The sequence below is a fragment of the Phymastichus coffea genome, unplaced genomic scaffold, assembly GCF_024137745.1.
Source record: "Phymastichus coffea isolate CEN01 unplaced genomic scaffold, Cenicafe_Pcof_1.1 PCOF00067, whole genome shotgun sequence".
NCBI lineage: Eukaryota > Metazoa > Arthropoda > Insecta > Hymenoptera > Eulophidae > Phymastichus > Phymastichus coffea.
Window position 1 is genome coordinate 1,134,569 of NW_026706878.1, and position 144,179 is coordinate 1,278,747.

At 36.7% G+C, this 144,179-nt stretch overlaps 3 protein-coding genes across 7 annotated transcripts; 2 read left to right on the plus strand and 1 right to left on the minus strand.

Moving 5' to 3' along the window:
• Window positions 1–1,184: 1,184 nt before the first annotated feature.
• LOC131667524 (TBC1 domain family member 15) lies at window positions 1,185–109,007 on the minus strand. Of its 2 annotated transcripts, none has more exons than XM_058940992.1 (11): window positions 108,914–109,006; window positions 108,383–108,475; window positions 107,809–108,310; window positions 107,547–107,723; window positions 107,379–107,473; window positions 107,110–107,308; window positions 106,786–107,003; window positions 46,252–46,566; window positions 45,856–46,190; window positions 1,491–1,794; window positions 1,185–1,409 (listed from the first exon to the last, which is right to left on the minus strand). In XM_058940992.1, exons 1-9 carry the CDS (start codon window positions 108,944–108,946, stop codon window positions 45,888–45,890), a joined length of 1,935 nt encoding a protein of 644 aa, XP_058796975.1. In that variant the 5' UTR covers window positions 108,947–109,006; the 3' UTR covers window positions 1,185–1,409; window positions 1,491–1,794; window positions 45,856–45,887. The 2 variants fall into 2 exon arrangements, with proteins under 2 accessions (XP_058796975.1, XP_058796976.1); XM_058940993.1 differs by having other exon boundaries at window positions 1,186–1,409; window positions 108,765–109,007.
• Window positions 43,896–44,378, plus strand: LOC131667539 (uncharacterized). Its single transcript, XM_058941008.1, has one exon. It carries the CDS (start codon window positions 43,896–43,898, stop codon window positions 44,376–44,378), a length of 483 nt encoding a protein of 160 aa, XP_058796991.1.
• A 47-nt stretch (window positions 109,008–109,054) lies between the features above and the next one.
• On the plus strand, window positions 109,055–110,284 carry LOC131667525 (gem-associated protein 8-like). Of its 4 annotated transcripts, none has more exons than XM_058940995.1 (3): window positions 109,055–109,166; window positions 109,282–109,643; window positions 109,726–110,284. In XM_058940995.1, exons 2-3 carry the CDS (start codon window positions 109,417–109,419, stop codon window positions 110,228–110,230), a joined length of 732 nt encoding a protein of 243 aa, XP_058796978.1. In that variant the 5' UTR covers window positions 109,055–109,166; window positions 109,282–109,416; the 3' UTR covers window positions 110,231–110,284. The 4 variants fall into 4 exon arrangements, with proteins under 4 accessions (XP_058796978.1, XP_058796977.1, XP_058796980.1 ...); XM_058940994.1 differs by having other exon boundaries at window positions 109,073–109,215; XM_058940997.1 differs by having other exon boundaries at window positions 109,085–109,215; window positions 109,392–109,643.
• Window positions 110,285–144,179: the final 33,895 nt, after the last annotated feature.

Sequence of the window (144,179 nt, forward strand, 5' to 3'; positions counted from 1 at the left end):
AAAACTGATGCAAAAATTATTATGCAAGACCTATCGGTGGGTTTTCAACGCAAGAACTTGTGTAAGAAATTGTGTAAGAACTTGACTACTATTTAATTAAAAAAATTATTTTGATTATTACTTGAAAATAATTGATTATTTTATTTATGATTTTAAGGTTTTACGCTTGGGCCAATAATCAAGCATAATCGCTATACATATAATATAACGTTTCCTAAAAATTATCTAAAAATTATCCGGCAATCTAGAACTTATGGGATAGAGCATGTTAACGCACTGACTGATTTCTCTTATATAATTACCAATCATAATTTTGCTTGCTAGTTACAAGCAACTATACGAAATCAATGAACTATTTTCAAATCCATCTGCCTATGCATCTATAAACTAGTCCAAGAAATAGATTTGATTTTATTAGATCATTTATGTTTAGATAAATGACGTATTCGAAATTAGTACATTGATTTCCTATAGCTGCTTATAATAATTTTTGTAAAACGTTATATTATATGTATAGCAATTATCTTTGATTATCAGCACAAGCGTAGAACATTAAAATCATAAATAAAATAGTCAATTATTGTAAAATAATGATGAAAATGATTTTTTTAATTAAATAGTCATCAAGTTTATACGTAATTTTTTACGCAAGTTCTTACGTCGAAAATCCACCGACAGGTCTTGCTCTATTTTTAAGAGGGTATCTTTGTTTTAGAATGTATAAAAAAATTAGGATTTATTTATTCGTTCATTAATTTATGTTTTTTCTGGTATTTATGATGGTTGTTTTAAAAAGATTGCTTAATAAGTTTATTTGAGTGGCTTAGTAATCTGATGATATTTTTTGCGTAAAAATTTTTCATATAAACTGTTGGAACCTGTAGGTCATTTCAGATGATATCGTTTGGGACGAACCATAGGGCCCGTACGATAATACGTCCCATGTAGAAAAATTCGCTTACGTTTGAATAGAACTTTTGTGTATTTGAGTATACAAAAATTGGATTAGATATTGGCTTTAGTCGGTAGAATAAAAACGAACAATAAAAAAGTAATTACATTTTAATAATTTTTTTAGTAAGTAGAAAGTTTTATGAAAATAACTTAATTTTCATAACCTTACTTATACATTTAATGCTTACATATAAGTAAAAAATTAATGTTATTAGTAAAACATCTCCATATCATCTGTTAAAACACAACACTGAAATGTCGCCGTTAAAACTACATATTTAAAGCTATTAAGATGAATTTATGTAAATAAATTATGTTTGAAAATAAATAAATAGAATTTCATCCAGATTTATTCGTATAATTAAGTTTTAAGAGCTGTTGACGAAGGATGATGACTATCTTTGATTCATCAACGAACGTCCAGGTCTGCTTCTTAACAAAAGCTGCAGTGTGTACTGCAAAAATAGTAAAGCGTTATTAATTATCGATATTATAATAGCAATAACATATTACAAGTAATGATATAATTTTATTACCTAAAATTGCATTAATATCGTCAATATGAAGACCAGGCTTAACCTCAAGTTTTAGATCTTGCAAAACGATATTAGATGATTTTTTGTCGGTCAGACAGCATTTCAAAATCCATGTTCTTGATCATATTGCTTTTAGGTAAGAAATGTTTGTGCCTGATGTACTGGAAACCTTTTTTTTATTTGTACTATCGTCAGGTAACTTTAAAAAATCATCTTTCTCCACTTTTACATCAACTTTTCCATCAAACGTGTCATATTTTACTAATTTCTTAAGAGTTTTGGAACATCATTACTGTTATTTAACCTGCAAGTCATAAATTTTATTATGAATAATTACGGTTATTCATAAAATAATAAGCTGAAAATTACATAAATCATAATTCTCATGAGTTTATTCGAAAAAGACAAGACTGAAAATTTCTTCATAAAATCATCGTCCAATTCCGAGTTAAGTTTAAGATGGTTTGGGCATTTTTTATTGAAATGATAGAATATTCTAAAATTCAAAGATTATGCATATAAATTAAGTAGAATTATATTGCAATTAAGAAATATTATGGTTGACGAATTCGTTTTTGAAAAAATTGCTCCCAAAATATCATCAATTTAACACGTAACCTTTTGGGTAACGTTATAAAATCAATAACAATAATAATTTTGGAATTAAATGATGAACCTCAAAAATTCAAAATAAAAAATATGTATATTTTTATAAGAAATCTTTAGAGTTTTTAAGAACGTAGGGTGTGGCGGGGAACTTCGGGGGGTCTCAGGCACGCACTCCGAGTACTTCCGCCACAAGGCCTGATTGACCAGTTTCCCCCCGAATAAGGGTGCCAGACCGCCAATCCTAATTTACGGCGATCGTCGGGGGTAGGGTCTAAAAATGGCTACGTAGTTCTGTTTGCCCACTGTGCGACTGCGCAGAGTGGACCGGTTGTCGTCGTCATGTCGATTTCCTCTTCTCAGGCCAATGGTGCCCAACAATTGTCGATTTTATCCGTCCTCTCACGTCCTGGAACCATGCCCTGCCGGCAGCTCAGAATACGACTCCTCGTCTCAGGTCGGAGAGATTTGATATACGTTTATCACACATCTTATAAATATTTGGTTAGATTTCTCGCCTCGTTGGTTGCGTGATAGACTTTTTTCGAACGTTTTTTAAATGATTTTAGATTATTCATATGACTGTTATTCTACAATAGCGCGTAAGTTACCTAATACTCGGAACCAGAAATGTGAACAAAAGAATCCTCGCCATTGACCGTCCGCGGCCGAAAATAATATTAGCATGCAGGAAAGGATGGGTTAACGAAGCGTAAATAATGAAAATCGGTCACACTTCACTTTCCTTTATTCTGTAGCTAAGGCACAGGTATGGTTAGAATGGCGGATGGTCAGCGCGACTTGACGTGATTTAATGCGCGGCGGAAACAGATCCTCACGTTCCGGCGAATCAAATCTGCGATGATCTAATACGCTCGATCCCTAATTCGTAACTAATTCACACTGCACCTAGATGTCTAAATTCATTTTCGATTCGTTCACTCACGCTAGTTCAAAGAATGGCGGGTGGTCAGTGCAATTCGATCGGAGCACTATATTCCCGGCGTCGACGGATCCACACGTCGCGACGGGATTATTCGCACGAGAAATCACGCTCCGTATTTCGCAACTAGTACTAGTGAGTGGCACTTTGCCTACTTATAGATTACTGTTGAAGAAACCCGGCAAACTCAAGGTACTTTTCAGTGAATCTCGAATTTGCTTCCTACAGCGGTAGCGATCAGCGGCAAAATGGACGAGAAACGGCTTTTCGCGGTCAAAGATCCTTTTTCCTCACCTCTTTCGGAGAAGAAATTCTATTATTGGCCACTATTAGATATCGATACCGCCCTCCGAATATTTCGTCATTGGTCAATATACAAATTAGAAAAGTAACAGCGCCCTCATTTTATCTTCTACTTCGTCGCTATTTACCTTTTCTCCCCCCCCCCCCCCACTAAGACGGCCAGCATTAATTGATGAGAAGGATCTACCCCTACTCCTATTTATTTGTCGTTGCGGACGGAAATCAAATTTTATTCTAATTCGCTTATTGGTCCTGATGTCACCGGCGAGTTTCGTCAGAGGTTCAAATTTCATCAATCAATTTATCAATTTATTTCGTCAGATTGTTTGTCGCTTATTAATACACTTAAGTGATTATAGCAGCCGCATACAAGTATTTTATAATTTTTATTTTATTTTAGTATGTTCCATGTTCTAAATCGCATCGCTAGCTGTTTTGTTTCTAAGTTTCCCCTAATATGCCGCAATTGGTATTCTAGCAATATTTTATCAGAAGTTTAAATATAGTTTGAGTTAAAATAGAATTGCTTGTGAATTTTTCTTTTTTTTTATTTAAGAGTTTGACACTGGTAAAATAAAAAACACTATGTTATGAGAAAAAAGCACAAAGTGAGACACACACAAGTTGTCGAAAATAATTTTCGCATAAGAAATGATCACGTGATCACGCGAACTTTACGCGCGCACGCACGCGGAAGAATTTCCATACACACACATACTTGATTGATGATATCGGAGAGTTTTGGATAGTAGGTAGTAAAAGATAGGCGAAATCATATTAACTTGATATCGATGATATCATACAAATAGATAATAGGTAAGTAAGTAAGATCGTAGATTACTATATGTAATCACCGCGTGGCAAGGGCCACTCATTCGTTGTCATAGGTTGAATACGGTAAAATATTTGCGCAATACGTTGTTTTGCGTCTTTGGTATTGTTTTTTGTTGTCAATTTTAGTTGTAACGATCACTGATGTTATAAGATTATATTGAATTTCGTGGATAATCGCATGTGATATTTGCGATAGCTCTGCGCACACAATGGCCGCTCAAGCTGTACTGGCAACGGACAGAATGTCAAGCCGGCGCGAACCTGCAGAGAAACCGCGGCAGCCCGCTCGGTTGGTGGCGCTATCTCCCGCAGTTCTCTCCCAAGTTCGGCCATCGCGCACACACATACATACACACATGTGACGACGGAACACTAGCTATTTTGCAATGATACAATAATTGTATGTCGGTTTTATCTTCGTAGCGCCTTCATCATCGCATTTGCATTTTAATTAGTATGGTATTTATACTAGATCGCTCGCTTTCATATGGTCTATCACGCTTGCTCTTGTTTAGTCTGTCTCGCTCGCTCTCGCTTAGTCTATCTTGGTCGCTCTCGCTTAGTCGATATCGCTCTTCAAGATGGCTGCCCTCGGTCCCGCGTGTTAACCTTGTGCTCTGTTGCCAGTTTCTAAAGCGCCTCCTGGCGCGTTCCCCCTCGGTCGTGTGGTGTAAATGTGTACATGGGTGTTATCTGTGTGTGTGTGGCGCTCAGGATGTCCCCAATGGTGCGCAGTATCCTGACACAACTGATTTCCGGCTGTCGCTTCATCGACGATTTTCTGGTCACCACAGGTCTCGTCTCCAAAGTGTCCGTATCAGTGTCTGGAAGTGTAACGGGTCTGCATGTATCGCTAACATGCATTTCCGTTGCATTTCCCAGTCAAGTTTTCGTGTTTTTCTCTCCAGCCGGCAACATATGGTCAGGAGTGTGTGTACGTGTGTGTGCGTGTGCGCTCTCTTTTCCTCGTCGTGCGCTCAGTTTTTCACTCATTCGTCGGATCGCGTTCTTCGACTTGTTGCGTCGTTTTCTCTGGTATGGATAGTCGGATATGGAAATAAATTAGTGTCCGGATTAGGGCGCACGTCAGTCCGGCTGATTACGGGGTGGCAAGGGACGGAGATGGCTTTTCTGAGGTGTTGCAAATAGTGCAACACTGTAAGGGAAATCCTTGTAATGTACCGCATTGCAGAATCCCCACTAAGCTGGTACACTACCATGTGTACCGCTCGTTTGCTAAACTTTCCTTCGTTTTGCCGCCGCTTTCTCAGCTCACGTCAGTCGTCAGAAATTCTTATCTGTTGGGGGTTTCCCTCCTTGGTTCCATGGTCTGCTATGGTCGAAGTCCTGCATCTGCTTAATCTGCCTGGCTGCATCCTTCCTTCTACCTCCTTTTATTAACTAGGTTGGTTAAGGTCGGTCAGAAAAAGGTCAGGCTGCAAAAATAAAGGGCAGGTTGGTTATTTTAAGCCAGGACTTTTCCCTGGCATTTATTAAAATTTTCACCGATGTTGATGATCGACGCTGGCTGGGTTAATGGTACCCACGCTTGCGGGAGCAGTCGCGCCTCTCCGTGGCTACCATCTCCTGGAGGGTGCGCTGGAGCTTTTGTAGCTCCCTTAGGCGTAGGTCGGCGTCGGCCTCATCCTCGGAGGATCCCGGATTTTGGGCTTTCCGCACTAGATCCCACGCCCGCTCCTTTACCGATGGTCTGGCAGATGAGGCGGGAGATCTGGTACGGGGGGTATAGCCCCAGTACTGCCAGTCGGTCTTCTGGCCAGTGATCTCGTCCGGCCCCGAGTTGCCTCCTGGTATGATGGTGATAAGTCTTCCAGAACCGGGGGTCGGGTAGTTGGTCGCTGGTCCTCCGGGTGGCGGTGCCGGGTATATATATATATATATATATATATATATATATATATGTATAGAATAGTCAGCGTTTCGGTTAGCGTGTTGGTCAGAGCGTCGGTCAGTGTAATAGTCTGGTGGGCGTCTGTCCCATCCGGACCCGGAGGAGGTGGCTGGCAATAAACCCTCGCCTACCCGCTCACTCCGGCCGCCAGGCATGTGTCGAGGTCTCGGTGGGATAGATGGAGGGTCCACCGGAATACCTCTGCCAGGAAGTCGTGCCTCCACTCGTAAGCCTCGGCATATCTCGGGCAGTTAAAAATCTCTACACTTGTGCGACCACAATTCCCGCAGTACTGCCCCTCTTTAGGTCGTGGGCAGTTCCCAAAATTGTGGTCCAGTTGCCAGTAGTTAAAGCAGACGCGAAGCGGCGGATCAACGGTGAGGTCCGTCGGGATCTCCATCAATTGTTCGAATCCTGATCCCGTTCTTCGGGGCAGGATACCTCAGGATGGCATTTTTGTGGCGGTGTTCTGCCTGGACCGGTCCACGGGGAGTCTTGGCAGGTCATAATCGGACCCCTCCCCGGATGCATCGCTCGTACCCACCAGATCGTTCAGCTCGAGATGCCGCCACGGGTTATACTTACGGCATTTCCCACCGGCCGTCCGGTAGTGCAGGCCCTGAACTTCCGGCCTATCGACCGGATCCATCCTGGACGTGGTCTGTGTCGGTGTCGTCGCTATTGTGATCATCGTTGGTGCCAGAGTGAAATTCCTGGACTCCACCTGGAGCCACCCAGGATGTCTTTGGTGCCTCACTCTGGTTTCGGAGGACGACTGGGCGGTGTTGGCAGAGGTGACTGACAGTGGTATAGAGGTGACTGGTGGTGTGGCAGGAGTGACCGGTGGTGTGGCTTCTGCGTGGCCAAGACGTTGCAGCACCGGCGGTGGTGTTGCCGGTCGGCACGGTCTGGTGGTGGTGGTTTCCGCCCCGCTTGTTGCTACCGCGGGTCATCAACCTTCGTCACCCAAATATTCCGCCAACTTATCCTCTGCCTGCTCATTGAGCGACAGCTGGAAGCCCCTCGAGTTAGTGGTTGGGCTGTAAGACTTGAGTGTCCTACACCCCGAGGGGCTTACCGCGGTCGCGCCGTCGGCCGGGTCAGTCGTCAGTATCGGTGTCAGCGCTTCTTCCTCCTCGATGGCGCGAACCATCCTCATCTGCTTCTTTTCCTCGGGTCTCCAGTCGGACTGTGAGATCCGAGCCCTGGATGTACCAGGACTCTTCATTGGCGTGGGGTTTCTCCCTCTCCACCTCCGTTCTTGGAGAGGCAGAGTGCTTGCTCAAGCGCAGGCTCACCTCAGACTCCTCTGAGGCAGCTCGGATCTGAACCGGTCTGGGCTCCCGAGTCCTGGTCCCCGTGACGGTCTTGGGGACAGCAGATGACGGAATCCTGACCATCAGGCTCAGACCCTTCTTCTTGGAGACGAGGATTCTTAGGGCCATGGTACTTGTTCAAATCTGAAAACAAATATAATTAGTATAAAGGTCATTGGGCATGGTCAGGACAGCACAGTACATGAATTTATCTGAACTGGTATGGCGAGGGATGTTTAGTCAACGACTACACCCCCCACTTAGCCTGAAGAGGCTTGCCTGTCCAGGCTTACAGGACGGTAAACGTTGATATCAGTTACCGACATGCCCTTAATCGATCCCAGTGCTGTAACCATGTTAGTACATGAATTAAAACCCCCATGAATTGGACAACATAGAGTATGGTCAGATTGGTCAGATTGATTCTATTTTCTTTTTATATCTGTGCTTCTCCTAGTTGCGTGGGTTGTACGTGTCAGTTTTCTATTTATTTAACTTGATCTTTTGTTTACTTGTTTGTTTTCTTGGTGTAATCTAAGGTCATAATCGTTGTTGTTGGCGCGTTTAAATGGCTTGAGCTGTTCGACATGAACTTTACCGACCTTTTTTTTTGTCTGTGTATCAATGGGGAATAAATACTGTGTCCGAGAGTTTTTCTAGTATTTTGAAAGGTCCTTCGTATTTTTCATCTAATTTGGTCGAAAATTTGTTTGCTGCATTTGATAAATAATGCGTTTTCAGCAATACTAGGTCGCCAGGTTTGTCTTTGGTTTCTTTTCTCCCTATATTGAATCGGTCAGCCATTTTATCGTGTGTTTTTTTCCAGATTCCTTTCAACCATTTCATGTAGATCTTTCAATCTTTTCAGCCTTTCCGTCCATTCTTCTGGTTTGAGTCTCAGTTCTAGTTCGGTTGATTCTCCTTTTCTTTGTAAACTTTTTACTGGTCTCGGTTGTCTGCCGTAATTTAGGAATGCTGGGTACGCATATGTGGCTGATTATACTGCTGAATTTATGGCGTGTCGGAATTCATTAAGATGTTTATCCCAATTTCGGTGGTTATATTCTACATACATCGCTATCATCGTTTTTAATGTGCTATCACTCCTTTCGACTAGATTGGCCTGCGGATGATATGGGACCGTCGTGATATGTTTGATGCCATATTCTTGTAACATGCTGTCTAAGTGTTTATTGGCTTATTCTTTTCCGTTGTCGGTTAGTAGATAGTCAGGTGTTTTCCATCTGAATATAATGAGTTCTTCCACCGTTTTCGTAACGGTTTTTCCATCTGCAGAGGAATCTGGTTTCATTTAGTTCCTTACCAGATATGCCAGTTGTTTACAGGTCTGATATTGAAGTTATCATCGGTATTTCATCTCTCCTTTGTTTCATTTCTTCATTGTCTGTAAATTTGATGGTTTTTAATATCCCTTTTGGTGTTTCTATAAGCGCATCTTCAGGTTTTACTTCAGGTATGTCAGTGATTACTTTGCTGTTCAGTATTTTTACAATTTCTTCTGCCATTGCTGGGATTTGATAGTCAGTTTTGTCTGTCGATATCATTCGTTCGACCGGTGGAAATGCTAGGTTTTCCACTATCGGTTCACTGTCTTGTATCTCCTCATTAATGTTAAATAATAACGTTTCATGATCCTTAAGACGTTTTAGCAATTTGTTGAGTGGTTTTTCATCAATCCAGGACCTGGATCAATCAGCTCCTGCCTATTTATTTTAGCGATACTTTCTTCGATTTTGTTTTCATCTTTGTCTGAAGAATGGTCGATTATTCTTTTGTCATCACCTGATGATGCTTCCCATAATGATGACTGCTTTCTTCCAAGTCTGTGACAATTTCTATGTGCGAAGCCATTTTTACGGCGACCTCCCCGTCTTGGTCATTTTGGCCTATTATTGGAAATCGGAAGGAAGCAGCGAACTCGTCTGCTCCCCACCTAACGCGTTTTCTAACAACTCTGAACGGATATGCTAGCATATTTTGCAAAAGTCGAACGATGCTCCTATATTTTTACATACTTGACAGTGCTTTTGTCTTATTTTCGGTCCTGTTTTTGTACGGACCATCCTATTCCTGTGTCTGGATTACGACCGTGACCGTGATCGAGAGCGATAGTTTACTCGGTGTTTTGAGTGCCTTTTTCGTTGTTCATTATCAGATTCGCTTTCCGATGAGTATTTTCTGTTTGTCATTGTTGCCATGAGTTGTTCTCGTTTATCTCTTGTCGACAGTTATTTCGTGGGCGGCTACGGTCTGAATGGTCTGATCGTTGTGTCGTCCTAGAATAACGACTGCCGTCAGATGTATCGTCCTCACTGTATGATTCCGAGTATCTATTCACACGACTTCTCTTTTCTGATTGTCTAGCTTGTCTGTGGTAATTCTATTCACTATAAGTTTCCTTTGACGTGTTAAAGGGGCTAGATGGTCGATGTGAGTGGCTGTTGTGAGGTTCTCTTACTTTTGTATGTTTTCTACTTTTATCTTCCTCACTCCTTCGGTCAGATCGTACTATTTCCCGTTGTTGATTATAAGTTTATGTGTGCTTCTCAACGTCATCGGTAAATTCTCTTTCGTCTAAATACTGATCTTTGTGTCGATTTGCTTGAGCTCTGTTTTTATCTGCAGTGTCCTTTAATGGTCTTGCAGCAGGAGTATAATTCTTGCCTAAAATCGTGTTTTTTGTTATTTCTGTATTGTCTGTTCTGTCCCTTTTTACGGGCTCATCTATCGCCGCTAGCTTAGCTCTGGTCGGCTTGACTGTGGGGAAGTCAGGTCTGTATCCGCTCTGGTCAATGTTTCACAGACCGTGGATTTCCTTGGTTACACCCCAGGTTACTCGCTCCTTGAGTAGTGGTTTCGGTCGTCTGCGTGTTTTTTGTTCGATTTCTGATGGTGACTCGGAGTGAACAAGGTCTGTTAAATAACGGCGAATGTGGCGCTTGAACTCGGGAATAGTCATCGTCTGAACTGATTTGAGCTATTTCCGTTTCCCGATTTCTGGCGGTTTGTATATTGTTATTGCCTGTTTCTACTTCATTGGTTTGACCCCATGGCAATGTCGGCGAGGTTATGCGGAGTTGTTTTGGTAGCGTAGCTTGTCGGCGAATAATGTATACATCGAGTGGTAAATCTATTATTGATTTATGTTCGTTGCCTGTTGTTCATCTGTCTCTAGCTCTTTGCCGGCTGTCGACGTCGCATCTGTTGTGTTTGTTTTTGGGGGCTGATTAATGACTCTGTTAAAGTCAGTTTCATGTTCTTCATTCCATGATGTTCTCACAAACGGTGAAAAGATGTCAATCCTTTGGCTGTGAGTCATGGATAGATTAGCTGAGAACCTTTGTTCTTGAACTACCCATCTTAGTAGCTCCAAACGGTCTGCATTGTCATCATTGAATATTCACCATTCTCCCTGGCGCAATTCATTACGAATTTCTTCTTCCGTATAATCAGCTATTCTATTTTCTACTTCTCGCGCTGTTTTATTTTTCTTTAATGTATGTAGCAGGTTATCATTTGATAATGGTGGTTTTATTGTGGCATTGGCTGGAATGTCATCATGTACAATAACGATTTTAATAATACTGATTTTTATGTAATATCAGCGTACGTTGTGAACTTTCGTATTTGGCTCTCCGTTCCTGTTAAAAATCCGAGTATTTCCAAACTTCCAAGTCTAAACTGTTGGATTTGGATATATCAATCTAGAAACGGTCAAAATCCAATACTCCCCAAAATCTGAACTGTCAGAATCTGGTTTTGAAATCTAAGCTACGTGGAACTGAACTGTCGCAATTTGAAATAATAATTTCCAAGTCAGACTCTGAACTATCAGAGTGTGCGACGACAGTTTCGCATTGTTGAAGTGTGAACTGTCAGCACTTGTAATAGATAAATATTTCAATTTATCATAAGCTAGTACATACTTCAGCCAGGGTTCTGGAGTTTCAGACCTGACTTTCATACTATTAATACAGGAACGGTCAGAGTTATATAATACCCGGATTTATTTGTATATTTTTCATGTTTGAATGGTCATAAATTATACTGATGATCAATAATTACTGATAGTCAGTAGTTAAACTGATGGTCAGAAATTGTACCGGTTATCAGTAGTTATACTGATGGTCAGAAATTATACTGGTGATCAGTAGTTATACTGATGGTCAGAACTATGCTGAAAATAATCTTATTAATTAAATAATTATTCTGACATAAATATTTCATGAATCCTGGAAAAAGGGTTTCGTGTAAGATATCCATGAAAGCTGTAAATTATATTTCGTAAAAATATTTCTGGAAGATTGTTAAAATATTTCAAGGATAGATTTCATTATCCTTCCACGTGACGTTTTAAAAATATTACTCTAAGAAACGGTGCAGGATTTTTACGAGGATCTTTAAGATTTATCGAACGATATTGAATGACGAGTAGTAATAAATCAAGTGATAGAATTTAAGCTTTGCTAAATACTAAATATTATCTGCAGCCTTCATGGATATATTACACAAAACCTTTTTACCAGGATTCGTGATATATTTCTGAAAGATTTGACGAAATCTTTCAAAATATCTTGCAGAAATATTTTTGAAATGTCACATGAAACATTTCGTGGAAGAATAATGAAATCTGCCTTTGAAAGATTTCGATAATCTTCCAGAAATATTTTCACGAAATATAATTTACAGCTTTCACGGATATATTACACGAAACCTTTTTGCCAGGATTCGGGTAATATTTCTGCAAGATTTTTTGTGGAAAGATAATGAAATTTGCCGTTGAAATATTTTGAAAATCTTCCAGAAATATTATACTGAAACATATCTAATCACTTTTCATACATATTTCAAGTAGAATTATTTATGTATTGACCGTAAGAGGTCTAATAATGTTTGACATTTGTAATTTTTAAACATAAAAATAATTTTTGTCAATTCATATATAATATTAAATGATTTTTCGACTTATCGATTTTCTATTTTTCTATCAAAATTAGTAGTTTTAGTGTATTTCAAATAATTTTATGTAATAAATAATGGAAAAACATACATAATAAGCGTATGTTTTTCCTTATTAAAGTTTTTAAATACGCTTTCATGTATGTTGACTTATTAATAAATTAATATAAATAAAGAATACAATTGACATGTCTAGTATATATGTTATAATTGATACACAGCCTCTCTATTATGTGTTAAATCTACGCATTAGGCGCATGCGCTATACATAATTGTATCGACTTCGAAGTTTGACTCATTTTCGATTTTCGATAATCTCAATACTATCGAAATCAAGTATGTACTAGTTTATCGTCGGTTTTTTTCTCAAAGTACAAAGAATAAAGAACAAAGAGCAAAGTAAAGTGGGAAATGGAAATGCACAAATAGTATCTTAATTCTCCTGCTTTATTTAAATTATTCGTAAGTAACTACAAATTACAATTTAATAACTTGCAAATTATAAAAATGTTAAATTAGATTTTTTTAAACTAAATCGTTTTAATCAATTTCAATTAGTCTAAAAATGATCATTCTGCCGGTTCAACTACAGTATATACAATTTTTCTATTTTTTTACAGGTTGAATAATGTGATGTTCGTATCATTTATAAATAAAAATAATTCGAACTCTCGTAATGTAGCTAATGAGTAAGAATTTGTTTCCGATGATTTTACTCTAATTGTCAAGAAAATAGATAAATGAAACAAATATAATAAATAAGTAAATCAAATATATATAAGTAATTGCGATATATCGAGGAAAGTCAGACAATGCCCTAGTTTCTTATGGTGCGAATTGTCCCATAAGCAGAGCTAAAGTCTTTCTTTGATAGGATATAATTCGGCCCAAGTTTCTTATAGCGCGAGATGTTCTATAAGTCGAGCTCAAATTATAAGGAAAGGTTAGTCTTGCTTAGTAAATCACAATGAGAGAAAGAACTTAGGTGTTAATCCAAGTTTTTTCAGACTCATGCGCTCACTTTGCAAGGCTAGAAGTGAATGAATCTAGCCTGTGCAAAGGTGGGCCTATTTATACATAGATTTTCCCGCTTATTATTGCAGGAGAGATTTCATCGAAAATTCGAGAGACATTCGCGAATTTTGAGAAATGATTTTTCTTAATTTACAAGTAAATAACCATTAATATTAAGTTTTTAACACATGTAAATTTTACAGAATTAGTTATTTGTTGATTTTATACAATTTACAATTATCGCCAATAATGTCGTCAAAAGTTATTAACTAATAAATTTAATTAACGTGATATTACATTATTTACAATAGAAAATTATTAAAATTTCATATAACTTTATAATTAATTAATTTTGGAAGTATTTTCCAAAATTAATTATTTAAATTAATTAATAACATTTGAATTATGACTAATTTTTCATATTTGTAACGGTTTTCTTCTAATCTTAACATGCGATTATTTGATTAATTATCTAAGATTTCTAAATCCTAAAATTGTCATTATCAAGTATTAACTTAATATTATCGTTCTATATATAGTTTATTGTTTAAATAAATTATTAATTGTTTATTTATTAATAACAGTTGTTATTTAGCTGTTATTAATGAAACCAATTCTTACTCGTGTTCTATGCTTATTCATTTTACATATAAATTATTTATATTCTTCTAATATTTCATATGTTAATAAATAAATTAACTTTACATATTGATATTCATTGTTAATTTATAATTGAATGAGATATTATGAATCTGTATGTTAAAATCTATATAATTGATACTTTGTTATATTCAAATTATCTATAATTAACATATTTTTCTCAATATTATGGTTCATTATATCTATGTCTATTATTTGTGACGTCACGCTATTTGTTTTGACTCGACTCTTATTTGTATACAGTCGCGTAAACAGTGAGGTAGCGCCGCTTAATGTATTGTTTTGACTAACAGATAAATACGTTAGACTAGTTGCAGTCATTTAATAAACAGCTCATAAGTAGGACCGTTACAATAATATTACTACAGATCTGTAGTGTGAGTGTGGATTACTTTAGCCATAAAATCATTTGCATTAATTATTTTCAAATTGTCTAATTGAAAGAGGCAATATTAATTAACGTAATCCTAAATAAAGTCTTCTAGATAATAAGCATTGGATTCTAAGATCATTGAAATTCTAAGTAAATTAGGATTGGAGAATTTAAATTTTTTGATAGATTATGTCTAATAATACAAAGGTAAAGATCCTGATAATGGTGTTAGCATAAATACTCGTATTGTATTATATTAAATTTATGTTATTACAATAAACTTACAGTGCATGTCATTTGGATTTATAGATGTTTTCAATGGTATTGCACTATCTTGCAGTGTATATGAGTACAGCTGTTTTGGGGTGGTTTTTTAATGAAATAATTAGTGTTTATTTAGTATTGTTCATGCTAAGAATATTAATTAAAATTCAGTAGTTTCTTTTTAGTTTTTAGTGCTGCGTTATTTATTTAGGTTTATATTAAAATTGTATAATATACATGATAAATTAACAATTCCTTATAATTATTTCTCATAGTAATTGCTTAAAGAAACTAGAATAGAATCATGATTCCTCGAGTTAAAATCTACAATTTTTTTAGAGGTCATTTGTTCGATATCTCTCAATACATCGAGATTTATTATCGAAAGCGGATAAGAAAGCTTGACCTTGTGGTGAACTCTAAAGGTCATTGAAAAAAACCTTGAAAATTATATCCAAACGTAGAATTTCCCGTAAGTTCAGAATCCGGGGGCAAAAAAATTTATATCGTGAATTGAAGAAGTTGACTTTTAAATGATCTGGAAATTGACCTTCGAAGGAGAAACAAATGTCAGATTCAGATTCGTAGACCCCAAAAACTTACGTATGAATTTTCCTAAATTTTTCAACCGCATTCCCTCAATTTAACCTTCAAATAACCTTGAAATAAAATAATAAAGTACTGGGAAACCCCTCATTCTGACTTCAAATTTGGAAACATCGATCAAAAATACATCGAATTAGCATAATTAGAGAACCAGTTTACGGTACTTTTTTTTCTTTAATGGGCCTGTGTTACCATTAAACGTTTAAAAATAATTTTTCATTTTATAATGTAAATATAGTTATCTTCGTGCCACTTACGAATAAGAATCCTTTTTTAATATTAGTTTTCACTGTAATAATTTCAGTTACTGAAGGCACGATCCAAAGGAGTGACAATATCAACTACGTTGGTAATTGAAATATATAAAAGTTATTTTAATAAATTAAGTTTTTTCACATGCATATCAAATAATTGAACAAAAAAATACTATCATTCATTGGCATAAACAAACTATCTATATACCGGATGTCAATTAAGTTCTGGGATGTCAGAATATTTTTCTTTACTTTGAATCTCATTTTCAAGGTCAACTTTATTTCTTCAAATAGGAACCCCTATTTTTTATAGCAGAATCGGTAAGAAAGGAAAATTTCAAGTCTAGTTATGTATTGAAGTATGAGGTTGAAGTAACCCTAGAGGTAAAATAGAGGATTTCTTAAAAATCTCGCAGTTGAGTGGTTAAATAAAACAAAGGTCATATCCTAGGTAAGTTTTAACTAAAAACCCAACGGTGATCTTGGATTTTACTTTGAACCTCATTTTCAAGGTTATTGGAAGGTCAACATTATTTTTAAAATGGAAACCCTTATTTTTGTAACCGGATTCGGAAGGAGCGAGAAATTTTACATTCAATCAGTATTTTTTAAAATGATGATCTGACTCGTTCTTATTCTTTTGGACGTAGTAAAATCTGTTTCATTTGGGGTGCTTAAAATAAGGGGTTCCATTTCAAAAATTAGGTTGACCTACAAATGACCTTGAAAATGCGGTTTAAGGCTAAATCTAAGGTCACCATCGGATTCTTTGTTCAAAGTTGTTAAAAGAATGATCTTGATCTTTATCAGAAATGAAATACTTTAGAAAATATTCTGACGTCCGAGGACTTAATTGACACCCGGTATGTACCTCTTATTGTGCATATAACTATCGCATTTTCATGTATATTATACGGGGAACTTACACAAAAAATGTTTGAGAGAAAGAAGCTTAACTTCAAAAATGATTTATTTTCGTGACCTTTGTTATATTGTTGAAGGTTATTTCAAAGTCATTTTCTGGTCAAATTTCGTTTTTAAATAAAAACTGATTAATTTTGATCCGGAATTCAAAAAGAATGGGAAATTCTAAATTCAAATGAAGTAACATATGGAGGAGAATCCGAGTGACCCTCGAAGCTCTTACGAACAACAATTTTCAAAAGGATTCATGTCATTTGTATTCTTTGAAGTCGAACCATTTTTATCAAAGATAAATATCGCGGAACCTTTTCTTGACGGGATCATTAAAATGAAAAATAATAATAACACGATAATCAGCTGACTTTTTAGCGTTAAATGGACTTAACATGCGGTATCTTGTGGGAACATATGGAATTTCACTCTCTATCTGAGTTCTCAGTAATTATACCAGAGATTTTATGAAAAAAATTATATTAAATATTCTATAACCTTGAACATCATTTTCAACGGTCGAAGAAAAAGTCATGAAAATGTAGGCATTGGAAGTTGAGCAACATTTGTCAAAAACAATTGTCACTAAACCTTACCCTTGCTTAGTTATTGAACTGGAATTATCATCATATTTGGTATGAGTATTTTTATTTGATACATCTATCTCGTATTAATGGTTGAAAGGATTTTAGTTTTTATAGTGTAAAAGTATTTCTTAGGGCATGGTTGAGTATTGCAATATTTTATATAATTACGTTGATTGATATAATACAAAAGCTATAATGATGAACATGAAAATATAACGGTCATTTTGACGTGATGAGCTTTTCTTCATACAAATAGAATAAATTCAATGTCGTTGCCATCAAATCATCCATCCTAATTTTTTATTTTGTAATTGAACAATGTATGTAAATTTCAAAAGAATTGGCATTATTTGAATATTTGGATTTTTTGCTTCATTAGTATATATACAAATACAATATATATATATATATATATATATATATATATATATATATATATATATATATATATATATACAATATATATATATACTTATACAAATACAGTCACGACAAATTTAATGCAAATATAATTTCATAATTCTTTTGTTTTCTTTTTTTAAAGTTATAGTTACTGCCATTTTTCCTTCTTTTTTCAGAACAATTCTGTACAATTTTTTTGACATAGAGTACGCAAAATACGCGTTGTCATTGTATGAGTGTTGGCTTTCGAAACATGTAATTTACGTGATAAATTTAGAGCAAATGACAAGTTCGTCACAAAATATTATAGATATGCTAATACTTTACGCACATTCATTGATACTCGACTATTTACTATAAATTTTAGCAAAAATGGTTTCCTTGATATGCTGTAATACGTTTTAAGAACGCTTTTTTGATGATCAATATACATTTTTTGCGAACTTGAAAAATAAGTTTCTTTTTTTCATTATACATACTATAACGAACGGCATGTAAGTTCGTTATGTCTCTCTCTCCCCAGGAAGCCATCAAATAATAATTATCTATAATAATTAATTATCATGTAAACATGTTTAAATAATTGCAGCGTGGACGTCAGCGAACCGGTAAGTGACGCGATTATAGTTCGATTATCGATATCGACTCGCGGCGCGAACCTCGCGGAGAGGCGAGCCCTTCGAGGAGAGAGAGAGAGTAGGGACAAAAAAAGTAAGTCTGCTTCCGACCGGCAACGAGCAAGTAACCGGCAACGCGAGCTCGCTAATTACTCGAGAGAGCAATCAGGTTTGATAGCCACACACGTGACAACCATCGACGCTGTTCCCGAAAAGCCCAGCGAACACTCGGTGATAGAAGCAGAGAGAAAAAGCGTAAACGCAAGAAGCGATAACGCGATTAACAAATCCTTTGCAAGCGAGCGCGCCGAGAACTACTTGCGAATCTACTGTAGAGCGACTCGTCAGTTCCAGCATTGTAAGTACCAGTCTGTTAACTTGGCTTCTCTCTCTATGGCTCTCTCCTCCTGCGTTGCTTAAATTGCGTATCCTTGTAGATACCTTACCGCATAGTTGCTTATTTCTTTTCTGTTTTCGTTCGGCCTACGAACAGGCTTCCGTTATACGCGTATTGTCGCTTCGTCCGATTTACAACGAGCAAGTGCGGTTGCCGTTTTCGTCTAAGTCGAGTGACCGAGACGTTTCGACCGGCTAAAGAGCCGACACGAGTAAGCGATGTAGGTTTCTCGTTCGAACGGTGCGCGCCGGCTAGCCGTCGCCATTGTGCCTAACCGCTCTTACAGGGCGTGCGCGGGCAAGTTCCTCGCTGCGTAGCGTGTGCGCGGCTCGTCGGCTGCACTGAAATCTGACGCGAGGCTATCCACGCTGCTATTTGTACTGCGCGCGAACTACGCTATTCTATGCTTGTGTTGTGAATAAATGAATTCAATTCACTCCTTTGCTATGTGTCATTTTCCCTCGATTCCTAGTCGTATATGCGATTATGCGCTTTAGCTTCTCCTTGGCTGTCGCGCCTTGTCATACGAAAGCTTACGACACTCTCCGCGGGCCAAGTTTTCGACTCGAGAAGGAGGCAACTGAGCTGCTGGACCCAGGACGTTCGGTGCAGGAGTGCCGATCTGCTCTGGAGAGCCATTCATCTACTTTTCCGCGGTTACTTTTATATAGCGTGTCCCGCTCGAGCGAAGCTGAGCAGGAACCCCGTTATAATACAAAATTACCATGAGTAACAATATTTATAAATTTATAAATGGAATACTCATCTTTAAAGTAAATAAACTAACTTTTTTTGTTTTATATTTCTTTTATTAATGTTTAGGAGAAACTTAATTATTTATTATAGCAATTATAATAAGGTTATTATAACGACATTGAAAAGCATAGCTGATCAATTAATGTTTCTTAATATGTTGATATACTTCACATTATAGTGAACTATTTATGAAAGTTCATGGCATATTATGATATTATATTTGTTTTTATGCAAGAGAGGTTTCTAGCTCTTTCTTTCAAGGTCACTGTACCAAGAAAGAATTTTTAAATAATATTCCTATATATTAATATTAACTAATCATGCAAACATTTTTGTAATTTATTAAATTAATCATTGTAATGTGCTTTTATAATTAAAGATTATCATTATACTATTTAAAATATTTTTTTATAATTATCAATTTCAGATTTTGTTTCTAAAGAGCAAAGGTGAAAACGATTTACATACATTTATTTACAATGTACTAGAAGTAATAATGAGCAACTAAGTTGCAAATATATAGTTTTCTTGGTCAAGAAAAGAAAAAGCCTTTTAAGGATCTCATTATATACTCATTAATTTACAGTTAGTATGCTTGTTTTATAATTTGGCTTGTGACAAAATTCTCTCGTTGTCACCAATTCTTTTGCGGGGTAAGTGAGGCACTTTCGCTCACGGCAATTGAAGAAGAAAAGAGAAGGGAGGTCAATAAATAAATTATATAAAGACTATAAATTATATAAAGAATAATTATCAAATTAAACTTACAACCTATTATTATTAATAACTATTTACATTAAACATACGCGCGCATAATATAATCTAAGTTATTAACCAACTAACTACGAAATAGAACAAAGAAACGATTTAAGATAATCACAAATGAATATTTCACGGTCCATCCTAACTAATAGCTAATCGCACGCTTAACCTATTACACTTAAGAATTACGCGAACCTATACCGGATGAATTGCCCGGCACGTGAGCGCCATGACAATTCGCCGGTCGCAACTACCACCAATACAAATTAAAATTAAGCGCAAACCTCTAGATAGCCGGCATGTGAATGCCTGGCTATCTTATTAAATGCGCACCGGTCGTCGCATCACCGGAGAGAGAGAGAGAGAGAGAGTGTAGAGAGAAAGAGAGATTCAGAAAAGACAAAGAACCTTGACCTTGTTGTGTTACTGCCTACTCGGTCGAGATCTGCAATCGGCGAGGTTGCTATCCCGGAAGAGCTGCTGTAGATGGCGGGGTCGCTTTTCCGAGGAGAGCTGCGACCGCGGCGAGATCATTGTCCCGGGGAGTAGTAGAAGCTGTGGAGGCTGCTTTCCCGGAAGGCTGTGATGGTTGACAAGGCTGCTTCTCTCGAGTTGTCCAACGGGAACGACGATAAGATGGTCACTCTCCTCTGCCAATCAAGGGTGTTGTCTTTAAATACACTCTTTCCTGGCTCTCTCTTCCTTTCTCACTACTCGAATAGGCACGAGCACGCATTTTTCTCGCGCTGATCGTCTCGTGGCCGCTCAGCAGCGCTCGCTCCTATCCCTCCTTGACCTATTAGTTAGGCGGCACGCGACGCGCCGCTTATCGGTCACGCGTCGCGCGCCTGCCTATCCTTGCATAGGCCTAATGCTCGCTCTCTCTCTCTCTCTCTCTCTCTCTCTTTCTCACTCTCTCCGCGCTCTTCAACTTTTCTGCGCTCAGCTCCGCTGGCCCGTCCTTGGCGCTAAAACAAAAAGGCCGAGTGTTAGGCGCATACTTTAATGCGCCCAACGTTGGCCACCACGCCTTGCCGAGTGGAAAAGGAGGCAGAAACGCAGCCGAGAAGCCGGCGCACGGCCTGCTGTCGTCACAGGCTCACAAAAATAATAATGTATAAATTTTACGTCCACCGACACAAGCCTATATTAATATCACCCTATTTTTAATTATTTACATTTTAGTACTTTTGCATTAATGATGAAAACTAACTTTAAATATAAGGGGTATTAAAAAACGAAACACGCTGGAAATGTTTCAGGTAACAATTTCTTCAAAAGATTCAAAATGATTATTTTTTAAAACTTTTACCAGGGATTCATTTCGGACATTGAGTATAACCTTAAATTTGAAACATATATCCGGACTATGAGCCAACAATACTCTTGAAGTTTATCTGATGGTTTTCAGGCTTGATTCAGGCATAGGTAGGGTCTAGTCTATAATGGTTCAGTGTGGACGAAAAAAATTATTTCATTTTTTAATTGCTAACAGGATTGCCTTATGTTCTCGTCTCTTACATTTAAGTGCTAAATTAACGTAAATTCTCTTGCCTTTCACATTCAGAGTATTAAATTTACACGAATCCCCTCACCGCATATTTGATGTCTAAAATTGATCAGCACAACACCTTATTTTAAGTACGCAAATTGTTTTTCATTGACCTCTTCTGATGGTAAGCTAATCGAGTGTAAAAACATCAATAGCATTTCAGAGGGAATAACAGCTGGTCCATGTATGATTTTTTGCCCTATCTCATCTAAATGTTATCGTTTCATTTAAAACGCCTGATCCTTGAAAGAGCTTTAATAAAAATAACACAGGCCCAAAAATAAACACGAATTTTAGCTGTATTCGAAGTTATGTAACATCGTGAATGAATTTGTTTTTCTAAACGGGTCAAAACATCTTAAAGGAGCACTATATAAGGGATTCATTAGATAGTGTTTCTTTAATGATTTCTAACATCTTTGCACTTGCGTCAGCACCGATACACGAGTGCAGGCCGGATATTGTAGCAAAAAATTGCACGTGGCTTACAAAAATTGAACGTGGTTACATGAGAGAAAGAGAGGGGGGGGGGTATAAGGCTAACCGCGTCGGATGCTGCTGTTGGGAGACGGCGAGTTGCTCGGCCGGCTGGTAGTGGTGTTGGTCCTTGGTCTTGCCTTGGCTTCCTTCGCTATCTGATAATCGAGCGGATACTTGCTCGATCAGCTCTGTAATGTTTCTCCTCGAAACTTGTCGCTGTTCCTTTTGGGTTGCGTCCGTAAGCCGTGGCTATCCAAATGAGAAGGAGCGAGCCGGCTCGCTACCGTCGAAACGGCCGCGAGTCGGTCCCCTACCGCCGCTCGGACCCAGTTGTGCGCGCAATTCTTTTACAACAGCATATCTCTCTCACTCACGCGCTCTTTATCTATCACTCTCGTCGCTAATCGTAGTCCACCATGTTACCACGGCGATCTATCGGACCTCGGCAAAAGAGAAATAAGCACGAGTACACCTTATTCACACATGCTCTCGACTCCATGTCGACAGACGGATTAATTACGCTTACCGTCATAGCCCCCTTCCAGTCTGGACCCTCGGGATCTATGAGGCTAAGGGTCCTATTAACTCTTTCGGCAGGGTTAGCCTGGGGGGTATAAGTTGGTGTAAAGGTCCGGTTTACCCCCTGTTCCCTCAGGTATCCATCTACAAGCTGGTTACGGAATTCACTGTCATTATCGGACAGAAAGATCCTAGGTGTGCCGAAGCGCAGGATCATTCGTTCCCGGAGTTCCTTTACGATCGTCTTACCGTTGGCACTACGTATAAGTATACATTCGACCCATCGCGTAAATAAGTTGACGAATACCAATACGTATTCGTGCCCTCGAGGGCTCCGCGGAAACGGTCCAGCAACGTCGCCCGCCACAATTTGCCAAGGTGTGGACAACATCCGGTTTTTCATGAGTCCGCGCGGCAGTCGTTGTTCAACCTTACACTACTGACAGATTTAATATTTCCGGACGTACCTTCCGACATCAGCGTACATACCTGGCCAATAGTAGGACTGCGCGACGCGGGCGAAGGTTTTCTCTCGGCCCAGGTGTCCGGCGGTCTCAATATCGTGGTTCTCGAACAGGACCGCTTCCTGGTCTTCAAGTGGCACGACTAGCTTCCAGGTATCCACATACCCGTACTCGTCTCGGTAGTCACTGTTGGGCCGTTGGTGGTACATTACCCTTTCCACTACCTTCCAATCTGGGTATTCCTCTGGATTGGCTTCGTCGCGTTGGAACTGTTCCGAGTACCAGGCATTGTTCCTTTCTTTAAGTTGATCCCCTTTTCGATATTCTATCTCGAAAGTATGACTTGGAGTTGTAGTGCCCTTCGGGCCAGACGTTCTATGAGATTTTTCAAATTATACAGCCATTTCAGACTGTTGTAATCCGTTACGACTTTGAATCGATACGCTTCTATATAAGGGCGGAACTTCTGTATAGCCCATAAGACCGCCAAGCATTCGCGCTCCATGGCAGAGTAGTTTTACTCCGCCGGTTTAAGGACTCTGCTAGCGTACTCGACAATTCGGTCTTCGTCCCGTATCCTCTGAATCAGGACGGCGCCGATTCCCATAGCGCTAGCGTTGTCTCCAACACATACAGTCCATCGAGTTCTGGCAATCCGAGACACGGTGCGGATATCATGAATGCCTTAAGTTTGGCGAAGGCTTGCTCTTCATCTGGCCCCCTCACATATTCGCACTTTTCCCCGTTAACTTGGTCAACGGTTAAGCGTGTGTGGCGAACTCACTCAAGAAACAGCGGTACCAAGAGGCAATACCTAGGAAAGTACGTAACTATCGTACGTTCCCTGGTCGAGGGTACTCCATGATAAAGCGTACCTTTTCAGGGTCAGTTGATCAGTCATTTCCAGTCAGTTGAGGTCATTTCCTTCTTAGTTGATCAGTAGTCTTAAATAATTTGCCTTCGGCTATCAGAAAACACTCTTCTCTCGATTAATTGGGAGCCCGGCTTGGCATAACCTATCCAACACGGTTATAAGATGTTGTAGGTGGTCTTCAAATCTGGACGACACTACAATGATATCGTCCTAATAGGCGAAGGCAATATCGCCAAGCTCTGGACCGATTACGCTGTCTATTAACTGTTGGAAGGTGGCGCCGGCATATGAGAGACCGAACGGTATTTGCACGAACTGGAAGTGCCCCAATCTGGGCACGGTGAAAGCAGTGATGGGTCGAGATTCGGGCTCAAGTAATATCTGGTGATACGCGCTACTAAAGTCGAGCGTGAAGATGTAACGCACGTTTCGCAAACGTCTCAATATATCCTGCATGGATGATAAGGGATATGCGTTTGGCTCGGTGACCTTGTTGACCTTCCGAAAGTTTATATAAAATTGATACGAGCCATCCTTTTTGCGTATCATCACCACTTGGCTCGACCAGTCGCTATTCGTCGGCTCAATCACCTCTTTAGCCAACATTTCCTTTACCAATTTATGTATTTTTTGCTCGATCTTATGTGATACTGAGTAGTAGTGCTGTTTGATCGGTTTCGTATCACCGATTCGAATCTCGTGTTCAATTCCTGCAGCACATCCCAGTCCCGTGGGGGCCTGAAATAAGGCCTCGTTGATGGTCTTCTGCAATACTGCCTATTGTGAGGCTGTTACCTCGGCCAGTCCTATAGTAGCTAATCTCGGACCAGCCTCTAAACTAGCTACTTCTAGTTTCATCTTGGTTTGCGATTTCTTGAGCAACAACGTATCATCGTCAGGATCAAGAACCGCCCTAAATAATCTGATAAAATTTACTCCTAGAATATATTCATCGACGAGGGTTGGGAGTATATAGCTACCCTCGTCGGCATCGTCATATTACCCACGGTGAACAGCAACATCGCATGACCGACGGTTGTCAGTTTTCGTCCATCTGGCAGGCCTGCCGTACTAGCGTCGATGGTATCCAACCTGATGCCCAGCGCCGAAGCTATTTGAAGAGTAGTGTTTGTAGTAGTATTTGAAGTCATTGTGAGCCCTTATTTTGAAGTCTCCTATTCTCACCGATAGCCACCAACGCGTTTCCTGTTCCGAGGAATATACCGAAATCGATTCAACCGCTTCACAGGCTCGCTCTTGGCATACTGTAGCGCTGGCTACTATGCTCTCGTACGGTAAAGTGACGACAACATTCGTTCGAACCACCTCGATTCAGACTATCAGAGGTCCTTCGGAATAAACCTGACGGTTTATCTGCTGTTATCAATGCCTCCGAGGGCGTGGGCAAATTCCTTTCCACCACCTCGGCCGGTCTATAGTCCTGGACTTTACTATCGTCAACATTCCCCTTCTCCGCGTTCGCTTTACCGACGTTCTCTTCATTATCATAATCAGGGCAATCCTCGCTCTCATCACTCAACGCACTCGTTACTATCAATACCGATTGTGCTGGCGAGGGTGACGAGGTTTCATTTACGGGGTACGTTTTATGGGACGAAGGAGTGGGGTCAACCCCTCCTAACTACTCCTTTCCTCGTTTCCCTTATTACATTGGGGACAATACCTTTGCTGTACCCCAGCAATCCACACTCGATACATTTGAGTGGTTTGGAGAAATCTCTTTCCCGGTTTCGAGTTGCTTCTTGTCTCTTAGCACGGTCCTCTGGGGTTGAGTTTCGCCTAACAAAGTTATGTTTCATCCCTTCGAATATTTCTTTGAGGGATAACATCACTTGGTCCATTAAGTCGACTTGCGGAGCTTTCTTATCGCTTTCAACCGCTTCTATACTCGGACCAGGCGTCGCCTCTGATGGCGTCGGTGTATAGACGACCTGATGCGTAACCCTTTCTCCATACGATCTAACCGACCACTAACCTGTGGCTTATCGTTGGATATTGCCACGAACTTACTCTTGCGGTTCTTGCTTCCATCGGTGTGAGGGTGGTATACTAACTCCGGATACAGGGTTGACTGGGGGACAGGTACCACGCGTTCCACTTTTATTTGGATCAATGTGTTCTGCGCCGCCGTAGCCTAACGTATTCAGAACACGTATGGAATTTATTTCGGTCCTACGCACCTGGCTCTAAATATCTATGAGGAGGTTGGCGTGTAATAGATCTAACTGGCGTTCATATGCTATCGGTGGATTCAGTCGTCTCACACACACACACACATTAGGCCTATCATATTGGTGATGTATACGTTAACCGGGTCATCTGAGCCTTGATATCGGCTTATACTTCCCTCATCAGCCGCTGTTGCTGTTGTACGCTAGTTCCGAACCACTCCCGTGCGTCTGCTTCGAACTCAGCGTAGGTGAGCTATTCTTCCTTCATTACCTTGTACCAGGTAAGGGCGGAACCGACTAGCAGCTCCGATACGGATAATACGGCATTTCTTCCTTCGTCAGCCCGGCACCGTTCCTCAAATTGTCGAGTCTGGATAGGAAGGTGTCTACACTCGCGTTACCCTCGCCGGAAAAATTAAGTTTCCATCCTCGGACAATACGACCTACATCGCTTGTAGTCGATCAAGGGTTTGTAGTCTGCTGTGGTGACCACGTGCTCGGCGTATGGTTATCCATTTCAGCATTAACCCCATTAGGTTAATGCTGTCCACTCTCTCCGAAAGGGAGCGTCCGGCGCGGGGTCCTGCCGGTGGTCCTCGTGGGCCTGTGTCCGCGTACAGCTGGAGTACTTTGAGGTAATCGCGTATCGTAATGGTAGGTGAAGGTGTCTTGAAACGTTACACTCCTGCGCGTGTTTTCTTGCTGCCTTAATTCGCTGGAATGGCTCGCATTGTATTGCTGTGCGTTCCTATTTCGGCATTTTCTAATATGCTTATTCTGGCAGATAAGTCTTCTAGCTGGCTCTTAACGTTGCTACTATTACTATATATCTTGTCTAACATCTTCGTTAGACTTGATACGTTGTCACTTACCGAGTCTAGCAGCTCGAGCTTCCTCTCATTCTCTCGGAAGCGGAAGATGAGGTCTTGAATCATTACAGCGAATGCGGGTGGAAGTTGAAACTGACTGCCATCATTAGCTGTTATTGTAATATTTTTATATTTACTTCCATTGTCTAATACATCTGAAATGTTTATCGCTGTCTCTTGTACCTATGATATAACTTCTGCGTTTTGCATCAATTGAGTTAACGGGTGTTCTCCTTCTTCAGAAGCTATGTGCTCAGCGCAGATGAACGATATTAGTTCTGAGCCTAGGGCTGCCCTTCTTGCTGGGATGCTGTTTTGCTTGCTAACTTTGACGAAATCTGCTGCTGAATAGTCACCTAGCAACCAATTGTGCAATCTTCCAGCTCGCGAGAGCTTACTCCCATTTTTTTTTGAGATACTCGTTGATTTCTTCCTCTTGGAACAACAGTACTCAGTTTTCTATTCCCGTCTAAGTATTGTCCATTCTTAATTATTTACAATATCGCTAGTTATATTCTTTCTCTTCTTAGCAGATATTCTTTACGCACTTTATTTTATTGTCGTCAATTATCGTCGTGATTAATTTTATTTACAAATTACAAAATTCCTTTAGGGACAATGCAAATGCGAGTGCTACGATCAATACTTTACAAAAAAAAAATAATTTAGCTTCTAATAGCCAATGAAAGGCTCAGTACAAGTTATTTTTGTTGTTACGCTGGCCCAAGAACTCTTTTGCTCGTTATCGTGTAATACAATAATTCTGCCTATCAGGCGCACTAACTGTTTTTAGCGCGTCTGTGTTGGTTAGTTCTTAAATTAATTATAGCGAGTTTATCTACGCGCAAGCACCAATAATTACAGCTATGGACACTTGGACGACATAACTAGATTGGGATTAAAACGAAGGAAAACATTTGCGCTGTGTTTATTTCGCATTGAATGTTGCCGCTGTTATTCTTTTCCTCGGGCCAATGGGTACAATGTTGTTATTATTCGACAACCTTCAAAATCTATTGGTGATTGCGTGGTATTTTGAGAAGAATCATTCGGTCGCACTCGCACACGCTTACTATGACTGTTTACATACTATCGTCGCGGCGGGCCTTCGCGAGTTAGTTGACGATTTATTTTATTTCCTATGTGGTACACGTTTAAAGTGTGCACAACAACACTTTCATTGCCACCTGGGTCGTTGGTTGACTGAGCGTAAGGTCAGTGTGTAATGGAACCGACGTTTTGAACAATTATTAACGCTATGGGTTCTTTTACGTTGGGCGCCATGTAACGGGGTATAAATTCCGTGTTAATACCTTTGTCTCACCTAGTGTGCAGTCGTGCCGGAATACGCGTGATGAGAACAAAATAAGCAATCTTTAACTAATCAAGGAGTGGGGAAGGACGGGTAACAGTCAACCAACTAACTAATAAAAGGGACAAAACTAGATTATCATTTTAGTAACGCAGAATCGTTTATTTGAACTATTCTTACAAAATATTTGGCCCGCGCGAGACCGTTTATTCTAAACGTACGCTAGAGTTATACGCCGCCATTTTATTCGCAGTTGCTCGTTTGAAATACTCGCTCGCTCGCTCGCTGCCGATTTATTAACGTTCACGCAAGACTATTCGAAAGAAAGATTAACGGACTGCGCACGGCTGTTCGATAATATCGTGACGCGAAACTGGCATACCTTATATGATTAGTCACGCTATCAGAGGGAGCTATTCGTCGTTATCTTTCAACGCGTGGCTCAGGTTGTCTCTTTTCCACACCAAAAACGAGGCCTTCTCAATCGTCCTGCCGTTTCCGTCCAATCCCTCGGATTTCGTAGTCAGCCTACGATGGCGTATGAGTTATCCTACTGTGACAGCAGCAACAACAGGTTATTGGCAATCCACTAATTGTGTTTACGCTCCTTGATTTTTTTTTATGTCACGTTCATATGAACTCACGCTGTTACCGATGCTAAAGATCTCACTGGTCCTTCTTTCTTCGCGCGCGTTCCGTCCCATTTCGGACCGAGTTCCCTTTTTACTTCCCCCGGCAGGTAGGTGCTACCCTCGCAGGCAGCCACGCGATCGAGACGGTAGCGCAAACCGGACGTTTACCGTCACAATATATAAAAAATAAAGTCACAAAATATGAAAGATCAACAAAACACAAACTAAATAGCAACACTCACAAAAATTATTATGCAAGATATATTATATTCTTAAAAATTTTTTTTCATACTTCATAAAATAGTATAAATATTAAACAGTAGATAAAACAAATTTCAAAATAAAGGATAAAACTGGCATTATATATAAATTTAATTGCAATAAATATAATAGTTGTTACGTGGGTGAATCAAAACGGTCATTGAAAGTTAGAATCTATAAACATGAAAAATTTATAATAGATTTAAGAAAAACAATCGTTAACTAACGGAAAGTTCTTCTAGTTCTAAAACATACGAGGTGTGATCAAAAAGTAAGGTGAATTTTGAAATTTAGCGGGCTACGTCCGTTCGATCTTCGACTTTTTTATTTGGTTATGTCGGTACACTCGTCTAGAACATACGTTCCAAATTTCAGCTTTGTAGTATGTTTGGTTTGTTTGTGAGAGGCATCAAGGTTAGAAGTGTTTTGCGTGCTCCACGATTTGCTGCTGTCTAAAAACATGGATCAAAGAGTTTGCATTAAATTTTGTGTGAAAAATGGAATCAAATGTTCCAAAACACTTGAAATGCTGAAAGTGGCATACGGTGAGTCTACTTTAAGCCAAAAAAATGTTTACAAGTGGTATAAACTCTTCTAAGAAGGCCGAGAAGACACCGATGACGAACCTCGTTCTGGACGCCCCAGCACATCAACAACTGATGAGAATGTTGAAGAAGTGAAGAAAATAGTGTTGGGAAATCGTCGAAATATATATTCCGAAATTGCTCAATTTCGACCAAAAGAAACGTCGCATGAGCATCGCCCAAGAGCTACTGAATGACGTCAACGATAATCCAGATTTACTCAACAGGGTTATAACAGGTGACGAAACATGGGTATACGGTTATGACGTCGAGACTAAGACTCAATCGTCCCAGTGGAGGCTTTCTGGATCACCAAGACCAAAAAAAGCACGACAAGTTCGATCAAATGTAAAGGTTTTGCTTACAGTTTTCTTTGACTGCAGGGGCGTGGTGCATCATGAGTTCTTGCCACAGGGTAGAACAGTAAATAAGGAATATTACCTGCAAGTTATGCGCAATTTGTGCGAAGCAATCCGCCAGAAACGTCCGAATTTGTGGAAAAATAAAAATTGGCTTTTGCACTATGATAACGCCCCTGCTCACACATCGTTGCTTGTGCGCGAATTTTTGGCTAAAACCAACACAGTAACGATGCCACAGGCACCGTATTCCCCAGATCTGGCCCCCTGTGACTTCTTCTTGTTCCCAAAACTGAAGAGGCCCATGAAAGGACGGCGTTTTGCCACGATTGAGGAGATAAAGACGGCATCGAAGGATGAACTAAACAAGATCGCAAAAAATGATTTTTTGAAATGCTTTCAGGATTGGAAAAAGCGTTGGCACAAGTGCATTATATCCGAGGGGGATTACTTTGAAGGAGATAAAATAAAAATTGAGGAATAAATAAATATTTTTTGAGAAAAATAAAAATTCACCTTACTTTTTGATCACACCTCGTATATGATAACCCAGGACATTCATTTAATTTTATTGATATTCATATTTTAGATTGAGAAAAAAATTTACTTAAAAGACGTATATTAGAGATGCTACATATTAATGCATTTGAGGATATAATTAATCTAAAAACAGAAACACCATTTTTCAATAGTCATTACAAGAAATTAAATAGTCTTATTCAAAAACACCTGTAACGTCTCACAGCATAATTATACCGTTTGAGTCTCAGCATTATATCTATGTACGGTTTGTTTCTGATTATTCGCATCATGTCGTTTTCCTTCGTGTATGCTCTGCTGTCAGTTTACAGATACAATATATCATGCAAGACATACCGAGTTAATAGCAGTTACTTTAAACTGATCAGTGAAAGGAAATCGACAAGTTTGGTTTTCCTGATCTTCTAGCATTTTGTGTTTATTTTAATTTTATAAAAATAATTCCGTCAATTTAAAAATTTGTTTTATCCACTGTTTGATATTTATACTGCTTTATGAAATGTGAACAAACATTTTTTAAGAATGTATAACTTGCATAACTATCTTTGTGAGTATTGCTGTTTGGTTTGTGTTTTGTTGATCTTTCATATTTTATGATTTGATTTTTTATATTTATTTATTGTATATTCTTTCAATTTTTGAATCAAAAGGTAACCCTGATGAGACTGACAAATTTTAGTTAGTGAAACGTTGGTTGAGGAAAGAATTAAAGGTTATTTTTATTTATTGAACAATTTGAGAGATGATTCTCTCATATCGTATATTCAAATATCTTACTTTTAAAGGTAAATTCTTTGCATATCTATTTTTAAAATTTGAATCTCAATAATGAAAATAAATGAACATTGCAATAATTACATTTTAATGATTACATTCCTTATCGTTATTATTTTCAATTGTAATATGGCATAAAGTGATCATTGAAAATATTAATGATATGATATGCAGCGCACAAGTTAATTGAAACTATGACAATGTCTTATAATTATTACATGCGACATTGTAATATTAATAAATAGAGTTACAGCAATCCAATGTGATTAGATTCTTTTTTATGCAAAGGATTAATGCTCACTTTGAAATCTGTTACAAACAATCATTTAACTAAATTGTAGGTATTTTTATTACTTCATTCTCATTTTATTATGTAAATCTTTTAAGTCTTATTAAAGTATTTCAATAAATATAAACAATTAAACAATAGCTTATAAATAAACTTTTATAAGGAAAAATGTGACAGATTTAAATTGTTAAAAAATGTCATATAGCTGTCAGACATAAAGCTGAGCCTTTCTAATTACATCTACCTCTTGCTATTGAAGTTTTCTAAAAAATTTGCTGAAAAAAACAAATATAATTTATAAGGATTATAAAGGACCCTGCACTATCCTTATGAGAAATGGCTTTCGGTCAAAAATTTTAAAACTCAGCTATTTGGTAGATCTTGGCACATAGATCAAAAGTGTCCATGGGCTCAAGCTCAGAAGTTAATGGTTCAGGATGTACAGGTCCCCGAAGTTGAACTTTCCAGGATATTTTATACACAGTAAGAAATAGGTGACTCGGGTTTTTTAAACTATGTAAATATTAATGTACGCGCATATACTTATACATGCGTCAGTGTGTTCTCTCTCATTCTCTATTATATATATATATATATATATATATACACACTGTTCATCCGAAAAACACCGTACCTTGCAAGCATTCGATAAAAAAAAGCTTTCCATCCTCGGAGAGACCATTCGTTTATATATATATATATATATATATATGTGTGTGTGTGTGTGTGTGTATACAATTTTAAAGACAACTCATTACGCAGGATGCTAATGACACTAGGATATTGACTAAACATCGCTGGGTAGTTGAAGCACGCAATGGACACTTTAGATCTGTTTTCAAATTCTTTTCACATACAATAAACTTGCAACATGCTAAAAATCTACACAATCTATATCTAATAGCTGGAGCTATTTTGAATCGCTATCGCCCGGTAATCAGAATGCAAGACACGAATGCAGAACTCGTAAGAGAAATGATTCAAAGATCAAGGATGTCCAATATCGTACAAGCGAGAGTCGAAGTTGATAACTTGACCAGAAGAAATGAACAGTGAGCACCGTTAGACGGTGAGGAAATAGCGGATTTTTCCGTACTGGAATTGCACTACTTGCAAGATTTAACTATTGGAACGTATCAAATCAAGCTTTCTCCGTCTTGTATTCAAGATAAACTGGTTAGAGACAATGATGAACATTTAGAAGTTGATCAAAACATCAATGAACCAGGTTTTCTTAGAGTACGACTATTTTCAAGGTTTCGCAATGCAGTCAGGCATCAGATATTTATCTCATATCAAGTCCAGAATGACGACGACCAGCAGAATGAAAATGGTGATGAACCCATTTTGGGTTACTATATTGTACCTGTCAAAGTGGTGCACGTACTCTAGGTTCATATGCGTATGTTGTTAGTGTTTTATGGTATCTTGGATTTGCACATCAGCCTAATATCAGATACCCTGATGAATCACTTCTTGAAACCACTTTGGATGCTGCACATCGAGCAATTCCGAATCCTGCAGTTCAGGTTATAAATGATTAATCCATTCCATTGGCTAATCAAAAAAAAATATATACATATACACTGACACTGAGTACACTGAAGCATGTATAAGTATATGCACGTACGTAAATATATACATAGTTTAAAAAACCCGAGTCACCTATTTCTCACTGTGTATAAAATATCCTGCAAAGTTCAACTTCGGGGACCTGTACATCCTGAACCATCAACTTTTGAGCTTTGAGCCCATGGACACTTTTGATCTATGTGCCAAGATCTGCCCAAGATTCAAAATTTTTGACCGAAAGCCATTTCCCATAAGGATAGTGCGGGGTCCTTTATTTGTATTTACAAAATAAATTTTTTAATAAAATCAGGTGCATTAGAATTTGAATTATTGCGAGGGGCGAGTCGGTTTTTTTTTCAACTAATGTTTGCCTGCGACTCTATTTACCAAATTATTTACGTTACACGGGGATTTGGAAGGCAAAATGGCTGAAGTTACTGAGCAACCTGCCGGGCATGCATGTTGTGACGCTCACGTGCGAAAGAGATTGGGATGAGAAGCAAAAGGAAGTTAAATAAATCTGCGGCATACCACTGTATGTCCCTCACCACTGTGAGTCTCTCTGACAGACTCGGACAATCAAAGGTCGTTCAGCGATTGCAATTTTACTCATCGTGTAGCACTAGATCATCCTAAGTCTACGACGCTCTGTGCTGGTTGCGTAATCTCGTGAGCATCATAACTGGCTGGCTTGCGGATGGGAACGTAAGTTATCAAACACGTAGTGGGATGCAGGAGTGAACCAAATCTCCGAACTGAGTGATGTTAGACCGAGGGCCACGGTGGCCCTTTAGAAAATACTATCCTTTAGAAAACACAAAGTTCTTTAAACAACGCTGGCAAGCGGGGTAGCCAGACAGTGGTTTCTGAGTCCTCAGACTTGGACGCTTTCGTGCTAAAAAACACGTGACTAAAGACAGTCAGAGTCCGCCCGATAGTTCATGGAGCGGCTACTGACATCGGCTGAACAGCAAGCCACCGGATGCTGTGGCGGTGTTTTGGGCTTGTGGCCTGGAATTTTCAGGAACATCCGAATCCGTGGTCGAGCGATTTCTGGGGAAGAAGCGGAAGTGCATGCATTTCTACTATTCCCGCGAGGAGTCTTTACGGCACTGGAGACGGTGTTTACCGAACGAGCCGAGGTCTGGTTCGTCAATAATAACGGCGAATGGAAGGACTTCGCGGATTTTGAAGATGATTTCCGGCAGCAATTTTGCCGCCGCGTAAACCGTGAGGACCTATTTGACGAGTTGCGCCGACGTACTCAGATTGAGAACGAGTCGATTGCTGATTATATCACTGCGTTCCAGTGTACGTCGGATGTGCATAAAACTATCAGCAACAAAACAATTCAAGTTGCTAATGCTGGATCTGCTTCTTACTTACCGGAGCTACCTCGAGAATAAAGGTAACGAGAATCTGCATGACCTAAGGTGTTACGGCGACAAATTCGTTCGTCACCGTGGTCGAGACCATGAGACGTGGAAGTGGCGTCCACCACCACCAAAGGATATGTTAGTCCAGGACGCCGCGTGCGACGGGAACACGTCGAGAAAGACGAAAATCCCGGTCGCACGTGTGTCAGCGGTCTCGAAGGAAGAGACAGCAAGTCATGATGCAGATGAGCAGACTCAGCCGATAATTAGAGAGGCGGAAAGTCGTAGGGAAGATGTTATCAACGTGGTGGCATTGGGCACCAAAAAGTCGAATGCCCTAGTCGCCTGCAGACCGTAAATAACGCTGGTGCATGCTTCCGCTGTCAACAGCTAAGGCATTACGCGAACAATTGCCCGCGGTTCAGTGGGAATGTTCGGTGCAAGAACTGTTATACGCCGAACTACACATTCTGTACATGCCTGAACTACAAACCTATTTGTACGGCAGCGGAAAATGGTTGAGCGAAGGTCAATCGTCCGACGACCTCCGCGTAAAGTCGGCAAGAGCAAGCACCATTGCAGAAAAAAATCCCGAATGTGACAAGGTGATTATATCGTCGCAACCTAAGAACAAGGGCAACGATTGAGGATGGCGCGATATGCACGTCCGATTTGCAATGCTGGGAGTGACGGACGTTGGGCTGAATCTGGATGAGACCCAGGGAGGGTGTAGTACCAATTTTGCAGCGCGACGGATACACCGAAAGAAAAATATAAAGAAGTAGTTAGCATCGAGTCGGGAGGTGCGCTGGACTCAGGGTGGCTAGGAGAGGCTTAGTTGACAGGCGATTGTGAGTAGTCAGAAGGGCGCACTGGACTAAGAGGATGCGGTGGACTCCACAGATGATACCTACGAGTCAGAGGGACCCCCTAAGCAGGTTAGAACTTACGAGAGATTTATCGTAGCCTGTCTCTTTGCGGGCAGGTGTCCGGGGTTTGTCGGAAATCGTGCAGTGCTAGCCGAGAGGAATAGGTAAGCAGGGAGAAATGGACTACTTCAATGCGGTCGGAGGACATGTTGGTTTCTGCAGAGGTCCCCGTGCGTTCCGAATGCGAGAGGCGTGAGATGGCGTTGTGCAAGGGTCAGCATGCATATTGAAAATGCGATTAGTGACGTGAAATAATCATCGATTCCGGTGAGGGTCACGACGGAACTCATTACAGATCGTTATGCTAGGACCGATGCTATGGCCGTAGACACGGCCGAGAATTAACTTGCTCGTGGTGATGATCTGCGGGAAGTCGTACAGAACCCGTTTCGATACAGAAGCGTAGGTAACGGTAGCAGATCGGCGCATTATACAAGAATTCGACTCCAGGATTCAAGGACCGCCAGTGAGGGTGCTTGGGTACACGGGTAGTCCGGTGAGAATGATCAGACTACTGCGGTTGTGAATTAAGGATACTTATACTTGTCGATTATGAATATTTAATACTTTGTATCCATGTTTTTCTATGGCTGTTTATAATTCGTCTATATCGACTGACGGGTGAATACTTCTTGATAAATAACTTTGAAACCTTTTTCTTCTTTATGCTGGTAAGTATAAAATTGCGTGTTTCTTTCTTTCAATGCAGTAACTATTTGGTTATCAATAATTCCGCACCATACATTGACTTTCTAAACCCGCTGGTTATCTATAGTTCTCAACCAGTGGGGATTTTATGGTGACCAATAACGACAATTTCACGTATTAACTTCTGCATCACTCTTGAAGGTACATTCATCTGAAAATAGAACAGATCTGTGAAACTCATCTCTTTGGCGGATTGACCAGTTGCAAAACTCAAGTCGTTGGCGAATATCATTGTCGTCCAGATCCTGATGCAGTTCCATTCGGTAAGGATGGAATTGTTCGGCATTAAGAATACGCTGAATTGTGTATTTACTAATGCCAGAATCAAGTTCCCGGCGTCTTAAAGAATTTCGTGGTTCAATCATTGCAGATGCGATAATATCCGCTGAACGTTCATCCCGAACTCGTCGCCGAATAACCCTTCCTTTATTATGATGCGGTTGAAAAATTCCCTCAGTTCTAATTCTTCTAGACAGTCGACTAAAAACCTTTCGAGAATGAGGAAATCTGTCAGGATAGCGTCGTCGCCACAATTGTTCTGCAGCGGCAAATGATCCTGCTTGAAAGTAAACTTGTAACATGTCGTATGCTTCTTCATTAAAGTAAACCATATTTGCAACTTGTTTCTTTTAACTCTGTGTGAAAAAATGATCATACAATTAGTTTTAAAATCGATATTAAATGCGCGTTTAATTGAATCAACGAACATTTTTAGTCGAAACCTACCTTAGCAAAAATTGATGAGCCTGTATGCCGCCCTACATGTCAAGAGAAAATGTACTAAATATGATAATAAATTACGTAGGCATTAAAAAATCAGCATACTTTATCGAATGTTATGTATTTCAAACTCTGCGATCGCGTTATACAAGATAGGTCTTAAAAAGCAGCTTTGAAAATTTTCGCCAACGACTAGAGTTTTGCAACTGGTCAATTCGCGAAAGAGATAAGTTTCACAGATCTGTTCTATTTTCGGATGAATGTACCTTCAAGAGTGATGCAGAAATTAATACGTGGAATTGTCGTTATTGGTCACCATAAAATCCCCGGAAAACCTCCCGCTGCAGTTACGGCGTGACATGTGGTTTCAGCAAGATGCATGTCCTGCACATACGGCACATATCTGCCGAAATAGTTTGAATCGTATGTTCTCCAATAGGTGGATTGGAAGGTTTGGTCCTGTCAATTATCCACCTCAATCCCCAATCTAACTATCCTGAATTACTATTTGTGGGGAAGAGTAAAGGACATAGTTTACCAAGAACGTCCGACAACGAGAGCCAATATGATTGGCAGAATCACGGATGCAATTCGGTCGCTGCAGGCAGCAGAAATTAGAAGAGCTTTTGATAATTTCCAAAGAAGAGTTCAAGCGTGTATTTTACAAAGCGGAGCGCATTTTGAACATTAAAGTTTTTGTCAAATCTTCACCGTCTATTTTCGCACAGTTATTTCAGCGTTATTCATAAAAAAATTTTATTTACAGAACAATAGAAGATAAAATCTAATTATGTTATAAAAATTTTCATTATGTTAGGTTCTAATAAAACAAATTATCATTATTTATGTTATGTGAAGGTAAACGTCAAATTAGCGCTGACTATTTAGCTTAATTGCTGCCTGTGAGGGCAGCACCTGCCGGGGGGACAAAATAGGTAACGAAGGAATTCGGCACGCGAGCAGACGGAACGCGCGCGACCGAATTTGAACCAGTGAAGCTTAGACCATTGTCGTGTCCGCCCGCTTTCGCTACCGCATCTGCCATTTCCTGTGCCCTTGATAGCTACGCACCCCAAATCAGCAGCAGCCAGTGATCCGGAATTGCAGCCGTCAAGGTGTCATCCACCCGACTGTTCGAGATCAGGACGAGAGAGAGAGTGTGTGAGGTTTCGCCATCGAGGGCGAAACCAGTGTGTGCGCGCATTCGCGATCCGCGAGCAAAACAATAATAAACTGTTTCGCGTAGTGCGACTACTCTTCGTTTTCTCCGATTGTCTGCAAGTATAAGGTAAGCTGGCCAGCTTAATCTCGTGATCGCGGTTATCTAATTAATGAATAATCTAATTGCGTGCATGTAACAGCGTCTCTATTAACAAAGAACAGCGAGCGTACCGGCGAAGCATGTTGTCGATGAGCGAGCGTTCATGTAAACAAACGCGCGGCCCGACCTTCTGTAGATTTTGAGGGATAATAAAAGATCCAATTTACATTACTAACAAGTGTTTTCTTTGATTCTCTCATCTCTTATAGCTTCTACTCACTCCCGATTGAATATAGGTTGTTTACACCTTTCTCGATAAGACGAATTATTGGTTGACTGGCGACTTTCTATACATGCTCTCCGGTTCGTGAACTGAGCATAATTAATTACGCGCGTCCCTTTAGTGTGATTGCGCGATTTAATTAATTAAACGGTCTTACCCCGTTACAGTTATTATAAACAAATGTTGCTACTGCAACGAAATCTATTATGTTTTGAGAATAAAGATTTTTATCTCGCTAAACTACTTTGTTTTGGAATTTCATTTCCCCTAATTTCATAAAAGTACGCTATGTAAATACATAGATTAATAATAACAAAAATAAATGAAAAAACGACGAGATTCATATTTTTTTAATATTAAGGCTAAAATTTTAAAAGTATTTCATTCTTGATAAATCTAATATTTTTTTTGTTTTACCTCTAAATGACCTTGAATTGACCTCAAAATGACCTAATAAGATCAAACTCACCTTGGATTCGGACACAGCGACCCCGAAAACCTCTTAGAGGAGCCACATTATCCTATTCCATTGTTAAAACGTGCATATTCGCAGCTTGAGTACGAACTGGTGGATTACAGACTTCAGACGTCAATTAGAGGTCAAATATCAACTTTTTTCAAAAAATTCTTCTTATGAAATTTTCGTATTTTTTACCGCAGAATCTGAATCTGAAAACAAAGTATGCATGTTCTATTTAAAAAAATGGATTTTCATGCACTTCCGGTCTGAATAGGCCATTTCCGGTTGGAACCGGAAGTTGATTTTACGTCCAATCGATAGAGCGTACTCGATTTATATATAATTGCGTTATCAATTTTTGAAAAAAAAAAAAACTTTTTCGGCATACTTTGGGGGGAGGAGAAGAATAGGAAGAATAGGAGTAGAAGAATAAGCACAACACTCACTGGAATATTATGCTTGATTATTTGTCAATTTTCGTAATAGCAAGCTCATTTACTTACGTATTGTCTGCCTTGTTAGATAGAATTTAAATAAACCTAGAAGAAATAAAAACAAAAATTTCCTCTCCATGATAGTTAAAAGCTCAACTCATACTCATTCTTTTATGAGAAAAAAGCAGCCTTAGACTAATTCCTTTCATAATTATATTATTACAGAATTACAAACAGATCATCGATGTGGCGAACCATGTCGAATTAGACTATCTTTGTTGCTTCATAATTGAAATCTTTAGTTGTTATTCAAATACATTTAGTCTCTATCGTAAGGCACCGACAATTTTTATCCTTGCATCTTCGAATTTGAACGGTAAATATTCCAAGGTTTCCGTAACGACAGTTGACGTATAAAAACACCTCAATCAATACTAACCCAACCCAACCCATTCAGTCCTGAATGGACGAATTTTTACAACAGTTTTCCACATATAAATTTTTTACGAAAATGGGTTGTAAAATATATGCAACCAGACGTATTCGACGTAGAATTTAATGGGCTTTCTGAATCTTTCATCATATTTTCCAAAAAGTGTACCCGTATAATTTTCAATACGATTTAAAGAAAAAAAACAGGGTTTTGAAAAAAAAATTTTTGCTCATTTCAATTTTTACATTGAAGTCGTTTAAATTTTTGTTTGGAGTAAGAATATCATAGTCTCGAGTTCTGAGCTTCAAAATGTGTTGGTTGAAATTTCGAAAAAAAAGTTTCAAACATACAAAATGGCGGCTTATACGCGGAAAAACTGTCAAAAACATTAGAAATTTTTTACCCTAAAACGATGAACTATCAGAAAAAATTTTAAAATTCCTAAAATTGTGTTCATAAAATTGATCAAAAAATCTACTAGAATTATCTCAGATTTTTTCAAACATTTCTCAAATTTCGAAAAATTTCAAAATTTTGAAAATTGTTTTAAACGTTCGAAAGATTCCGAAAAAATTCTAGTATATTTTTTGATCAATTCTAAGAGTTTTTTCATCAGTAAAATTTTATTCTGAAAGTCCATCGTTTTCGAGTAAAAAATTCCGGAAGTTTTCATCAATTACTTTGAGGTTTTCTTGTTAATTAATGAATAATTTTTTAATAAGATAATCAACATGAGAAAAATAGTTCATTCTACATGCTCTCACGCGATTATATGTATCTCTTCTTGTTTTTTTTAATTATTAGTTATTTTGTACATATCAATTTTTCTATATTTTTCTTTTAAAAGTTTTTCTATTATTAAGAGAGGGGTAAGGTTTAATGGTAAAAAAAAACACAATTTTTGAGAATTTTTTTCAGACATATGGCTTAAGATACTTTGATAAAAACTCTTGAACAATATTTTAAAAAATTTTTATGAGAACATATTGAAAAATAAGTCAGTGAGAGAGCATCTGCCAAAACGTGTTTTCGGAAAGGTGTCTTGCGGCGAGCATCGCCATTCGCCGTAGAATCATCTGAAATTAAAAAAATCAGTATTTTTAATTAAAGTAAGACTCCCCCCCCCCCTGTTATTTTTTATTTTTTCTTTTTTTATTTTTGGCGCCTATTTAAAGCAAAAAAGCTATTTTTTACGAAAAATTCTGCCATTTTGTAAGTGGAAAACTACAAAAAAATAAATAAATAACGGAAGGGGGGAGGTATTTTATATGTAGAAAGTGTGTGCCAAGGTTGAAAAGAATCGGTTTAATAGTTTCCGAGTTCTGTTGGTTACCGAATTTTAGAAAGTCATTTTGAGAAAAACGCATTTAAAGTTTTTAACTCTGAAAAAGTGAAAAAAAAAATTTATTTTCATACCTTATACGGAATCTTCTATTCCAGCTCCATAAAGTACATTCCCCGCAGCAATATCATTGTTCTCAGCTTCTTTTTTTTCCAATCTACACTTAATTCTCGCTTCCTTACTCTGCTGCTCAGCTTCTTTTTCAGACTTGGCTATGCGATAGGCATCTTGCGCTGTAGCATATTCGTGAGCGTTCGGTCCAACGCCGATGGCCATTTCATGCATAAAAGCTAACAAAGCACCAGAACCTTCGTTGAAGGTGCTTGCAGCAACATAAGCTGCAAACTCAATTATATCCTTACTACCTGATAGTTTTTTCGGTGCGATGCGCTAGATGAGTAGATTCAAGCTTTTATTCGCATTTTGCGTATATCCGCCGAGAAGCCTTTCCAAAAGTTCGTCTTTACTTAAATCTTCATAGATTGGCTTGATTGCTTGAATAACATCAGCTGGAAGAGGATTATAGTCGTGTTTGAAATCTTTTATGCATCCTGTCACTAAAGCTTTTTGATACGAACACCATGATTTATCGCCGCTCATACACTTGTCGTGCTGCGGATTGCTGGTGATAAAATGTGGCCCATATGGCGTTTTTCATTTTATCTATAGAACGACAATTGAATCGAATTGCAGATTCATAATAGCGACTTAAATTGTCAATCATTTTCCCTGTCAATTTTCCTTTTCCGCCAAACACCTTATTTCTTTTTTTTTGTCTAGCATTTTTCCCTATTTTCACCACTTTATCTTCTACGGTATTTTTAACTATCTCGCGGAGACGTGTGCACATTCTTTTCTGAACGTGCCCTATACACTCTTTTTTATTTATAGTAAAATTTTCACCGTAAGGCTTTGCTTTAACTAAATTTCCGTAAGTTTTAGTATCTCCGTCTCCGATATAGTTACAGATTTTTGCTTCATATTTCTCTTCGAAATCGGCAAAACATCTCGATCACTTCATTTACTTCCATGTTTCCAGATGGTCCTGTATGATTTGCTTGACATTCATCTTTTTCCAAGTGCTCTTCATACCATTCTTCAAACTCTATTATACTTAATTTTTTCTCCCAGATTTTACAGAGTTGACAATGCAAACTGCTAATAAAAATGTCGAACACTTTTCCAGTCCAATAACCGATTAAAGACGTAACTCCAAATAAGGAAGAAAACCCTTGCTTCATCCATGTTACGTCTCCAGAAGCAGTCAAGATGTCACCATTTTTTTTCTTCTGCTGCAGCAGAAAAAAGAAATCTTTCGCTAGTAATTTTCATGAACGAAACAATTTTTTTGATGGAATTGCCGTAACTTGATTTACTTAAAAAATTACTGGTTAAATCCATCAAACCACAGAATTTGTTACACCCGTCAAGGCCCAAGCCTAATAAGCGTATAACGAAAATAAATCGAGTATTTATTTCGAAACCTCGACCGATTCTTTCGCTTGATGGCACGTAACACGGTTCACATTTAGCGCATTTCACTTGAACTTCAAAACCAAGACCTTCTTTAATTAGTAGATTGAAAGTCAACTGTTCCGTCACACTTAACAGCATATTTAACTAACGTAGATATCGTTTTGAAAACAAGAAAGAAATCAATAATGCGATAATATTTTTCGCCATCTTGTTGCACGCGCCTGGTAGTGTTTACCTTAATTTTTTTCGCCGACGCACTCCTTATATTTAAATCGTCTTTTTTTTTATTGGGATTCGAATATTTTCTTTTTCTGCTTAATTGTTTTTTAATGTCTTTTCGATTATTTCTTGATACTTTTGAAACTCGGCATTTTTATTAAAATGTATATCAAAAGAGCACTGTTACAAAATAGCTGCACGGAAACTGCTCGGCTGGACGCACAACAGAGAACTGACGCTTCTCCTTCTCTTTGAAATGTACGTAAACTATATTACAATATAGTTCAGATTTTAGTTTTCAACGTAAAAGGAACATTCTAAGAAAAGTAAAAATGGAGCGAAAAGAAAAGATTGACGAGGGATTAAATCTTATACCTGCTCGCCGACAGCCGAGCTGTAGGGGATTAGCGCGCATATGCCAATGCTCTGCTGTGAGGAGGGGTCACTAAATGCTCTATAAATTTAAAAATTTTACTCCGATTTACTTGAAATTTTAACACAACATTCTTGCAATGATTTACTACAAGAATTGCTAAAAAAAATCGATCTTACACACCGGGAATGGGATTTATTGATGAAGAATGCGTCAATGAATGTACGCCTTCTTTGGAATCATCCGTAGAGACTATCGAGAATAGCGCCGAATCATCGTACACTCCAGGCAAATATGTTATATTTGATCTTGAAACAACGGATTTGTCACGGAACGCTGATATCGTATAAATCGGAGCTGTGTGCGATGGCCGCACTTTTAACGTATATATAAAGCCATCGAAGCCAATATCTGTTCAAGCATCTGCTGTTAGTCATATAAGAAAAATCGGCGGCGATTTATTTTACGCAGGAAAGAAAGTCCAAGCTGAAACTCTTCATAATGGGCTCCTACAGTTTCAAGAATTTCTTTCATCGTGCAAACCGCCATGTACTCTGATTGCTCACTACTGTAAATGTGATAAATTACGTTTAATGAAAAATTTAGAAAAAGCGAAAATGTTTGATAAATACGAGCCTCTTATATATGGCTTTGTGGACTCCCTTGAAATTTTCAAGAACTTATTACCCGGACGAAAAACCTACAAATTAGAAGCTTTAGCAGATAATTATGGAATAAGCACAATTGGTGCACACAATGCCTTAGCTGATGTAAAAATGCTTTCTTGTATTCTTACAAAACACCCTGTGATCGAGATGGATCTGATAAAATATATGCAAACTTTGGCCAATTACGTAAAAATTGCAATTGCTCAAAAAGATCTTTCTCCCCTTGACTCAGTAATTTCGGAAGAAATGAAAAAAAGGATGGTCAACACTGACATGACGATGGCACTATTGCAAAAGACATTTGCAATTAACAATTACGAAGGTATTGCTGAGTTATTTTCAGAAAAAGTTAATGGAAAAGTGCGCGTGAGTAAAGCGCGGTCTGTGATAAAAAAAGTCGCTGACTTCTTAGCAAATGCGAGTATTAGTTGAAAGAATTGTAGTAACAACTATTTATTTATTTATTAATACTTATATTATTTATGTGTCCACATGTTTTGTTAAAAATGTTCACATGTTTCGTTTCGTAATAAATGTATATTTATGACGTAAGAAAAAATTACAACACAATTTATTTATATTTCCACAGAATATTTTGAATTGTTATTATAAACATAATATGATTTTTTAAACTTTATATCGCCAATAATTTATTCTACTCGGAGTTACATCATTATTTTTGTTTATGAAATTTTTTTTCGTTCAAAGTCGCACGAGAAATACGTGTGCGACGTTGCCACTCTCTGACATGAAATCGTAGAAATGTATAATTCGTATAATTTACATTAATATATTTCACGAACAGGCGAACAAATTATATTCAAACTTCAGATAATAGTTTTTCAATAATTGATTTCAAATATATTAGTTTTTTAGCTCTTTCTCATTAGTAGGAGTATATTTACGGAGATGTTTTAGTTGTCGATTCAGAGTCTCTCCATAAGAGCCAATGTATTTTGATTCAACTTTGTTCTTCAATATCTCCGCTTCTGACGACCAGAATGTGTTTAAATTGATATGAGTGTCGTAGAACCGTATCAAAATGATATATAAAAAGTTTTATTAATTTCTGGTTACTCGGCCCTCATGCCCGTACAACCATAATGTATACTGTCATGTGAACCGTTACCGCGACAAGTGATACCTATTTTTGACGCTCTCTACGTGGGGACTCAGTTTTATTCACACTAGAAACATAGAGCCTATTCAAAATCTTCTACCATAAACGTCGTATCAAAAAATAAAATAAAATATATCTCCGAGATAGTACATTACGATACAGGTGCAGGAAATTAGATTTTTTACTCGTGCACCATATACGCCTGAGAGAAGCGAGAAAAGAATCTCTTTCTCTAAAATGTTTTATATCATATTTTTCGATATGACGTGTGGGAAGTTGCGATTTTAAATGAAGGCTTTTAGCCGAATGTGTGGGAAAGATGTACTTTGCACATACGAAGTGTCGAAAAAGTGATTTCTACCTCATACCGCCTCTTGACCATGGCGTCGCTCAGGTGCAAACGTCCACACGAGACTGAAATTCCTTTCTCACATTAATAACCAAATGTACTGTTTTCTCAACAAAAAATAACCGGTAACACTAACATTTCTACAATAGTTCTTTTCTACTTTAATTCATTTAAAAAATTTTTGAAATCTTAAAAAAATTATTTGTAACTAACTGATTATTTCGATTTATTAAACACCAAAAAATTCTGAAAATTTCCGTCGACTATAACCTGTTGAGATGATAAGATTACATGAATTAAAAATTTTACAAAATCGATGTCAATATATAAGGTATTTTTACAACATATATATATATATATATATATATATATATATATATATATATATATATATATATTGTTGAATAAAATTAATATATTAAAATAAACGAACTTCTTACGTTCTTATATATTAAAATCATTACAATGCAATCTACATGTACGACAAATTCAAACTACGTTCAAACGATACTTCGCTAGCTCCAAAGTTTGAACTGACATCATTATTTGAATTGATTAATGAATTGTTTTCTTCATTTGGACTTGTCATCACATTATTTGCATCTTCATCCTCGTGATCACTTATTTCTGACGGTTTATTCAATGGTTTTAATCCAATAATTACTCGCACATTATCAGGAAGTTGTGGAGCTACCGCCATCAGTTGATGGTAAATACCTTCAGCTTTAGACAGTGTCGAAGGCAACTCAATGTGGAGCGAAAGATCATTTATATGCTAAAAAGAAAAAATAAAAAATTATATTGCGTCAAAAAATCAATTTCGATTCGAATTTCACCTTTAAAATTTCTGTAAAACCATAACGGTTCTCTATGAGTATTGTTTTTTCTGTATCCAAAATAGCTGCACAAAATAGTAAATGAAAATTTTTACAAGGTAAATCAGTCCAAAGTATTTCCCAAAGTTCCATTATGTCGACTGCGTTGAACTCTCTTTTAAATAATACTAAAAGCCATCGAAAACAGAAAAACATATTCCCAGAATCATGTTTATCCAAATATTGAGCAAGCTGAGGTTCTGTGACTAATAAAATGTTATGGAGCTGACACAGTTGAGCTTTCATTCCAGCTTGATCCATTTCAAAATTGGTACTCTGTAGTCAAAATATATATAAAAATTTTTTAAATCATTAATCAAAACGATATTTAATTGAAGAACTAGATTAAGAAAGCCATCTACATTCAAGTTGTAAATGAATTTATTAAAATATTGGCAAATCCCTAAAAATGTTTACATAGCTGTCCCTTGCCTGCATCAAGAATGCAAAACTATATAACCTTTTTAATAATGTTATTACTTGTTCACTGCATGAATCACAAGTCTAAAGTGTATTACGTACCTACAAGATGCTTGTCAGAAGTTATAAGAGATTTCAGACGAAAAATTAAAAAAAAAATGATGTTTTTAAAGAGTTCCTTTAACAAATCAAAAATATTTTCATGGTCATCATTTTTTTAACGTTTGAAATATATCTCATACATGATTGATTCCCCGTTTTTTCAACACTTTTCTTAATATAATGTGCTAAAAATTAAGGTATTCCCATTATGGTTCCTGAGTGATAAATTTTCGACATAGCATTTCTCAAATTGTTTGCTTTTTGGAAATTTATTGTTATATACTGATTAACAAAATACCATTTAATTATAAATGATTCTGAATAGCAGTTTACCTTTCTTTTAGCTCAATAACTTAAGATATTTTTCGCAAATTCATGTGCTCTATAAATATAAGAAAGTTATGCCTGAATAAACCCATGTATTGCAATTTTGACTGGTAAAAATTGTGAGTAATTTTGTGAGTATTTTCAAAGAGCACACTCTATAGAGAGATTAGATAGGTCTAAATATCAAAGTAATTACAAGTTTATACTACTTTGAACAAGTTTTCAAAAGACTTCTTCCAAATTATACTTAGAAGATTTAAAAAAGGTGATTTTTTAAAATAAAAATATTGAATTAATGACAGCACTAACAAACAAATTTTAAATAGAATATTTTGAGACTAGGTTGATGTTCTTAAATATTTTTGAAGTTGTTTAATCTGAATATGATGCCAACAAATTCATTATAAATGCCACAAATTCAATTCGTTATCCTCTAATAAAAAATCCTTTTATCCTTTTACAAAAACAGAGAAATTAACAAAGTGAACCTGATTTATTCGTGGTCTGATGGGCTGAAAGATAATCACGTGATCATTGTTACGTAATAGTATATATGTATTGTGTAAGCTCATGAAAGATGATTGTAGATTTTTGTAGATGATTAAACTTTCGAAAAATGTATCAATATATTTGACATGAAAATAATAATATGAATAATATGAATTAATTGAATTACACAGGCCAACAAGGTTTCAGAACCAGAGACCAGACATAGTACACCCGAAGGATTTTGGTGCGCTGAATCCAAATCCGAGCTCAGAATTGCGCCAGCACGTGAGGATTTTGAGATATCTTAACCTAAATGTGCGAAAATCACGTTTTTTGGCTATATTCGGTACCTTATAACATTGTGAATAAATTTTGTCATGCAAAACTGACAACGGTATCTGAAAGAGTAACTCTTGGTCTACAAAATGCAGTACCGATTTTTGTTTTTATGTCTTTTGGTAATGGAGATATCATCGTTTGAAATTTAACACCTATGAATTTGTTTATACTGCAACACTACAGAACGAGTGACCAGACATAGTACACCTGAAGGATTTTAGTGCGCTGAATCCAAATCCGAGCTCAGAATTGCGCTAGTACGTCAGGATTTTGAGATATCCTAACCTAAAAGTGCGAAAATCAAGCTTTTTTGGCTATACAGGGTGTCCCTATTTAATTTACCACCCCCTAAAACAGGTTAATAATTTGCTCTGAGAAAAAAATGTTTCAAATAAAATTTGTTGGGTTCGAAGGGGGGCATCTTTTGGCTATTTCAGCTGCGACCTTGAACATGACCTTCAAGGTCATTTGAAAGTCAAGACCAAATTTTCATATGAAATGTGCATATTTTATGGCGGATTCGGATTCTACTAAAAAAGAAAAACACTTTTTGTATGAATCATTTTTTGAAAAAATCCCAAATTTTTGTTGTAAACGGCTTTAAAAAAGTAGAAAAAATCACTAGATATCTCTACCTTAAACTGAGGTTAGAATTTTTCCCACAGTTAAGAATGATTTTGATGAATGTTACTAGATTTAATGAGGGACATACTGTAGTGACCTTCACCATGAACTTGCTTAAGAGCCATCAATGTCATTTGAAGGTCATCAAGATTTCTTGAAGGTCAAATGTTTATTTACAGGTAACCATTACATTTTATCCGAGGAATTAGAATATTAGAATTAGAATATTTTTCTCGCAAATGCTTTATTTCTCGCTAAAAGACATTTTTTTGCTTCATTATCGTTCTATTGGTAAGGCTTGTAAATTCTTACAGCTCCTCAAAGCTTCTCATCATTAGGTTTTCATTGACTTTCTGAATTTCAGATTAAATAAAAATTAAATTATTAATTTAAGATTAAAGATTCCCTAAAAAATCTACCTACAACAGATAATGGCTGACTACACGCCAGTAGAGATAGTCAACATGATCAAGATTCTGGGAGAATGTCACGACAATTACAAGGCTGCAGCGAGGCTGTACGCTGAAAGGTATCCGGACGCTCGTCATCCTACTAGGAGGAATATTAAACTTCTTATGACCGTAATTTAAACGGCGAGCTTTATTTAGATATTCTCGAGAACCAAATTCCACCTCTTCTAGAAAACATTCCGCTAGAAATAAGGCGAGACATGTGGTTCCAGCAAGATGGTGCTCCCGTTCATCGTCGACTACTTGTCAGGAGATTTCTGAACGCGACATACCCAAATAGTTGGATTGGAATTGGTAGTCCAATCTGTGAATTCCCTGCGCGATCGCCAGATTTGACCCTATTGGACTTCTTTCTGTGGGGGAGCCGTGAAGCAGAGAGTTTACGCGGAAGCCCCGACGACGGCACAAAATATGATGGAGAGAATTGTTGCAGCATTCCAGGCGTTAACCCCACAAACATTAATAGAGATGTCCAAAGAAGTTTTCGGCAGAAAATACAAATGTGCATTCAACAAAATGGGCAATTGATAGAGCACTTGAGACATTGAAATTTCCGTGACTAGCTGAACGAAGGGGTCTTGCCTTAAGTGGTTGGACGTGAAGGTCTTGCCTTAAGTGATCCAAAGGATACCTCTGTCTTTGTTTGAAGCTAGTAACATTCATCTAAAACATCTTATTTCTAGAACAAATTCTCTTTTCAGTTAAAGAGAGAGCTACCTACCTATTGATGATCAAAAAATGATTCAGACAAAAAGTGTTTCTTTTTTTTAGTAGAATCCGAATCCGCCATAAAATATGCACATTTCATATGAAAATTTGGTCTTGACTTTCAAATGACCTTGAAGGTCATGTTCAAGGTCGCAGCTGAAATAGCCAAAAGATGCCCCCCTTCGAACCCAACAAATTTTATTTGAAACATTTTTTTCTCAGAGCAAATTATTAACCTGTTTTAGGGGGTGGTAAATTAAAATGGGACACCCTGTATACGGTACCTTATAACATTGTGAATAATTTTTTTCGTGCAAAACTGACAACGGTATCTGAAAGAGTAACTCTTGGTCTACAAAATGCAGTACCGATTTTTGTTTTTATGTCTTTTGGTAATGGAGATATCATCGTTTGAAATTTAACACCTATGAATTTGTTTATACTGCGACACTACAGAACGAGTGACCAGACATAGTACACCTGAAGGATTTTAGTGCGCTGAATCCAAATCCAAGCTCAGATTTGCGCCAGCACATCAGGATTTTGAGATGTCCTAACCTAAAAGTGCGAAAATCACGTTTTTTTGGCTATATTCGGTACCTTATAACATTGTGAATAAATTTTTTCATGCAAAACTGACAACGGCATCTGAAAGAGCAACTCTTGGCTGACAAAATGCATTACCGATTTTTTTATGTCTTTTACCAGCAGAGATACCGTCAATTGTAATGTGCCATTCATTAATTGATTTATACTGGAGAATGAAAAATCTTGATTTTTTTTGCAATCTTCAGTAGTAGGAAAAACTTACACTGGCATATAAAGGTCTACCATTGTATTAATTTACGGCGAATCTAGCTGCATTTATTAGATGCACTCTAAAATGGCAGCTATAAATTTCGGGCAGGCTAAGGCAGATGGTTAAGACCTAAATGCACTGAAAATCCTATAACTCTAGAACCAGCGACACATTAACTTAAGTGCGCTATAACCTGCAAGCTCAAAACCATGAGAAGATTGCCTAAGTGCGCTATAACCTACAGTCAGCTAAAAACCACGACAAATTAATCTAAGCGCTCTATGACCCGCGAGAGGTTAAGTGCGTTATAATACGCGGCTGGTTGACTCAAGTGCGCTATAACCTGCAAACTCAAAATTACGGCAAGTTAACCTAAATTCGCTATAACCTGCTACAGGGTAATTTAATCGCGCTATAATCCGCAACAGGTATATTGAGTACGATATAACTTGCAAACTAGAATCCACGACAGTATAACCTATATGCGCAGTAAACTTCGAGCCCTAGACCACTACAGGTGAACTTACGTTCTCTATGATCTGCTAGCGCTAAACTCACAACAGATTAAACTAAATGCAGTGAACAGTGAGGGTCAAGCACAGGACAAATTAATTTAAGTGGACTGTAATCCATAGCATTTCAACCTAAGCTCCAATGTGTTTAGAGAGGTTACACTAAGAAGCTGACAATCTTTAGAATGTATATTCTTAAACCTATAACCGCCAATTCTGTGATGTTATGCTTTCTTTTTGTGAAAACGTTGGCGCTTCATTTCAAACGATCATTGAAGAGATTTACGTTTGTGACTAGTAGGGTTATTATCATCCCTTTTCAATAACCAGCAGTAGTCGGCCATCATTTTTTCGTACCATCTTCCTTGGTAGTGTTGTTCCTTTTGTTTAAAGTCTTGGTAAAATCGTTCACCCATCTCCTCACTATATGCTCCAAGATTTTCTGGGAAATATTCCAAATGAGAATGAAGGAAGTGTATTTCAAGGCTCATTAGACAACCCATTTTTCGGAAATTCTGTAACATGTTGGACACAGTAGTTTCAAACTGTGGGTCTCGATTATTGCCTAAAAATTTTTCTGTAACATCTTTGAAGCTCAACCAAGCATTCCTTTCAACGAGAGTCATGGTTTCGATAAATGTATCATCTTTCATGAGTTTTCGTATATCAGGCCCAACGATATCAAATTAGGTTTAATGAAACAGTTTGTGAAAGACTTAAAGAGGGCTGAAAGAAGGTAAATGTTTCAATCATTTTAAAGTCACATTTCCGAAATTGAGTGATGCAAAAATTAAGGAAATGGCATCACAGAATGGCTTCCTTAATTTTTGCATCACTCAATTTCGGAAATGTGACTTTCAAATGATTGAAACATTTACCTTCTTTATTCAAGGCTTTCACAAACTGTTTCATTAAACCTAATTTGATGTGAAGTGGTGGCAGTAATACTCTCTCTCTATCAACAAGACCTACGTAGGCGACATTATGAGAACCTATTTTCCATTCTGATCTTGTGGGCCATTTTTTTGTTACCCAATGCTTATCTCTTGCACGGCTGTCCCAAAGGCAGAGGAAACACGGAAATTTGGTATTTCCCGACTGCAAGCCAACTATAAGATTTATCATCTTAAAGTCACCACAAACAAGCCAATTGTGAGTCTTATAATTTATTTTTTCCAGTAGAAATTGAAAACTATTGTATGATTCTTTTAGTGCAGTTGAGTGACCTACAGGAAGTGCCGTATACTTATTTCCGTTGTGTAGTAACACAGCTTTGAGACTTTGTGTGGAATAATCAACGAAGAGACGCCAGTTTTCTGGCTTGTACAAATCTTTGATATACAAGTTAACCAATTCTTCGATGTTATTACAGTACACCATCACATCCTCCATTGTAAAGTACTTTATGAACGCCTCTTCTCGGTTTCTGTAAATTGACACTTTTGTTCCAGGTACTAATAGCTTCCTTTCTTGGAGTCTTGAAGCACAGAGTTCAGCTTTATCCTTTGGAAGATTGAGGTCTCGAATAAAATCATCTAACGAATTTTGGTTAAAAAGCTTAGGACTCTCGTCATCAGAACTATCTTCAAAAGAGATATCTTCAGTTGTATCAATATCCATCGGTTCAACTTTTGCCGAACCAACTTCTTTTCCGGGTTTACTTCCTTTTCCTACTTTGGCTGGTGTTACACTCGCTACCGCAGGGTAGATGATTTTATTTGAATTTTGTTTATTGAAACCCGTTGTATTACATAAGCAGAAGTAACAATCATGGTCCTTGGGCTCACGCCAGATGGTTGGTTCAATAACAGTTATATTGCTGCTATTATCATTCCACTTCAACATAGCAAGTCTACAAGAATTACAAATTGAAGATGGTACCCATGTCTTATCTAAATTGTCGATCGGAACCTTATAACATTTCATATATAGAGTTTTGATTGAATCATTAATCGATCGTCGATAAGAAGTTGTTTCAAACTTCCCACAAACATAACAAAATGTATCAATTTTTCTTGCACAAGGGCTTCTGGAACTTATTTTTCTTATAATAAATAACAAAGAGGATAAAAAATGTTCTTATGATAAATATTCTTATAATAAATAAAGTAGAAGAAAATAAGATAATAACATTTACAGGAAATTCAACCGTTAGCCCGCCACTCAAACGTGATCTCTAACACGGAAGGATTAGCATGTCACAAAATCAGTTATCTCAGCTTTCACCTATCTCAGCTTCAGCATACAATCATACATTTCAAGTTACGTAATATTCTACATCATTTATCTACAGAATTTCAAAAACGAATGAATGATTTCACGGTTTTTGATTCCGCTGATCGTATCGGATATCAGATTTTCAAAACTTATTTTATTCAAGCAATTTGTTTAAAAAAATTTTTGCACAATTGAATATTTTTGCAAGTTGCACCTCATTTCCATGGTTTTACGGGTCACTGATTACGAGTTTGATGTCAGATTTGTACATTTAAATTTATTTAAACAAATTATTTAAATTTTTAATTTTAATATTTGTCTGTCTGGCACAGGCCGACAAACTTGAGAACCAAAAACTATACATAACGCACCCGAAGAACTTCGATGCGTTAAATCCATATCCCAGCTTAGAATTGCGCCAGCACGTCAGTATTCCGAGATATTCTAGAAGGCTATAATCTGCGTGGCCATAACCCTAAATCCGTTAACCCAAAAACCCTCGACCCCTTAACCTTTAACTGCCCCCTTAACCTTAAATCCGTTAACCCTGTAGCCCTGAAACCTGTGATGTTATAACCCTCGATGCCGTTACGCAAATCCCAACCCTTAATGCCTGAGCCCAGTAATTGGCGCCACAAGGAATCTAGGGCTCTTGTATCGCAGGTTACAGGATTCCGAGGTGAAGAAATTCGGGGTTAAGTTGGCAGGTTTTATTGCCGCGCTTGTTATAACCTTCTTGGGATAAAATATTTGAGGTTAAGGGGACGGGGATTATTGCATCGAAGGTCACAGGGCTCGGGGGTTAAGGGATTTAGGGTTAAGTGGGCAAGGTTTATTGCCCCGCAGGTTACAATGCTCCATGATCAGGGATTTGAGTTATAATAGTCGAAATTCATTGCGTTGCCGTATAAACCAATTGATAAGTAGTACATTTCAATTGACGATAAAAGAAGACATAAACTAAAGATTGTTAGTGCTTTTGTACGATAAGAATTGCTTTTTAGATGCCGTTGTCCATTTTGCACGAAAAAAATTATTCGCAATGTTATAAGGTACCGTATATAGCCAAAAAAGCTTGATTTTCGCACATTTAGGTTAGGATATCTCAAAATCCTGACGTACTAGCGCAATTCTGAGCTCGGATTTGGATTCAGCGCACCAAAATCCTTCGGGTGTACTATGTCTGGTCACTCGTTCTGGTGTGTCGCAGTATAAACAAATTCATAGGTGTTAAATTTCAAACGACGATATCTACATTACCAAAAGACATAAAAACAAAAATTGGTAGTGCATTTTATAGGCCAAGAGTTGCTCTTTCAGATGCCGTTGTCAGTTTTGCATGACAAAATTTATTCACAATGTTATAAGGTGCCGAATATAGCCAAAATACGTGATTTTCGCACTTTTAGGTTAGGATATCTCAAAATCCTGACGTGCTGGCGCAATTCTGAGCTCGGATTTGGATCCAGCGCCTCAAAATCCTTCGAATATATTGTTATAACCACTACTAATTAATGAAATAAAATACAACGATATGTAAAAGAAACTAAAACTTGTATTATAATCGTTGAAAATAGCGTGTGTATATAATATCAGCTCATGAACACAACTAACTAACTAATAATAATACAGATTACTTAGCAACCAAACAATCACTTAGTAACCAACAAATTGGAACGTATCGAATATACTACATTGCTCCTCCTTCATTCAAATTGTCGCCCCGACAATCTAAATAAAACAAAATACTCAGAAATCTTGACTCTTGAACCTTGAACCTTGAATCGTAAACCTTGAACCAAGATGTCAACTTTGTCAAGCGAGTTTATTCTTCCGTTAAAGAATAGAAGCCCGTGTCTTGAAAAGCTTCAATCTTAAACCTTGAATCTTCAATCTTAAACCTTGAATCTTCAATCTTAAATCTTGAGTCTGTTGTGTAATGTTGTAGTGTATAACGTGTTGGATTTTTACAAGGGTGGGGGATTATCATGCTGTGGACCTCACCTTGTATATTACCTTGACATTCGTCTTATATCTCACGGGAAAAACCACAGCTCAAAATAACCGTGAGAAAGGTAAGTGTGTTACCTATCGTGGTATGTAGCTAACCTATCAATATGTACAATCTTCTTTTTGTGTTTTGGTGATTGCTGGATGCAGAAAACCACGTCGTTAATCTTTTTGACGATTCTGTAAGGTCCTACTCAAGTACTCTGAAGTTTTGGTGTTTTTCCTTTGACTTTGCGAGGGTTAAAGAACCATACTTTTTGGTTTACTGGAAAATGAACATGTCTAGCTGTCTTATCATAAGTTTTCTTTGTTCTTTGAGAAGCAATAGCGATGTTTTGTCGTGCCGAATCGTGTATAGTGTTAAGTGTTGATTTTAACTGTTGTACGTAATCAGTAGTTAACAATTCTTCTCGGTTGGGAGGTGATTCTCGTAATAAATCCAACGGAAGTCGTAGATCGGCACCAGTGTACATTTCAGCTGGTGTAACGCCGGTGGTAGCATGAGTCGAGGATCTGTAAGCCAAAAGATATAAGGCAACCCACCGATCCCAATCTTTTTGATTGTCTGTGATGTATTTAGATAAATAGTCTAAAATTGTTTTGTTCTGTCTTTCTACTTGTCCATTTGATTGCGGGTGTAAGGGTGTTGTTCGTGTTTTCTTAATACCTAACAGATCAGATAACTCTTTTATTAAAATAGCATCAAAATTAGTGCCTTGATCAATATGGATTTCTAAAGGAACTCCATATCGACATACAATTTCTCGAACAAGCACTTCAGCAATAGTTTTTGTTCGCATATTAGGAAGAGGAAAAGCTTCTACCCATTTCGTAAAACAATCAGTTATAACTAACAGATACTTATTTCCTAAAGAAGAAATTGGAAAACGGCCTAAAATATCCATTTGAAGTATTTCAAATGGTAATCCTACATTATAAATCTTCATCTGATTATGACCTTTATCAGATGGACCTTTTCTAGCAACACAAGTGGAACAAGACTTACACCAATTTTCAACATCTCTTTTATAAGAAACCCAATAAAATCTTTTACGAATCTTATCTAAGGTTTTATTTACACCAAAATGACCTCCTGACGGAGAATCGTGAGCTTCTTTCAAAACGATATTGGTAAAGTCTTTCGGTACAATCAATTGAAGAATTTTGAACTTCAAATTTGGGCTAATCCATTCTTTATATAAGATATCATCTACAACTAACAACGAATCCCATTGAGACAAGTATAATTTTATAGATTCATCCTCCGAAGAAACATCTTGCCATAAAAGTTTGATGTTATTCTTTTTCCAATTTAAAATGGTCTTAATGACATTGTCCTGATGTTGACGTTTTCGCCAATCAGTTAATGAAGATTCTTCAAAACAAATACGACCTACAGTACAACTGTTATTTAAGAATTTAAATTCTAATTTCGAACAATAAGTATAAGATGAACTGTTACAGGGTCTCCTCGAGAGTCCATCTGCATTACCATGCGAAATACCTTTACGATGTAAAACTTGAAAGTCATATTGATCAAGTTTTCCTATCCATCTTGCTAATTGACCATCTAAGTCCTTAAACGAAAGTAGCCATGTTAAAGCAGAATGATCAGTTCTGATGAAGAAAGGTCGACCGCATAAATAATGATGAAAGTTTTTTACAGAATCTATAACTGCTAGTAATTCGCGACGAGTTACACAATAATTTCTTTCTGCCTTAGACAAGACGCGACTATAATAACCTATAACGACTTCTCTATTATCCTGATTTTGAGAAAGGACAGAACCTAAACCATGATTAGAAGCATCAGTATCCAACAGAAAAGGTGAATTTAACCGAGGAAAAGCTAAGATAGGTGGCGAAGACAGAGCCTTTTTCAGATTTAAAAATGCAGTTTGACATTCATCCGTCCAAACAAAAATATCTTTTCGATCTGCCAAATTGTACAAAGGTTTAGCTATAGAAGAGAAACCTTTAATGAAACGCCTATAATAAGAACACAATCCAGTAAAACTTTTAATTTGATCTTTATTTACTGGAATCGGCCATTGAGTTATCGTTTCAATTTTCTTAGGATCTGTTTTCTTGCCGAATTCGGACACTATATGACCAAGATATTCTACTTCACGTTGGAAAAAATTACATTTCTTTTTATTTAATCTCAAATTTGCTTGCCGAATCCTTGAAAAAACAGTCCTAAGGTTGTCTATCATATCATCAAATGATTTAGCCATAACCATGACATCATCTAGATAGATTAAGCAAATATCATCAAGAATATCTCGAAGAATTTTCTCCATTAGTCGCTCGAAAGTAGCGGGAGCATTGCATAACCCGAAAGCCATAACAATAAATTGCCATAAACCGTTACCAATTGAAAAAGCAGTTTTTTTCTCTATCTTCTTCACGGATTTTTACCTGCCAATAACCGCTTTTTAAGTCTAAAGTGGAAAACCAAGAATTTCCAGCCAGTTTGTCTAGAGTGTGATCTATTCTAGGTAAAGGATAAGAATCTTTAACTGTTTTTGAATTTAATTTACGAAAATCAACGCAAAATCTCCACGCACCATCTTTTTTCTTTTTTAACACTATCGGAGAACACCAAGAACTGGAAGATTCTTCAATAACACCTTGGTCTCGCATGTCTGAAATCATTTTATTGACTTCAGCTTTCAGATGAAATGGTATAGGACGAACCGATTGTTTAATAGGAACTGAATCTGTTAATTGAATTGTATGCTCAATAAGGTTACATTTACCTGTTACATCGTTATCTTCAAAAATATCTTGAAAATCAGTAAGAAGTTGTGAAAATTTATTCTTTTGAGAAAAATTCAACTCTTTTGAATTTTTCTCAAGTAAATCTTGTAGTTGAGCAGGAAATTCAGTACTTAATTGTATAATTCTAGAACAAATTTTTTGGTTAACGTTAGTCCTAACAGAGTTTGGAACATCAGAAAAAATGTCATTAATAGAATCTGCAATTCCGGAGTTATTCAAAAAATCGCAGCCAAGTATACAATCATCGATTATATCGGCAACAAAAACTATCATACGAACAGAATATTTACCTAAACAAATCTGAACAATAGTCTTAAATTTAATAGGAACACTTTCACCTGTAGGGTATTTCAAAGAATCCTGAATGAGAGGAATGCAAAGGCAATTTTTGTCAACAAATTTTGAATTCAAAATAGAAACATCTGAACCTGAATCAATTTTGAGTATGCAAGTCTTATTATCTACCGTGCCTTCGAATTCAAAAGTTTTAAAATTTCTAAGAACTCTACATACCCGAGGAAAAGGAGTAAATTGAGGAGCTCTTACATCAGTAGTTAAACTCGCTCCCGAAAGTCTAACAATATTCAGTTTTCCTGTTGAGAGTCCGGGCAGTGTGTACGAACGTGGCCTTTTTGTTTACAAGCAAAACATTCAACGTTTTTAAGCCAATCCTTAACGTTGAAATCCTTAGCTTTTCCATTCGGAGCTTTGAAGTCAGTTTGTTTGTCTGATATATTTTGCTGTGAAGTTTGAGATGTTTTAATCTCATTCTTTTGTGAAAATGAAGTCCTATTCTGTTCCCTGATAGTTGTAATTTCTTGTCCTCGAGATAAGGCAATCTTTAATGACGTAATTTTTTCTAACTGAAGTATTTCTTTAATCCCTTTATTAAAAATACCAGTGATGAATTGAGAACAAGCTATTTTATCCTGAACTTCACTAGAACATTCCGAATAAGCTAAAGTAGCTAATCTTTCAATATCAGCAGCCAAAGTCGGAAAATCTTCTCCTAGTTTTTGACATCTGGTGTGAAAGAGTGAATAACTAATAGATTCTAAATGTTTGTCCCCGAATCTTTCTTCTAATTTCTGTATCAGTGAATGAATAGTTATTGTTTCAGATGTCGGATAACTTCTAAGAATAGATCGAGCATCACCACGTAAGCACGAACCTAAAACTACCATCTTTTAATCATCTGTCCAACGATTAGCTTTTGAAATAAGCTCAAACTGACACAAAAATTCGCAAAGTGGTGCTGAACCATCGTATGTATCGACTTTTAGAGTGTAACCTATCCCTAGATCTGTGAATGGAATCGGTGTATTCGTTGCTGGATATGCTTGCGCGAGGTTGGGTTGAGCATGTGACAAAATACGTGTGTTTGTGAGGTTAGAAGGATAGCGACTTAGCTGGTTGACTTCCTGACGAAGTCGGTTGAACTCTCGACGAAGCTCAGAGAAGTCTGTATTACGCGCGCGCAGCTCTGTTACGAGACTCTGCTCTTGGCTGGCCTGTAGCTGTAGCGCCTTTTCAAGTTCACAGCGTTGAGCTTTTTCAGCATCCAGCTGAGCGCGCAATGTTGTCACTTCTTGAAGAAGATCATCGGACATTGCTCGCGACTCGCTCAACGACAGCAATGCCTCTTGCAGAGCCGAATTAGCGGTCGATGCAACAGCAGGAAGTACAGGGTGCAGTGCAGGAGTATCTGAAGGGCCACTTAAATTCGGAAAAAATAAATTAGTACCTGTATGTTGGGTTATATCTGTGACATCCGATTGTTGTTCGAAATGTCCTTGTGTATCAGTGGCGATATCAGAGGCAGCAGCTATTGCAGCAGCAACCGAAGCGGCATCAGCAATATTCGTCGTAATTGTATTAGCGCTTGCCGCTGCCTGCGCTCTTGTCCTCGGTGGTGTCCGGTGTGTAGACATAGTTGAGATTCAAACTTAATAGAAGAAACAAATGTCGGATCCCGGACGAAATTGGAACGTATCGAATATACTACAATATTATGTCTGGTCTCTGGTTCTGAACCTTTGTCAAATCTTGTTGGCCTGTATTATTCAGACTAACCTCAAAATAGAAGCCGACTGATACATCAATAAAGAAACGAATTGAATTTTATTTTATGCAAAATTATTGCTTAAAATTAATAAAGTAAGCAATAAAAGATGCAAATTGATAGATTATCATGATAAAGTATTGTACAGCGATTTAGTCTTTTTTCAGTTAGTAAAACATTGGAAAATTAAAAAAAAATGCTCTAACTACAACTGTGAACGTCTACCGAAGTATTTATATCATGCTTGTCATTTATATCGTGAATGATATGATTATAGAAAACTATGATAATTTTATCATTATAACAAACATATTAAATTATTTATAATGTTTTCCAAATTTTTGGATGTCTTTTTTAATATAGAACTTAGGATGATAAAAACTTAAAACTTCATTGATAACAGTTTTAAATCATAATCGGGTATCGAAATAACTGTATACGAGGTGTGTTCAAAAAGTAACGAGAATTTTTTAATTTCGCGGGTTTGGAGAGTCCGCTTGTATAAAATTTTTTTTTATTATGTTGGTACACATGCCCCTAAAGTACAATAAAATTTTCAGCAATATTCATTGCTTACTTTTTAAGTGGCAGCCGCTAACGTTAGACGTGTTTTTCGAGCTCGGCGATTTTCGTTTGTGAAAAAAAATGGATCAAAGAATTTGTATTAAATTTTGCGTAAAAAATGAAATAAAGTGTAGTAAAGTTTGTCAAATGTTAACAAAGGCATATAGTGAGTCTGCTATGAGTAAAGCAAGGATTTATGAGTGGTATAAGCGTTTCCAAGATGGCCACGAAAACGTTGAAGATGACGAACGACCCGGACGCCCAAGCACATCAACAACCGATGAAAACGTGAAAAAAGTGAAAGAAATGGTTATGAACGATCGCCGAATCACAATCAGAGAAGTCGCTGATGATGTTGGCATATCAGTTGGCTATGCCATAAAATTTTTTCGAATGTTTTGGGTATGAAACGTGTGGCAGCAAAATTCGTTCCAAAATTGTTGAATTTCGAACAAAAACAGCGGCGAATGGAAGTTGCTCAGGAGTCGCTAAATGAAGTCAATAACGATGCAGAACTACTAAAACGTGTTATAACAGGTGACGAAACATGGGTTTACGGATATGATGTCGAAACTAAGGCTCAATCGTCCCAGTGGAGGCATTCTGGATCGCCAAGACCGAAAAAGGCTCGACAAGTGCGGTCGAATGTGAAGGTTATGCTCACTGTGTTCTTCGATTTTAATGGCATAGTGCATTATGAATTCTTGCCATAAGGTCAAACAATCAATAAGCAGTACTATCTACAAGTTCAACGTCGTTTGCGTGAAGCAATCCGAAAAAAACGCCCGGATTTGTGGCAAAACAATTCATGGCTTTTGCACCACGATAATGCGCCTGCTCACACTTCATTGCTTGTTCGTGAATTTTTGGCCAAAAACGAAACTGTAACGATGCCTCAGTCTCCATATTCGCCAGATATGGCTCCATGTGACTTTTTTCTATTTCCAAAAATAAAGAGAACATTAAAAGGCCGTCGTTTTACAAGCATAGATGACATTAAAAGCGAATCGCTGAAAGAGCTAAAAGCTATTACAAAGATCGAGTTTCAAAAGTGTTTCGAGGATTGGAAAAAGCGTTGGCATAAGTGTATTGTATCCGAAGGGGACTACTTTGAAGGCGACAACATTAATGTAGATGAATAAATAAATATTTTTTTCATAAAACGAAAATTCTCGTTATTATTTGAACACACCTCGTATTTGTTTAACAAAGAATATCGTTAGCTATATCGCATATCAAATTACGGGAATATTTAATGTATATTGAATTTTTTGAATTTCGCCAATAAAAGTTTTAATTTATATTCCTGCATTAAAATGAATGCGAAAAAAGACGGAAAAAACGCATAAGTCGCGCTAGACATTACTAGTAACTGAAAATAGATTAAATTTTTTCTGCTGCAGAAGTTCTGCACAAATTATTCTAACGAAATATATTCGAATATTTTTACTGTACATAATAAAAATGACAGATTGTTTTTTTCACACATATTATTTTACACAAATATGAAAGAATAAGATTGATTTATTGATTTAATTATATTTTTGTGTTTTGTGTAGAATAATAGTGTAAAAAAATGTATTGCCTACAATAATATTATTCGAACATATTTCTTGTACAATGATTCGAGGTAAGGAAAACTTCATTAATTTGTGTCTTCAAAAAAAGAAAACATTTGCGAAAATATAATTTAAAAAAACAATCTCCATTGTGTGCGTTTGAAAATCAATTATTTTCAATAATTCAACATGAATATACTTATTATTTAACTTCATGATCTAACTTCATGATCTATCAGTTAATAACATTATTTACGTTAAAAATCTCTTGAAAATGACACAAAGTTACAATACGATTTAACTGCACAAAAATAGTGATAAAATGATAAAATCATACTATGTCAAACTTTTGTCCACAATGTACCGCTATGTAGGTACAGTATTAGCATGGTGAAAGAAAAATCTTAACAGTCATAACTTTTTAGTGAATACCGGTACATATTCTTTTATGATTTTTATTGATTCCTTATGATGTATAGAATAACTTACGAGGGTGGTCCAATAAGTACTTAGCCTACAAAAGAAAAACGAAAATTTTGGAAAAGTGGCGTTTTATTTTTCAACATAGTCTCATTTTAGTTCGATACACTTGGCCCAGCGATGCTTTAACCCAGCGATAATTTCTTTAACCCATCTGAAAAATACGTTTTCTCGAGGTCTGAAAAATAGGCTTCCGTGGCAGCGATTACCTCCTCATTCGACTCAAATTTCTGCCTGACGAGTGACTTTTTCAAGTTTGGAAACAAAAAGAAGTCGCACGTGGCTAAATCTGGAGAATACGGTGGATGGGGTAGCAGTTCGTAGCCTAATTCTACCAATTTGGCCATGGCGACGGCGGAAGTGTGAGCCGGTGTGTTGTCATGGTGGAAGAGCACTTTTTTCTTCGCCAAATGGAGCCGTTTTTTCTGCAATTCGACGTCGAATCGGCCCAATAATTCGGCATAGTACAGCCCTGTGACCGTTTTGCCCCTTTCCAGGTAGTCGATGTAGATCACACCTTGTGAATCCCAGGAAACGGTGGCCATCACCTTTCCGGCCGATGGGTCAGTCTTCACCTTCTTCGGAGCACTTTCGCCGGGTAAAGTCCACTGTTTCGACTGTACCTTGGTCTCTGGTGTATACCAGTGGATCCATGTTTCGTCGACTGTCACGAAACGACGCAGAAACTCCTTCGGATTGCGCTTAAACAGCGTCAGACATTGCTCTGAAGTTGTCTCGCGGTTGCGCTTGTTGTCCGGAGTGAGCAAACGCGGCACCCATCGCGCCGACAGCTTTCTCATACGCAAAATTTCATGCAGAACATGACCCACGCGGTCTTTTGAAATGCCTACGATCTTAGCTATCTCGCGCACCTTCAATCGTCGATCTACCAATACGAAATCGTGAATTTTTGTCACGTTATTCTCCGTGGTAGCCGTTTTCAGAGCACCTGGACGTGGCTCTTCAAAAATCGACGTGCGACCACGTTGAAACTCGTTAAACCAATTTTTGACGGTCGCCATCAAAGGAGAAGAGTCACCGTACACAGCATCCAAGCGCTTTTTGATTTCGCTGCGCGATTTCCCTTCCAAAAACAAGAATCGAATCACCGACCGATACTGCTCTTTTTCCATTTTTCAAAAATCAACGGACACGCTTGCTTTCACACGCTCTCAAAAATAAACTACAACTCCGATCCGGGTGAAATCTTGACAGTAACCATCGAGAAGGTTGTACTACGTGATAGAATGAATGAATAGTATTTTTATTGGCATAGACTTTTTACAGTATAGAGCCACAAAACCACTACGTGATAGATTATTTCTTTTGCGAAGGTGGCGCCATCGGGCGGTGAGGCTAAGTACTTATCGGACCACCCTCGTAGATTTTCAACAATATTTAAAGAAAATTAAGTTTACCATGGAACGAAATGTTCTACGAAAATTAACTTAGCCTATCTGACATCTTTTAAAAAAGTAAAATTTGAAAATAATAATTTCGTTTTCAAATACTGTTACGTTTACTAAATTTTTTCGTGATATGTAGCGAATGAAAAATAGGACTTATTATCAAAGATTAAAAAAATATAAAGACATGAGTTACCTTGGAATACTTAAATTTATAATATACGATCAGACGCTAATTATCTTAATAAATATTATATTATTAATGGCAGTGATTAATTATTAGTAACGTATATCATTAAAAAAAAATCAAAATTTCATGGCACAATATATCATAAACGTAATACTTATTTCGAAAAGTTCTGTTACGATATTTTTAAGAGAATTTTTACATTCAAATTGAATCTCTGGCGAAAAGTCGCGTTCTAGACACCGTAGCGAGCAGACGTGTTTACTTGCGCTGTAAACAGTCTACGCGTTCGTGCCTTCTCTCGCATTCATATGCTATTTTGCGCCATCTGACTTATCGAGTCGTAGTGCAAAAGTGTAAACGTTCCTAATAGTGCGGTTGGTAACTCAGCTCTCAAACTGCGGTTGCATGCTGCAGCAACAACAAACCACAATGAAGTCTAATAAAGGCGCTCAGAAAGAGTCCCCCAATGACAGCTCCTCCACTCCACCGAGTTCGAACAGTTATGCCTCAATAGCAGCTCAAGCACTATTACCGAAAAAAGAACACGCAATTGTTGTAGACTCAATCGAAGGCGCAACCATAGATGATTACATTGATGGCCTTGAAATTCTCACGGATCCCAACAACATTAAGTTCATATCCAAAATATCCGGTAACAGAGTCTGTGTTTACCTCAGTGATTCCAGCCTAGTCGAAAATATAACAAGCAGTGAAATTACAGTCAAAGACACTAAACTAAAAATCAGACCTCTCATCGGCAGAAATAAAAGAGTTGTTATTTCCAATGTGTGCCCTGTCATACCGCACGACACTATAATCCAATACCGAAAGACCAACGGTATCAACCCAGTCTCTAGCATCACCCACATAAGAGCAGGCCTAAACAAACCCGGCCGATCTCACATTTTGTCATTCAGAAGACAAGTCTATATAAAAGAAGAAGACGAAAAATTACTTCCCGAATCAATTCAAGTAAATTATGAAAATACCACGTATTGGATTTACTTCAGCACTGACTCGATGAGCTGCTTTATGTGTAAACAAAGCGACCACATAGCTAAACTTTGCCCAACACTCATTTCGACGCAATCTACTCAAGCAGGGCTACTCAACAACGCCATAACAAATGCTTCGACCAAACCTCTTTCACCAAATCCCGGTAACCTCCATCCCAGCCACAAAAGACCTGCTCCCCCTTCAACGACTACATCAACAGAAACTGCTGCACAACAAATAAACGATCTATCTCAGCAATTACTCATTGAAGACACCAACAATTCAGCTCTAAATGACTTCAACGCTGCACGCAAACACCACACAAACGCTGCACGCAAACACCCCTCATTAAAGAACCCCAAATTCGCTATCCCTGAACCGCCCGGCAGCGCCCCAAGCCTCAGGGACCTCCTTCTCCCTGCTCGAGAAGCCGTGAAAGCAAAGAAAATCATCACTCCGATCGACCTAGATACGTTTGAAACACTGCTGGAGAAAACCTACGGCCAAAAAGACGCTTACTCAATAATTCAAACTATCACGGACAATATAGATGGTATCATTAACACTATCGAAGAAGTGTACCAATACTCCGAAAACAAAACCTTCAAAGGGCGCTTAACGCGTTTGAAAAAAAAGCTCTCCAAAATGTGCTCCAGTGACATTGAGACTGATATAGAAAGTGACGCATCCCTAAATTAATCTCGTCTCTCTTTAAATGGCTCCTTTCTCACATAAAAACACGCGCCGTAAAACTCTGCAAAGTGACAAAAGTGTAAATAATACCCTCACTGATCTAAAAGACCTCAGACTGCTGTTTTGGAATGCAAGAAGCATAGTTCCAAAGCAAGAGGACCTTCTGAAAATCTTACCGGATCTCGACATCTTCGCCTGTGTTGAATCGTGGCTATCTGAGAAAAACAAAAACTTTCATTTTGCGGGTTTTAAAACTTTTCGCAAGGACCGCGCCTACGCTACTGGCGGCGGAATTCTCGTGCTCCTTCGCAACAACTTAGCCTTCACTGAACTCACCGACCTCAAGAGCCCCGACGCAACAGTTGAAATTGCCGGCATTCGTATCACCAATGTATCGCCCGCGCTAAATATAATCGTTTGCTACCGAGCTCCAGAAATTACGCTAACTGAAACGCAATGGGATACCATCTTAAATAATGCTGATAGAAACGATCCCACAATTTTTATGGGAGACTTTAACGCCCACCACCAAGGATGGAATTGCGAGTACAACGATACTAACGGTGAAAGGTTCGTTGAGAGCATCAACAAAACTGATTTATTTTTGCACAACACTAATACCTCCACTCGCGTTCAAGCCTCTTCCACGTCTAACCTCGATCTTATATTCTCAAGTACTAACATTGCCGATAAAATTAAATATGAACTAGCAAAAGATTCCTGGGGCTCGGATCACATTCCAATTTTCATTAATATATCTGTCACTAAAAGCATATACCGCAAACAAACCTTTAACATTAAATCAATCAGAACAGAATGGGAAAAAGTCTACACTAGCCTTGAAAACAATGTTAACAAATTTTTCACTATTGAATACAACTCACTACCTGCCGACGGAAAATATAAAGTATTCACTGAAGTTATAACTGAGGCTATTGTAAACAACTCTCCCAAGAGAAAAACCGTCAATAATAAAATTCATCGTAACCCGGTTAAATGGTGGGATTCAGAGTGCGATAAATTTAAAAGAGTCAGAACTGCTGCATTCAAGCGCTGGCGTTTTTCCAAATGTCTTGACAATTTTATATTTTATAAAAAGTCCTGTGCCCAAGCTACTAAACTATTCAAAAAGAAAAAAAGGACTCATTACAGATTGTTCGCTAGTACACTCAACTTCAAATCCAACAACAGCTACGTGTGGAAAACTAGCAAAATATTGAAAAACAAATGGGTTAAAATAAAACCGGATCACACTTCCGATAATCTTCAAACCAAATCTAAAATTGAAACTACTCTTGATAAAATAAGCCTTCCTTGATGCACTACTGACCCAAACAATCTACCCACTTGCGATGAAAATGTTTTTCTTAGTGCCCCCTTTAATTTTACAGAATTCAATGTCGCCTTAGAAAGCAAAAACTCTAAATCTGCTCCCGGAATGGACGGAATCGACTTCGACACTATTCAGCGCCTGCCTTTAAAGTACAAACTCATCTTGTTAGATATTTTCAATGAAATGTACACAACCGATTGCTATCCAGACAGCTGGAAAAATTCTTTCGTCCATTTCATAAATAAATCCGATGGTAAGAATATTCGTCTTATAGCGCTCACGTCTTGCCTATGCAAGCTTTTTGAAACTCTGATAAAAAACAGACTGCAGTGGTGGATTGAATTCCACAATCTTCTTCCTAGCAGCCAAACAGGCTTCCGAAAAGGCCAATGCACGACAGACAACCTCACAAATTTCCTTGTATACACCGAAGAGGCCTTTGCAAATAAAAATAGTGTTCTAGCTGCATTCTTAGATGTCAGTGGTGCATTCGACAAAGTGTTGATAGACCTCCTATTAAAAAAATTAGCTACTCTCGACTGCCCCCTTAACCTTATCAAATTTGTCCAATTCTTGTAATCTTTTAGAATTATACACACTGACAGTCTTGGCTCTGAAACTAGAACAGTTAATCGCGGAGTACCTCAAGGAGGAGTGTTAAGCCCTCTTCTTTATTGCATCTATGTAACATGCATAGCTATTGGTCTCCCAAAAAGTGTAAACATTTCTCAATTCGCCGACGACATTGCTATTTATCTAAGCCAAAAAGTAAAATCGCGAGAAAAACTACTAGAAAACATTATAAATAAAATCAATCACAAGCTCTCCGACCTAGGACTTGAATTCTACGCAAGAAAAACAGTGTATGTGCAATTTAACAATCAAAATATCCATCCAGGCTCTTCTAAAATCACAGTTGATAATGTCACTTTGCAATCCAGCCCTTCCGTCAAATTTTTAGGGGTAATCCTAGACTATAGGCTTAATTTCAAGGATCATGTAGACATAGTGATAGCTAAGTACTTGCGATCCCTCAACATTATAAAATTTGTAAGAGGTACGTGGTGGGGTGCCGATCCCGACACACTTTTAATCCTGTACAAAAGCTACGTCCGCTCTTGTCTTGACTACGGCTGCTTCATCTATTTTCCAATACAAATCAAAGAAATCGATAAACTTGAAAGGATTCAATTTTCAGCAATCAGACTCGCGCTTGGCTTTCGGCAAAGCACGCCTACCACCAACATCCTCCTCGCAGAATCCAAATTAACTTCAATACAAGAGCGCACAAAGTTTCTGTGCAACTGTTACCTATCCAAAATAACTTCAAATTCCAAACTACTAACATGCAAAAAAATTAACCGTTATAAAAGGAAGGTGCTTAACCAAAGAAATCGCCTCTCCAACAACCAACGTATCATTTCCATTTGCTCCAAAAATCTTCACGACCTCGAAGCCACTAAATATTCTAACGACAACTACAAAATGTACACCCAAGAATACGACTCAATCATACATAACATGAACATTGACACAAACACATGCAACTCACTTATATACTCTAAAAATCCGAGCACTATAATTAACAACATAACCACAGAAAATTACTCAATCGCCATATTCACTGATGGCAGTAAGAGCCCTCACTCCGTTTCAGCCGGTAGCGCCTGCATCTGCCTAGCCTTAGACATAAGCTTCTACACAAGTTTACATAATTCCACCTTCATTTTTACCGCTGAATGCCTCGCCATCCTGCAAGCTTTCGACATCGCCTTGAATAACCCTACTCACAACTACTCAGTTTTTTCTGACTCACTAAGCGCCCTACTCGCTCTCCAAAGTGCCGAAATGTCAGCTCAAACCAACCCAACCCCTATATTTACGAAATAAAAAGAAAGTCCCTCGATTTCTCCAGACTCAGTTCAAGCCACATTTATCTCTTCTGGATCCCATCTCACTGTGGTATATTAGGCAATGATGCTGCTGATAGACTAGCCAAAAATGCTTCCCTACTCAACCCTGACAATCTTTTTAAAATCCCATATACTGACTTCAGAGAGAAACACAGACAACTTGCCATCGACAACACCATCTCCATTCTGATTTCCCAATCACAGTTCAAAGGAGCAACATACTTCTCCAATTATTTCACGCCACAAACGAAGCCGTGGTTTTCCGGCCTAGGTCTAAAAAGAGAAATTATCACCACCACTAATAGGTGCCGCTCAGCCCACTACAGCCTCAACGCTTCTCTCTGCAAAATAAACCTGACTACAGCCAACTGCCCGTGCGGTCACGACACACAAGACCTAGACCACATACTCTGGAACTGTCCCCTCTACAATAATACCCGCCTAACACTCCTCAACAATCTCCGACAAATAAAACTGCACCCACCATTCACCTCCAGCATCTTTTTATCTAATCCACGTGTCAAAACCTGTAAAATACTACACTCATTTCTGTCAGATTGTAAACTCTCACTGTAGTCGTGCTAGGACAACACCTCACAACGCACTAATCTACCGAACTTCCGCAATTTTGTCTTATTACTGTACTTATAATTCTTTAGTATTATCACTGTACTTATAACTTTGTACTATTACTGTACTTAGCATAATAATCCTGTATGGATCAAATTGCTTAAATAAAAAAAAAAAAAAAAAATCTCTGGCGAACATCCAGTTACAAAATAGGGTTGCTACACGATTGCTAACTTTTGCTAGTGAAATATTCCAAGATTCTTTATTATAAATGGAAATTTGATGAAACGATACTTGATAATAATGTTATAAATCTAATTGTTAATGATAGATCATGAAACTTTGATAAATATAAGGTATTTGACTTGTGAAATAATGCTGTTTTAAAGCACTTAACATCATAATCCCATAGAATTATGCGTGCAAATGAAAGTGACAGCAGGAAGTTATATTATTTTTGAAATCGTTCATAAACATTATAGTAATTAAAGTATTATATCTGCCACTTTTCACGCAAATAAGTGCTAAAAATGGCCTTTATTTCTGCACATTTCTTCATTTTACTTGTAAACTATCAACCTATCGATCAATATGGTTATAGAAGGAAAGTTTTTAAGAATTAAATTTACAATACGATACTGAACTTTGAAATTGCAAAATTCAATTTGTCACGACCACACTGGTAGAAAAATTTTTTTATGTATTGTAAATTGTTATGGTATATTATTAAACATGACAGATATAAAAACTACAATTTTTTAACAATCGAAAGAACAAAAATCAGATTTATATAGCTTCTAGTCATATGAGCTATTGCATTTATTCATCCATTAACGACTATAGACCTGATTTTTTGGACATGTTTTTGATTGCAAAATTCATGTGTAAAATGAAGCAATAAAATGAATTAAAATGAAATTGATCCAAGGTACCGTTCTTTATGTTTTTAGGTATGCTGAATAAAAATTAGGGCTCAAAATTAAAAAATTTTGCTTGCAAAATGAAACATGACGAATTTTTTTCAAAAAAGAGTGTAAAATTAAAAAATTGTTTTTATCAAGTTTTTTTAGCATAAAACTCGTCAATATCGAAATCTTTCTTGAAACATCGGTGCACAGAATTGTTGAACTATAACAGAAAAATTTATGTATGAGTTTTTTTTCCAAAATGATGGATAATATTCAAAAACCTGAAAAAAAACATTCGTTTCTCGTTACGATTGTCTTCCTTAAAAAATATGAGGTTTAGGAAAAAGTTTTATAGAAAAAAAAGTCTTAAAATTTATCAAAGCGCATTCTCAAATTTTTTGGAGAAAATTTTTGATTTTTTAAAAAACCAGATAATTCATATTTTCAAAAAGTTCTAAAAAAAATCTAAAAAAATTTGAAAGTATTCTTTGGCTAATTCTAAAACATTTTGTTTTAATTCATTTTTTCCCAAAGCCTATAGTTTTCGAGCAAAATATTATCCAACATTGTGCAAATTCTTTTCAACTTTCTTTGAAATGTTGTTTCAATTATTGATCAAAAATCAAAAATTTTCTCCAAAAAATTTGAAAAGTTCCTTGATAAATTTTAAGACATTTTTCTTGTGTACAACTTTTTCCTAAGCCTCATATTTTTTGAGAAAAACAATGGTAACGAGAAATGAATTTTTTTTTTACAACTTTATGTATTTTATCCGTCATTTTTGAAAAAAGGTCATGTATACAAAATTCCTGTTAAAGTTCAACAATTTTGTACGTCGATGTTTCAAGAAAGATTACAATATTGTCGCGTTTTATGCTAAAAAAATTGATAAACAAAATTTTTTAATTTGCAATGGTAGTTGATTCAATCAATTGACACGTTCGCGATTCGGTAGCACTCGCGATGCTAGAGCGAAAGTCTAGGAAAGAGAGGGGGCGCGTGGCTCCCAGCGATGAGCATTCGGTCACCCATCCCAAACTTTTTTTTCTCCTATTCGTAATGCAACTAGGTGTGTTGTACACTTGTGGCTGTTCTATCATTATACCGTGTCCGAATTTCGCGTTTGAAATTTGTTTTGTTCAAAAGAGGGAAAATAAGTAAATTCTCAATTATACAATATGTAGCTATTGTCTGATCATACATTCATGTTAGCCTCGGGAAGTACTAATTATATATCTTCAAGTACAATTCGATATGTAGCCTAGTAGTAAAAGCAAAAGTCCAAAGAAAGAGGTATTTTAACAAATATAGTTTATATTCTCATACTATTTTTTAAAGAATTAAGAAAAATGTAGACATGTCATACATTGTCAAATCCTAATTAGTTTATTCTTATTTGAGCTCTGTAAGTCCATAGGTCATATGGTAAATTTAGTAAATTATAATTCTTGTTTGAATCATTTTAAATTCTTTATTATAGCTAGACAATGTCTAAAGCGTAATGCTGAATTAAAATTTCTAGAGCAAATTGAACAGAATATAAAGAGTTGACGTTGTCATTGTTATCGTCAGCAGTAAATGTTGACACTTCAGCATTTGGTTCAGACCTGTAATACCTATATTAAAAAAGAATTAAAAACAATAAATATCAATCTAAAAAATTTTAATAATTTTTTAGTTATATTAAATCTTAGTTCTTCAAAAAATAGTATGAGAATATAAATTATATTTATTACAATACTTCTTCGGACTTTTACGTTTACTACTATTATATAATCAGTACTTCCCGAGGCTAACATCAATTTAATATGCTGATGACCAAACAATAGCTATATATTGTACAATTGAGAATTTTCTTATTTTCCCTCTTTATAACAAAACTAATTTAAAACGCGGAATTCGGACACGGTATAATGATAGAACAGCCACAAGTGTACAATACACCTAGATGTGTTACGAATAGGAGAAAAAGAAGTTTGGGATGGGTGACCGAATGCTCATCGCTGGTGGCTCCCCACACCACAATCGTGGTTAGATCGTAGGATGGAAATTGCGCCAAGCGTTAGTTTTCCTGGTAGAATTTTGAATTCTCTCTCTCTCTCTCTCTCTCTCTCCCCGTATTATTGTAACAAATTGTAAATCCCATTCGCGTGCGCAAGTCTTTCGGCCCAACGAAGACTGTAGTTTTTTAGTCATAAACGATCTTGACTTTATTCGCCGCATTACGTTATTTCGTTCCCTTTTAGTTTAACGGATCCGTCACCGGTTATTTTTTAAACCAATTTCATCTGGGGGATAGTTGACGTAAATATTAGATCACTCACACCTAAGATAAATCGAGTGTCACAAGTCAGGTGACTTAAGGTGAGTTCAAGTCTGTTAAAAAAGGAGACATTGGAACGAAAGTATCAAACGTAAAGGCGAATACACGTATACTCATACGTGTTTGGCGGAGCGGCGCGGCGGTTAGCTCTGCATCGTGGGAGTTTGTTCTTTAATAAACCCTATTTATACCAACGAATCCACCCCGTTACAAATTTTACACTCTTTCAGTAAAAAACCCGTCATATTTGATTTTGCGAGTAAAATTTTTTTGTTTTAAGCCCGGATTCAGCATATCCAAAAATATAAGGAACGATACCTTAGATTAATTTATTCTTTCGTTTTACAATTTAATTTTGCGGTCAAAAATGTGTCCAAAAATGATGCCTTTAAATAGTCTTTAATAGGTTTAATAGAGTCGTTAATAGGTTAAACCGACAATTAAAATCCATAAACTCCTAAATCCTGAAATTCTTGCCAGAAAAAATCCATGTGATATTTTAAGGCCATCGATGCTCACTTCTAGAAAATAATTTGGATTTTAAGCTTCATGGGGTGCGAATTAATGTTTGACAATGTATGGGATAGACGAAAATGTGACTTTTCATTATTTTTAACATATTCAACAATTTTGAAAAAGTGGAGAGGATGTATTTTTCATCTCCCTAGGTTGAATTTTTTTATGCAATTATTTTCTAAAAATGTTTAATATTTAAAAAGTTATCACTTTTGGAAAAAGCTATCAAATCAGAGCAGACGACAGCTACGGGACGACTATTAGCTGAGGATGTGTGATCAGTGTTTCATAGATACAGCATAAGTGGAATTTGATTTTTCGTTATTTTTCATATATTTAATAATTCTGAAAACGTAGAGAGGGTTCAATTCTATTTTATCTAATAATTTTTTGAAAATATTTAGTATTTAGAAAGTTATCGCTGTTGGAAAAATAATAATTAGCTGTTGGTTTTTAATTTTTCCAAGCAACTGGAGGGGTGCAATTTAAATATTGATCATGATTCATTCAATTCAGAGAGTTGGATTCAAATAGAACTACGTCGATAGGTTTTTTGTTTTTATTATTCTTTGCAAGTTGAGGTAAGTATGATAATATTAGGTGTGGTTAGGCTTTTTATGTCTACTCTCGTGCGTACAGATACCCGACAACTGATACCTATTTTTGATGATCTCTGCATGGGGACTCAATTTTATTCACACTAGAGAAATCGAGCCTGCTCAAAATCTTGTACCATAAATGTCCCATGTCCATTTTTTGTACGAATCCTTGGTAACAAGTTATTACAATTCCGATCGTGCATATCAACTCCATCCATGGACTGATTGTAAAGGAGAAATGCTTGCGGAACCAGTATATCGATTTTTTCTTTTTTGATTAAACTGTATCTCTTTGCTGATGATAATAGAGTGACCCTTACAGTTGTAGATAATATGAACACCGGCTTTGAATCCATTACATTGATATAATTTATTTCAGAGTTTTGCTTATGTTTTACTCCATACATTCCAACGCGGAGACTTTTTTTCGATGACATTTTTTTCTTTAACACCATAATTCTAATAGTTCAAATGCACTTCATTTTAACCAGTTTAAATACGCAACAAGATCTAAATTTGTAAAATAAATGTCAAAATAAAGATGATAAAGAAGAATTTTTCCATCATATATCAATTCAAAAAAGGGTTTAAATAAATGTAAAACCACACGAGACCCTAATACACATTTAAATAACTTATCTTCTATTACAGAGTTTTTTTCACAGTATAAGTCTAAATTAAATAAATATCCATAAGCAGTGCACAATTTCCAAAATTTAAGGCCGAATCGCGTAGGTTTTCCACGTATAAATTGTTTCAAGCCCGTTTAACCATACGATTTAATCATCATTTCATCCACTGATTAAGCTGATCTCCATAAGCCAAAATTCAAAATATTATTTTGAAGCAGTTTCAATAAAGCACGAACTCGGTAAGACTTAACATTTGAATCTTTATTTTTGGCCTTCGGGTATTTCAATTCGATTTTGATCAATTCAAACTTAGATCGTGACATAACTGAAGAAATTTTTTCACAAGATAAAAAAGGGTCAGTGGACTAATAACCTAAGATTTTCTTTTATGGAATGAGGTCATTATAATGATTCCAATGAATGTATTCAGATCGAAGGATGATAAATCAAAACCATCTTCTTTTCATGCATCGGTGATATACTTTTTCATTTCATTTGAAAAAAAATACTCAAATAGTTCTCTTGGTTCATATTTGCTAATTTTTCCCTTTGAAAATCTAGCCAATAATATTTTATCTTCAATTTTTATTTAATTTTGAGCTTTATTAACTTTGTACTGCATGAATAATTTAGCTATAAACATTAATACAAGAGAAGAGAATAAAAAATAAATAAATAAATAAAAAATGAAAAATAATAATAATATCATACATATTGAATGCTTAATAGAGATATGTACACTTTGTAGTTATCGTTTTACATGATATCTTATTGCGATATTGATAATTTCAAATTCTTAATACATGCAGTTCTACTTACTATGATCTTTCTTTTTTCGTGTTTTTAAATTTTAATATTACAGTATTTCAGATACATATATACTATTTCCATGACTTTCATGTCCGGTTGACCCAAGAAGCATTTGATATCTAGTGGGAGGTATAGTTTGTTTGTAACTAATGTTGTTATTAATTTGAACCTCTGTCGTAAATTGGACATTGACATATTATATAATTTGGATTCTGCGCCTCATATTCGCAATCGCATTTAGTGTCTGATACAACTCCGATCTTTACAAGTGATTCTTTCAAATTAATTTAAATTGTGATTGCTCCGACACCTACGTACATATCGTTACTATAAAGTCTCTTGTGAATGACTGCTTAACAAACCATGGTTCAGTCATTTTTTTACAGTACATTTTATAATAGTTTTGTTCTTTTGTTAATCCTGTCATCAAGTTTGTTTTTCTAGTTTTATTAGTTGACAATTTTTTAAATATTGACTTGTGGTCAATATATGAAATAAACTTTATAGTTGGAAATTTTTCAGTAGCTTTTTTAGCGTACTCGTCGGTTAATTCGTTACCTGAAATACCTACATGAGCAGGGATCCAATATATTGTTACCTTGGCTCTACCTTGACTTCTATTCATTATTTTCAAATATTTGTTTCGAATTTCAAGTATAAGATTGTTCAGGTTGACATTACATTTGGGTCGTCCAAAGCATGTACAACACTGAGTAAATCGGTAAAAATATTAATTTGATATTTGTCGTCACTCGTCAGTGAACGTTCGCGCTGAACGTGCGACGAAACGCTTAAAACGGAGGTAAAAGTGTAATTTAGCATTTAAAAAATCTTTTCCAAAAAAAATTCAAATAAATTTAATATTCACAGTTGTAAAAAATGGCTGAAAATTAAGTAATAATAAAAACATTTGGAATAATCAGCAAGGAAAAACTAAGTGAAGAAGAAAAGGAATGGAAAACGGTTGCAAACAAAAGACTCAGAAATAGTCCTGAAGAAAATAGATCCTTCAAGAAAAGACAAACTCGTATCAAAGATTACTGGTTGGGAAATAATAACAACAAGATAATACTAAACAATAATTTAAAATACGTGGAGAGAAATAAAATAATAGCATAGAACACAGTAGAAACACACATAGAATACCAACACAGGTAAATACTAAAATCTCAAAATCTCCGCCGATTTTCGTAAGTGGCGTACTAAATATTAATCCAGTAAAAAGCCTCTTAGATAAAATAGCTAGAAATGAATATACCTTAAAAGTTTTGCAAAATAATGAAATAAAAATACAATTCGAAAACCCGGAATTGTTTACCCTAACTATAACTGAATTAAAAAACATACACATTTTTATATACCTTTCAAAAAAAAGAAAATAAACCATATAAAGCGGTATTAAAAAATATGCACCCGTCGGTTAATCTAGATGAACTAAAAACAGAAATAGAATCGTATAATCACTCATTAATTCGAATTTCAAACATAAAACACAGAATAACGAAACAACCATTACCGATATTTTTTATTGAAATAAAAACAAAAAGTAATACTTTTACAAGTAGATTTTTTATAAGTAATAACAAGGAAATATACGAAATCAACAAACTAATGAATCAAATTATTCGCTTCGAACCTCCGCGTAAAAAAACAGATATTATTCAATGCATACGCTGCCAAGAGTACGGACACGCCAAAAACTACTGTCATAGGATACCCGTTTGTGTGAAATGTGCAAAAAATCATCTAATACTAGACTGCCCAATTTAAACCAAAATAAAAGATGTGAAATGCGCCAACTGCGGTGAAAATCATGTAGTTAGCTACAAAGGTTGCAGCGCAAGAAAAATATTACAACAGAAATTATTTCCAGCACTGAGACAAAAACAAATCATAAACACAGAAAACGTCGTTAGATCAAACGTTTCATATGCACAAGCTACACGTGGGAATGTAAACACAACGGTAGACGAATTAAAACAAATACAGACACCTCAAGCATCTCAATTAACAGCAAACAATAACAATGACAGTCAATTAGTAAATATGATGATACAACTGATGAGCCGAATGGACACTATGCTAAATTTGCTCACCAAACTTATAACCAAAATAAAATAAATACCTAAATAATAATAGCTATTTAGAACGCTAATGATTTAGCGCAAAGAAGTATAGAATTAAAACCTTTTCTCATCGAAAATAAAGTAGATGTTATGTTAATATCTGAAACACACTTCACAAATAAAAATTTTCTTCAAAATTCCACAATATACTTTATACAGTACAAATCATCCTGACGGCAAGGCACATGGTGGAACGGTAATAATAATTTGAAAAGTTAACTGACCTAGAACCGTGACTAGATACTCCCTAAGGTTTTTGAGTCACTGAATCCAAATCTGGCAGTAGATTTTGTCCATCACGTCAGGTTCCCGAAATATCTTAATCTAAAAGTGCAAAAAACACTGTTTTTGGCTAACTTTGAGGTTACGTAAAATCTCTACTAAAAGTTTTTTTTTTACGGCTGACGGCATCTCAAAGAAGAACTGTAACCCTTCAAAGCCTTTCTTTCAAATTTGAAACAAATTTTTTTTTTCGTTGAGATATCGATGTTTGAAGTTTCATATTTTGACGATTTCGCTAGTAGGCAGAAACGGCAGGATTCTCTTCACAAGACATTTCCAAGCTAAAAGACAACAGTTTGGTCCATGTCAACTGTATGTATGTATGTATGTATGTATGTATGTATGTATGTATGTATGTATGTATGTATGTATATATATATATGTATGTATATATATATATATATATATACACACACGTACATACATATATATACATGGTGTCCCATTTTAACTTTGACCGTAGAATAACTAAAAACATTGCCAAGTATACGAAAAATGTTTCAGGTAAAAGTTGTATGGTTTAGAGGGGGTCAACTGACGATGACATAAAACTTGACCTTCAATGTGATCTTCAAGGTTATTTGAAGGTCAACTTTATTTTCTCAAATATCGTAAAAATACAAAACATTAAACATCGATATCTCAATGAAAAAAAAAATTTTTAATTTGAAAGAAGGGTTTTGAAGGGTTAGAGTTCTTCTTTGAGATGCCGTCGGCTGTTTAAAAAAAACTTTTAGTAGAGATCTGACATAACCTCAAAGTTAGCCAAAAACAGTATTTTTTGCACTTTTAGGTTAGGATATCTCGGGAACCTGACATGATGGACAAAATCTGTTGCCGGATTTGGATTCAGCGACTCAAAAACCTTTGGGAGCACCTAGTCACGGTTCTGGGTCTTTTTGGTTGTTGCCCTGTGTAATTAAAAACAGTATATACCATCACGAGTTAGAAGCATATAAATACGACTATCTACAAGCAACAAATAGTAATATAAGCATTATACTGCTCTCCAAAACAAAAGATCAATACAAAAAATATTTTGATAGCTTGGGAAATCGCTTCCTTGCAGGTGGAGACTATAATGCAAAACATTCATGGTGGGGATCAAGATCGATAACTCCAAATCCAAAAGGAGCAACACTATATGCAGTAATAAAAAAAGAAAACTTAACGCCAATAGCAACAGGCGGACCTACCTACTGGCCCTCCGATATAAATAAATTATCCGATTTAATAGATTTTGCAATCATAAAAGGCTTATGTTCTAAAAATTTAATAGCCAAATCATGCCTCGATTTAACATCAGATCATTTACTAGTTATTATTAACTTTAACTCAATTAAAATAAACTTAAAAAATAGCTCATTGTATAATAAAAAAACAAACTAGAAATTGTACAGAGAAATAATAGATGAAAAACTTACTTGTAATATACCATTAAAAACTAAACAAGATATTGATATTGCGGTTGAAAAATTGAATAAAAAATATATAAAGTCATTAAAAATGCAACCCCTACATGCGTAACAAAACAAAATGTAAATTTAACTATTTTCAAACTAATATCGGACAAAATTAAAGATAAAAGAAAGCTAAGAAAAATATGGCAGTTGACTAAATTACAAACAGATAAAACAAAATATAATCGATCTATAAAAGAACTTAAAAAATTCTTTATGAAGAAAAAAAAAATATAAATAATTACATAACCTACTTAACTGCAACCGAAGCTATTAACTATTCACTCTGGAAAGCCACTAAACGAAATAAACCAACCACAAAAATTTTGTCCTGTCATATTAAATATGATATGACATGGGCAAGAACAAACATTGAAAAAGCTAATACATTTGCACACCTACAAAATGTATTCACACCTTCACAACGAAAAATAAAAGAAGAAGAACAAAACTTACTAAATAAGGTACAATATAACAACAATAATAATCAATTAACTAAAAATATAAAAATAAAAGAAATAAACAATCTAATTTGTAACTTAAAAAATAAAAAAAGTCCTGGTCATGATAAAATAAATGCAAAAATATTAAAAGAACTCCCCATAAAAGCAATAAGATACATAACTATCGTAATTAACTCAATCTTTCAATTAAATTACTTCCCTTCTGCATGGAAAATAGCAACAATAATACTCGTACCAAAACCGGGAAAACCCAGAACGTCGCGTCTTATAGGCCAATTAGCTTACCATCCACTTTATCTAAAATTTATGAAAAAGTTATAAGTAAAAGATTAAATAAAATATTAACTGAACAAAATATAATACCTGAACATCTATTCGGTTTCCGTAATAATCACGCCACAATTAAACAAATAAATAGAGTAATTAATAAAATAAGAAAAATTCTTGAGAATAATAAATACTGTAAAGCGGTTTTTCTTGACGAAGCTCAAGCTTTTAATAAAGTATGGCATGGAGGACTTTTATTTAAACTTAATAAAATTGTACCAAAAAATCTCTATACTCTACTAACATCATATTTAAGCTCTAGAATATTTAAGGTTAAAATTAACAATGAAATAACTAAATTACACCATATAAAAGCCGTAGTCCCCTAAGGTAGCGTACTCGATCCTATATTATATTTAATATATTCTCATGATTTGCTAATTATAGAAAATGTAAACATAGCCACATATGTAGACGACTCAGCATTAATGATATCACATACTAATGAAATAAAAGCTTCTAACAATATGCAAAAATATCTGGATGTAGCACTAAAATGGTTCAATAACTGGAGAATTACAATAAATGAAACGAAGTCAATCCCAGTAACCTACACTAAAAAAAAAGGAACATACCCACCAGTATACATAAATAACCAACTGATCCCACAAGGAGACACAGCGAAATATCTTGGAATGCACCTGAACCGAAGACTGATATGGAGAGACCACATATGGATAAAAAGAAAACAACTAAATTTACAGACAAGAAAATACTACTAGTTACTTGGAAGAAAATCCAAGCTATCAATAAAAAATAAACTATTAATATATAAAGCGAAAATTAAACCTGTATGAACATATGGTATACAATTGTAGGGCACTGCTACAAAATCAAATATAGACAAAATAGGAAAATTTCAAAAAAAAACACTACGATACATCATTGATGCACCATGGTTTGTCACAAACGAATACATAAGGAAGGACGTAAACATAGCAATCGTACGAAAAGAAATTGAAACATTCTGCAAAAAGTATACAAGTAGAATTTCGAAACATCCAAATCAACTTGCCAAGAAACTAATAAATACAACGTCAACAGTTTCAAGATTAAAAAAATATAAAACACCGTTTGCTAATGTAAATTAAGTGAATACGGTATTTAACACATAGCTACTGATCGACGGTGAGGTACCTCCATGAACGATAACAAATTAATTTTTTTTGTAACCAATATATAAATTGTATGAATAACATGTACTTATTGTCCTTGGACAGATTGTATACAGGGTGTAAGAAAAGTACCGAAACGGTTCTGATTTTTTTCAGATAAGGTATTTTTGAAAAAGGTTAGGGTCAGGTCTTTCATAAATTTTTGCAAAGAATTCAAGGGTGACCTTGGATTTGATCTTGAACCTCACCTTCAAGGTTCTTTCAACGTCAACTTTTTTTCGGCAATCGAAAGAGCAGGAAATTTTACGTTTAAATATGTATCGAGGTCCAAGGACAAGAGCAGACAACCCTAGAAGTCAAATAAAGGTCAAACATGTGTTATTAGGGAAACATCTGAAAATGTCGCAGGATTAGTAAAGGACATAAATGAGAATTTTTTTCAAACGAAAACATCTATTTTTGATATTGGTAATGAAAAAATTTTACACTGTGGTAATTTGTAGATTATAAAGGTCACATCCCCATGACATCCGTATCGTTAGAATTACAGCTTGTACAGTGATTTTCGGGATCACTAATCACGAATTTAATTTTCTGATGTTTTGGTTTTTACTTGTAGCATTACCCAGGAACAACGGCGTGGCCGTAGTAAATACTGTTCCCTTTGGGGTGCTTGATTTACGTGAGTCCCCTTGCCTCTCACATTTTTTTGCTTATTGATAAAAAAAAAATAGTTTATACCAAATTTAATCCATGTGTTCAAAATGCAATCCTTGAACTTTTTGACAACCAAAACATCAAGAAATTAAGTTCGTGATTAGTGATCCCAAAAATCACTGTACAAGCTGTATTTTCAACGATGCTGATACCATGGGGATGTGACTTTATAATCTACAAATTATCACAGCGTAAAAATTTCCATTACCGATATCAAAAATAGATGTTTTCGTTTGAAAAAAAATTTAGCATTTATGTCCTTTACTAATCCTGTGACATTTTCAGATGTTTCCCTAACAACACATGTTTGACCTTTATTTGACCTCTAGGGTTGTCTGCCCTTGATCTTGGACCTCGATACATATTTAAACGTAACATTTCCTGCTCATTCAATTGCCGCTATGAAAAAGGGGGTTTCCATTTGAAAAAAAAGTTGACATTGAAATAACCTTGAAGGTGAGGTTCAAGGTCAAATCCAAGGTCACCATTGAATTCTTTGCAAAAAGTTACGAAAGACCTAACCCTTTTTCAAAAATACCTTACCTGAAAAAATACCGGACGGTTTTGGTACTTTTGTTACACCCTGTATATAAGTTGGACAATATAAAAAAAAATATTTGTTGAAATCAAGAGCTATATCCATCGCATCGGATATAGTCATACATTCGGCAGTAAATATCGAAGCTTTGTTAATTAAGCTTTTGATTTTGACTCTGTTGAGTTCGGGGCAAATGCATGCACTACCCATAGAGATTACGTTTTCTGATTTACTGCCATCAGTAAAGACTTTAATCGAATTAACTTTTTCGAAGATCTTAGTGAACATTTCATTAGGGTTGCTACTCTGTTTAAACTTTGGACTAATCTCTGTGTTAGTATCTACATGAGTTTTCATGATTTCATATTTGTAATTGTAAAGGCTTGGATATTTGTCATGGTATATTAAGTGTTCAATACAAATTATTCTTTTAATATTTTCATTTAGTACATTTCTTTTTTTTTTCAACGGTCATCGAGAATTTCAGGTACATGTTTTTTTATAATTGCGCGGGTTAGTGAGCCTTTGACACTAATCACTCTCAATAAAAAATGTTTGCATAAGTTCTCCGTTCGGTGTCCAGTAAGTTCATCTTAACCTTGTAACGGAGAATTAGCGACCGTTTCCGTTTGGGTAGCTCGCGGCTGCCCGCACAAATTATTTATTCAGGGATTCGGGAAGCAAAAGACGTTCCCACGACTGAGTAACGCGTCGACCATAAACACGTTAAACGCACAGATTCGAAGTCGGGATGAGGAGTGATTCAGCGGCGAATAAACACAACAGCGGATTAACACACTAATCCTTTAGTCGTCAACAATCGATTACAATACGGCGATCTTACGCCTATACACTACGAGCGGCACAATAACAAACCCGAACGCGAAGGTGAATCGGTGGTCAGCCTACCGATTCTCTGTCTAAAACTAAGTGCTACAAAAAATTCCCGACAAAACACTTTCCGCCGTTAATCTATCAACGGGGTAGCCAGCAGATCTGCTGTGCTACCACTCATAAGCTGGCGGCCAAACATGCAAGAGAGAAAGAAACAAGAGAAAAACACGGCACCGACCTCGACCTTCAGCCTCTCTGACGGCTAGAGCGCTCTGCAGTGTGATGTCACTGGTGTGCTCCTCACTAACCGTCTCGCTGGTGTTTGTTGTCGTTGCTGTTTTCCTCTTTCTCGTCCTCTCGTTCGCTCCACAAACTTGCTACCTTATTCTGTTGCTCGCTTGTCGATTGCTGTTGCTGTTGTTTCCGCCGCACTATAGGAATTTTCGCCCAACTTTGAACGAAATCAAATAACTCAAGATCTAAAAGGGTTAGAGAAAATCGGGGAACGGCATTTTGAAGCTTTTGTTAAGTAGATTAAGGGAAAAATAGTCCAATTCGAGAAAAAAAAAATTTTGAGCTCCAAATCGAAGGTCAAAACACGAGTTTTTAGGAAAATAAAGCTTTTTTATTTTTTCTAACATACTTACACCATGAAATTTGAAAAAGCAATGCAACAGAAGTGTAGCTCTTGAAAAAACAAGGCAGATAGCATTTTTTGTTTTTTTTTTTTACTTCAAGGTCAACGAAGTAATATTCGTCAAATCATCCACTTACCTATCGTGAGTGATTTAATTGACTTAACACAGTTTTTAGTTCTAGTACGGGTTACGAAGCTCTTGATGTGTGGCAAAAGTTCAAGAAACCATTAATAATAATTTGAAAGTCATTAATACGTTGAAGTACACACACAATTTGAGATAGCTACATTTTTTTACATGAAATAATTTGTTACAAATTCTCGAAATTCGAACCTTTATTGAACCACTTTTAATTTTTTTTTAATTTGATCAAAAAAATATCTCAAACTCACAAACTCCTATCATTTTCAAATCTTGCATAAACTATAATTTTAGATTTACAAAATACACAAAATTATATGATGCTATCGAAATGAGTATTGAAATAATAGTTGAAAACCTGATTCATAAAATATAGACTGATATTTATAATTGAAAGATTTATAATAGAAAAATAAATTACTGAAAAAATGTATATCTATATAGTTTCTCTTAGAAACTCTTTCACTGTACAACAGTAGGTCAGTAGAATGAAATCGTAATGTATACAATGTTTACATGCTTGACTTTATCATTCACCTCTGTCCTGATGAAACTGATGTAAGACATTTTACATTCATTCAAGTGAGTAACTTGTACGAGAATAGTTTTACAGCACGTATATTCATTACGATTGAACTGCGATTATCAATAATTTCCAGTGTTCAATAGAGTGTAATAATTCCGTAAAATTGTATGGTCTAATTTGACGTTTCATAAACTGATGGTAAGGTTAAATTAGCGTTTCTATGATTTTTATTCGCCAATCTCGTGTAAGAAATCTGCTCGTAATACGGTAAACGAATGGAAAATTCGTGATGAGTATTCTGAATATTGTACGATACGAAACTTACATCACCAGGTATTTCAAGACACGACTTTTTTCAAATAAGTAGTAACTCACCATGGGCCGAAAGAATAAAAATAAACAACCGAAAGGAAGAGGCAGACCAAAAAAAGTCCGACGAGATGTCATTAACAGTGGTCGGAAAAAAATCAATGTGCGTGAGATGCGTGTTTCAAGAACTACTTTAAGAAATCGAGCTAAAGATTTGTTGAATGATCCCAAGTACAATGATGAAGTGATATCGATGGCAGAAAAGATGAATGCAAAAAAGATCATAGAAGATCAGACAGAAGAAGAAGGAGAAAAAGAAGTACTGGCAAGAAAACATACACTTAGTTCGGCTTTGGGTTTTTTTTTAGAAAATGACTACAGTAAAAATCAATACGAAGCATTAATATCTGATACAAAAAGCTTAGGATACGATATTTATCCCAGCTATCAAGCACTACTGCAAGAGAAAAAAAAGTGTCATCCGCGAGCTTATCAAGTTGAGAGTGACATTGAGGTTTGTGTACGTTTGCAAGAGCTACTCAATATAACTGCTGAGCGATTATGTGAAGCTGTAGCGCTCGGATGGCCTAATAATACATATCGCAACTTACACATGCGTGTATCGATAGGCTTTGACAGCTCTTCGGGTCATAAAAATCCTCAACAAAAATTTGAAAATGGAGAATTAGAAAACAAAAATGCTCAACTGTCACTATTCGTAACGTGCATCGGAGTAATTCAGCTTTTTGACTCGAAAAATGGCGAGCACAGTTGGATAAATCCAACTCCCATGAGTGTGAGATTTTTTAGACCAGTGAGAATTTGTTATCAACAAGAAACTACTGATAGCGTGAAAGTCGAGTATGATCGGTTGATCAAAGAGATACAATTTCTCACTGCTCATAAATTCATTTTATCAAATGAAAAACAAGTTCGTGTCAAGTTTGAAGTGTACCCTACTTTGTTCGATGGAAAGTGTTTGAATATTATTACTAACAATCCATCTGCGTCAAGATGCCCTTGCTGTCAGCTCACAACATCTACATTTAGTAATTTGAAGAATAAATTTACATCAAAAGGAGATACACTAAATTTCGGATTAGGTATTTTACACTGTCAAATAAAAGCATTTGAGCATTTGATGAATCTGAGTTACCGCAAGCCTTTTCAACAGTGGGAAAGAATCGACAAAGACAAAGGTACGTGTATTTTTTATCATAAATAAGTTTTCAATATTTTGGGGCAGCGTTTCAACTGTTTAACATGACTTAAACTTTATAATTGATGGAAAAAGTCACGAGTCATTTAGCACTCTCCAGATTACATACAGATTAATAGTTTTGTAAAGCAGATTGCTAGCAATGAAATACTATTATTTTACAGATAAATACAAGGACAGAGAAAATGTTGTCAAAGAAAACTTGTACAAAAAGTTAACGATTCGAGCGGATCAATTGCTCCAAGGTACTGGAACGACAAATACTGGAAATTTAGCTAGGATATGCTTTGGAAATCCAGCAGCGTTCGCAGAAGCCTTAGAACTCGACGAAAAATTAGTCGAAAATATAGCAACTGTTCTTGCCGCATTCAAAAGTAAAAAAGTACTCGATTTAGATAAAATGAAAAATTTTACTTTCGATACTTACAAATTATACTATTCGCTGTACCCCTGGGCAAAAATGAATCCAACTACGCACAAGTTATTGATTCATGGATGACAAATAGCAGAAAATTTTCCTCTTCCAATCGCATATTTTGCTGAAGATGGTTTGGAATCATGGCATAAATACTTCAGATCAAACACAACTCATCATTGTCGTCAAAGTTCTCGTGAAAATCGTACCCAAGATTTATACAATAGAGCAATTGAAATGAGTGATCCTGCAATATCTCTGATGGGCATAAAGAAGAGAATAATCAGAAGAAAGGCCATTCTCAGAAAACATGGAATCCCAGCAAATATTCGAAAGTATATTCAAGAGAAGTGAGTATCAAACATTGAATCAGAGATACAATACTTTTATGGAAACAATAAATGAATGAATAAATATGATTTCCAGTCTTCTCAAGTCATCAATTGAAATTGTAGATTCCGACGAATACTCTGAAACTGAAGATGAATAGGGTTATAAGTTCATTACAGGCGCGCAGTCTTATGAGCAACGAGTTTCGAGAATTTGTAACAAATTATTTCATGTAAAAAAATGTAGCTATCTCAAATTGTGTGTGTACTTCAACGTATTAATGACTTTCAAATTATTATTAATGGTTTCTTGAACTTTTGCCACACATCAAGAGCTTCGTAACCCGTACTAGAACTAAAAACTGTGTTAAGTCAATTAAATCACTCACGATAGGTAAGTGGATGATTTGACGAATATTACTTCGTTGACCTTGAAGTAAAAAAAAAAAACAAAAAATGCTATCTGCCTTGTTTTTTCAAGAGCTACACTTCTGTTGCATTGCTTTTTCAAATTTCATGGTGTAAGTATGTTAGAAAAAATAAAAAAGCTTTATTTTCCTAAAAACTCGTGTTTTGACCTTCGATTTGGAGCTCAAAATTTTTTTTTTCTCGAATTGGACTATTTTTCCCTTAATCTACTTAACAAAAGCTTCAAAATGCCGTTCCCCGATTTTCTCTAACCCTTTTAGATCTTGAGTTATTTGATTTCGTTCAAAGTTGGGCGAAAATTCCTATAGTGCGCCGCCTCTCGGTCGCTTGGTGCTGCAGCAATGTCGAAACTGTTCGCCCGTGCACCCGCGCACCTCGCCGGTTACCTACACGCACCGGTGCTAGGTATCCTTCGGGACACGGCTGAGCGCGACCCAGCCTCATACTCAAATACTCGTCCGCGCACCGGGCGTGTTTCCGAAAACGAACAAACGTCGACGAGGTCGCGGGGCCAACTCCGGAAAAACCGTGACCTTCGGTTCAATCCGCGTGCGCGACTTCCTTTGCTCATAGCCTAGCAGAGACTCTCTCAAATTTTCCGCAGTGATCCGCAATTCAAGCCCCCTCTCTCTCTCTCTCTCTCTTATTCTTCTTCTGCGCCATCTCTATCGCTCCAGCCGTCAGCTCAGCCCGTGTACAGTACCTCGTAAACAAAAACCAAGCATGAGTGTGCGTACCACACGCACACACTCTCAGCTTGGCGCGGCACACGAATATTTGCGAGAGCTAGACGGACGAAATCGGCCTAGCCGAGATTCTCCGTTACAACCTCGTCAAGTAGTATATTGGTGGGGGTGCTCAATCTTGCTCTATTTACCATCCTAATAGCCGAGTATTAAATTCTTTCAATCTTTTCTTCTTTTGCCTTTTGTGTTGGAAAATAAATAAAAGAGCCCTAATCAATAATAGACCTTATGTAGCTTGTATAAAACATTAAGAATGTAGAAGGATGTGCACCCCTAAGGAACTTGATGATGTTTAGGAAGAATTTATAGATCTTCTCTTGAACGTAATTTAAATGGATATCGAATGTTAATTCATTTGCCTTTCTATAGTGATCTCAATGTCGCCAGGTATATATCCTGAATTATTAAAGGGTATATAGTTAGTTTTTACAGGTGATACATCCAATACAATACCTCTTAATCTTTTTATCACTACCTTTATTGCGTTTTCTATTACTAGTTGAGCAAATTTCGTATCTGTTGTTTTTATGTATAGTATATATAACATCGTCTGCAAATTGTAGGTTTTGTATGTTTAGGCTTAAATCTATAAAAAATCCCAGCCACGTATAAAGTATGTAATAAGAGGCTTAATACACCTCCTGGTACCAGTGTACCCTTATAACAGTGTTTGGGATTTTCTAAATTATTTTCAGAAAATATTAATCGATGGTAAGTGAGGAATTTGATGAACTTCAAGATTTTAGCTGAGCAGCCATTGTTGGCTAATATTGAAAGTAAGATTTTGCTGTGAACATCATTGAAAGCATTGCTTACGTCTAAAAATACTGCAAGAACGTGTTCCTTTTTCCTAATTTCTCTCTCAATGTCTATTTTAAATGCAGTTTATATTATCAGTACTAGACATCTCTTTCCTAAATCCAGTTTGGTTCTTAGGCAAGATATTTTGGCTTTCTACCCACCACTTTAATCTATTTGATACCATGAGTTTACATGTGCAAGAAGTTAGAGCTCGGGGACGAAGACCTTTGCCGTTTGGGCTTTGCCTCTGTAAAATGAATATATGTGTGCATCCAACTTTCCGAGTAATCATTATTAGTGTAGCATTAATTTAATATATCGAGTAGTATGAGGTGATATTTAATGAGTAGGTTGTAGAACTTCATGATTCATCCTATCGACGCCTGGTGCAGATTTGTCCCCATAAAGTTTAGAGCCATATTAAGTTCTACAAAAGTAAACGAATCAACCAAAAGGAAGTTATTCTCTGAGTCCGGTATTACTGTTGGGTCTGCAGGAATCCACACCGGAAACATTTTATCAAGAGAAGATTCGATTTCCATATTCTTTAACAGATAGTCGTCTTTGCTCTGCGGGCTAATTTTTATCCATTTATTTCTGAAAATTTTGGCTTTATTTTACGTATATTTTAAGTTTATAGTCGTATTAACTGTTTCTGAGAATTTTCGAAAGCATTCTTTCTTTTTTAAGTTGAACGTCTTCATGACAAGGGCTATTAATCTCTTATAATTTTATAAGAGATTTCATTCAGAGTCTAGAAAATTCGAGTATCTATTATCAAGTATTTTGGCTACTTTTTCCCAATTAGTGCGTTGTGATAGGATCTTGAATGATCGTTTGTTATAAACATATTTCTCTGTATTTAATTCAATATACAGGGTGGACCATTTTAAGTGAGCCAGTACGTTTTCTCGGAAACTAGTGGGGATAGCGAAAAATGTTTCAAACAAAAGTTGTCCAACTTGGAGGGGGACATACCTTCATGACCTTGCCTGTGTCCTTGGATGTAAGGTTCAAGGTCATTTCAAGGTCAACTTTGTTTTCTTAAACGGGATCCTCTATTTTTGACCCGGATTTGGAAAGAACGGGAAATTCTACGTTCAGATGACCTATTATACGTGGGGTCTGGGGTGACCCTCAAGGTTATTTGAAGGTCATTTTTATTTTTTTACGAGTGTAAGATTTACGAAAAATAGTTTCATACAAAAGTTGCTCAACTTGAGGACATACCCTTATGACCTTGCCTGTGACCTTGGAGGTCAGGTTCAAGATTATTTCAAGGTCAACTTTGTTTTTTTACACGGGGCCCCTCATTTTGACCCCGGATTCGGAAAGCGTTGATTCGCCCCTTTTATCATATGCTAGCGCAAGGCCGTATGCTTTTCTAGCTTAACCATCCATTTTACCCCATAAAAGTAACATTTACCGTGAATTGAAGAGAATTTTTTTGTTACAAATTTTTATTAAAAATTAAATCAAAAGCCTTTTGTTTCGGAGTATGCCGAATTATACTGCGCGTGAACGTGTTGACATGATTATTATTCTTGGTCTAGCCGGAGGGAATTATCGTAGAGCTGCAAGACTTTATCAAGAACGTTTCCCGTACCGAAGACACCCTACTCGTAACACCATTCGAAGGGTTCATGTGAAAGCTCAACAAGGACATTGATTTCGTACGCGAAGACATCATACTTACGATGAGAATGATGTTCGCGTGCTTGTGATATTGGCAATTATTCATGACAATCCTCATATTAGTACATTACAAATTCAAAGAGAAACTGGCATACCAAAACAAACTGTCTTGAGAATTTTGAGAAGCCAAAAATTCCGACCATATCACATCACTCTCACTCAAGCCATCACACCAGATGACATGGAAAGACGACTGGAGTTTTGTCGTTGGGCAAGAGAAATGATTCAAAACGACAGAACTTTTTTCCGTAATGTCATGTTCTCTGACGAAGCTACTACTGTGGGCAAAAAGTAAGGTGAATTTGTTTGTAAAATGAAAAATCTTTATTTATTCTTCTACATCAATGTCATCCCCTTCGAAGTAATCCCCTCCCGATAAAATACACTTATGCCAACGTTTTTTCCAATCCTCGAAACATGCCAAATAGTCCCTTTCCGGTATAGCCATCAGCGCCTTCTTCGATTCAGCTCTTATCTCCTCAATCGACTCGAAACGCGTTCCCCGGAGTGGTCTCTTGAGTTTTGGGAATAGCCAGAAGTCACACGGAGCCAAATCAGGCGAATACGGTGGTTGCGGAACGATATGCGTCGAATTTTTGGCGAAATGGTCACGAAGAACGAGTGCAGTGTGAGATGGTGCATTATCGTGATGCAAAAACCAAGAGTTGTTGGCCCATAATTCTGGTCTTTTTAGACGAATTGCTTCACGCAAACGACGCATAACGCTCAAATAATATTCCTTATTAACAGTTTGGCCGGGTGGAAGGAATTCATAGTGCACCACACCACGAAAATCGAAGAAAACTGTCATCATGACCTTGATTTTTGAACGACTTTGACGTGCTCTTTTCGGTCTGGCCTCGCCTTTAGCACGATATTCGCTTGATTGGTCGGTTGTTTCAGGGTCGTAAGCATAAATCCAAGTCTCATCTCCCGTAATCATGCATTTGAGCTTGTCCTGATAGTCAGAAAGCATTGTTTCACACACATCAACGCGGCGACTTTTTTGCAAGAAATTGAGCGTTTTCGGTACCAAACGAGATTTGACTTTTCGTAGGCCCAAATGGTCTTTCAAAATTGTTTTCACAGATCCTTCTGATATTCCGATCATATCAGTAAGGTCTCTAACAGTCAACCGACGATTTTCGAGCACTAATTCCTTCACTTTATTGACGTGTTGGTCATCTGTTGACGTCGATGGTCGTCCGGAGCGCTCCAAGTCATCAACACGTTCTCGACCCTCTTTGAAGTCTTTGTACCACTTATAAACATTTTTCTGCAACATGGTAGAATCACCAAAGGCCTTCCGCAACATCCTCAACGTTTCCGCAGCCGAAATTTCATTCCGCAAACAAAATTTGATGGCACTTCTTTGCTCAATTAAATCAGACATTGTAAAAATCGAAACATGCACTCTTGGTCGTTTGGTAAACACAAGCGTAAATATATTACTGATGATGACATTGACATGAAATTTGTCCCAGATGTCATTCGCAGTCCTACCAACTCAAGAAAAAAAGAACTAGCCGGAAATGCTAAGCCCGCGAAGTTTAAATTGAAAATTCACCTTACTTTTTGCCCACAGTAGTACATTCAAAAATAATGGGGAGCTCAACAGGCACAACTGTCATTATTGGTCAGCTGAAAATCCTCATTGGCATCGACACATAGATCATCAGCATCGTTGGAGCGTCAACGTGTGGTGTGGCATTATCAACATGTGATTGGACCTTACTTTTTTGAGGGAAATGTCAATGGGGAAAACTTTTCTCGATTTTTACAAAATGAAGTAGATGCACTACTGGAAGAAGTTGACCTCCAAACAAGACTGAGAATGTGGATGCAGTGAGATGGAGCTCCTGCGCATTTCCACAGAAATGTTAGAGCTTACCTGGACAACAGATTCAATGGTAGATGTATCGGTTGCGGTGGACCAGTTGCATGGCCACCACGATCTCCCAACTTGACATCTCCTGACTTTTACTTATAGGGATACTTGAAGAATATCGTTTATCAAGAACAACCAACTACCCGAGAAGACATGATGGATAGGATCAGGATCGCATGTCAGAACATACCGCAGGATGTACTACTAAGGACAGTAGATAATTTTCATCGGAGAATTGAATTATGCATTCAAGGAGAAGGAAATGTCTTTGAACACTTACTGTAAAATATTTCACATGTAATTAACAATTGATTAATTTGGTAAATAAATAGTAAATCTAAAATACTTTAATCACTTATCTTCTTCATCACATTACGACCATGAATAAACAGGGCAACATAGACCGCACACGTGACGGCTAAACAAGACGTTGAGTAGAATTTCCGGTCTTTCCGAATCCGGGGTCAAAAATAGGGGGTCCCGTTTAAGAAAACAAAGTTGACCTTTAAATGACCTTGAACCTTACATCCAAGGACACAGGCAAGGTCATGAGGGTATGTCCCCCTCCAAGTTGGACAACTTTTGTTTGAAATATTTTTCGCTATCCCCACTAGTTTCCGAGAAAACGTACTGGCTCACTTAAAATGGTCCAACCTGTATATTGAGAAGTGGTCAGAGCCTCGAGTGTTATCAGTTACTTTAACTTTCATTAGGTGCATAATGTTCAGAGTAGAGAAAACCAAGTCGATATTGGATTTGGTGTTATTACTTGATTTAACATGAGTATAGGTGTCTGTATTATGTAAAAATAAACCAAATTTTTCGGATTGTTCTTGTAAACTTATATCATTAACGTCTGTACTAGCACAGTTCCATGTTTCGTTATGAGAATTAAAATCGCCTAAAAGGATCGAGTTGCTAGGAGTTTTAATACTTCTCAATAAGTCACCCTATTTATTATAGTTTAAGACGATTTCAAGAGGTTTATAATACGCTATGATTAATACTGTATCCCTGAGATTGGTAATTTTAATTTCACATATTTCTGTGTATAGATTAATATTCGTTTTATTTTTAACTCACTATAATTATACGTATTACATATTAAGAAAACTGTACCTCCCCTCTTATATATTCTCTATCTTTTCGCAAGGTGTTAATGCTTGAGAAAATGAAATTGTCGCAACCTTTTAGCTATGTTTCAACACAAATGAAAACGTCAATTTCTTACATAATCTTTTCTATTTCTTTTTCTTTTTAACAGCGCTTCGTGGATTCCAGTATAGTATTCGCATGTTAGTGTTATGAATTTTTTTATTTACATTTTTTATTTTAAGAATATTAATATAATAGCAGTAATTAAAAAGAGTTTTCTTTTATTCATCAATTGTCACTTTGATCATCATCTATTTGACTATCACCCATTTAGCCATCACTATTCGATAATTCTTCAAGTGTCATTTCAACGTCTTGTGTGTGTGTGCAAATAGATGTTTTGTGATGCTCATAATTCTTCTCTTGATATTCTGGTCAGAGATATGGGTGTGTATGTTCGTTAGCATGACTAAGAGTGCATCAATATTTGTGACATATATTTTGGCAAGTATTTGGACATTATGATAGTCATCAGAGTATTTCTCAGTCAAGAATGTACATAATTGTAATAAAGAAATTAGGTGAGTTGCTATTACTTCTTTACTGAAATTTCGAGCTGCAGAATCAATCAGAGTTTGCAGGTGTCCAGGTTGTTCTTTGTAGTTCGTATGTATTTTTTTCTGTTTTTTCTTTTCTCGTTGTATTTTTTTATTACTACTATCATTTCATCCTGCTTTTGGCTGCAGTTATCTGTTGATTTAGAGCTAATCGATAATTGTCTTTTGGTTGCGTTTGTTTTTTTTCCAAAATATTAGGGTTTCTGAATAGATTCTGATCATTAAATTCCTTCGGTAGATCGGGAGACGATTTTGTTGTAAAGTTATGTTCACAGAATTATTATTAATGTTTACATCGCTGTTCGCGTCTGTTGCTACTGTATTTTCGTTGTTTTGCTCATTAGCTTGTGTTTCTGGAATGGTTAGTGATCCTTTTTTTTCTTGCAATATTAGGCTGTATGGCCTTCTTCATTACAAATAAAGCATATAATTTTGTCAGTGGATATGTAAATATGATGTATCGAATCACCGTAATTCATTGTCAGTTCCTTTGGTAGATTATTTATATCCTCGGGGTCTATATATATATTTGTCTACGAAAGCTTAGTACATGCATGAATCTCGTTTCTACGAAATCAAGCTTGATCCAACTCATGGTCAATTTCGAAGTGACTCCTTTGACTTTCAATACTGATTCTATTTCATCGTATAGAATGTTGGGATGTATATTAGATAATATTACTCTTCTAGACTTCGTCACGTAGGGTCTAACGTTAAGCTTATGACTTTATATTACAATGTTGTTATTCTCTTCTTTTGTTAGTTATTCTGCATGTTTTAAACTATTCAAATAATAACAAAAGCGATTCTGTGATATTTTCGATGCAGCAATAATGTTGGCTGGAGAAATTTTGGTAGCTATGGATCTTAGGTAGTCTTTCACCTCTCATCCATCAACTGTGTTTATAACAATAGCTTAATCTTTTTTAGGGTAAATACTGTTGCTCAGTACTCTAGAGAAACTTTTTACATTGGAAATTTAATTTTTTTGGATACTTTGACTCTCCTTTTGGCTTTTGGTATTTTCAATCATACTTTGGCTTTGATTGAATTGTTTTAAATTTTTATTGTTATTATACATTGTAATATTTGTTTGCTATATACTGTTGCTAGTTATCAAATTATCAAATTTTATTCATAAGCAAGATTACGACGCCTCGGCAAGACCGCGGCGTAAACTAACTACCGTTGAGTCTTTTGTCGGAACGTAAGCAAACAAGTCTTACTCGCACAACTGCTCAAACCATACTGTTTTATCTTCAATTATATCAGAATATATCCTTTCACCATTTATCTATTCAAATTTATGATCTTTTTCAAGCATAGCTTAATCTGTTTGATAACTTTTTGTAATTCTCTTGTAAGTAGTTTTCGGTGATTTTTCATTACATAAATTATCATAATCATTATCTGAATCACTTTCAAAATCTGAGGAACCAGAATTTTCTATATTTGGTATCTTGCAGTTTTTATCATCTTCTGTGGTATATGATTAATTTTCACTTTCAGGTTTTAGAGAAACAGCACGTCTTGATGGTTTTCGTAGCATTGCAAGTATAAATACGAAAAAAATCGTTAAGAAAACTTCGCAATTTCAGAATGATAGATTTGAATAACTTTTGAGTTAGAAAATCATGTTATATTTTATCGACTTCAATCGATCTGACCAAATACGCTTTAGTAAAAATTTTTCGAGAAAAAAGATGGGTAACACTAAGAGTACAATCTTAATATATATTTTATAGTGCAGTTAGATAATTTTTTTTATTTAGAGCCTCTTAGAACATGGAAATGTTGTACATTTAGACCTCAACTTATTTTGTGAAATTCTAAAAATTGAAACGATTGAAAAGAATTCGCACAATGTTTTATAATATTTTGCTCAAAAACTATACGCTTTAGGAAAAAATTTAAGAAAAAAAAGTCTTAGAGATAGCTAAAGAATACTATAGAATTTTTTCAAAATTTTTTGTGACGTCGGGATCACTTTCAAGTACGCTTGGAGTAAGCGTAAACTCAGGGTTCCTCTGATTTGGCTGTCGTGTAACACATAAGCCGGGACGAGCAATATTGTTGCGTGAAGAAAAGTGTATACTATCCAAATATAATATATACGGTATATATATTATATTACACTTGGCTGACTTTTTGACTGAGTTTTCGGCTGACTTATTGTATATATATACAGGATATATATTATATTATATACAGGAAAGCGGAATAACTATATTGACGAGGAAATTGCATCGGAAAATCAGCTGCGAAAATTGCATCGTGAAATAGAAAAAAAAGATATCTCAATCAAGGAGTCATTATGAACAGGCTGTCCGATGTAATTCGCAATGATTTCATTTATTTAAAAAATTCCTTCCCTTTTTCCTTTGCATAATTACACTATCTCATCATGTTACCATGATAAGAAAAGAAAGTTTCAACACAATCAAGTAGTTTAACTCCGCAGTGAAAAAAAGAAATAAATTTTTTAAACAAACTAAACGGATAGCAATTGTAATCGAGAGCCTGCTTATGATTTCTCATCGATCAAATAAATTTTTATTTTTGTAAAAATTGAATTTTCTCAATCGTTTTCCCGATGCAAAAAGAGAGCTCGGCAAGATTGTTAGATAGAGGAACTACACAGCAAAAGTGATAGTAATCTTGTAAATAAACTTCATCGACGAGAAATCAATAGCCGCGCTTTCACCTACAATTCTTATCAAGTTAGTTTATTATAAAAAAAACTAAATAGTTTATTAAAAAAAAATTCAAAAAATCAATTAATATTGGCTAATTTTTAATCAATAGACAACTAAGGAGTTTTTTAGACGCAGGATTTTCAATGAACACGTTTCGCGGAATATATTTTTGAATTTTATTCGTTTTTAATTTGTTGATCTTGATTGTATTAGGCTCGCATATAACTGTTTAAATACGCGCTTTTTTTTTCGACAAGTCAGCGTTATCTTTCGTCATGCACAATTTACTATACGAGGGTGATCCGATAAGTACTTAGCCTACAAAAGAAAAACGAAAATTTTGGAAAAGTGGCGTTTTATTTTTCAACATAGTCTCATTTTAGTTCGATACACTTGGCCCAGCGATGCTCCAACTTCTTTAACCCATCTGAAAAATACGTTTCCTCGAGGTCTGAAAAATAGGCTTCCGTGGCAGCGATTACCTCCTCATTCGACTCAAATTTCTGCCCGGCGAGTGACTTTTTCAAGTTTGGAAACAAAAAGAAGTCGCACGGGGCTAAATCTGGAGAATACGGTGGATGGGGCAGCAGTTCGTAGCCTAATTCGACCAATTTGGCCATGGCGACGGCGGAGGTGTGAGCCGGTGTGTTGTCATGGTGGAAGAGCACTTTTTTCTTCGCCAAATAGAGCCGTTTTTTCTGCAATTCGACGTCGAATCGGCCCAATAATTCGGCATAGTACAGCCCTGTGACCGTTTTGCCCCTCTCCAGGTAGTCGATGTAGATCACACCTTGTGAATCCCAGAAAACAGTGGCCATCACCTTTCCGGCCGATGGGGCAGTCTTCGCCTTCTTCGGAGCACTTTCGCCGGGTAAAGTCCACTGTTTCTACTGTTCCTTGGTCTCTGGTGTATACCAGTGGATCCATGTTTCGTCGACTGTCACGAAACGACGCAGAAACTCCTTCGGATTGCACTTAGACAGCGTCAGACATTGCTCTGAAGTTGTCTCACGGTTGCGCTTGTTGTCCGGAGTGAACAAATGCGGCACCCATCGCGCCGACAGCTTTCTCATGCCCAAAATTTCATGCAGGACATGACTCACGCGGTCTTTTGAGATGCCTACGATCTTAGCTATCTCGCGCACCTTCAATCGTCGATCTGCCAATACGAGATCGTGAATTTTTGTCACGTTATCCTCCGTGGTAGCCGTTTTCGGAGCACCTGGACGTGGCTCTTCAAAAATCGATATGCGACCACGTTGAAACTCGTTAAACCAATTTTTGACGGTCGCCATCAAAGGAGAAGAGTCACCGTACACAGCATCCAAGCGCTTTTTGATTTCGCTGCGCGATTTCCCTTCCAAAAACAAGAATCGAATTGTAGGGACTGCAACGTCGCCATTTCCCGACGCCACGCGGCAACACCGCAGGAAGCAACACCTACAGCCGCGAAGTTGACTCTCAACCGTATCAGTTCGTAAGATGGCCGCAGCGCAATCGGACCTGCTCCTCGCGTCGCTACGTCTCACCAGATGTTAACCGGATCTCTGTCTTACCTGTTGTGCCTAACTAATAAATAACATCTCTATTTCACCAACAAGTGTGCTGTCCGTTACTCATCCTCCCTCGCATCCGCTAAAATGGTGACCCCGACGTGATTTAGACGGATGACGATCGGATGCACGTAACACGTCGCTACCGGTTCGAAACTTTGCGCGTCGATCGCGCCTGCTCCTGCCTGTTGCAGTGAATGACGCAACAAGTGCACGACCGCGGCCGATTACGCGCGCTTTCGCTGCAAAGCTAGCGAAGGACAAGAAAAAAAATAGTGCCAGTGAAAAGTGCGAGAAAATGTCCTTCCCGGCAGAACAAGACGACGCTCAAAGGCTGGCCGCGCAGCTTCAGCATCTTCAGCATCTTCAGGTGCAGCAGCAACAAATCTTGGCCAGCAATCAAGCCTTGGCAGGACGCTGCAAACTCCCCGACTTCTGGGAATTCTCGCCGGAAGCATGGTTCGTGCAAGTCGAATCCCTCTTCGAGTGCCACAACGTGCAGGACGACGCGAGGCGATACAACCTCGTCGTAACGGCGCTCAAACCGGAAGTGCTCAAGGAGCTTCTCGATGTCACGCGGAATCCGCCGACCGAGAGCAAATACGACACGCTCGAGGCAAGGATGCTCGAGCGTTTCGCCAAGACGTCAGAACAACAGCTGCGCACTCTTTTTACCGGCCTGTCAGCAGAAGGTAAGAAGCCCTCGCAGCTGCTTCGAGAAATGAAAAATCTCGCCGGCACGAGCATCACCAACGAAGGGTTGAAAATCAAGTGGCTGGACCTGCTGCGTACGAACTCTCGTGGCGTGCTGAGCGTTCTAGGTGACACCTCGCTCGACGAACTGGCCAAGGCGGCTGACCACTTGGCAGAGCTCGCACCAGTGTCAGTTGCGGCACTCGGACCGGCATCACGCAGCCACTCTCCGCACCGCCCGGATTCAGTTTTAGCAAAGGAGATTGCCAATCTCACCGCCACTTTAAGCCAGGTGCTCTCTGCTACCAGGATGGTGCTGGAGATAGTCTCCACTCGGCCGCTATTACAGTAGAGCAGTAAAGGGCGCGGACGCAGCCGCTACCGCAGCAGTGGAGCCAGGTCGATATTGCCGGTGCAGAATGGTTTCTGTTACTACCACCATCGCTTCAGTGCTGACTCGCGCACCTGCCGTGCGCCCTGTTCCTGGAGAGGACCAGCCAGCCAGTCCGGGCCTTTAAACTAAAGGCGCTGCCGTCTGTCCAGGCGGCACACGGCAGCGGACTGCCTCAGGAAAACCGCCTATACACATCACCAACAGGAACTCTGGCCTGAGTTTCCTCGTCGATTACGGCTCGGTCGTCTCGCTCCTGCCCCGCACGGCTGTGCGTTCGACGCAGCCCTTGCCAGCGGAGCCGCTGCAGCTGACAGCTGCCAATCCAATCTCTCCCCGATAGCGACATATGGGCGCCGCATCCTGTCCCTCAACCTCGGGCTCAGGAGAGACTTCGAGTGACCCTTCATCGTCGCAGACGTCGACTGCGCCATTCTTGGCGCCGACTTCTTGGCCCACGCGGGCCTCATGGTGGACATGCGGAACCTCCGCCTAGTGGACACTCACTTCACTGCACGCCACAGGAAAGGTGCACGCAGTGCGCGTACACTCGGTGGCCCTGCTCAGCATCCTGGCGCACGAGGACCTGGACCTCAGCAGGAGGAAGCAGTACAACGAGCTGCTCCTGGAATACACAGACGTCACACGTCCCAGGACGGAACAGGCTACACTCAACGGCACGCCAGTGATGCACCATATCCATACTACAGGACCTCCTGTCTACGAGCGCCCACGCAGGCTCCACGGCGAACGCCTGCAAGCAGCCAAAGGAATCTTCTAGGAGCTTCAGGAGCGCGGCATCGTCCGCCCCTCATCCAGCCAATGGGCCAGCCCCTTGCACCTCGTGCCGAAAGCCAGTGGAGGTTTCCGAGCCACTGGAGACTACAGGCGTCTCAACGCCTGCACGCAGCCGGACCGCTACCCACTGCCTATCATCGAGGACCTTCTCCACAGCTGCCACGGCGCTAAGGTCTTCTTGACAATCGATCTGGAACGGGCGTTTTACCAGATCCCCATGGTAGAAGAGCATGTGGACAAGACTGCTGTCGTCACCCCCTTTGGACTCTGGGAGTACCTCTTCTTGCCGCTCGGTCTCAGGAACGCCACCCAGACCTTCCGCGCTTCATGGACTCGCTCCTGCGTGACTGCCCATTTGCGAAGCTTTACATCGACGACATCATCGTCGCCTCCAAAGACCACGAGGAACATCTACGGCACCTGCGCATCTTGTTCGAGGTGCTGCGCAAGGCGAGACTCTCCATCAACCTGCGGAAGTGTGTCTTTGGCAGATCACAGGTAACTTACCTGGGTTTCACCGTCACGCCGCAAGGATTCCAGCCGCCAGAGCACAGGGTCACGGCCATCGAAAACTTCCCAAAGCCCACGACAATCGAAGAGCTGCGTCGCTTCTTAGGAATGGCCAACTACTACCGGCGCTGCTTCCCGCACACCGCTCACCTACAAGCTCCGCTGGACAGTCTTCTCTGCGGCGCACCAAAGCGCAAGCGCGCTCAACTCCAATGGAGTCCCGAAGCCGAGGAAGCTTTCAAACAGTGCAAGCAAGCACTGCGCGACGCCACCGTCGCCAACTTTCTCTCTCCCACAGCACAGCTATCGCTATCAACAGACGCCTCGGACGTCGCCATTGGTGCCGTCCTCGAGCAGTGCGTCGACTCAACCTGGCATTCCGTGTCCTACTTCTCCAGGAAGCTCACGGAAGTGGAATCAAGATACAACACGTATGATCGCGAGCTACTAGCCGCCTACGCTGCTGTCAAGTACTTTAAACGCTTTCTGGAAGGACGAAGCTTTACCTTAGGGACTGACCAAGCCCTTAACCGTCGCCGGTAATCAATCAACGGACAAGGCTTCTCCAAGACAGCAGAGACACCTCAACTACCTGCTGCAATTTAACGTAACGTTCCAACACGTCAAGGGGGAGGACAACGTAGTTGCCGATGCCCTCTCCAGAACTTGCGCCATCGAAATGCCCTCTGCCCTGCGCGCACAGGATATCGAGGAGGCCCAGATGGTCGACGAGGAGCTCCAGAATCTGCTCAACAACAAGGTCCTTGGCCTGCAGTTTTTATCCATCGACGGTGCTAGCATAGCGTGCAGCTTTGCAGACGACATCGTCAAGCCGTATCTGCCCAAGCCTCTACGACGTCGCGCTTTCGACGCTCTGCACTCACCTGCCCACCCAAGTGCTCGGGCAATGGTGAAAATGCTTGCCGAGAAGTTCACTTGGCCTGGCATCAAGAAGGACGCAAACAACTGGGCACACGCTTGCGATGGCTGCCAACGAGCCAAGGTCAGCAGACACAACTGAGCTGCTCTCAAATCCTTCGATGTCCCGGACAACCGCTTTGAGCACGTCCACATGAACATTATCATACTGCCTCAGGTGGGCGAGCTTCGCTACTGTCTCACCATGATCGATAGATTCTCGAGGTGGCCAGTAGTCATCCCCCTGGCGAACATCACAGCTGAGACGGTGACTGCTGCTTTCGTACAAGACAGGATCTCTCACTACGGCTGCCCGCTGACCATCACAACCGATCAGGGCACTCAGTTTGAGTCAGCCCTGTTCGCCGCACTTGCCCGCATGATGGGATCGCAGCGCATCCACACCACTCCCTACTACCCACAAGCCAACGGCTTAATCGAGCGAGTGCACCGCACTCTCAAGACAGCGCTGATGTGCGAATCGCACGTACCATGGCCGGATCCCTATCTTCTAGGCTTGAGAAACTGCTACAAGGAGGACTTGCAGGCTTCACCAGCTGAAATGCTTTTCGGGACCACGCTACGGCTTCCAGGAGAATTTTTCGTGTCGAGCAGTCTCCCAGCAGAGTCGCACGTTTTCGTCAACAACCTCCGGAGCCTGATGAGGACTATTCGAGCAGTGCCAGCCTCGCAACATTCCAAATACCGTGCTTTCACGCATAAAGCACTGGAGACCTGCACGCACGTCTTCCTGCGTGTTAACAGCGTACGCAAACCGCTACAACCGCCTTACACGGGCCCCTACAAAGTCTGCCGTCGCCTCGACGACAAGGTGTTCGTTATCTTGGTGAATGGCGTGGAGAAGACGGTTTCCTCGGATGGCCTAAAATCAGCTTTCCTCGACACGGACGAAAGCTCCAGCCAACAACCAGCGATCACGGTCTCGGAGCCAACAACAGCAAATAAAGCACAGCCTTCCCAGCAACTAGTTCCACCATTACAGCAAGAACCAGTTCCTCCACCTTCACAACAACCAGCTCCGCTATCACAGCAAGAACCAGTTTCTCCACCTGCACAGCAACCGGTTTCTCAACAAATCCAGCAACCGACAACTCGGCCAGACAAGCAAAAACCGAGCCAGAAAGATGCTCTCGATCCTACGCAAAAGGGTCTCGTTCCCTTCGATTCCCACGAAGGTATCTGAGGAGGGAGTACCCGTGGGGACTACAACGTCGCCATCTCCCGACGCCACGCGGCAACACTGCAGGAAGCAACACCTACAGCCGCGAAGTTGGCTCTCAACCGTATCAGTTCGTAAAATAGCCGCAGCGCAATCGAACCTGCTCCTCGCGTCGCTGCGTCTCACCAGTTATTAACCGGGTCTCTGTCTTACCTGTTGTGCCTAACTAATAAATAACATCTTTATTTCACCAACAAGTGTGCTGTCCGTTACTCATCCTCCCTCGCATCCGCTAAAGAATCATCGACCGATACTGCTCTTTTTCCATTTTTCAAAAATCAACGGACACACTTGCTTTTATACGCTCTCAAAAATAAACTACAACTCCGATCCGGCTGAAATCTTGACAGTAACCATCGAGAAGGTTGTACTACGTGATAGAATATTTCTTTTGCGAGAGTGGCGCCATCGGGCGGTGAGGCTAAGTACTTATCGGACCACCCTCGTATTAACTGCTTTCACTATCACACAAACCGTATACGTACCTTATATTTATATAACATTTTCATGATCAATCATTGAAGATTAAGTTTACAACATTATCAATTACTATAAATTATCTTTTCAAAATTCGATTAATAACGAAAGATCTTAATCCATTTCACAAGCACCCACTTGCAACGTATAGCGAATGAATTGAAGTGAAACGTAAATAAATTGTAACGGTACAGTCTGATTTGCCTTTTGTCCCACTGCAAAATAGCAACCCGTCGTACACAAGAAAACTGAAGAAAAGCGGTACTTGAACGAAGGCGCTCTTCTCATATACATGTAAATGTGTTAGGGCAATTTGGCAATGCAAAATCGACAATTGCAAAGTTTTTTCTAATGAACAAAAGCATTTTCAGTCAATTTTTATGCGCTGATCTCGAATCTCAAGTTATTATAGTCATTAAATATGTATTTATTAGTTTAATTTAATTTACAAGTAAATATCGTTAGTAATTTTGCAACAAATAAATATATTGCAAATTCGAATATACAAGAGCGATCGTAGCGTATTAAGACAGAGAAGCAAGAATTTGACACTTTGATGACTGATTTTTGACTGAGTTATCAATAAATAAAAAATTTATAATTTATTCAAACAATTAAAATTACGTTGCATATATATACTGTATATATCTATAAAATTAATGATTACGATTGTTACCCATTTGTTGATTTTATAATGGCTAAAAGAGGAATTTACAAATTCATTTTTTAATTATTATTCAAAAATGGATTGTTAAGTGTATCGTTTTTATTTTGAATAATGTTCCATTTATCACAAGCGATTTTTTTATGTAAAAATTTTCCGTAAATTTATTGTAAATTTTGTGTTATTTACATATCTAACTTATACCACTGTAACGGCGGCTCAAAAAAAAAAAAGAATAAGACAAAAAAATACCGACCACACACTTAGCTCGTAAATTAAGATGAAAAACTGCGTACAGCTGAATAAAGACAATTTTTCCTGTGACCGGCAGTTTTCGGCTCGCGCATCTGGCAATTTTCGGATGCTGGAGACAATCAGAGCGATTTTACGATCGCGTCATCCGGAGTAGCCAGATTGCGCGCATCTTTAGAAAGTAGAGACCTGCAGCGCACATGTGCATCCTGCCAACAGTACTATTATTTTATTTTAAATAATTTATTCTCATTATTACTAATTTCTTTTAAATTAAAGGAAGCGCATTTGCTTGCAAGTCTCTTAAAAAATTGCGAAATTTATCTATTGTAAGTAACATTCGAGTAATCAATAAGGACTATTTATATTAATGTTTTTTTGCTCGGATAAGTTTTAATTTCATACCTAAATATAAATATGGGAATAATTCATTATCTTCCCGTATTGGTTTATTTTCTTTGCGAGTTTTGTATGTATAATTGTTGGATGCGCTCAACTTTGCGTTAGACAATTTAAGAATGGCTTGAACGAAAGTTATTAATTATATTTATTGTAATTAACTCTGATTTTTTCAGCATTTCTCAAAGCTTTTTAATAATTAATTAATAGTTAAAACTATTAATATCCTGATTGTTTTTAGATAAATGTAATTCTTAACTTTTGTTCTGTCCTTTAGTTTTATTATAGATTAAGAAATATTTTTGTAAAATTAGAGTACCACACACACAATTGAATTTCAATAGAATTAGATAAATAATTAAAGGTCAAAATAGTACATAGAGGGCCATCTATGTGAAGAGGGCCCAAAGCGCTTAAATGAGGCCACTCCCGGACGCTCCGCCCACGACCAATTAGGGCCCAAATTTCACCCACGCTTGGGACACTCCCTAAATTTTCCAGCCAATTAAGCAAGGAAAATTTTAAGTTCCTCCTGCCTAAAAGGATCAAAATTTAAGAGTGGGATGCTGGTGCGAAAGGACATAAAAGGAGTCCCCCGTGAAAATTAGAGGAGTTCCACCCCAGTTATCCGAGGACAACAGTAGTAGAAGTCAGCAAGCCAATAACTCCAGAAGCCAAATACCCGACAACGGATCAACAAGGGACAACCGGACGAATCTTACAGTGTGTGTGTGGTACTCAACCCTGAAATAAAGAAACAAGAAGGAAAAATAAAAGAAAAGTAAGTTAAAATTTTTAGTTTCTGTCTCTCACTTTCTTTTCTGTCCGTTTCCAATAGTCAGAGTTTCATTAAGCAAGTGTCTGGTGAACCTCTTCCCCCTTTTAAGAAGTTAATTAAGCGAGCGTCTGGCGAACTTCTCTACCCTTTTAAAGAACACATTAAGCGAGTGTCTGATGTGTTCGTGATAACACTTTGTTATCACAGTCCTGACAGGAGTTTTTCTCTCGTAACAATATTGCTCGTCCCGGCTTATGCGCTGTGCGCAAGCCAAATCAGAGCAACCTGAGAAACACGTCTTCCTCAGACGTACCTGAAAGTGACCCCGACGTCACACCACTTATAATTTTAAAAGGCGATTTTTCCTTGAGAAACGACTTATACTAAAAAATTTGTTATTCTATACTTGATTTTTTAAATCACTAATTTTCAATTTCGATCAAGTCATTTTGTGACAAAACCTGTACAAAGTTTATGCTAATATCAAAAATAGCGTGGGGCTACCAAGCGTAGAAAGGAGTCAATTTCTCAAGTATTGCTCATCGCTGCGGCAAGAGGATTCACTGTCCTACCTTGTTTAACAGCGCGAGCATTGAACGAAATACAGACTCAGCTATTTCCTGAGACTGATTTCATTATTCAATGGTTAGCCTGCTAATTCCTTTTCCTTACGATAATTTAAGCGCTCAACTCATAAGACTCTCTCTCTTATGAAAAAAAAGTAGCCTTAGACTATCTCCTCTCTGAAATAAATAATTTCCTAGAAATTAAATTGAATATTTGTTGCGGCGCTGTTGGGCTTCTCCTCGATAGATGCAACAATACTCAATTGTATTTTCAACGGCTCATCGAAATAACGAATACTGTGTTCGCTATTCAGTGACTATTGAAATATCAATACTTATAGAGCATTCACGTGTCAACTTCTTGCTTACTCTCGGAAACGCGATTACAAATAAAACAATTAGAGTCCGAACTATTTACTTTAGTAACGTAAGATAGAATCAAACGTTACAAAATGAATATCAAATTTCTTGCAAATCATTATATAGTAACTTACAACTTTCTCCATAAATCCAACGAAACACCAGAAAGCATCAACTTCATTGTCCATGAGGCAAAGTATTGGACTGAGCAAGTCACTCATACCTTGTACATATCCCAAGTCAAAATTGTACATTACATAGGTCATCAAAATATCATGTAGTTGTATTAAATGAGGATTTTTATCACCAGAATAATAAGGATGTGTTCTGTCTGTTCTATTAACATCTTTTTCTGGAATTTGAATTTCATTTCAGATACAAGATCATTAAGAACAATCATCTTTTCTAAAAAAATATTACACTTGTGTTATATTTTGAATTTTATCATAACATAATACCTATTAAATTTTTCCTATCTCGATAATCTGAAAACCGGTTTTCCTGATCTATGGTCATATACTTCCACTGCGATTTCATTGTAAAATATTCATCAGTTTTCTTTTTCTTTAATTCCATTCTTTCAGCAGATGTTGCATTCCACGGATAATAATTTAACAAAAATTTCCATACTTCATAACGTAATGAAGGAGCGATACCCTATAATATAATAATTTAAACCATTTGAAATATTAAAAATGATTTTTGTACTAAAAATAGACAAACTTACTCCTCTGAAAATCATTTCTTGCACAGTTTCTGGATTTTTCACTCTACCTTCTGAATCTTTCCATTCGTCCCATTGTTCTTGTGTCAAAGGCAGCCCTTAAAAATTTGATTAAAAACATAACTATTTATGAATTTTATTGTTACGAATATAAAGATAATAATTAATTACCTCTAGGACAAGAAGGTTTTTGTGGTAATAAAATTCCTAATCCAGATTCTCCAATGATTTCATACTCTTCTCCAGAACCTACTGACACTGGTGGTTGATGAACATTTACTGTGAGTGAACGATTTAATAAATCAGCTACTGCTTCTTCTACAGGAGGTTTAACTGGCTCTTTATATACTACAAAATATATAACATTAATTTAATGTTATCATGATAATTATACAAAATATAACGATATTTTATATTGGTTAATAATACTTACGCCATACATCAGTCAATTTACTGAAAGCTTCCATAGTTGTTTCATAAGGATGATCATGTAACTTTTGCACAAAGTTCCATACATTATATTCAGATGTGTTTTCTGGAAAAATATCTAACTCAGCAAATGATTTATTCAAATTTGAGCTGACCTCATTAAGAATTAGGTACAAATATTTATCTTGCTTGGATTTAATCCAATTGATAAAGCTGTTCAGAGAATTAAGAAAACTATCAGCATTTGGTAACTGGAAGAAAGCTACATAACTGGAGCCATCTCTAAGCATAAATATCAGCTGTTGACCACTTTGATGTACACGTATAGATTTCAATTCTTTAAACAATATTCTAACAATTCTGCGTCCTAAACAATCTGGCTCTTCTGATAATGATCTTGTTCTACTTGTATGCGAATCAACAAGTGACCATTCCGGATCCTGATCTTGATTTTCAGATACTACTGATACTTCAAGTGGTTTCCATTCTATACATTTCCCAAAACTCTAAAATAATTATTATTTCAGATTTTATTCTAATACCATTTTAGAATTATCTTTCAAAATAAAAATATTTACATATTCCACAATATTCAGTGTTCCTGTACTGTGCACTTCATCTTCTCGAGTACTTGCACTTTGCAATACAACTCCAGTATGACTGCAAAGATCCTATAATATTTATTAAAATTAATTTATTTAAGACTTGATCATTATATAGTAAACTTAAGTGTATAACCATCAATCACATAAAATAAATCATGATAAAACACTAAAATAAATAAGTTACTAACAAATATGTTTTAATTTTGGAAGAATATGACTGAATAAAATTTTAGCCTTGTAAAAATATTTATAAATACACGTTATTTATAAAAAGTAGAATATTTTATAATTCACTTTGTGAGATTTAGTAAATCACTGCAACAGTATGAATTAGTTTCCTAACGTCTACACTTACTTTTCCTTGTTCCGTTGACTCAAACATATTAAAGATGATTAATATTTCATTCCTGCTTACATCTTAATACATTTTTCAATAAAATCAAATGACGTGAGTTCGAAAATTTCAAAACAGTGATATTGACAATAGATAATATAAAAACATACTTCCCGATTCATGATTTCACTACATAGGTCCATAGGTAATGTTTTTGTTTCATTGTGTTTTGTCGCTACGAATGAGGAATACGGACTGCAACAAACTCGCGCAATAGGTTGGTAAAGTAGAAGACATACTAGATAATAATATCGATATATGTTTTTAGAGCTAAGTGCTCAGGATAGTGTCCTCATCTATAGCATATGAGTCATGTGTGTTACTGCTAAAGTTGCTGAATTGTTGTATATATATATAAATAAAGTAAATAATTACCTACCTAACTATATATATATATACTGACATAAGAGCTGTATGTCGTACCTATGCTAAGTATATAAAAATTATCTTATTTTATCTTGTCTTTTTGTATTTACAGTCATCTTTATAGCCTAATGTTGCTTTATTTTTATTCGAACAATTCCATCAATCATGAAAATATCATTGCAAGAACAAATTACTATTAGCATAACACCTATTTTTCAACAGTGCAGTAAAATTTGTCCTAATAGTTATGGAATTTGTTGAATTCAAACGAGAAAAGAAACGAAGAAGACGGCGACATAATTTTGCTAAAAAACATCGTGATCAAATAAAAAATAAGGTTAAGTCTTTCAAACGTAAAAAGTCAGCAATTGAAATCAATAGCAGTAAGTTTATTATGAAAAAAAAAAATGCCATTGCAATGGAAGCAAATTCTTTTTGGAAAAATTATGAAGCTGCACATGAATGGCAAAAGAGGTATGTTATGTTGCTAAAATTTGAAAATATAGTTTTTAAAGTATTTTTAATTATTTATTTCCATTATGAAATTCTATCTTAGGCACAATTTAACATGGTGGAAGACTCAATGTTTTGCTTTAGAACATGAAAATCATTTACTTAAAGAAACCATAACAAAATTAATAAATAATCAAGAGTCTCAAAAAAATATAAGCAATAAACATGCACATAATTCACAAAATTATTGTCAAAATATGAATATTAATCTTGCTGATAATAAAGATAAAAAAAATGCTGATGATACTTTTGAATTTCAACTAAATGAAGATGTGATGAACTTCTTGGCTCAAAGCGTACGTCATAAAATTGAATTAAAAACCAAAAAGAATACAGTAGCTTTAAGTCAAGATAAAGATAGTTTTGTTAGAAAAACTGGTTCGAATGCTGTTTTTATGATTCATAGAAATAACGAAGATATGAAATTTTTATATGGTCAAGCTACATCAAGAATTTTGGCTATGGAAACTGCTCTTCAAACTACAATTGAAAAACATATAGATATATCAAAACCTCGGTATTGGCCTAATATACCCTTGAAATTATAGCACAAAATTGGATGTTCATACCTCATTATTTTTGTAATTTCATAGAATAAATGTTTTGTTTAACAAAAAAAAGCTAATTTTATTATAAAATTTCAGAATTATCAAGGATTTCCATCCAAATCATTGTTTTAATATGTCATATTAAATTCTCATATATAAAAATAATTTCACATAGAACATAAATTCTAAAAGTTACTACTATGACAAAATTATTTATATTCTATAATTACAATGATACAGTGAATAGTAATCTGCACATCTACAGGCTACCCTCCTAAAAATTAGAAGACAAGTCCTGGTATCAAAACTGACATGAGAACTAGTATGAAAGCTGGTACACATGAGATCTTATGTAAGTCCTCGCTTAAGTTCTGATAATCGGATTTCGATTTATGATATTATCTTACAGAATGAGTTCTGGTATGAGAACTTACATGGGAACTGGTATTAGAACTGATCAACTAAAAAAAATTACTATGAAATAAAAAAATTTTTTTTTGTTCTTGTTGCAGTAGTTGTGTTTTGGCACGTATCAGAGGATTAGTTTAAAATGTAGCAAGATTTTTAGAAGGAATGCTTTTTTTCAAGTGGAGATATAAATAATTTGTTAAATTAGGGTTTTTATTTACTGTTTACAATATTTTAGATATAGTTACAGTTCTTTATTAGTTAGTTTTATCTTCACATTACAAGTGCGCACAAAACAACATAACATTTTTTAATCATAGAACTATATAATACGTTATGAAATTACTTATGATATTTGTTTTTCGCTATTGATATTTGGCGTTATAGCTACGTAAACATAATTAATATTTTAATAATTTAGATATTTCTTCAATATTTGTTAATAAATTTAAAAAACTATAGATTGATTTTTCTTATTTCATTTTCACTTTTTATATTTTAATCAGCACTTGTGTAAATAAAAACAAATTAAATTTTTTTCAGATTATTCTATGAACGCGGTAAATAGCTTATTTAATAGAGTAATACATATAGATGATGAAAAAACCTGATGAGAATAACTTATAAATTTTAGAGATTTATATAATTTAAAGAGAAAAACTATTTATCAAACACTTCATTAATTTAAACAGCAGTATTCAATTTTTCTTTATCTGGTTAATTAACAGCAAATTCTAGTTTAAAATAAAAAATAGCTTTAAGTATATAGTTATAAAAAAAAATTTTTTCTTAAATATATAATAAATTGCAACATTCTAGATTGAATTTTAATAAATAAATATTTTAAATGAACTTGATAATCTTTTACAGAACATAAAATTTTATAAAAATCTCTTAATACAAAGTTAACAAATAAAATTTTAAAAAGTTTAAGTGCTACTCGATTTTGCATAGCAAGGAAAGCGCAAGTATACAAAGAAAATATCTAGATATCCTCGTGATGTTTGATGTACTTATAAGGTTTTTTGGATCTTTGTTGCGTACAATGCCGTACATCTTCTCTTCTTCAGCTCTTTGTAATGCTTTTCTTAAATCTTGAATTTTGAAACGTATATTACCGTTTACTTTATTTAAAAAAGCATCTACGTCAACTTTTGGATTTTCCTTGTGCAAGTCATTTAAGTATTTTGTATAAAGGGCTGCATACGTAATGTCAGTGAACATTACGTATGCCAAAGTATTTATTTGTTACATGTATCGTTAGATCTTTAAAAAAATGTTTCGTACTCATCAGTAGTTGCCATTTGTCTTCTTCAAAAGGTACTCTATCACCTATTATTCCTGGTATTATACTGCTGTACATTGTGACGTCGGGAACAGGTCAAACCATATAAAAGCGAGTACAACTCGGGGGCGCCTCGAACGCACATGCGATTCCACCTTCTTACATTTTCAATATTATTACAATAATTAAAACTGGTTTTTATTGGTAGGATCTTTTCAATATTTATCCTTTAACTATCCTTCAACACCTTATCTATTTCTCATGATCACCTTCTTTTTCCACTTTTTATTTTTTCTTAATTGATTTTCTTGGATAAGAACCTAAACGCAATAACTCATCTCGTGTGGCGGCCGGCTCTGCCCCCCATCCCCCCATATTGAGATGAGTATTAACGACGAAAAAAACTATTTAAACAACAGCTACCTAACAAATGTCAGAATGTTAGCTCCATCAGACCAAACAAGAAACAAAAGACTTTTAAATGAAAACAGTAAAACATTACCTGAAAAACTACCCAAAAGGAATCATAATCCTGAAAATTATTCACAATTTAACCAAGGATCTTACCAATTTAAACTAGGAGAAACTCAATTCCCACAATCACAAAGAATAGAATTACCTAAAATTGAAGAATACCCATATGACATACCTCCCCGTACAAAATAATCGTACAACCCGCAGAACCCGATAAAAAAGATGAGCTAAATCAAACAGTCATAACCCCAATTCAAATTGCTAGACATATCACCTCGTTATTCTCTAATGGTTCAATCGATGAGTACATCAGATCAGTCATCCTTAAGGCGGTCAACCCCCCTCCTATCCCACCAGGTCAAAGGTGAGGTTAATAATAATAATAATAATAATAATAATAATAATAATAATAATAATAATAATAATACGGACAGTGTGTCAAGCGGCGGCAGCGGGGTGAGCTACGTCTCTGCCACTGACAGGAAAGAACCGACGACAGGACGAACACCGACAATAACAAACGATACACGAGACGTGACGGAACTGCTGCGGCTCATACAAGAGACGGCGATGAAGATGATCAAGGCATCAAACATACAAAAGAACATGAACATGGTAGTGAAGACGGGAATTAAGACAATTCTCGAGACTGTAGACATCGCGCTGCACAAGCGATCGGACACAGTTTCGGAAAGACGTTCCCAAGACAACAACAATACAGACAGGACAGCGGCAAATTACGAAGAAACGCCACGGATGAAACGAAAACGTTCGCCGGCCGGAACCACGCTGGAGCCCTCACAAAAGAGGCCACCAACGACGGAACCGACCAAGGACTGGCAGACGATAACATGAAAACGATTAGACAAGACAAAAAAGAAAACGGACGTAAAGAATCGGCCTGACAGAGGGGGACAGGCCCACCGGAAAAGGGGTCTGGCTGTTCTGATCAGGCCGGGCACGGACGCGACGTACTCTGACATAGTACGGAAAATACGGACGACGATCGACCCGAAGGAGAGCCACGTGCAGATGACAACCCTGAGGAAGACGAAGAACGGCTTATGTCTTCTGAAGCTACAGGTAGACGCAGACAAGCCGGACGGACGTGAGATGTTTGGACGACAGATCCAAAATACGATCGGGGAAGCGGGCAGTGTCAGGGCCGTGACCTCCAAGGTCCAATTGGAGATCATGGACCTGGACTGCGTTGCGACTCCAAAAGACGTGACGGACGCGCTTAGACGAGAGACGGGACGAGACACGGACTTTCGAGTCCACATTTTCGGTCCAAACCGCGCTGAGCAGTATATGGCGGTCTGCGAATTAGAATCGCAGGAAGCCGATGCATTGCCTCGGCGTGGTCGGATCAGAATTGGCTGAGTGCATTGCCGCGTTCGGAAACGACTGGCGGTGACAAAATGTTACAGATGCCTGGGCTTCGGCCATGTGAAAGCTGAATGCACAGGTAAGGACAGGACGAAATGCTGCCGCAAGTGTGGCACATCCGGACACTACGCGACGGAATGCCAAAACAAGCCGGTCTGCCCACTGTGCTCCGAGGCCGGGCACAGAGACGTCGCCCACCTCACCGGAGGCGGCAGGTGCGCTGTGTTCCGGGCCGCGCTGGAGGAGTGCAGGGGACGGACAGAATAATTCAGCGAAACCTGAATCGAAGTAGGACTGCAGACATGCTCCTACAAGAGAACCATACAGGAGAAGGACAACCCAGACATACATTACAAACGAGACAGAGACCATTGCTATCTGGGTACGAGGTGGCACCCAATCTAGAGTCTCCAATCGCGGTGTCGGGGACGACTACGTCTGGGTCATAGTTGGCGCTATTACTTATCTCAGCGTCTACCTGACATCCAACTGCACCGCTATGGAGTTCGAAAGAAAGATGGCACTCGTAGAAGACGGGATCAGGGACCTGCCCGGGGATGTCATCATTGCGGGGAATTTTAACGCGAGGGCGACCGAGTGGGGAATAATCGAAACGAATCGACGCGGACGACTACTGCTGGAAATGGCCGCAAGGCTCGATCTAGCAGTGGTAAATACGGGGCATACGCCGACGTATAGACGGCCAGGTGTCGGTGACTCTATCCCCGACGTCACGATGACATCGGACAGAATTCTGCTACGGCTGAGGGGATGGCGGGTGATCGAAGACTACACAGCCAGCGATCACCAGTACATCGCCTTTGAAGTGGTGGGACGGACGGAAACGAAACGCACGAGAACCCATCAACCGCCGCGGTGGAATCTACGGAAACTCGACGGACGAAAATTTTCGGAAGAGCTAATGGCAGCACCGGCTCCAGGGGAGAGAATTCCCGCGGAACTGATGGGCCGGTAAAGAGCGGAAAGACTGACAGACGAGACGGCCAAATTAATAGACAGCTTGTGCAGAGGCACAATGCCGAAACGTCGACAGATGCAACAAAGATAACCACAATATTGGTGGACGAACGAAATAGCCGAGTTACGCAGGATATGCTTGACAAATCGGCGACAAGTGACAAGGGCAGGGGGCGGACCCGAAAGGGAAAACCTCTAAGCCATATACAAAACAGCACGGAAGACGCTGACGAAAGCAATACGGGACAGCAAGACGCGATGCTAGAGGAAGCTCTGCGAGGAGGTGAACGAGGATCCCTGGAGAACCGGCTACAAGATTGTGACCGGAAAACCAGGGGCCCGAGTCTCACCGGAACTTAAAGATGCCGAAACAGCAGGATGGATTGTTGACGGATTGTTTCCGATGCACCCGATTAGGACAAACGTGATGGATGACGTGGACGCACAAATGCCCCCCCCCCCCCCTACCTTTGCCGCTGAGGAGCTCATCAGAGCAACGAATGCGATGAAGACGGGTAAGGCACCGGGACCGAACGGAGTACCATCCGAGATTCTCCTGCTTGTGGCTCGTCTACGGCCGGAGATTTTCCTCGACCTGTACAACACGTGTTTGACGACAGGAACGTTCAGCGACCGGTGGAAAGTGGCAAGGCTCGTTCTTATGCCAAAAGGTAGGAGCGATCCTGGCACGCCTTCGGCTTACCGACCGTTGAGTTTACTTGACACGACTGGCACTATTTGAACAACTACTAAGACCGAGACTAATGGATGCGATACAGACCGGAGGAGGTTTATCAGATTTGTAGTTCCGTTTCAGGAGGAGTCGATCGACGATTGGAGCGATCCAAAAGGTGGTCGACTCTTTCCTGGAACTAGACAAACACTGTCACGCAGCGCGACCTATAGTGTTGCTGGCGACGCTCGACATTAGGAATGCTTTCAATTCGGCTAGTTGGAAGGATATCTTGGAGGTGCTGAAAAGCAACTGTGGGATCCCGCTATATCTGCTTCGGGTTGTGCAGGATTACCTAAAAAACAGACGAATAACGTACGAGACGATCGAAGGACAAGTAACGAGACAGGTTACCGCTGGGGTAGCACAGGGGTCGATACTGGGACCTGACTTCTGGAATGGCTTATACGATAGCTTGCTTCGGCTTGGGATGCCGCTCGGAGTGACTCTCGTCGCTTACGCTGATGACGTGGCGGCGGTGATTACGGAGAGGTCCCCCGAGCTGACGCAGCTGGCGTTGAACCAGACCATGAGACGAGTCGGACGATGAATGACAGACCACGGACTACAACTCGCAACAGAAAAAACGGAACTGATGTTTCTCACGAGAAGACGCATACAGATGATACTGCACATGAGGGTGGGGACATGCGAGATGGAGACCAAGAGGGAAGTCAAGTACCTTGGGGTAACCCTCGATATATACGAAGATGACCTTCTGGCCTCATATACAGAAAACAATCCAGAAAGCGGCAGAGAGGATAGCATCCTTGAATCACCCGATGGGAAATACGACGGGACCAAGATCGAGAAAACGATAACTATTAATGGCGACAGCTCACTCGATCCTTCTATACGGCACGGAAATATGGGCAGACTCCCTGAAGACAAAAAAATACTGTACGTCGATGATAATGGTACAGAGACAGAACGCACTGCGAATCGCTTGCTCCTACCGACAGTCTCTGCGCAGGCTGTTTTGGTGGTGGCTGGCGTAATACCCGTGGATCTTTTGGCCTTTGAACGCAAAAGGATCTACGGGAGCAGCGCGGCCATAGGACGAAAGAACGCGATAATCGCTGAGTGCGACAGGACAATTGATATTTGATAAGGCCGATGGGCAGAAGAATGAATTGGTAACTGGACGAGACGATTGATATGGGACGTGAGGCTGTAGCTCGGAAGGAAATTTGGTGATGTAAATTTCTACGTTATCCAGCTCTTGATGGGCCACGGGTACTTCCGACGGTACCTATACAATATGAACAGACTACGAACACCCGACTGTAAGTACTGTGGACACGAATGAGACGCCGCGGAACACACGTTTTTAGCGTGTGACCGCTGGACAAGACTCAGACGGGAACTGGAAAAAACGGTCGGCAGCATCACCCCCGATAACATCGTGGCTGTGATGCTGCGTGAACCCGAATGGTGGCGCTTAGTCGCTACTTATACGGAAACTAAACTGAGACGTAAGAACGCGGACGGCTGCCTGATAGATGAATGAGCAGACGAAGTGACGCGACGTAAAAAGATACGGAGGAACGACACGAACGGACGAACATAAACAGAACCTCTAGTCAGAACTAATATCAATATAGTCCCTGGCCGGCGGAAGAACACCAAAAAAAATGGAAGGAGATGGCGGTTTAGTGGGTTAGCCTATTTTTTTTCGGAGAGTCCCACATAACCCCTCAGTCAGAAAGACTAAGGATTATCCGCAAAAAGAATTCCGCAACGTAAAAAAATAATAATAATAATAATAATGATAATAATAACCCAATACCCAAGATAAAAAAAGTTTGATTATCAAGTTCGTTTTTGATTTAATTAATGCTTGTGTTCGTGCCACAGTTAGTAACGTGAACCAATCTATAACCAATGTATGCAAAGAGGGAGTGTCCAGTCTATCTAGGCAAGGTGAGATGCTGCGATCAAGACAAGATGTTGGCTACCCAGCCAATGAAGTTAAAATATTAATTACCCAGCCAATTAAGGCAAGGTGGAAATGCCCAGCCAATGGAGGCGAAGTATTGATTACCTAGCCAATTAAGGCAAGTTAGGAATGCCCAGTCAATGAAAGCAAGGTATAGCTTACCCAGCCAATTAAGGCAAGATGGGAATGCCCAGCCAATGAAGGTGAGGTATTGATTACCCAGCCAATTAAGGCAAGGTGGGAATACCCAGCCAATGAAGACAAGACGATGACTACAGATAGAGTTATGGTCAAAGTTGTAACACAAACATTTATCTCATAAAATGTTCGAAAATACCGCCATTCAAATTTATGCAGTGTATAATTCTACGTTCGAAGTTTTCAACTGTGAACAACAAAACGTGACACGGAATAGCTCTACAAGCTTGTATGATGCGTTGCATCATAACTTGCCGTGTTGTTAGTTGCTGTGCATAAACAACATTTTTCAAATAGCCCCATAAAAAGAAATCTGGACTTGTTAGATCTGGTGATCTTGGACACCACTCAGTAATATCACTACCAATGCCTATCCATCGTTTTCGGTAACGTTGGTTCAAGAAGTGACGAACCATTAGTGAGCGATAACACGGTGCACCATCCTGTTGAAGCCATAATCGTCTTTTGGTTTCCAAGTCCACATCTTCCAATAATTCTGGTAATTCATTCTACAGGAAATCAAGATATGCTGCGCCGTTGACTTTCCCATCGAAAAAATAAGGTCCTATCAGATAACCGTTTATTATACCGCACCAAATTACGAGGCTCCATCTATGCTGATTATCAACATGACTTACCCAATGAGGGTTCTGGATAGACCAATAATGACTATTATGGCAATTGAGTTGCCCATTACTATGAAATGTAGCTTCGTCCGAAAACATTACGTATCTGACAAATTCGGGATCTTTACTAATCCTTGCTTGTGACCGCCCTGCTAAAACAAGGACATTCAACCGGATTGAAAATCCAATCCGCTTCGAGTCTATTTCTGAATCCTACAAATGACAATTTAAATTTATCAAACTGGAATCGATCTGAATCCCCTTTAATATTTTTCCATCCTGAAATTAATAATTAGAATATGTAAATTCAATTTCGGGATAAAAAAACATTAAAGTGAATTAAGATTCATTGTACTTTAATGAATTTCAATTATCATTTGTAGGATTTAGAAATAGACTTAAAGCGGATTGGATTTTCAATCCGGTGAATGTCCTTGTTTTAGCAGTGCAATTACAGAATTCGAGTCTGCGGTGGGGATCATCTCGCATAAAAGATTACAAAGGAATAGTACATTGCGATACAAGTGCGGGAAAATAGATTCTTGTCTCGTGTACCTTTCTCGCGGGAATCTACTTTCCCGCACTTGTATCGTAACGTACTATTTCAACACACATTTTTTGCCGAGCGTGCGGGAAAAACGCACTTTCCGCACGGAGTGTCGAAAATATTTTTCCTGAATGCAATTAACCATTTTCTTCGGATGTATTTATTCAAGAATATATTTTATTGATATTTATGTATACGGGATCTTATATCGATAAAATATTTTTTTAGATTGCTTCCATTTAGTCTACATTCAGTATAATTTATTTCTTTCAATGATATATTTGATTAGATTATGAGACTGCACAACTAGAGTTAATTAGTTATTTTAGCACATATCATTTGATTTCGAAAATTCATTGATTATATATAAAAAAAATAATATATTCTACGAAATATTTTATTTAATGTTATACTTCATAGATGAAAACTAGATGGCATTTTTAATTTACAAGCGGCGGATTCCGATTTTGGTTGATATATAAGAGCGAATTTATTAACATTCATAAGCGTGCATAGGAAGTAATCGAAAAAGCGTAGCATTTGTAGTCAGCATGCGAGTATTTGTAATTAATATGCGTTTTGCTTGTGATGTAATTATAAAATTAAGGTGTGGTAAGTACATTTCATATATTATATTTAGATCGTCTGATTAACCCAATAACAATTACAATCTTTCAGGATACTCATATCGCTGCATTGAACTAGCAACTGTCATCTAGAGTTAGCATCAAATGGTTTCATTAGAATAATAATTTGAAATAAAATTAATTTTTCCAAATATTTTTGTAAATTATTGATTGAAACATCGAATTTAATAAAATAACTTCTTGAATGTAATAAAGTATTTAATAGGTTAGTAAAAATCAAATTGTTCTCCACGCAGAATGTCATTATTTTAACGAAAAAAATTTTTCATTATTTTTATGAAACAGCTACCATTTTCTATTCAATAAGATATAAATATAATGATATATTTCATGGTATCAAAAATAAGACAAATGTTCTAAGTAAATGGCTGTGTCTTGCCAACGAAAGATTCTTTTGAGTTAGATACATGGAAGTTCAACTTGAGCAAATATATTTGTATTTTCGTGAATGAGTCATCTAAATCAATGAAGTGATTGTTATAATTAATTAAATATTTCATAAATTCAAGAAAAAGGAAATCGTTCGACATGAGTCACTTCATCTTTTCGATGAACGATTCATTAAATAAATAAAGTATTATTTTGAGAGTCTATGCTTGAAATAATGAATCAGATATTTGTTATAATGAAATGCCACATTCACTCAATGAAATATTTTTTGAAAAATAAAATAATTTTCATTACCTACAATAAAATATTCGACTTTATCAATTAATTAAATACTTGAATCCGTACAATGTACTATATTGATTTGATTAAGAATCTTTATAGATACTCGGCAATTAAATAATTTTATTGAATCTACTTAGTCTTCATTGATTTAATGACATTTTTTCTCAGTGTATCATCTTCGATATTCTCGTTCAATTTGCGAGAGTCCAAACACAGTAGAATTTCCTTATCATTCATCACTACTCTAAGAAGATTGCAGTGAGGACTTATCGCACGTTCAATAACAAAGCTAAAAAATGATCTATCACATATTTTTTTACGATTTTTTTCACGAGACAGACCGGAATCAAAGATGGGCAAAAAAATTTTGAATTTTCTAATTTGAATTACCGTTAGAAAAAGTTAGAGCAGGGTATCAATCGCGTGAGAGTATGTTATCTCTTTATAAATTTTGAATAATTTATTAGTATATTCGTAAGTATATTCATGATATTTATATTGTTTTAGGCAATTTAGGCAATTTCGGAATAGAGGAGATATATATTCATTTACGATAAAAGAGATTATACACTTTTCGTAATCAACTAGTTTACACTGTTATTTTATAAATATGCCTAGAATTAAAAAATCTAGTATTCGTAGCTTTAAAGACAAATTAACTGAATTGAATAGAAACCCCGACAGAAATATACGTACGGAAACCGTACGGAAACCGTACGGAAAACATACGGAAAACATACGGAACATGTACGGATTTCGCACGGATTAATACAAATTTTAGAAAAAAAATAATTTAATTGTAAATTTTAATTTTTTTTTATATCGATAAGATAGTGTCAAAATAATAGAATGAATATTTCATAATCAACAACACTAGTCATATTTTATTTATTTTACTTATGTTAAGTTGTACATATATTGTGATAAATTTTGCATGTCTGTAAAAACATGTCCTACATCGCTAACAATGATAAGATGAACAGTCGTCGTCATTTAACATAAATGATATTATTATTAAAAGTTATGCAACGTTTACTCTAATCGCAACAGTAAGAAAAAGTGAATATGAATGCCTTATTCAGTCTCACGTACTATCTCGCAAAAAATTTTTTTTTCAATTTTTTATTTTACTAGGATTCCATTCCATTCTCGACACAATATAAACGGCAAAAGTATGATCTGTTTTAATTCCACAACTAGAATTTGATGCAAGACATGCGATTGCAGGTTCGTTTTCTATTTGAGTTTTTCAACAAAGTTAAAATGATTGTTAAAATAATGAAAATACATATCTAATAAAATGATTAAGAAATCGCACTGAAAACATATTTTTCATCAAAACTAACATTATTTTTTTATTTTTAAATAGAATTAGTTGTAATAATCTTGAATTTCTTTTTCAACTAGTATAATATTACGTCAATATTAGCTAAGTATACATATTGTGATAAGTTTTCAGTATCTTTTTACAATCTATTAATAAACAGTAATTAGAACTATGCGGCGATGAAAAATTAGAACTACAAACAGTTTCAATTATATACAATTATGAGCTACATACAATTATGAACAATTTCAATCAATATTTTTCAAGTTTTGTAACACATACATGATCGTGATAAGATACGGTGAAAGTAGCTAATTTCAGGATGTTGCTGAAAATAACAATAGCATTCGTAAAATTCGAACAAAATATGTAACAAAAATTGAAAATCAATAATGTAACATATTCGGTACGGCAGAAATGTATTGACCCAATGGTGTATTAACACAGACAGCAATTTTGGATATATTTTTTGTAGGAATAGCTATTTCTCTTGTTTGGATGTTCACAATTTTCTGTATTTTTTGGCACTCTTGAAAGGCATCTTCTATATATATATAATTACATATAGTGTACTCTTTTTGATTGACTCTATCGACTATGAACTTAGCTATTTTTATGAAGGTTCCATTTTCTAATTGTGCGAAAGAATTATTTGAGCGTAACCCTTCTTTCTTGCAGCAATCAAAAATACAATTATCTTTAATCATTCTATCGTACGACTTTGTGAAGTTTTTGTCAAGTTCTTTCAAGCTAATCCATTTTTCATCAGTATAAACAGACGCACCAAAATACCTATTGTTTTCAATTTTAATAGATTTTTCAGTATAATTATTCTTTAAGCGCGAAATAAATTTCATTACGTGTGAATTTTCGTAATTTTCCATAATATGTGTTTCTAATAAAATTGAACTATTTTTATAATCAAGTTTTCGACAAATTTGGTGTATAACTCCGTTAGCTGATTTGATCATTTTAAGAATTTTTCCATTTCCTGATTCAAATGGATAGCCATTATGAAACGAAAGTGGCCCCTAGTTTATGACACTGTCTATGAAATGGAGGAGTTGATGAACATTATAGGTCATCGCGGTTTGACCGTACAGTTTTTCTGTTTGTGCCACAAATTTTTTTAAAGAGTTGTCAGCTTTTATAAGATCCGCTCTGCTTATTGACTCCATTTTTGAAACGTGCATCGCCTCAACGAGGAGTTGCCAATGTTTTTCATAAGTTTCAAAATTAGGCATCAATTTTAAAACAGGTAAACTATAATAAAGCAACCAGTTCTCCCATTCACGGGCCTTCCAGTGTTTTCTATCAGTTAGTGATCGTGATAATCGTGTTATTTGATTTGGTACTTGAATCTTTGACAATATTTGATCGATTTCTGCTACTTTATCTTTGAGTGAGTACGGTAAACCCGATTTATCAAACCATATACGCGCAAATTGTCGGCCAACTCCTAATGAACCGAAGTGCATTTCATCAGGGACGAAACATTCTATTATATCGAAATATGGGAGGTGTACTAAAGGAGATACTCCGGTCACACCCTTCATATCTTTCGACATAGTTACTGTCTTTGACGCCTTTTCCATAAGTTTCAATGTATCCAATAGAGGTCGTTTTTCCGGTACATAATCAAGAAGCGGATATTTAACTACTTTTTTTTTATGTAGTACTGGTACACCGGGATGAAGGCACCAATTGCAACCATAATATCCATTGAACTGTATAATTGCTTGCATTGGTGCCCGTGCCACAGCGTCTGCGCAACAACATATTGGATATATTTTCATTGTTCTCAACCGATTTCCAATTTCGCAAGCTATACCTTCTTCATTAACAATATTAACGTGCTTAGCAAAAGTCTTAATGAAAATATCCATATCTGGCTTACTTTTCCCATACCACAGAGCAGCTGTTATTGTATTACTAAATCGTACATCAGAAGGCAATTCATTTATTACAACCTGTATCGGCCATATTGAATAATTTGTACTTTTCCAAACGGGAGCCCCGTCGCTATTGATAATCAATGTAACGTACGAATCTTTACAGTCATCGCTCAACGAAGAAATGAATTCTTTGTACTTTAAACCATCATGAATATCTTTCAAATCTTCTCGCACACGATTTTGATCACTTGTCAGTGCCGTATAGTACTGATCGTTCTTCTCTAACAAATGCCTTATTTTTTCTTTGATATCAAAAATTACGAAAGAGTTAACATTATTACCGTTAACAGGTACATCTGCTTTACAATTTTCGCAAAATACACTGCGCTCAATGTTTTTAAAGGCTCTAAGATACTTTTTACACGTGGGACAAACGGCATGGAAATTCGCGTTGTTATTGGATCTTAGCAATTTATCAATTTCGTAAATTGTATCAGGTAAAACCGGTGAATTCAAAAAACTATTAAACAATTTGCACACATTTTCAAATGCACATAAAGGTAAGGAATAATGTGAACTAAAATTCTCGATGCCGCATAACATTTCCGCTTGACTTGCTGTTACCTTAGCCGGTAAGATTTTATCCAATGTTCTATTAGCCAATTTTTCAGTGAGCGTTGGAAACTTTCCTTCTTCAGCCTCATTCCAACATTTTTTTTCTGCTGGATCATCTGCAGACTCATAAATTTCCAAGGTGCTGCAATCATTAACCTATAATAAACGTAAATAAATGATATCAATGCAGATTTTGAACACTCGATTTAACAAAAGTCAAAATTAATGCGGACCCATTTATATAAGTTTGTTGAACAAATTTCTTATAATTTAATAAAGAAGTGAGAAAATGATATGAAATATCTCTGAAACCTACTATACGAGGTGTGTTCAAAAAGTAACAAGAATTTTTTAATTTCGCGGGTTTGGAGAGTCCGCTTGTATAAAATTTTTTTTTATTATGTTGGTACACATGCCCCTGAAGTACGATAACATTTTCAGCAATATTCATTGCTTACTTTTTAAGTGGCAGCCGCTAACGTTAGACGTGTTTTTCGAGCTCGGCGATTTTCGTTTGTGAAAAAAAATGGATCAAAGAATTTGTATTAAAGTTTGCGTAAAAAATGAAATAAAGTGTAGTAAAGTTTGTCAAATGTTAACAAAGGCATATAGTGAGTCTACTATGAGTAAAGCAAGGATTTATAAGTGGTATAAGCGTTTCCAAGATGGCCACGAAAACGTTGAAGATGACGAACGATCCGGACTCCCAAGCACATCAACAACCGATGAAAACGTGAAAAAAGTGAAAGAAATGGTTATGAACGATCGCCGAATCACAATCAGAGAAGTCGCTGATGATGTTGGCATATCAGTTGGCTCATGCCATCAAATTTTTTCGAATGTTTTGGGTATGAAACGTGTGGCAGCAAAATTCGTTCCAAAATTGTTGAATTTCGAACAAAAACAGCGGCGAATGGAAGTTGCTCAGGAGTCGCTAAATGAAGTCAATAACGATGCAGAACTACTAAAACGTGTTATAACAGGTGACGAAACATGGGTTTACGGATATGATGTCGAAACTAAGGCTCAATCGTTCCAGTGGAGGCATTCTGGATCGCCAAGACCGAAAAAGGCTCGACAAGTGCGGTCGAATGTGAAGGTTATGCTCACTGTGTTCTTCGATTTTAATGGCATAGTGCATTATGAATTCTTGCCATAAGGTCAATCAATCAATAAGCAGTACTACCTACAAGTTCAACGTCGTTTGCGTGAAGCAATCCGAAAAAAACGCCCGGATTTGTGGCAAAACAATTCATGGCTTTTGCACCACGATAATGCGCCTGCTCACACTTCATTGCTTGTTCGTGAATTTTTGGCCAAAAACGAAACTGTAACGATGCCTCAGCCTCCATATTCGCCAGATATGGCTCCATGTGACTTTTTTCTATTTCCAAAAATAAAGAGAACATTAAAAGGCCGTCGTTTTACAAGCATAGATGACATTAAAAGCGAATCGCTGAAAGAGCTAAAAGCTATTACAAAGATCGAGTTTCAAAAGTGTTTCGAGGATTGGAAAAAGCGTTGGCATAAGTGTATTGTATCCGAAGGGGACTACTTTGAAGGCGACAACATTAATGTAGATGAATAAATAAATATTTTTTTCATAAAACGAAAATTCTCGTTATTTTTTGAACACACCTCGTACTACAGTTAAACTCGGCAAGTATGCCTTTTTCATTTCCTTCTTCGTTATTTGGTTTTTCATTTTATAATTTGAATTTGTAATTGTAAAATGGAATTCAGGAAAGTAGTGATATCTACCTATTTGTTGGCAAGCATTAAAAAAAAAAAAAAACAGTGGCAAAGTTCAAGGTGCACAAGTACATTCTTGCAGCTTAGTCATCATTATGTATTGATTTCCACTTTGACAGAGTGCACATAATTCATGTACCTGTCAGTGAATCATTTATTTATCAATATTTACAAATATAATTATCAAAATTCAAAAAGTCTGCATGTTTTTTAAGTTTTTCGATACACACCGGAAAGATGTTATTATTTCTTGGATTATCTTAAAATTTCTCTTGAGAGATTTTGATAAAAATTCGTTTTGCGTAATTAATTACTATAAATTAAAGTAATGAAAGTAATTTTAGTAATTAATTAATTACTATTAATTTAAAGTTTTCTATGAGATCATTTAATTATACGATGTGCTTTCAATTAATTTTAACAGTTCTTATAAAAGATCTCAGAAAGAGAAGTCATCGCCCTGAATCAACCAAGCTTTATGAGATTCCTTATGAGATTCATTATGACAACTCCTATGAGATGGAGGCCAATAAGGATGCATTACGTCTCATAAGAGTTCTCAAAACCCCACATTAAACAGGAATTTTTAATCATAAACTTTCCATAAGCGTGGTGCTTACAGTATACTTACAGTAGAGATACCAAGTCGAGTTTCCATAGATACTGGCATGTCATCGTTGCTCAAATCAAATTGATCATCTTCTGATGTACTTATAAACTGGACTGTTGAATGTCTGGCTTCATCACTATTTATAAACTGGCCTGCTGAATGTGTGTACAATTCCTTGCTGCTGTCTGGAATGATTGCCTCTTTATATATTGGTAGAGCACCAAATGACGTTTCATCGTCATAGTAGGTAGAATTACTTTTTCTGTCTGGAGATAAGTTGTTTCCAACTTCATGCAGTTTGATTTTCTGGTGGCGTCTACTATAGAACTCCTATCAAAACATTAATGACAATAAAATTATATAATTGCCTTTTGAAATTTGACTATTATGTAAAACAAATTTCTGATATTTTCAGTTTTTGAATAGATTCAAATTACATTTCATGTACACATAATTTACTATATCGATGAAGTAATTTGAGCAATGCTAATTATTATGTATTAGTTTGGTGAGAGAAGACATTTAGTGAAACCAACCTCCATATCATCTGTATCAGAACTGCTGCTACTTGACATCCGCCTTTTTTTCGCTGCATGATCATATTTTGTAGATCTTGGAGGACTATCTCCTGTATCTAGATATCGTTTATACTTTTTTGGCCTATTAGCCATGTTCTTATATCAATATGATAAAAATCAGTTTGATATGGCTGCTTCGTCAAAACCAGAGACAATGAGATTATTTTAAAAGCAATGTGAAAATCACAAGCTTCTTATGCCGACTGTACCTACAACGTGAATGAAGTTTTGATAATTTAATTTATTGTTATCGCTTTATAACTCAAATACTCAATCTATCACAACAGTACCTTTCGTATTCAGGACGTTAGATGAATTAATTTTTCGAAAATTCGAATGGCGTCATTGCGTCTAATTTTAATAGCATTGGCCGTTAGCGAGCAGCGAATTGTTGACCTGAGGTGGCCCTAGTGCGTATATAGAGGTTGTGTTCGATTATCGCTCGGTGTACTGTTCGGTTTGCTCGTTTCAACTGTTCGCTCGTTCGAAAGTCATTTCGAGTCATCGTTCCAACCCATTAATAATGTAATTAATAAATATTTTGACACATGTACCTTGTTCTATGCACTTATTGTCGAAGCAGAATGACAGCAAGGGGTTAAATTACAGTGAAAAATGTCAAGTTCTCAAAAATAACCTGCCAAAATTGTAACCGGAATGAGCGAAAGGAGCGAACCGAAAAGTACACCGAGCAATCGAACGCAACCTCTCTCTCTCTCTTTCTCACTCATCTGTGCTGCTGTGGTCTCTCTCGAGTCTCAAGACTCAAGACCCAAGTCCCGAACAAAGAATAAAAACAAAGAGGGAAGCCGAAGAGAAAGTCAAAAATTGCCGGTGGTTTCCGGTGCTGGTGCGTGTATGTATTATGTAACGCAAGTTTGTTTATAAATGCACGGTGATTAATAAATAACTTGTTCGTGAATCAACAGTATCTGTGTAAATAAGTGTTGTTTTACACAAACATGGCTCAAACAGTATCGCATGCTTTCGTGTGGATCACAAAGGAGAAAATTCTTCAAGTGGTCACTGTTGAAGAGTTATGCGATTTTCTAGTACCGGAAAATAAGAATGATCTTTTAAGAAACAAATTTGTTCAAATGCGTGCAGGAAAAAAATCAACTAAGGACGCTATCCTTTTAGATTTAGGAAGTAAGTAGGTTATGATCAGAACTTGCAGAATTTCTTATGAACACATCAAATCGGGTATCTTTAAACAAAATAAATAAAATGAACGTGATCTTATAATCTGATATAAACTTCCCGTGTGTGCAGCATTTTTAAATTAACAATAGCAGTAATTTGTAAGATCATCTTTTCTTATTATTTTCCAGGTCAAGATGAAATGATAGCTGCATCTATTGATAGCGAGTTATCCACAATTACACATGCTGTAGTTAATTTCTTGAATAAGGAACAAATAGCAGTTATTGATGTTCAAAATGTTCAGCATTTTTGTGATACCCCACCAAAGCATGCACTTCAATTTTTAGAGTATACTACTTACCATGGTAAAGAAAAGGATGAAGATGATTATGAAAAAATGAAATTACAATATTGTTATTCAATTTACAGATGATGAGAAAGTATCGATAGCATTCAATGAATTCAAGCACAACATTCATTATGCACTTGTACGTGTCATTGATGATTATTCATTACAAGTAGCGTCCATTGAAAAAATTGAGGGTCTTGAACCAGAGAATAGATCAGATTACAATCAGTGGGAAGTTTATGCTGGACTAGAAATTACCGCTGAAGAATATACTAATTATCAAATCTTAAGATTAGGATGTAAGTTACAATTATTTATATTTCAGTAACCTTTTTTAATAGTTTTTTCTTATTTGTTTCTTAAAGGTTTTCTAGAATCTAACCCCATGACGCTGCACCCCCACTTACTAACCCCACAAACTCTGTATCCTGCGACCGAATAACCCCAAGACGCTGCACCCCCACTTACTAACCCCACAAACTCTGTATCCTGCGACCGAATAACCCCAAGACGCTACACCCCCACTTACTCAACCCACAAACCCTGTACCCTGCGACTCAACAATCCATTGACGCTACCCACAAACCCTGTACCCTGCGACCCAATAACCCAATGACGCTACCCTCAATTACCTAACCCACAAACCCTGTACCCTGAGATCCAATAACCCCAATTACCTAACCTATAAACCCGGCGAGGCTATAACCCTATCCCGCTATATCTCAATTGCCTTACCCTTCATAATTTGTACCTACCGAGGCAATAACCTTGGACAGCTACATCTTAACTTCTTCAACATTCGAGTCGAAGTGTCTGCTATGTTGAATCTTTAAAAGTTTATTCTCAACGTTCTTAAGTAGCATATTACTCATCACATTCTACAAAATAATCTTTTTCATAAACGATTTTCCCGGCTATTTCAAAATTATTTTTTATGGAATCTCTCGTGTTTAGTATCAAAGGACCTTTAGAGAGATATTCGCTTATGGCTTTCTGGGTTGTCTTCTCATTTTAGTGACCAGCAATAGTCAGCTAACATATGTTCATCCCACCGACCTTGGTAGTGCATTTCTTGTTGATACAAATCCTGGTGAAATCTTTCGCCCATCTCTTCGCTGTACGCTCCAAGATTTTCAGGGAAATAGTCCAAGTGACATTTAAGAAAATGCAATTTGAGACTCATATTGCATTGCAATATTCGATAGTGTTCTAGCATATCAGACACAATTTTTTTATAATGAGGATCCTTCTTGTTTCCTAAAAATCCTTGCACTGTATTCTTAAAACCTAACCAAGCATTTTTTTCAATGGGCGTCATTGTTTTTATAAATTCATCATCGTTTATGAGCTTTCTAATATCAGGACCCACAAAAATACCTTCCGATACTTTTGCATCACTCAAATTAGGAAATGTAGACCTAATGTACTTAAAACAGTCACCTTCTTGATTTAACTTTTTCACAAACTGCTTTATGAGACCTAATTTGATATGCAATGGTGGTAATAATATATTGTTTCTGTCAATAAGAGATTTTTCAACCACATTGTACTCCCCAACTTTCCACTCACGTCTTTTTGGCCACTTCTCTTGTTTCCACTGCAGTTCCTGTTTTGCACGGCTATCCCAAAGGCAAAGAAAGCAAGGGTATTTAACGTTACCCGATTTCAAACCTACTATAAGGTTGATCATTTTAAAGTCACCACAAAGAAGCCAGTCGTGATCATTATTCTTTATTTTTTCCAAAAGTAATTGGAAATTCATGTAAGATTCCTTGAGTACAGTAGAGTGGCCTACCGGAAGTGCAGCATATGTATTTCCATTATTCAACAGAACTGCTTTCAGGCTTTTCACTGAGGAATCTATGAAAAGACGCCAATCTTCTGGCTTATATATACCACTTTGATATAAATTCATAAGTTCTCTAATGTCATTACAAAAAACTATTCCATCTTCTTTTGAAAAAAATTTAAGAAACTCTTTTTCTCTTTTTCTGTAAACAGTAACTTTAGTACCGGATGACAGTAGGTTCCTTTCTTTAAGCCTGGAGGCAAGAAGCTCAGCTTTGTCTTTCGGTAGGTTTAGATCGCGAATAAGATCATTCAATGCATTTTGGTCAAACAATTTAGGACTTTCATCATCCGAACTAGATTCAAAAGGAAATTCTCCAGTCTCATCTGTTTCCTCGGTATCCATTGATACCGGGTCAGATTCATCGACTCTTTTCTCAGAACCTCTCATAGTTCCTACTTCTGTTGGTGTTACGCTGTTTACAAAAGGATATTCTATTTTGTACAAATATTGTTTTTTGAAACCTGTTGGATCGCATAAACAAAAGTAGCAATCTGTTGTATGATCTCTTGGCTCGCGCCATATAGCTGGCCGAATGACGACATCTGTCATTGCATCTTTTCCATTCCATTTCATCAAAAATTGTCTACACGTATTGCAAATTGACTTAGGTACCCATGTTTTATCTAAACTCGTCATCTGTTGCCCGTAGCAATTATTGTATAATGTCTGTATAGATGTAGTTATTGGTCTACGGTATTTTTCCGTATCATATTTTCCACATATATAACAAAATGTGTTTACTTTATTAAAACAAGAAACTCGCGAACTCATTGTAAATAGTAAATTAAATAATAACATAATAATTAAATGTATCTTTCGGTAATTTGTCTTACGGAATGATGAACTTTGACAATTACCATTCACACAGAATCAACAAGTTAGCCGGATCTCCAACACGAGAAATTATATTGGACCAACTACCTATTCAAAGAGACCTTTTCCACAATTTTTAATCACACACTCGCACTTATAAATAAATTTCTAATGAAGAGAAAATGCTAGTAAAAAACTATACCAATATCAATCTCACGTATGCATCCAACCGTTAGCCCGCCACTCAAACGTGATCTCTAACACGGAAGGAACTAAAAAAACATAAAATTTCTTTAGCCTAGCATTTCGGAGTAACTTCGAAGTTGAAAAGACTTCCAAAAGGTATTCAAACCGGTGGCTGTAAATTTTAGCCTGTACCTCAAACGTGATATCTTGTAAATCGAGTATTCAAATCAATCGCGTAGTTAAAATATTCTAGAGGCGAAACTCCTTCTATCAATTTTTCTATGCTACTGAAATATTGCTAGTAATACACTTTTTCTCATGTGCACCGAACCGTTAGCCTGCCACTCAAACGTGATCTCTAACACGGAAGGAATAAAAAGAAACGAGTGTTTTCATATATCTCTTAAACTGTCAGCTTACTATTCCAGAGCAACCTCGAAGAAGAAAAAATTTTCTGAACAATGATCACAATTTGAACCAGCGGATAACACTTTCAGTCTCTAACTGAAACGTGATTTCTAATTTATGATAACTTAAAATTTATCACATTTTTGAATATTCTAAGAAAATCAAGTCTCATGATCCGACTCTAGTAAAGTTATGATAAAAAAAAATTGAAAATCGATTAAGTTCAGTATTTTTTACAATGTTTAGCATATGGAGTCATGTAATTTTCAGACAATGTTGGAAATAACATTTCAATTGTCAACTATTGGTTGGTGACATTACCAAAACTAAAGTATGATATACCGTGCGATTATAAGGAAACTGGCCATAGGCCATCCCGTGTTGCCATTTAGTTTATATGGGAAAGCAGGTATAAATTGCAGGGGGTCTTTTCAGGTCACCTACCTGCTTTTCCATGTAAACTAAATGGTAACACGGGATGGCCTATGGCCAGTTTCCTCATAATCGCACGGTAGATATAAAGGTTTTGGACTCTAGGGCGACAAGATACTGGGTTTGTGGGTTGAGTAAGTGGGGGTGTAGCGTCTTGGGGTCGCAGGTTACAGGGCCCGGGGGTTAAGGAAATTGGGGTTAGAGGGTTTGGGGTTATAGGGTCGCAGGTTACAAGGTTCGGGGGTTAAGGAAATTGGGTTCACGGGGTTTGGGGTTATAGCCTCGCAGGTTACAGGGTTCGGGGGTTAAGGAAATTGGGGTCAGAGGGTTTGGGGTTACAGGGTCGCAGGTTACAAGGTTCGGGGGTTAAGGAAATTGGGTTCACGGGGTTTGGGGTTATAGCCTCGCAGGTTACAGGGTTTAGGGTTACCTCAGTTTCAAAATCTGACTTCGTATTCGTGATCAGTGACCCCAAAAACACATGTATACATTTTTTCGGTCGAATGAGATCACTTATAAAATTTTAGGTGCGCCATATTGGATCCGCCATTTTGAATTTTCAAAATCTGTCCTTATATTCTTTAACAGCAACCTCAAAAACCCATATATAGATTTTTTCGATCGAATACGATCACTTATAAATTGGGCTTATAGCCTCACATATGCTACATAGGCTGTTTTAACATTGTTACAAAACTCCGAATATATTTAACTTCAATCAATGATATCTCGACGAAAAAAAAAGCCATCTTGAATCTGAAAAATGGATTTCAAAGGACAAGAGTGCTTCTTTGTGATGCTTCTACTCGTTTTGGAAAAAAAAATTTCTTCAAGATGCTATGTAACCTCAAAATGAGCAAAAAACGGTATTTTTTTCACTTTTAGGTTAGGATATCTCGCAACTCAGACGTATAGGCTAAATTCTGAGCTCGGATTCGTTTTCAGCGCACCAAAATACTTCGGGTACACTAGGTCCGGTCTCAGGTTCTGAGATTTGTTGGCCTGTGTAATTAACTGTTCTACAGGCTGTGGGATACATTCATTTAGGTTGGAATATTAACATACTGTATTCTGATTGGAAAAGATGTAAAGTAGAGTCTACAGATGAGTATTCTTTCATATCAAATCTATCAGACACGATGTTTGGTAAAGGAATCCTCCAATTATTTTTACAAATCGAACCTTATATGAAAGTGGCTGATGGAAAGCCTAGAAGAGAAGTCACTGAAACCGAGTTGAAAGTTATAAAACGTAAGTAAGTTTCGCTCTTAATATTCGGTACTTTCTATTATTTATCGCACATCAAATAAAATTTTTTGTAGATTGTCTTAGATACTGGATAAATACTAAATGCCCAGTATTATTGACTGAAAGACCAATGGATATTATACTAAGTACCACAAGGGTGATATTATCAAACAAAATATCAGCTGAATTCAAGAAGTATGAGCAAAAAAAACCAAAGAATGTTTCTTACATGAAATCTACAAATTTTATTAGAAATCCAATCACGTCGAAGTATACTGAAGACTGAGTCAATCTACTTTTATAAAAATAGTCAATTCTTGTCTATCCTTGTAGCTAATATTGACGTAATATTATACTAGTTGAAAAAGAAATTCAAGATTATTACAACTAATTCTATTTAAAAGTAAAAAAATAATGTTAGTTTTGATGAAAAATATGTTTTCAGTGCGACTTCTTAATCATTTTATTAGATATGTATTTTCATTATTTTAACAATCATTTTAACTTTGTTGAAAAACTCAAATAGAAAACGAACCTGCAATCACATGTCTTGCATCAAATTCTAGTTGTGGAATTAAAACAGATCATACTTTTGCCATTTATATTGTGTCGAGAATGGAATGGAATCCTAGTGAAATAAAAAATTGAAAAAAAAATTTTTTGCGAGATAGTACGTGAGTCTGAATAAGGCATTCATATTCACTTTTTCTTACTGTTGCGATTAGAGTAAACGTTGCATAACTTTTAATAATAATATCGTTTATGTTAAATGACGACGACTGTTCATCTTATCATTGTTAGCGATGTAGGACATGTTTTTACAGACATGCAAAATTTATCACAATATATGTACAACTTAACATAAGTAAAATAAATAAAATATGACTAGTGTTGTTGATTATGAAATATTCATTCTATTATTTTGACACTATATTATCGATATAAAAAAAATAAAAATTTACAATTAAATTATTTTTTTTCTAAAATTTGTATTAATCCGTGCGAAATCCGTACATTTTCCGTATGTTTTCCGTGCGTTTTCCGTACAGATTCCGTACGGAAAACGCACGAAAAACGTACGGTTTTTTTCGGACAAACACCGTACGGAATCCGTACGGAATCTGTACGGAATCCGTACGTAAAACGCACGGAAGACGTACGGATTATGTAGGGAAATCCGTACGGTTTCGGTACGGTTTCCGTACGGTTTCCGTACGTATATTTCTGGCGGGGAAAGCAAAATTAAAAATATAAACAAACAGGGCAAGTCTATTGATAAAAAAAAGAAATATAATATTCATCGCTTGTCTAAATTAAGAAAGTCTGATGATTTTAAAGAAAAGGAGAAAATTTAAAATAATGAAAGTATTAGATTATTACGTGATAATCATAACTTTAGGAATATAGAAAATCGGTTGAATCTTAATCGAATTGAAAATTATATAAAAGATTTTAATTTTTCTTAAAAGGAATTAACATCAAACAAATTACGAGTGAGAAATTTGAGAATGAATCAAACTTTTATTGATGAAAATAGGGAAACTATCAAATTTTTTCGAAAAAGTGATATTTATAAATTACGTGAAAATGAACATAACAAACACTGAAATGAAATGCTTCGTTCGAATCCTACTTACATCAGAAAAGAAAATATTAAAAATCAACCAAATATTTTGAGGAAAAATGTTCAATATGCACTCAATGAAAATGTATTCAATATAGGAAGAAATCGTATTTTACGAATTGATGAAACTTATGTCAAAAATGAAAGAAAAAAAAATGTGTTTATAAATAAGATATTGAGGTCTAATGCCGAGTTTCAAAGTAATGAGAAAACTAAAAATATTGCTATAAATGTAGAGTTGAGATCAGATATTGATTATTGCAACAATGAGAAAATCAAAAATATTGAAATTAATAAGAAATTGAGATCTAATTCTGAATACAAAAAATGTGAATGTAATTTTAATTTGGCAAGCTTGAGTGTCAAAAAGTCTAATCATTCTTTTTGTGAAAATGAATTAAGTAAAAATCATCAAAGGATCAAATTATTTAGAAAAGATTCTGTATTTAGAATCAAAGAAAAATTGTCTGAAAAAAACTAGAACAAAACAGTTAAGATTGAATAAACTATATCGCTTTAGAGAAAATTTCTGCAATCAAATTTTGATAAAAATTAAAAATAATCTAAATGATCGAGAGTATTTTGATATATGATTTTATCAAAGATAGACAAACTGATCCTGATGTTCCTTGTGTTTGTTGTGAGAACATATTCTATGCTAAATCAGTCGTTAAGGTCGATGTTGCCAAATTAAAATTAAAATTATCTACACTTGATGTCGAAATACATTTTTTTTATCGCAAATTATTAATAATGAATCGACATTTATTTGTAAAAATTGTAAAAAATATGTAATGCAAGGTTACACTTCTAAATTGGCAGCTAATGATAAAAATTTCCTGATGTGCTGGATTATATTGTTAGTTTATCACAACTAGAAGCCGGCTTGCTTGCACGCATTACTGCGTTTATGCAGGTCGTTCCTCTTATGCCTTATGCATTAAATTCTCAACTATCATTAAAAGGTAGTATTGTTAACATTCAAACCGATATCAATAATATGATCAAAGTACTTCCAAAAAAATTGATGGAATGTCTGTCATATAAATAAAATTTAAATCACAAATCAGATTATATGTATGAAACAATCAAATTTGCATATGTTTGTAAAGCATTAAAGCATTAAGATAAAATTTCCTTATCTGAAATTACACGTGAGTTGTCTTCAAGTATTGATGTTGATATTAATCTGGATATCGATGATTTTGATAGAAATGATGAGGTCTTCGTTTTTGTTCAAAATGCTGATTTCGTTAATGATGTTAAAATCATTGCTCCTGGTCAAAATAAAGAACCTTTGTCATAGCATAAAATTGAAAATTTTATGAACTTTGCTTTCCAAGAATTTGCGGTGGTTATGAAATTGATAAGGAAAAAAAATTGTCATATTCTCAAAGAGTATTGTCTGAAATCAAGAAACGTAATAAAAGATCTTGTGAGCCAAGTAGAATTTTATTTATAGCTAAAGAAAAGCTTGAACAGTCTGTTTTTTCAACTATAAATACTTGTTTGAGAAAAGTTATTAAAAATAATACTTTGAGTGCACGTAATGTGTTAGGCGATGAAATAATAAATTATATTATTCGGCAAGACGATGGGTTTAAAATTTTGAAAAAAATTAGATCTTCACATTATTTTTGGCAAAATAAAAAGAGAATTGTTTTCTGTGATTAAACAATTAAACATACCTACAATGTTTTTATCACTTTCTGCTTCTGAAGATAAAAATTTTGATCTGCTGAAAATTTTATATCAATTAAAATATAATAAAAAAATTAGTATCAAAGAAGAAATGGAATTAGACATGAATACAAAAACTAATTTAATTAAGCAAAATCCAGAAACACGCGTTAGATATTTAGACAATAGGTATAAAAAAAATTTTGAACTTATTACATAATTCGAATGGACCATTTAAAGAGCATTATATTGTTGACCACTTTTATAGGATAGAATTTCAAGCACGTGGGTCTGTACATATTTATACATTATTATATTGCAAAGATTCTCCGATTTATATAGAAGACCTGGATTCTAAAAAAAGTTTATTGAATTTATAGATCGTTTTATTTTCTTGTAAATATGATCCTAAAAATTGCAGAATGTTGAACAGAATCTGTAACGGTCGCCAAATGTGATGTTCGTATCACTTATAAATAAAAATAATTCGAACTCTCGTAATCTAGCTAATGAGTAAGAATTTGTTTCATTAATAACAGCTAAATAACAACTGTTATTAATAAATAAACAATTAATAATTTATTTAAACAATAAGCTATATATAGAACGAAAATATTAAGTTAATACTTGATAATGACAATTTTATGATTGAGAAATCTTAGATAATTAATCTAATAATCGCATATTAAGATTAGAAGAAAACCGTTACAAATATGAAAAATTAGTCATAATTCAAATGTTATTAATTAATTTAAATAATTAATTTTGGAAAACACTTCCAAAATTAATCAACTATAAGGTTATATGAAATTTTAATAATTTTCTATTGTAAATAATGTAATATCACGTTAATTAACTTTATTAGTTAATAACTTTTGACGACACTATTGGCGATAACTGTATATTGTATAAAATCAACAAATAACTAATTCTGTAAAATTTACATATGTTAAAAACTTAATATTAATGGTTATTTACTTGTAAATTAAGAAAAATCATTTCTCAAAATTCGCGAATGTCTCTCGAATTTTCGATGAAATCTCTCCTGCAATAATAAGCGGGAAAATCTATGTATAAATAGGCCCACCTTTGCACAGGCTAGATTCATTCACTTCTAGCCTTGCAAAGTGAGCGCATGAGTCTGAATAAACTTGGATTAACACCTAAGTTCTTTCTCTCATTGTGATTTACTAAGCAAGACTAACCTTTCCTTATAATTTGAGCTCGACTTATAGAACATCTCGCGCTATAAGAAACTTGGGCCGAATTATATCCTATCAAAGAAAGACTTTAGCTCTACTTATGGGACAATTCGCACCATAAGAAACTAGGGCATTGTCTGACTTTTCTCGATATATTGCAATTACTTATGTATATTTGATTTACTTATTTATTATATTTGATTCATTTATCTATTTTCTTGACAATTAGAGTAAAATCATCGGAAACAAATTCTTACTCATTAGCTAGATTACGAGAGTTCGAATTATTTTTATTTATAAGTTATACGAACATCACAAATCATAGTGATAAAAATAATGTACAAATCGAAGAAACAGTTTACTCACACCCCACTGAAAATTAATGTACGAATTACATATATAAATCGTACATATATACATACAAAATATGAGCAAAATATATACAAAAATGTACATAAGTTGTACATAATTCATATACAATACGTACGTATTTATTCCGAAATATATCTACAAAATACGTAAGAATATGTACTTATTTTGTATGTATTATGTACATATTGGGATCGGAAAAGTTTGTCTGAGCGCCGTCTCGCGGTCAAAGGCGCAAATCGTGAGACTAGGCTCTTCTGCTACCATCGTCACGTAAACAGATAGGAAAGCTGTGAAACTTACAGATTATTGAAAACTTATAATTATTTTACTCGATACTTAGTGTCATAATCGATTCAAATTTTAATAAATAAGTTAATATTAAAGTTTTGAAATGGAATTACAAAAAGAAGCTAGAATTTTTTGCTGCGTTAAAAATTGCAATTCTCGAGCTTGCACGGATAGCTCACTGAGTTTTCTCCAAACATTTTGTACCTTATATAAGATTATTTCAGAACAACTGATAAATTAAATAATATATTATTTGTACAAAACTTTTTTGTAATTTGATGGCATTTGTGATTTGTAATTTTATTTAAGGACCAAAGAGGCGTTTGAAACAAACAGCTATTCCCTCGTTGAATTTAGCAATTGATATGCAATCAAAATTGAAAAGAAAAGAACAAGAGAGACTTAATTATAGAAACTCAAAATTGATGAAAGTAACTGATAGCAATAAATTTAACAATATAGAAAAAGAAAACACAGGTGACGCGACTAATATATTACAGGAGATAAAAAATAATGAAATTCAAGATTCGATTGATATTCGCGTTGCTAAAAATACGCGCTCTCCGATGAAACTGAAAATGCTAGATGCAAGCACTCAAACTGATCCATAGATGATCAGAATTACAGTAACTGTCAATGCGATTCAAAATAAAGATTCCCAAAATCAAGCACCAGAGTTTTCTAATACTCCAATAAATTCTTCATTGACCTTCATTGATTTCATACAAACTGATTCCGAATTGAGGACGTTAACGGGCATACCCAACTTATCAACATTGAATGATCTAGTTGAATTAGTAGATTTAGCACACGTTGTCCAAATCAAGAATAATAAATTATCTACAAAAGAAAAAATAATTGTGACAATGATGAAATTGAAGCAAAATGTTAGTTATGCATTTTTAGGTGCTATTTTCAAAAAATGCGAATCAAGAACTTTGATAAATATTGTTAATTCAACTATTGATATATTAAGTGTAATTCTTCAGCAAGCAATCGTATGGCCTTAAAAAAATGAAATATTAAAAAATATTTTAGCTTGTTTTGAACAATTTAAGAATGTTAGAGCAGTTATAGATTGCACAGAGAACGCCATACAAATTCCAAAAAAGCTCTACTATCAAATTCAAACATATTCACACTATAAATCTCGATGCACGTCAAAATTTATGATAACTGTGATACCAGGTAGTTTAATAAGTTTTGTAAGCAAAGTCTACGGAGGAAAAGTTTCCGATTCCAGTATTTTTAAGCAGAGTAGATTGATAGATCTTTGTAATAAAAAGGATGCTCTTATGTTTGACCGAGGATTTTTAGTCGATGATTTGTGTGAATAAAAAGATATTATTTTAATTAGACCCCCTTTTCTAAAAGACAAGGTGCAATTCACAAGACAAGAGGCCTTAGAAAATGCAACTATTGCTTGCGCGCGCGTGCATGTTGAACGCGGTAATCAACGAATAAAAGAATTCAAAGTGTTAGGTGAAAAAATGCCTAGTGCACTTTTTCCAAGAGTTGAAAAAATTTTTATAATTGCATGCGGATTGGTAAATTTAGGAGCACCTATATTTAAAGATGAAAAATTTTTGTAAGATAAAGCAAAACAAATATATTTAACAAATATTTGGTAGGCTATTTATTAATTTAATGCAGTACAAAGAAAAGCGATATTCAATTGTAAATAAATTTTTTCAATCTTCGAGTTACACAAATTTTCTTTTAAACATACAGAATGAATCATATTTTCAAAATATGCACGCTTGAGATTAACCAACAATTTGATAACAAATTGATCATCTAAATTTACTCTGATCGTCTTGAAAGTATTGTCTAAAGAAGAATAAATAATAAAATCAGTTGACTTAACATTTAGTAAAACCATTCCCAGTTGTACTTGGCTATAATAAAAATGTTTCTTTTTTAATTGAAAAACTTCTTCTGATTTCTTCAAACAATTAAGTTTAGGCAAAGTTCCTTGGCAGTTACATTTTTACCTTCGACTGGGCACTTGATTTCTAACAATTTTATAGGTTTATTATTTTCCAAGATGACTTCATCAGGTGAATATCCAAGCCAAGGATTAGTTCGAGGAACGACTAAGCCACACGTTGATACTTCCATTTGGTTGTAGGATTCATAAGCTTTTAAAGCTTTGGATTCAGTTACAGTACCATATCTCATTGCTGCCTTACAAACATTTTTTAAGTAGAAATTTTTAAGAGCCTTATTATACCAATCTGGTGCTTTATTACTAATATAAGTATATTATGCCATAACATCTTGAACTAGTAATTCTGAATTGTTTCTCAGACTTCCAATTTTTTCTGTAAACTTTACTCTTAACACATATTTCCAAAGGATCTTTGTTTAATCTTGTTAAAAATAACTGGCAACATGAACTTAATGATTTCACTCCAACTTCAGAAAATTTTTCAAGATATAAAGACTTATTGTTATAAATAATACATAGTATTCCAGCAAGTTTATTGTGTTCAATATTAATCGCATTCAACAAATAAAGAATGGTGTAAAAGTTGAAGTGCCAGTTCAAGTTGTTCAATTTTTGGTAAAGTACGTTTTTATTTTATAAAAATTGACTGTCTGAAAGAGAGTTAAATTGAGTTAAGAAAGCTTTATTAGGCCGTGGGGGTTTAAAAACGAAAAATAATATAAAATACGATTTTAAGTTTTGCCCCGTCAAAACAATTTAGCTTTATCAAAAAGAAAAGAAGTGTAGGCACAATTATTGACTAAGGAGAGCTCGCAAGCATAAGTTAAAAAGTAGTCGCCCTAAAATGGCCTGTATCTCGCTAAATTTTGAGAAGTTTCTGATTCGGTCATAGATACTTTTTTGTTGGGAAAGTATCGAGAAAGGCCTCTGCGAGTCCATAATTCAAGTTCCGGTCCCCCTTCACCCTTTCACTGCAGGCTGAAGACCGATCATAGGTTAGAATGTTTGTAGGGGTAGAGTATAAGAGCGAAAGAGAGAGAGAGATTGAACACAAAATATAAAATTTTAAGTAGAAAATATATTTGCGTATGAAATATTTCTACTGCATAATTTCAAAATCAAAAGGTAAAGAAAACAATCATTAAACTATAATGAATTGAAATAACATTCTCGTTTAGCGATAAAACAAAAAAAAAATATTGAAAGTGAACGTTGATAAAAAATTGGCTATCATTAAGGAAAATTTTATCTAATTGCTGTTGATAAAAATTCATAATTTGAATTGGTTAGATGGAATATAAGAAATTCTGTTCTTGTTCTTTTCAGATAACTTATTATATTGAAAGCTTATTTCTTGCGATAAGATTTTCCGAATATTTGCAAATGATGTAATTTCATTTATTGTGCGTCGGCCGTTCAACAAATGTCTTGCTTTAGAGCACACCCAGTATTTGAAAAATGTACCCTTCTATTTGAAAAAACTGAACTAAACAACATGAAAAATATGAGAATATAATTAATAAAGTTTTATTTAAGAAGTCAAAGAAGTGAGTAAATCACAAGTATGAATTTAAAAAATTATATCTTACTTTGTATTGCTTTCAGATCAATCTTGCTAATCTTTCTCCTCATTTTACCATCGTCAACTCTCATGTAAGCTTTTTTCTGCAAATGCAATTCAAATATTTGCTTTCCATGTAAAGCTCTTGATAATTGTTCGATAAATGAATGATCAGTAATACATTCATTTTTAATGTTCTTCCAAGCATCATACGTGATTTTACGAGAATAACCTATGTGGATAAAGTCCACTTGCTGAAAAGGTATTTTTAATAATATAAAAAAGTATATATAAAAGGTGCATAATTTTTTCTTACCTTTTCTTATCTCTACTTGTCTTTATCTTTGATCGAAAATCTTTCTAACATGCCATGGTCGTCAGGAGAACCAGTGCTGCTGTCACTCCAACATTATGTTTCATAATAAGCCTTACTGTTGGACATAGACGTATTTCAATTATGATTATCCCGATTGTGAGATTGAAATTTTTCACGCATTCTAGTCTTTTTGATGAGTGTTTGGGGACGTCTTCCTCTTAATATTTCTTCATCAGACAGGGTATCCCATTTTAAAGGAACCACCCCGAAATTTTCAACGGTTGGCGTTGTACAAAAAAATTGTTCAGACAACAGTTGTTTGGGACAATGGGGGCAACCTTTCTGTGAAATCTGATTTGACCTTGTGATTCATTTTCAAGGTCATTTGAAGATCAAAGTCATTTTTTGAATAGGAACTCATATTTTTGATCCCGGATTCGGAAAGAGCGGAAAATACTAAGAAAAAATAATATGTTACGTTTAGATAACATATTATGTGTGGGGTGCGGCTAACCCCCCCCCCCGCCTAAGGTCATGTAGGGGTCAAATTTATGATTTTCTTCATCTATGCACAGGGATGATCGGGCAAGAGTAAGGTTAATTGTAATAACCTAATAACTCGATAACCCAAATAACCCAATAATCCAATAACCCTATAACCCCAATAATTCAATAACCCCAATATCCCAAAAAAAATTATAGTGTCAAACAACAGTGACCTTGAGCTTAAACTTCAGGTTGATTTTCAAAGTCGACTTCATGTATTCAAAGCCTTCATGAGAAGTGTCATTTTCCATTTTGTGGGATAACATGTTATTTCCATTCTTTTTTCTAGTGTGATTCCGGACAAGCCTACAAAGTTTCAGCTAAATTGTTTAATAACACTTTTTTAGTATTGTTTATGACAATAGTGAATCGCGAACAGTCCTTCTCAGGATAGTTCAAGTGTAATTTTCTTAGTCGACTTAAAAGGAGGGAATAGGCCAGATTATTCGAGAAACTAAATTGTTGATATTCTGTTGTCTCTCGGGGCATGTCAAGGCCGATATCGTGCTGCGGCAAGCTATTACCGCCAAAATTACCCAGGGAGGCTTCACTACCAGAACAACGCGAGAATGCTAATCATCGAGCAAAGAGAGAGACGTCGACCCCGAATACGCAGAAATCGTCGTCGCATTATGATGCCGAACAACGATGATCCACGAATTCTCGTCGTTTTGGCAATGGTTGATTTGCCAAATATATCATATCTCGTTGCGTGAAATTCAGAGACGTACTGGAATCCCAAGATCAACAGCCGCTAGATTTTTGCGGCTGTACAGATTTCATCCGTATCACATAACTTTGACTCAAGCTTTGATGCCAGATGATCTCCGCCGCAGACTCGAATTCTACAATTGGGCACAAGCAAGGATTCGTGAAGATCCTGAATTTTTCAGATACGTCATGTTTTCGGACGAAGCTACATTTCATGGTAATGGGCAACTCAATTGCCATAATAGTCATTATTGGTCTATCCAGAACCCTAATTGGGTACGTCATGTTGATAATCAGCATAGATGGAGCCTAGTAGTTTGGTGCGGTATAATAAATGGTTATCTGATAGGACCTTATTTTTTCGATGGGAAAGTCAACGGCGCAGCATATCTTGATTTCCTGTAGAATGAATTACCAGAATTATTGGAAGATGTGGACTTGGAAACCAAAAGACGATTATGGCTTCAACAGGATGGTGCACCGTGTCATCGCTCACTAATGGTTCGTCACTTCTTGAACAAACGTTACCGAAGACGATGGATAGGCATTGGTAGTGACATTACTGAGTGGTGTCCAAGATCACCAGATCTGACA

What these genes read in the sequence shown, in the direction of transcription:
- LOC131667524 (XM_058940992.1), bottom strand. Translation starts at nt 108,946, where the DNA reads ATGGACCTATGTAGTGAAATCATGAATCGGGAA. An exon ending in TTGGATTTATGGAGAAAGTT is followed by an intron (nt 46,567 to 106,785) that starts GTAAGTTACTAT and finishes TTTTGACTACAG; the next exon opens with AGTACCAATTTTGAAATGGA. An exon ending in GTTTTACAGAAATTTTAAAG is followed by an intron (nt 46,191 to 46,251) that starts GTGAAATTCGAA and finishes TTTTCTTTTTAG; the next exon opens with CATATAAATGATCTTTCGCT.
- LOC131667539 (XM_058941008.1), top strand. Translation starts at nt 43,896, where the DNA reads ATGTTTGATAAATACGAGCCTCTTATATATGGCTTTGTGGACTCCCTT.
- LOC131667525 (XM_058940995.1), top strand. Translation starts at nt 109,417, where the DNA reads ATGGAATTTGTTGAATTCAAACGAGAAAAGAAACGAAGAAGACGGCGA. An exon ending in GCACATGAATGGCAAAAGAG is followed by an intron (nt 109,644 to 109,725) that starts GTATGTTATGTT and finishes ATTCTATCTTAG; the next exon opens with GCACAATTTAACATGGTGGA.